The sequence below is a fragment of the Orbicella franksi genome, chromosome 15 (genome assembly GCF_964199315.1).
Source record: "Orbicella franksi chromosome 15, jaOrbFran1.1, whole genome shotgun sequence".
NCBI classification, from domain to species: Eukaryota; Metazoa; Cnidaria; class Anthozoa; order Scleractinia; family Merulinidae; genus Orbicella; species Orbicella franksi.
The window spans coordinates 14,303,942-14,448,120 of record NC_138159.1 but is presented as its reverse complement, the minus strand read 5'-3'; the positions used below and the strand labels follow the sequence as shown (position 1 = coordinate 14,448,120).

At 39.2% G+C, this 144,179-nt stretch overlaps 5 protein-coding genes and 1 long non-coding RNA gene across 6 annotated transcripts; 1 reads left to right on the top strand and 5 right to left on the bottom strand.

The window, feature by feature from the left end:
• Positions 1-1,386: 1,386 nt before the first annotated feature.
• On the bottom strand, positions 1,387-7,529 carry LOC145470855 (tRNA wybutosine-synthesizing protein 5-like). Its single transcript, XM_081454733.1, has 5 exons — positions 7,293-7,529; positions 6,348-6,417; positions 5,959-6,003; positions 4,971-5,108; positions 1,387-3,160 (listed from the first exon to the last, which is right to left on the bottom strand). Exons 1-5 carry the CDS (start codon positions 7,526-7,528, stop codon positions 2,669-2,671), a joined length of 981 nt encoding a protein of 326 aa, XP_081310859.1. The 5' UTR covers position 7,529; the 3' UTR covers positions 1,387-2,668.
• A 145-nt stretch (positions 7,530-7,674) lies between these two features.
• On the top strand, positions 7,675-16,905 carry LOC145470856 (uncharacterized). Its single transcript, XR_014042541.1, has 3 exons — positions 7,675-7,740; positions 7,935-8,388; positions 16,827-16,905. It is a non-coding gene; the product is annotated as an uncharacterized LOC145470856 (long non-coding RNA).
• Positions 10,194-40,386, bottom strand: LOC145470854 (uncharacterized). Its single transcript, XM_081454732.1, has 11 exons — positions 39,520-40,386; positions 39,081-39,314; positions 28,093-28,224; positions 22,967-23,115; positions 22,242-22,631; positions 18,369-18,410; positions 16,773-17,166; positions 15,185-15,384; positions 14,185-14,434; positions 13,335-13,534; positions 10,194-12,691 (listed from the first exon to the last, which is right to left on the bottom strand). Exons 1-11 carry the CDS (start codon positions 39,593-39,595, stop codon positions 10,196-10,198), a joined length of 4,563 nt encoding a protein of 1,520 aa, XP_081310858.1. The 5' UTR covers positions 39,596-40,386; the 3' UTR covers positions 10,194-10,195.
• A 12,277-nt stretch (positions 40,387-52,663) lies between these two features.
• On the bottom strand, positions 52,664-89,911 carry LOC145470141 (protein sidekick-1-like). The gene is made up of 24 exons (XM_081453981.1): positions 89,419-89,911; positions 87,603-88,283; positions 86,686-86,804; positions 72,221-72,276; positions 71,478-71,623; positions 70,558-70,848; positions 69,692-69,988; positions 68,154-68,432; positions 67,200-67,552; positions 66,639-66,780; positions 65,116-65,412; positions 63,212-63,547; positions 62,447-62,749; positions 60,987-61,283; positions 60,477-60,782; positions 59,583-59,870; positions 58,811-59,113; positions 57,332-57,798; positions 56,547-56,641; positions 55,986-56,142; positions 55,240-55,306; positions 54,466-54,740; positions 53,871-54,045; positions 52,664-53,168 (listed from the first exon to the last, which is right to left on the bottom strand). The coding sequence occupies exons 1-24, from the start codon at positions 89,612-89,614 to the stop codon at positions 52,918-52,920; spliced, it is 6,177 nt and encodes a 2,058-aa protein (XP_081310107.1). The 5' UTR covers positions 89,615-89,911; the 3' UTR covers positions 52,664-52,917.
• Positions 89,912-90,421: 510 nt separating this feature from the next.
• On the bottom strand, positions 90,422-133,623 carry LOC145469244 (uncharacterized). The gene is made up of 30 exons (XM_081452933.1): positions 133,248-133,623; positions 132,029-132,351; positions 131,271-131,412; positions 123,605-123,758; positions 123,157-123,323; positions 121,142-121,298; positions 119,939-120,111; positions 118,690-119,322; positions 117,812-118,040; positions 117,000-117,355; positions 116,481-116,711; positions 114,985-115,215; positions 113,531-113,851; positions 112,703-113,010; positions 111,921-112,083; positions 111,064-111,432; positions 109,703-109,983; positions 108,860-109,001; positions 106,525-106,890; positions 102,282-102,686; positions 101,758-101,874; positions 100,074-100,361; positions 99,278-99,691; positions 98,842-99,098; positions 98,634-98,754; positions 97,529-97,759; positions 96,700-97,011; positions 95,873-95,983; positions 92,200-92,433; positions 90,422-91,317 (listed from the first exon to the last, which is right to left on the bottom strand). Exons 1-30 carry the CDS (start codon positions 133,273-133,275, stop codon positions 90,995-90,997), a joined length of 7,587 nt encoding a protein of 2,528 aa, XP_081309059.1. The 5' UTR covers positions 133,276-133,623; the 3' UTR covers positions 90,422-90,994.
• Positions 133,624-135,159: 1,536 nt separating this feature from the next.
• On the bottom strand, positions 135,160-142,394 carry LOC145469243 (EGF-like repeat and discoidin I-like domain-containing protein 3). Its single transcript, XM_081452932.1, has 5 exons — positions 142,258-142,394; positions 137,652-137,986; positions 136,626-136,764; positions 135,405-135,730; positions 135,160-135,171 (listed from the first exon to the last, which is right to left on the bottom strand). The coding sequence occupies exons 1-5, from the start codon at positions 142,289-142,291 to the stop codon at positions 135,160-135,162; spliced, it is 846 nt and encodes a 281-aa protein (XP_081309058.1). The 5' UTR covers positions 142,292-142,394.
• Positions 142,395-144,179: the final 1,785 nt, after the last annotated feature.

Below are 144,179 nucleotides of genomic sequence, written 5' to 3'. Positions count from 1 at the left end.
TTTTTTATTGGAATAATGTAATCGACACTTCAAAAGTGTCACCTCTGTTTAACAGATCACTGTCTCAAAATCGGAAGCATAGTTATTTTTTACTATATAGTTTTACAATTGCCGACGAAATGAGAAACCGAAAGTTTGCGCAAATATAAACTCAGAAGATGACAAATTAGCATTGTTGCATCTGCAAATTGGAAAGAATTACGACTGTTTAGAACTGATTTCACCTTGAAAACAGTGAACTTTCATGACTTCACAAAGACAAAAAACGTTCGTACACTTAACTAGAAAACCTGCCTCCTCAAATTACTGTAACAATACTGGGTTACCACGTTGATCAATTATCTTATGGCTCCGGGTTTCCGAAACATGAAGCAAGGAGCAAACAGACAAAATGAAAAAGTTCCCTTAAGTGCTCTGAAAAACAAATATACCGAAAGAAATTATTAAAATACTCTCAACGTCTTTGACAAGTTGGTCGATTTATCTAAACACCTGTGTCTTCACCTTGTTGAGTGCCCTGGAGATGTCATCACCTCTCCAAGGAAGAAGGGGAGAGGGGAATGTATTTGAAATTCTTTAAGGTTATTTTTTTTTCCGAGGGATGTGCAGACACGCTCTTTAAATCCTGACGCTACAACCCTGGCCAAATCGTATGGGACTCTCTCTCTCATTTTTCTATAAAACGCATTACGCCCATCCCCCCATGACAATGTGGATGCCAGTTGTCGAAGATTTGTTGGGCTACAAACAAAGGACTTCAACATTGTTCAGGGGGTTTGGAAGGAAAGATTACTACTATTACTATAACTGTACATTGCGGGTTTCTCGCAGCTTCCACTTAAAAAAAGCGAGAATAAAGGGAAGTTTTCCAAACCCTTTTGGCCAGGATTGTAGTTTCGAGCAAAACTGATCGGTGTTTTTCGACAGCAGGTTTCAGACCTTGTCGAGTTCAAATCGCACTTTTCCGGTTTGAAATAGACCAATTTCGATATATTAAATTTCAGCCTAAAACAATAGACCTCAGTACGAGACTCTAGGGAATAATTACCGAGTTTGTGGGGCTTATTCCCCAGGGCTTCGCATTGAGGTCTATTGTTTTATGGTGAAACTTGGTCTATTAAAGAGGACTGATTAAGATATAAATGAAATCATGTATAAATGCTTTCTCACGGTTTCCTGGGAAAAAAGAAAATTCCAATTTCTGATCAGAAGGCCATGTCACACACTGACACTTTCGACATAAAAATGGCACGACTCAGCGTAGCGTATACCTTTAACTTGCACAGGGAAGTGCCAACACTCCCCACCCCCCCTCCCCGCCATCCCCCGCAAACCTATTTTCGTGGTGAATGAAAACCAACTTATTCCTATTTGCCGATGATAATTTCAAACCAAACTCGGACATTTGATAAGTAAATCGACCAAAGAGCTTTGCAGTTGGGCCAAAACTATCAAACAAAATCCAAGGATAATCGTTGAGTTTTGTAGATCTGGAACAATCAGGAAGTGACGACTAACTATGAAATTATTTTCATTGTCAATTTTGAGCAAATAACCATTTTCAATCATTATCCATTAACTTGTCGAGTTTCATTTCTCTCACATCATGCCACTTAGCAACAACGCCGACCAGAAAAACCACTGTCGCGGGCTCAGTCAATCCTCTGAAGGGAGAAAAAAGATGGCGGCTGCACATTTTATCACAATACCATGCGAACCTTACACAGCCATAACGTACAAGGAAAGCTATGTTTTTGCAATATTTGTTCCTCGTGCCAACGATATAGCGTATGCTAGGTTTGAAGAAGTTAGAGCTTTCTGTACGTTTTTATAAGCGCTGTTAAAGTTTTCGTGTGAATTTAAGTGTGGTAGTCGCCATCTTTTTTCTGATAGAGGATTATGTAGCTCGTTAAGGAGCAAGACGTATAACAAGCTGAACATTGGCTGTGCACGTGCGTTATAAATCTCTGTACATCTCTTTGCCGTCTTCTGCAAAACAACGGTCAGGGACCTTACGCAAAACACGACGGCTTCGACAACTAGAACGACCCCAAACAGAAGGTTTAATGAGCAGAACAACGGCTGTGCACGTACATTCTAATTCTTGGTAGATTTTTTTGCCGTCCTCTGCAAGTTAACAACGTGAAATGACCAATTTCCAAGTTTGCTGACAATAACACGACCCACTACGGCTAATTTTTCGTATTTCTATTTGGAACTGAACGCATTTGTAGCATATTCAGCAGGGGCAAGTTTTAATACCGACAAACACAGTGAATAGATCTAAATAAATGCGAAATTCCAAAGTAAAATATAAACACACTTTTTAATACCCGTCGTTCTCGCCGTCGCCATCGTATCTGCGTAAGGTCCCTGACAACGTGAAATGACAAAGTTCTGCGTTGTCTGAGGAACGCGAGCGACAACGGCTAATTTTTTTCGCATTTCCATTTGGAATTGAACGCTGTCATTGCATATTTAACCTGAGCACGTTTTTAGACCAATAGGCGTACTGAACAGATCTAGACAATTGCGAATTTCGTTGGTAAAATAGAAATTCCTTTTTGAGTAGGCGTCGCCCTCGGCGTCACCGTTCTCGCTGCTTAGCTCCTTAATATCCAAACAACAAAATGTGCACTTTTCAAACATGAATATTTGTCGCTTTAATTTATTGAGATTTCTTAGCCTCGTTAAAACTGTTGATGTGTTTTCGACTATAACATTTTTCTTTAACTTTACAAACTACTCTTCTCGCATAAAAATCTCTGCACTCCTCAGGGAGTTCCTCCAAGGCCTTGATAGCTCGGTCCATTATTTGCATGGCCCTGGTGGCAGGCACCAAATCCTTGTTGCCGTATGTGTCCTTGTTGTCATAGTAACATGGGTCCAAATGGCGCCAAAATACATTGACTGCTACCCCGAACTGTAAAGATATCACATTGTGGAACCACATGGCAGGGATAAACAGAACATCACCAGGTTCCATGAAACATTCAAACGGTGTTGCCTCAGCAAATTTTGGATATCTTGACAAGTCTGGATTATCGATGTCCAACACTTCCGATTTGTCACCGTTTAAATAAAGTTTTGTGGCATCTTGTGGGCTGTATAGGACAACACGCTTCTGGCCAGTTACCTGAATCAAAAGGTTATCCATAATCTACAAAAAAAGAAAAAAAAAAATGTTTTGAGAAATACGGAAAGTTCTTGGACTATAGTTTTTTTTTATCAACAGCAGTGTCACAATTATTCCACGAACGCGTGTTGGATATGAGTTCGCTCTAATCATCTCATATCTAACAAGTGCAAACTGTGGAAGAATTGTTTTTATTAAAAATGCCCCCGTAATATACTACACTAAAAGGAACAATATCGGCCAAGAGGATCACGCGCACGCTTACCATATTAGTACAGCAGTGGTATAATGCCTTAAAACCCATGATGGCCAAGCCAATGAAAATTCTCGAATTGCATTATCCAAGGATCCAGTTTTTAATAATAATAATTATTATGCTTACAAGCTCTTTTTGGTAAAAGACCTAAATGTTGGTATATATCAATTCAATGGAAGTGAAACATAAAATGGTATGATTCAAGGAGATAACTAAGCAAAGGGAGGGGTGCACTGAAAAATAATTTGTGCACTGGACTTTGCACAGACAGTGGAGGTTATGGTGCTTTGGTCCTCCTCCCAGGAACAAGGATGATCCATTCTAACAAATGTTTTATACAGGACTGTCATTAAGTTTTGAATCACCTGGCTGCATATTTAGCCTTGTTCTCCACACCCATAGCAAACTTGTCACTTTGTGGGTAAATTCTATCAACAACAGGCAATTTCACCCAGAGCATCAAGGGAAAATCAAGAATACTCAGGAGTAACAAGGGTTATTGGGTTACGGTCTTAAATGACAGCCCTGCTTTATATACAACCTGAGAAAATAATTATTTCAGGGAGAGTAAGTCGGAATACTCCAAGAAATCTTTGTGTTACTTAACAAATCGACAAAATCTTTGTACAGGGTTTATTTAAATTACACAGTATTACAAACTTCTGTGTGACTGTTTTAAACATATTCTCGAAAGAAATGATTTCTAACAAAACCAAATGTCAAAAACAAAATAATTTTGAAATGCAAATAGAGCACTTGAAAGTAATGGTAAAATGAAACTGATTATAAAATATCACCCATGTTTGCAGCATTTCTCTGAGCTTTGAAATTTTATTAGTTTTCAAGTTCTCATGGGAAATTGTTTTAGATGCTATTTCAGGAAACTCTTTATATCTTAAGCTTTTAGAAAATGCAAAAAGGACAGTAACATATATACTTAAAATTATTCTGGTACATGGTTTTTGTCCACTAAAAATTGAAATTGCTCGATTTCCTATCAGATTTTGTCTTAATTTCTGTTAGGTATTGACCAATCAGGATGCCTGTAGGATGTTCAGTTATTAAGGCCCCATCCACACGTATCCAGATATTTTTGAATCCGCAACTTTTTCTTTCCGGATACAGCCTCCATCCACATGCACCTGGTGAATTTGGCAGTGAATCCGGATATTTTTTAATCCGCTCTCCAGAGTGGAAAAAAATAAATCTGCAATGAATTCGATAACATGTGGACGGTGAATGTGGATATTTTCGAATCTGATGACATAGCAAAATCGTGTCCAGTCTCTTACCAAACAATAAACCAATATGGCAGTACAACGTGTAGGCCTAGTTTCTCTAGAGTGAATCCTGATACCATCGGATGCGTGTGGACAGGCGAATTCGATTTGAATACCCTACATGTGGACGGGAAAATTTTTGAATCAGGAAAAAAAGTTGTGGATTCAAAAATATCCAGATACATGTGAATGGGGCCTAAATTACAAACTGATGAGGGGAATGATGTTGGGAGATTTTCTCAATGAATCAATGAGACCAGTAACACTGACTATGAAGTGGATGCAGGCCAGTACTTACATCATAATGTGTCCATAACTGTCCTTGAGGTGAACTGATTCTAAACACACTGGAAAAGAATCTGTCTTCAGGGTAAAGCTTTGGGATGTTAATGTCTTGAGCCAAGTTAGGGAACTGCACATTGATATCTGAGATGTCCTGCCAAAAAGAAAAAAAAATCATAAATATATTAAATAAATGGCACTCTCTCTTTAAAATTGCATTAGAGTTGGTACGACTTCAGCTTAAAAATCAAAGTTGTTGCGCTACAAAAACTAGTACCCTTATACAAGACTACTGTGAAAAGCTGAAAAAAAAAAAAAAAAAGGCAAGTTATCCTCTTTTTGAATCCTCGGTATTATGAAGAGTCTTCTTTTACTCATAACTGCTTACAAACCAACATGACTCCTAAAGGGGAAAAGAGCAACCATGTCCTCAGGGCTTCTCCCCCGGGGAGGGGGGGGGGGGGGACTCCCATATAAAAAGGACGGGGACGCTTGTCTGAAATTTTGAAAAGAACCCCTAATAGGTAGCAAGATCCTGTTTTGTGGGTGTTGCTTGAAATGTTTTTCATCCCTAAGAGGTACCAATTCTAAAACAACACATTATCTCCTGTCATATTTTTTTCGGCTCAATACCCTAAAAGGTGCCGCAAAAGCTCCCGCTGTGGACCTTTTGAGGCTGAACACCCTAAGAGCTACCAAAACTGCAATTTTAACCCCTAAAAGGTATGACAAGCACCCTCATCCTTTTTATTTGGAGTGGTTTTAAGAGCTTCCCATGGAAAGAGCCCCCCTCCACCCTTAATGGGGCGGCACTGTTCCCCTGGGAATGAGGTTGGGAAAAAAGGAGCTTAACACTGCTTTCTCTTCCTGTCAAAACCATTTCACACAAAACATCACAGAGTAAGCTCAAAGATCTACCAGTACTTTGACAAAAGAAATGGGTGTTAATAATATAATACAGAGACAATACCTGGTAAGTGTACTTTTTGCACATTTTATATTACCTTTCTGGGATCATCTCCAAGTGATCTCAAGTAATACTTTTCCTCCTAGAAGGCAGGAGAAAAAAAACATCAAAAATCAATCCTGTCACTTCTTTCTTCTAGATAACTTAGCAGTGGCAGATCTAGGGGACAGGCCCAGGGGGCCTGGCCCTCCCCCCTTATTTTGAGAAAAAAAAAATGCAGAACCAAGAAAAGCCTCCCCCCCCCCCCCCACCCCCGTTCTCTAAGCTCAAGGTCTGGATCCACCGCTGCTTAGGGTTAGGGTTCTCAATCCTTTATATTTAATCAATATCTAACATCTACTAAATAACAAAACAAAATTTATCCTTACATTAATTATAAATTCACTACACAGAAACAGAACTGGAACTAAGCAATGCTCTACTTACTGGGCAAATGAAATATTCTTCATGAACATCCTCACTAGCACGCTTAACAAATTGGTTAAATGGAAGGGTTCTGAAAAGAAAAGCAAAATGTAGATTTAATTGAAAAGGAACATAGACAGATTCAGCTCACATGTTTTCATCCTTGCTGCCACCTAATTAAGATCATGTGATGATTCATTCGGCAGGTAACAAGGACGTAATGACGTGAATGATGTGTTCCATTCGAAACTAACCTTAGCACTGAGGAAGGGCTAGGACTGAAATGTCTGCTATAAAAAAATTGGTTTTAATTTGGCACTGAGTTATTATTTTTTACCACTTTTGAACTGTTTACTGTGCCATGCAGCAACTGATCCTTTTGGATTATAAATATTTATTTCAAAAATGATGCAAATATGTTAGCAATATTAGCCAGTTCTCTCTCGAGCTGCAGCGCTCATTGCACAGTGCTTCTCGAGAACCAAAACTCAAAAGCTTCTTACAGTTCAGCTTTTGAAGAACTGATTTTCAACAGATTTAGCTTCTCCAAAGATAATCAAGTTTTTGCCATAGGCTCTTTGTTATGCTTCCCTGAAAAGTGATTACACCTTATTTATTCAATCGGTCTACTATTTGTCATTGAGTACAAACTGGCGAATCAGGTACTCCGTTACTGGGCTGACATAGGGTTTGAAAATTTCAAGAGTCAAAGCTCTTTTTTTTTCTTGTCTTGCCCCAAACCCTTTTAGTCTATACTGCCCCTATGTGGTCGCTCATCTGACCCTAAGAGAAAAGACCAGCTGCCAGCAGTCTGATCTTGCTCGAATAAAGGTATTTTGTCTGTCTGTCTGTCTGTCTGCGTGTCTTTCTGTCTGTCTGTCTATCTGTCTGTCACTGTCTGTACGTGTCTGTCTGTCTGTCTAGGTAGAACCAGGGACATTTTGTAATTCAACTTGCAAGCCTTACTTGTAAGCAAAGTTTTTGTGGATAAAATCCATCTTTCCAGTTGGACAAACGTGGATTTTTACTGTTCTTTCGCCACCATTCTCTGCCAAATACTCTGGAGTCCATTTTTCCCGAGCCCTTCCAATTTCTAGTCCTCGCAGAAGTGCAGGCTCGCGTTTAGGAATTACTTCGGATTCGAAGAAATCTTTGCTCACATCGATGTATATAGAAACACGTTTCTTTTCTTTCTTTGCCATTATTTTTTAGCGTAACTTACACCCGATCGCGAATTGAACCACACGAACTTTTCCACCATCTTGTTCAATGCTAACCAGCATATAAGAGAGAAGTCTGGGCTCTACAAAATCGTTCCCAGGGTGTTCTCGGTATTCAAATCCAATATGGCGGACGGCATTGAGTATCTCGCGCTACAAACATGCTGACATTTCGGTCTTATTCCCGGCAAGAAGTAAGTGTTTAAGTTAATTAAGTGAAGCTTTGCTTCCTTGGAGAAGCTAAAAATTTCTGTCTTAATGAATGTATAGGTTCTACCGTCGACAGGGTGATAATGGGTGATTGCGTTATCTTTTAGGACTTTGAATTCATGAATTAGTGTGTTTAAATCTAAAACTGACAACTACCAGAATTATCCCTAATTTGTAGGTCAAAACTAGGATAAAAGACGAAACATCACCCTGGAAACGCTTGTCATTCAGTTTAAGAAGGAGTTACGATTATGGTAGGTTTTGGCGATTCGTATCAAGATCATGGACTATAAGCAGTTATGAGAATTGATATGGGGATAGTCACCCCTAGGGTTACATTGTTTGAGAAGTGCTTTCTATGGAAGGTGTCTACTCTCGTGATGATTTATTTTTATCAAGAGAAGAAGAAGGCTAAGAGAGTTTATCTACCGTGTTGGTTTTATTTCTTTTAAAGGTTATCCCACTCAGACTAATTTTAGACATGGTACCCACTTCTCCCGTGGGTGATGTCACAACGGGCTTTGCGCGAATGGTTCGCGGCGGAAGATAAAAGTGTGTAAGTCCCCATTGGCTATCCACATCGCATCACGAGATTGGTTATATCTTAGCCTGTGAACAGGCTCTCCGCGAGGGTGAGAAAAGGCTAGTTATTTCTAAAATGTTCGTTCTTGTTTCTGTTCAAGAAAATAGGAAATCTCACTTAACCTCTAAGTAAAATTTGTAAAAACTATGTTCTGAAGCCATGGATCGTATAACTTTACTTATTTATTTACATTCTCACTATTCACAGAAAATATAATCTCTTTATGTTCTATACTGATACAGTATTTTCTATCATAATTTATGGAAAAATACACATATTTATAAAATAACGACTATTTCTGTGCCCCCTGATTCAGATAAAAAGTGAGGATTTGCATCAAAATTGTCCTGACATCATGAAAATGGCGTCATGGTAATCACGAACCTTTTTTGTACATCATTTTTACAATAATTATTTTCAGCTTTTTTATAAATAGCAAACAACTGCTTTATATTTGCTAGCCTGGTGCAAACAGGAGCTCTCAAGTTTGGATAACTTAGTCTATGTTCACACTTAATTCAACGTGATGTCTAAGCATTGTGCCAGAGTACAATTCTCCCTGTGTACTAATGTGAACACAACTTTTCTCCAAGTACTCACACCAAGTATGAACACAGTCTTTGAAAGTTTTTGTGTAGACTGAAGCCACACACAAGACCAATCAGTCTATAAAAATTGAATTGATCCCTTAAGGCCTTTTTCCCAAGGTTAAGACCCCATTGAGTAATCTTTAGATCACTCACTGTTACAGAATTCACAGGTGGTTATAGAATTAGCCAATCCTGTCGCGTGTCTAGCTCGCGCAAATAGGGAGTTTAAGCAACCACGTCGGCGACTCCGACAAACAACTTATTCATGACGGGAACGACAAACGGACTTCTAACAGACCGAGTTAATTTGACTAATAGTAGACGGACCAAAAACCGACCAATTTGACTAAGAATAGACGGATCGAAACCGACCAATGACTGATGGCAGACTTTACACGAGTCTTTCAGCCAATACCATCATGGCTAAACTGACCAATCACGTTCAAAGGACCAGACTTATAACATCATCGACTGACAAACACTATTCACTTCACTCTGAAGATGACTTCCGCTCAGGTTGTCGAAACGTCAGTCACCATCAACAGTTCTTTTCAGAACTAACCTCACCCGGACGATCACACCATACGAACTACTGACACTCCAGGGTTCAAACCATTTACTAAAATTATTTTTTATTTTTCCTGGGAATCTCGCAGTACTCGAGCTTTAAACTCATTTATTTATCACTGTCAAAACTATCACGAAACTGAATTTGGGACATAGCGATCAAGTTGAAATAAAGGTTTTAAAATATAAGTCGTGGGGGTTCACGTTCTCCAGAAAACAGAATTTGGTCTTTTCATGTTGTTGTTTTGCAGAGGACGACAAAGAAATGTACTAAGAATTATAACGCACGTGCAAAGCCATTGTTCTGCTCATTAAACCTTTTGTTTAGCGACGTTCCCGTTGCCGTTGCCGTCGCGGTTTTCCTAAACTCCCTAATGTTATCTGATTAAGAACTGGGTACCATGCCTTAAAATAGCTTCAGAGGCATTACCTTGAGACTGAGGCCTGTATACGAGATTTAGCTCTTGTACTCTTTATCCTCTCTTGCCAAAACTTATTCCCTTGTTTTGCATCATGCTCTACCATAGGATTACGTTTTTAATATCTATAACTAGATCTTCATAACTATAACTACTACATGTACGTACACTTTGTAGCGACAGCGTTTATGCATTATAATGTAGACTTTTTTTGGCCTTCGTTACCAAAGTTTTTCCATGTGAAATCTGCTGGTACTTTTTCAATTCCAGTTTGATTTGATTATACAACCACTTGACCATTTTTCAGACTTTTCAACAACTCCAAAACAGTCTTAACGTCAGTGCTTAGTGACGCAACGTCTTTATTCAGGTTTAAAACCTGTTGATCTAGTTTTTGAACTGTCTCTTTCGTGTCCGCGAGATCTGTATAGATATCTGGCTCTGGTGAACTCAAAATCAGTCCTAATTTTTCTATGGCTTGTTTGGTGCTGGAGACATCTTTGAAGATATCCTCGAGATCTCGAGTCGTTGTGTCCTGGCTGACTAAACTGGCTTGTTCCACTTCTTCTTCGGACAATCTGTGCTCTGCGATTCCATCGAGCGCGGGAATTCTTACACTCAGGTGAGGCTCTGAGAAACTAGATCGCATTGGACGAAACAGCTCGTCGCTCTCTGGGATTTCTTCCTGTTCAATGCATTGCGTCGAATAAGCCCCAGAAAGGCTGGGTCGCTGGTGAAGATTTGAGTATGATGACCGCGGACGCTCGAAGCAGTCGGTGAGCTCTTTAACGGAGTTACACTCAAATGATGAATCGTCAATTTTCTGAGAAGGATCGCTGCGCGGTTCCCACTTGTCAAACGAAGTCTCAGATGTTAAAGTCGTTCGTGAAGAGAATACATCATTTTTGGCGAACTGTTCTGCACTGCTTCTACCACTCAAACAACGGAGTTGTTTGTCAGTGATAAAATCTTGCGCGTTTTTGTAGAAGTCCTCTTTTTTATCCTCCGAATTTTCTGATTTAAAACTTTGGCTTCCCCTTTCGTAACAAATGTCACATTCATTCCCATCGTTTGAAATCAGTCCCAGACCCTCGCGCGGTATCTCGTCCTCTGGCTCACAGTCACACGTGATCGGGGACTCGCGCACAGGAGGAACGAAATCCTTATAAGGATTGTTCACGTTCGCGACAAGTGGTGCAAATATCGTGGGAGGTTGTATAGCCCCGGAAACCTTCCTCCTCCGGGAGGATGCTACTGGTTTGTCGTTTAAAGAGCCGCAAGAGTTAGTAGGCGAATTGAACTCAGTTAAAGTACGTCTTAAACCCCCTTTTCGTGCGCGCCCTTCCCGAGAGAGTCCCTCTTTGAGACTCCCAGGAGAGGGACTTTGGGCCCTCATCTCGGAAAAGATGCCCCCGAATTTATTTCGTGGACTATCAGGCTTTTCAAGGCTAAGCAACCGACCGGACTTTTTGGAACTTCCTGCGGAATTTTGTCGGTAGTCCCTGGGGTTTCCGAAATTAGAAGATGGAGGAATTCCTTGGGGACTTCCATATGGAGTGGTAGGTCCGCTAAGTTTGAAACTATCCGTAAAGCTCCCTCTGAATGGAAGCTCTGAAAAACCACTTCTACAGCTTCCGTGTGTGCTTTCTATGGGTGACGTAGGAATGCTCTGGATGGGACTTTTGTTTAAGCTACTGTGAGTTGGAGACGAGACGAAACGAGGAGTTCTGGTCCCTTTAACCATGGTATCAAAATCGGTGTATCCAATACTCTCAACATCGTCGTCATATAAACCTCTCAGAGTGTCTCCAATGTCGTCGCCATATAAACTCCCGAGAGTGCCACCGTTATACAAACCCTTTAAAGTGTCGTCAACATCATCATGTAAATCTCTTGATGTGTCTCGAACGTTGTCATATAAACTTCGTGAAGCGTCCTCCGTTTCTGTCCCAGCCGCCGAATAGTCTATGTTTTCTGTCTCAGGGATAGCACCGAGATCTCCATTCGCGTAGGAAACCGGGCTATCTACATCATTTTCGTCGCACCCTAAGTAAAGATGCTTGGAAAAATCACTGCTGCATCTCTTTGCCAGCTCTGGCGAGTCCCTAGTTTGCAAATTGTTATCCGTAGATTCATCCTCAGAGGACTCGTGATTTGTGAGGAGCTTGTCTCCCTCGTCGTGTTCTCTTTCCTCCGCAATGTCATCCATCACAGATACTCCAATGCCGACATTCATGTTTTTCATTTCAAAACTTTCACCGTCTGGTTCATCATGGAACGAATTGGAGTCGTTTTTCAACGCGAAGTTTTCCTGATCCCACTCCAGGCTTGGATCAGAAAAAGATTCAGCTGGAGAAGATTTTTCCTTCGGTGACGACTCCAGGGCATCATCGTTAGAACCCGCGTTTACCTCGACTGCAAGTTGACGAATAAATGATCGTGGAGATTGCTGTACCGAAGTGTTTTCTTCCGGAGGTAGAACACACAGCGGTTGTTTTTCAACGTCATTAGTTCGGTTCCTCCATTCCGTTGCATTATTTCTCTTGAGTCCACTCCACGATTCCGCGGCCTTAAAATGATTAGGTTTTCTATACAGGTTCAGCTTGTGCCCAGGCCTTCTGTTAAACCGGGTCGAGTTGCCATAGATATGGTTTGATTTATTAGCGTGGTTCACGTGATTGAAGACGCCATCAAGAGCGTTCGTTTCCGTTCCCTCGTTGTCTTCTTCTTCGTCTTCTGATATCGAGTCCAACCCTCCTCTCCGCCAGATATCGCGCTGGAAGAATGGAAAAGAGAAAAGTGCATCAGAAAAACTACGATTGGAAATGGAAAGAGGAACATACTATTGTGAAGTCTCGCACGAGAAAACCTCCAGGAGGTCGATGTTAGATTACATCAACCGTGTCTTTATCTCTAAGTTAAATGGGTATTTTTTTTTTTTTTTGGTATTTTTTACCTCTCTGCCATATAACGTAGTTGAAGATATTATCGAGGGAAGTTACTTTTGGATCACCGAGCAAGGTAGGTACCTTTTAGGTAAAAAACATTAGACAAGTTAATTTGTAGACTGAATGATATGCCATTGTTGTTGAAAGAAATGTGAAATGTTTTTTTGGCAGTCAATGCTCTTAGCTACACCTCGCTAGATCTCAGGCTTGCCATTTAAACGGGAGGAAGCAATTATTTTAGATAAACATAGTGGGCTTAAAAGTCCCAACTGGCGGGAGTTAGACCAGTTGGCTATTTACAAGCATGACCGAGGAGTTGAACTAGGATCTACCGAGAAACAACTCCAGCTTAGTAGTCGGAGCGGGACTTGAACCCGCGACCTCCGGATTTCAAGTACAGCGCCCAAACCACTCGACCACGCTGGTTTGGAAAGAATATGAAATAAGGAATCGAGGCTTAGTAAGCATTACCTCACTCGCTCCCAGATCGTATGTAAGTTCAAGATTCTCGGAGAACTTGAACGTGAAGTCCTGGTAAAAGTGGAGAACATTCTGCAAGCGTTCACGTGTTATGTAATAAACGTCACAATACGTCAGAGCTCTGACGTCACCATTTGCACGCTTTGCAGGAGTCTTGCGTGAGATGTCCTCCCCAAAAAGATCTCCTTTACCTGAAATGAGGAAGAAGCCGTTTTTTATCACACGCTATAACGGAAAGAGAAGAATTGCAGAGATCTCGAGGAGGCATCCTATGAAATTCTAGTCCGATTTTAAAGCTAATAACACTTTTTTCGAGCCCCTCGCCAAAGCTGCATTACCTTAACTCTACAGAAAGACAGAACTAGCACGACGCCTTTGTACTCACTATATCAGAATATGATATTCTGTTGCAGACAGTAAGTAGCCTAGCAGTGTGCGGTTGTAATTGTTAACAAACTTGTTGTCGCTTCTTTGTGTTTTCAAAGTGTCTGTGAAGAGGATTAAGATAAAGTTTTGAACGACTAGTGGATTTATACTAAAACAATTAGATTATTTGCTCTCGATTTGTATGGGTGATAGTTGACGCGCAGCCCTCGTCAACTATCGCGCCATAGAAATTTCGAGCTCATAAGTTTAGGAGAACTCGAAAAATCTTTGGAAACACTTGCCTTCGGCCCTACGGAATTTCTCATTCTCTTAAACTTTTCTAAACTTCGATAGAAACGCGGGAAATATTTTCTTATTTTAAATATTGTCTTGGAAATGCTTTCGAGTAAGCTATACTGGGGAAGAAGGCTCTGAAATAACTTGGAAAGACTCACGGTGAAATAGATACACTTACCAAGAATTGCAGCAACAGATTCTCCTTGGAGCACTTCCATGGATCCGCTAGCAATGTAATAAATAGCGTTGATGACGTCATTTTGTGCCAGTAATACCTCACCAGGTCCAATGTAAACCGTGCGGATCTGAAGCGAGAGCATTTTGATACAACCGCGCGGGGCCTGGTTGAAAGGGTTGAGCTCCAGCAGTCCTTTGTAAAGATGCATGCATACGTCAGACTGAAGTTCCTCCGGAAATGTAGTGAGAATCTAGGTAGAATCAGTGAGAGAAGAGGCGACTGTTGGAACTTGTTGAGGATACAGATTAAGAGTACGTATACAAGATTGGATTCTTAAATCCGAAAACGGATTATTTCGTTTCTTTTCTGAACAGATTAATCCAAGATCTCTAAATCATGGCGCATCAAAGGAATCCACTCTGGGCAAGGCTTCTTTGGTTCCTATGATGCACCATGATCCGTGTGATCTTGGATTGATCTGTTTAGTAAAAAAACGCAAAATCCGTTTTTGGATTTAAGAATCCAATCTTGAATTTTCTTAAAGAAACGCACCCTAATTGAAAGAAAACGTTTAGAAAAGGCGGGAAATAGACAGAATTTTTTAAATGTGATAGAAGTAAATCCACTTTAAGCTTTGAAACTCGTCATTCTGTTGGCTTCAAATGAAACATAAGTATCATTCAATGTTTTCTACAGTAGAGTGGTTTTCAATTGAGAGTAATAAAACCAAAATAATAATAATAATCACTCTGGCCAATCACAAAAGACACTGACAATCCAGTGAACCAATCAAAGCTCGAAGTACATAGATCTAGCTGACGCAATTCGAGGAAAAAAGTGCTGCGAGTTTTTTTCAGCTAATCGCGCAGCACACTAATACAAAATCAAAGCAAACGCGAATTACTTGCGACAGTCAAAGGAAAACTACTCAGTCCCTCAATATTTCTTCTTGTAATATTTTCGCTTATAAAAATGATGAAATATAGAGTGCAATGCATACCTCGCTAGTATCGACCCCGCCGGAAAGCGACCACGTGGTGTGAAAATAATCTTCAAGCCTATTGGCTAAATCCTGATCAATTCTGTGTACCCGGATGAATTGTTTGATTTCGTTGGCGCGGGAATGGTACCGAACACGATTGGCATATAGCTTCTGGATAATGGCGGCCACATTACCAAATATGGCAGCATGCATCAGAGCTGCAAATAAACAAAAATAATTCGGAGGAGAGTTATCGATAAGTGATGATCTCATTCATTGTTTTGTAAATCAAATGAAACCTGGACTTTCTTGACGAGTCCGCTGTTTTGTTTCTCCGCCATGTTTAAAGTATTCTAGTTTAGTTTATTACAATTCATGGCGATAAAATAATTACATGTAAACACGAAATAATAAATCCCTAAAAAATAAAGGCCAACTGGATATGGGGTCCATCCAGGACTCCATGTAAACACATCACCGAGTTGGTTAGAAGTACATTTTGAATCGAAGTAATACTAAAGGTTCGGTAATACGGGCAACATTTTTCTTCAACTTGTCTCGCAACCTTGTTGCATTGCAAGTTGAAACCCTCTGTTGCGCGTATTATCACGTTTGTGACCAACTTGTCTCGCAGCAAAATACAGTGTTGCAAGTCTGCGGAATATCTTCACTTATAATTGGTCAATCGTGTGTGAATAAAAGATGGCGCCTTCTTTCGTATAATTTAGCGTTTCCACGAACTTCCACTTCGACTTCTAGCCGTCATTTTCTTCTTAATTTTGCGTGCCAGCGAAGTTCTCTCAGTATGAAGATCAGTGTCGTTTCAGATTGCTAGACGAAAAGTTGTATTTTGCGACAGTTCTTCCAAGCCTTTTGCCTTTTTTTGCTACTTGTTTTGAAGGGACAAACGAGATGTCCCAAAGACTATGATAGCCCTCGAAGTACTTGTACAGGGCAAATTAATGACTTTTCGAGAGTCACTGGTCTACTTTGAATTCACGCTCGTCTTCACCGTCCGCCATATTTGTTTTGTTTTGTTTGCCGCGTTGCCGCGCGCTTCGCGACAGCCAATCACAAGCATTGAATTCAAATTTGTTGCGATACAAGTTGTAGCTACAGTGGTAATACGAGCAGCAAAACTACAATTTGTTCCAGAAAGTAGAACTCGAGTCTACTTTGCGCAACATGTTGCCTCAACTTGCAACACTGTATTTTGCTACGAGAAAAGTTGGTCACAAACTTGGTAATACGCGTAACAGTGTGTTCAACTTGCAATGCATCAATGTTGCGAGACAAGTCGAAGAAAAACGCTGCCCGTAATACCGGACCTTAAAAGTGTAAAAAGTAAAACTTTCGAAAACTGGAATTAGAGTACTGATAACTCAAAAAACTCTTAGCTCTAGCTTCGAACATATTTACATTCGTAGCAGTACGAATTTCTATTGGAAGAAGATTCCAAGTATACGATATTCAGTGATAAAAGCTGTATTTCAATACATTTGTCCTAAAATATATATATTTTTTTTCTGTGGTTGCTGCTTATAGTTTCCGCTTTTAAATCTTTGATTACGAACAATATATGTGACTAAAACACATAATAATTTACCTCCTATTAACATAGTAACTACAGCGAACACTTTTTCTCCATTTGTATTTGCAGCAACATTACCAAATCCGACCGTGGTCATACTGGTCAGCGTGAAATACAGGGCAGTGACGTAAGCAGACCCTTCATCGGGTCCAGTCTCCATTGTGAAGTTAACGTACGGTTTGTTGATGGCTTCTCCAAGCGCGTAAAGCCAGCTTACCGTCGAATTGTCAGATACTTCGGATAAGCCAATCACGTACCAGATACAGGCGAGCCAATGAGCCATCATCGCAAACGCAATCATTAGAAGAGTAAGGAGTATGGCGCTGTATTCTGTATAACGATGCAGCTTACGCACCACACGGAACAGACGAAGGAGTCGTCCACATTTGAGAAGTTGAATAAGAAAGCCCTAAGGAGATAACAATGCAAATGCTAAGCAAAAGGTGATGTTTGGATTAGCCTTTGGATTAGCCCTTTCCTTGTGTCACTGTGTCAAAACGAGTCCTCTGAAAATGAGTTTGATTTGCATGAAAATGAACCATATTTTCTTATGAATGGTTTCGATCGAAGATCCGTTTTGACGCAGAGGTAAAAGGCAACTCAGAAATGCTTGCCCTGCCGGCTTTTCGTCCTTCTGCAATTTTTTCTTACCCAAAATAAGGGGGTGGGGGTGGAGGTGGGGCGGGTTCCCCCGGCCCCTCCCTAGATCCGCCATTGGCCTGGGTGTTTTTTGAGCTGTTCCCGTATCCAAAGTCCACGTCACAGGGATTTCCGATACCTGCAGTGAGCTAAAAATGGAGAGGGGTTACCTAGGTAATAAGGCCTACAGAAGATATTACCCGGCCTTTTATCCTTTATCCTCTCTTGTACAAGACATAATACGGAAGTAAACGTATAAATCAACTATAAAAACGAGAACAAAAATCATCCTTCAGAAACAAGGGTTTTAAACTGTCAGAAATTTCTTGTTTGTGAAGGGCCCTAGTCAGCCACACCGTTGATTTTGTTTACATGCAAGGGTTTGGCTATTATCTTATTCCGAGCGTGTCGAAACGAAGGAAATCACGGTGAAATTACTAAAGATAATTAAACATACTTTCAGGAACGTAACTTACAGCAAAGCAATAAAACTACGTTTCACCATGCAATATCAATATTTTCGAGAGCATCAAAAATGGCGGAGGTTGATTGGGGTCATTTAAGTATGATTATGATTATTAGTTTAAATCTCAGTTTATCATTCAATAGTTTAGCCATTTTTTGTGCTCAGTGTTTTGTTTACTGTTTACTTACAATTTAGAGATAGGAAATGTTTAAACAAAGCTTTTAAAATTAGAAATAAGTTTTTTCTTCTTGAGTCTTCAAAATCAATATAAGTTGGTAGTCACCTATTTTTATGTCATGCAATGTTTAAATTTAGTGATTTAGAGTTCAGCTTCGACACTGTTCAGTTACAGAGTTAATATCACAAAATTACCCCTCAAAGATTGAGGATTTATAAGCGTTAACAGAACGTCAAATCAAATTAATAAAGTTACGCCACGCAAGAATTTTTAAGTATATTCACAGAGCAAACAAATGTGTACAATTGATAAAAGTTACATGAAGTACCTCGTTAAATGTTGAACCTTTCCTATCAAAGGCCGTGCTTGCCTGGATAATAAATAAGACAGACAGAATATAAGATAATAGAATTTGAGACGGTAACATGCTAAAGTGGAACCCGAGGAGGGGTGGCGTCAGGGGAAGGCATAGGGAAAATCCACCAGTTTGACGTATCTGTAGCCTCCATATTATAATTGTTGGAGTTTCTCTGCTCTCTCAAGATAGGTTACTAGTCCATGAAGGATCTTCCCCAGCGTTTTGTTACTCCCGTAAAGGTATTTTGACTGTGTACAAAATAACCTTCAAATTGAAGAAAACCTGAAAATAGTAGTTTACTAAGATAGAATAACACCAAAGAGATAATATTAAACCATAAAGGAATAAGGATGGTTAAGGATGGAGAAGATTAACACAGATTACAAACGAAAAATTTTAAAAATTTACGCTTAACTTTTCAGGATGCCAAAACCGTGACGTAGCTCGCTCCTACAACAGTTTATCAGTATCCATTTAAATTTCATTATCCAGAGTGATACACATGTGAACAAATGTTCTACTTGTAGCAAACATTACTATAATTTGCATTGTCGGTGGAAAGCCAAATGAACAAATATTGGACAAGAGCTTTAGCAGAATGTCTTTCCAACCCTAACTGAAAGATTCTGTTTCTTTTCGCCGGTTCTGTGCCATCAAAGTTGTCATTTGTGACGGTTGCTTTATTTAGCTCTTATTAACCGAGTTGGAGGTCTGTATGGGAGATTATTATATGGCTGTGTCTCACAAGGACTGGGAACTACCAAATTCACGAATTTGATTGGCTGAAATCGATATTGACCTCGGTCTAGATTTTCCCATCTAGACCAGCATCTAGACCGGTTTGATTTTGCGTTGAAAAAGTAGCAAACTAAAATATAAAAATATTCACAATTTTCTTTTATTTTCTTCTCAATCATTTATGGAAGTGCCAAAAAGCCTGATGACAAAAAAAAAAAAAAAAAAAAGTAAAGAGGACGAGCAAATTTCGGCAGGTTTAATCTCATTTATTAACCGAGCTAAGTCGGTCTGTATGGGAGAATCTTGACCTCGGCCGTGTGTACAGACCTCGCTGCGTTCGGTCTGTACTTACGACCTCGGTCAAGATTCTCCCATACAGACATCCAGCTCGGTTAATAAGAGCTAAAGCTGTGAGGTCTGTACACACAACCGAGGTCAAGATTCTGCCATACAGACCGACTTAGCTTAATTCGTTTAATGTAACTGGTTTGCTGACATTTTGCTTGCGAACGGCGATGAACTTAACTTAAACCTGCCGAAATTTGCTCGTCCTCTGTACTTTTTTTTCTTTGTCATCAGGCTTTTTGGCACTTTCATAAATAATTGAGAAGAAAAAAGAAAAAAGAAAATGGTGAACATTTTTGTATTTTAGTTTGCTACTTTTTCAACGCAAAATGAAACCGGTCTAGATGGGAAAATCTAGACCGCGGTCAATATCGTTCAGCCAATCAAATTCGTGAATTCGGTAGTTCCCAGTCCTTGTGAGACATAGCTATGTAATGAATCGCCTAGCTTGCTACGTCGAGTCTCTCAGTGGTTTAAAAGCCATGGTAAGTGGTCGTTTTTAGCCAGGGATTTCTTGCGACAATTTACCGAATATAATTCAGCAGTATATATTGACACCCCGCTTTTAATTTCTCTGCTAGACGCACTGCGTTCAGATCGTTGAACAACTCAACTGAACATTTTGTAAATGTGGTACGACGTTAAGTAAATCAACATCTCGACTGACTCTCTTGGGACCCGGCTAGGGTGCTATTCATTGTGTCTTATAATGTTAATCTCACAAGATGACACTGGGGACGAGTTAAACTCAACTCGACACTCTCGTGCTAGAGCCCGCGTGTTTTCGGTCAGCGGTGACAAAACACCTAGTCAAACACCAGGACCAGAAAATCCTGGTTTCGGTTTGATTGTGCGCATGTGTAAAGAGAGTAACCGCTGCAGTGGCTAATGCTAGTTCACTTTCAGATCGCGCCCAGTGGGCTAACTCAAAGGATCGCGGCCGGCTATGAGAGCGAGATGGCGTGATATCGATTGAAACGTTGCATTACAGTCGAGCTAAACCGACATAGCTTGACATAACGATAGTTCGATGTTGGAAGCGGGTGTTAGCTTGCATGTTATAACATGTTATATTTTATAAATAGGTGCTTACTTTAAAGTACACGTCAGTTTGTTTTGGTGCATCATAGTCAGCTGTTTAAGTTTTCTGTTAGTTTAAGGTGCTAATTAAATATTTCTTTCAAATAGTTAGTTTTAAGCCTTTACTTTATTCTTGATTTTAGGTTGTTAAGGTGGTTAACATTCTTAACTCAGTGGTGATTAATTAGCAATGCTGTGCAGTCACAATCCTTGTTAGCTGGTCAGTTCTTGAATCGATTAAAAAACCCCGCCTGATTGATGCCAAATTCTCGCGTGAAATTATTCAAAAGGTGTTATGACATAGCTACAGTGGAGGTCAAAAGTCCTCGGGACACTGATGTATTGCAACGCATTATCTGTGCTTTATCACTGAAGTTTGTAAAAAGCACTGCTACCCTTATAAAAACGCGCTGCTGTTACCGCCTCGCCACTATATTACATTTATTTGAAATATTTGTTTCCTTCGTTTCAGCGGCATGCCTGTAAACTAGCTAAGCTTAGTGCTTGTATGGCTAAGTGCATGACCACTATAAATAAGATTTACATTGTGAAGGTGAATTAATCAACATGACACGAGCGTGGGACAAAGAAAAATTCTGAGTCCCCGACAGGAATCGAACCCATGACCTCCCGAACACCGGGCGGGCGCTCTATCCACTGAGCTACGAGAACTCATAGAGAGGAAAGTCATTTAATCGATTTCATATATGACAGGTGTCCTGCATACTGCTAGGATCAACGCTATCGAATTCATCGTGAGTAGTGATAAGTTAATAAAGATGGTGAATTTTAAGCTCGGTAATGAATATTTACATTTTTTTTCTTAACCAATACAATGTTGAAACGCAGGAGAAATTGCAGGTACTGTACTAGTTTTCAACATTGTATGAGGGGTGTGAGGAGAGGCTAGGTAGGTGAAGTTGTATTCGCGTCTGGCGTGTGCGCAAAAGAGCCAATAGTTCAAATTAATTTGTCCCAAATTTTGTTCATGATTGTAGCAAAGCCCCGCTATCAAACCTAGTAGGTATACGCAAGCGTGCGTCATAATTCAATGATCCACGCTCATGACGTCGTGCGTGAGAAAGCTGAGGTAACTTCGCTTCGCTTTTTTCTTTAGCGATGTTATTAAACAATTGATTCATGCTTTCAGCTGTGCATCATGGAGTTATGATCCGCTTTGCAGGTTTGAAGAGCGCTCAAAAGCTAGGGTGGGTATCACTATTCTATGATTTACACTGAGGTCCTATGCACACTACGCCGGAGGAATCTGAAAACGCATCAGCATCAGTTTTCTGTCCACACTACGCCGGAGAATTTTTTTTTTTTAAAACGCAACAATTACCAGTCATTTTGGATTTATGTTTGAGGAAAATTCGGGCATGGAAATCACATTACTATCATGATGCATCGTTTTTGAAATGCTACGTTTTCAAAATGTTTTCCGTTCACACTACTACGCAAAGCCCGCGTTTTCAAATTCTTCTGGTTTGAAGAGCGTGTTCGAAAAGCTCTGCAGTTTTCGTGACGGATTGGTGTGGACAGTAGGCCCTGAACCGTAGAAATAAAGCTGCGTTTTCAATTTCAGATTCCTCCGGCGTAGTGTGGACGTGGCTTGAAGTATGAATCGGTGATTAATTCAAACCCGTGAGAGAATTTAATGGCAGTGACATATATACTCACCCAAGTATGATTAACAAAATACAAAGCTTCGAATGGTAGCGCGGCCAGAAAGTCTAAAATAAACCATCCCTTCAAGTAATGAATGGCAATCTTTTTCTGGTCATAAATAATCCTTCCACTTAAATCCACGAACGAAGTTCTAAAATGCACCACAATGTCCATTATGAAGAACAATTCGATCACCATGTCGAATATGATCAGGTCCCTTTTCCGGTCATTTCTCCTGAAGGCCACATTATAAGGGATCATGATGGCAATGTACGTCGTCAAGATAAGAATCCACCAATCCCAAAATCCTTTGGTGGCGCTATAGTGCAAGAAAAGGAACTTGGATTTCTTGTCTGATTCTCGCTTGTACTGTGGTAGTCGCTCGGAATTAAAAGAAAAGGACTGAAAGAGAAACAAAAGGATATATCAGAAAAAAAAATGTCAAACTATACGAACGGGTTTTCTCTATTTGTAAAACAATCGATTCATGCGTTTAGCTTTGTATCATCGAGTTTTAATATGCTAGAGTTGCTTTCGGCTGCACCTCAAATGCCTAGCCCAGACGAACACTTCCGAACATTTTCCGAAAATGTCCGAAGATTACTGAAGATAGCCGAAGATTGTTGAGAACTCTTCAAACTTCCTGCGTGCATCTATAACTCGATGATGCACGCTAAAGCAAGAATCAAAGGCTCAGTAATAAAATTGAAAAGATCTTCAGGGGATTGTCTACTCACCCGCGCTCTCTTGATGGGTCTTCGTGGATTGGTTTTGTTTGCTGGACTTGTACTCTGTTGGTATTGTCTTGACAGGTGGAGAAGAACATCTCTGCTGAATTTCCTTGAACGAGATCTCGACAGCTTTGGAGATGAATTACCCAAAGGGGCTGAATAGTGACAAACATATAGTGTTTAAGGTCATTAGTCAATATTTGTAAAGAAGGAAGGAAGTATTCCTGTGTTTCACTCCGACCAGTTTGAAAAGTAAAGGAAACTCATGGCAACACCTGCTGAAACGAGGAAAATTCTGGGCGAATCTGGCTTACCTCGCAGTCGCTTGTGGGACTGTTGCTAGGGACTGAACAAACTGAAGAGAAGTCCTATTGTCCCCAGCACCATACCCAGAAGTGACTGCGAGAAGAGACTCGCCCCTGATTTCTTCTCGTTTCTAAAGTGGCTGATATCATCTAAATGGAATGACTTTTGTTTCCCTAGAAACGTACGAAGCTATTTTGCGGGTTCTAATTTTACCATTTTGGAATGAGGCGGGGTTGGGGTTGGAGGGGGGGGGGGGGGGAGGGTGGGCGTGGGATTTGATTCTCACTCACGCCAAAAATACTCTCGCAAAAAAAAAAAAAATTAAGGAGAACCAGTCATCGTTCGAATTTTTAAAAAAGTCCTTGTGGTTGCTTTACATTCAGTCCACCAATGAAGTCTGGGATCCGGAGCCAGAGTAACCAATCATGTCGATTTTACCTTTTTTATTACAACTAAGGTGGGTCATTTACAACAATTGTTCTAGAAATAATAATTAAAAAAAAGACAAAAAAACAAAAAAACAAAGAGAAAAGAAAAAAAGAAAAACAAATAACACGATAAATGTCAGGGGGCGTGGGAATGAGCGGGCTTGGTTTGAAGTCAGCGGTCCCACTAGTGAGCCAATATGGCGGAAGAACCGGCATGGCGGCAAATACGGAAAATGCCAGCTGATAACATTCTTATGATGCACGGATTCTTCACAAGTTTGAAGTGAAAAGTCGACGGAAAGGTATGTAACTTGTAATTTCTAAAGTACTGTTGCTGTCATTGTCATTTGATACAATGCTCGAAAGGGTTCTTAAATGCCGTTTTTACATGTATTTGTCGCACGTACATTTATGCCCGCTGAATGCAAGTATGATCTATCAGGTCTCGCATGCATATTCTCTGTTGGCAATTGTATTAGTTAATAGCACTGTATGGTTGGTATATGGGCGTGGAAAGTGTTAGCTTCGAAACAGAAGATCTCTAAATGCAGTGTAAATGGAACCTGGACTCAACCCACTTCTAGGATCTACGATCTGAAAGAAGAGTTTCATAATAACTTAAATATGGGCTTAGTTTCATTAATACAGCTTAACGTTTTTATCTGGTGGAAACCGCAACTGTGTCCAATAATGCCATACATTTCTTTGGTCACATGTTGCTGCGTGTACATATGCTACCTATGCCTCAGGATAAATTTAATCTGAAGTCCTCTTATGAGTAAGAGCCTGGTAAATTGAATGACTAATATGATCAATCCAGGGGCCTTTAACAGTGTGGCAGAGATGTTGCTAAGGTGCAGCTGCTGGTTAATTTCACTGTAGTCCTGTATGGGGCAAGGGACTTTGGCACTAACTTCAAAAGCTGCTAAACAGGGCTGCTAGAATTGTCATCCTTTCCAATTGTGGTTTTCATTCAAGTGATCTGCAGGATGAACTTAATTGGGAAAGGTTTAAGAAAACAAATGACTAAATGTATGTAAAAAATCCATAGTAATCTATTTCCATTGTTTATCTTTACCATTATTTTAATATTTCAAGACCAGAATCTTAGAAACACAAGTCAAAAAACTTATTGCATATTTCCAAGACCGTCAACTAGAGTCTGAAAAAGGTAGCTACACTACAAGGGCCTGTTCTGTGGAATAGAGATCAGAAAGCAGCACGATTTACACAATTTTAAAACTCGTTGCATCCTAAAATAGTTTTAAACACGTTATAAATTATAGAAACTTTGACCATATAAGTTTTTTTGTCACATTTTAAATTTTAGTAGTTTGGTAGTTAATGTATTAATCTGTTCTGAAATAACATGACTCTTGAACAGCTGCAAGAAGACTTAAATCTGGCTGAAATTGTAGGTAGTAAACACAGGCTTGGGTAAACTTTGGAGCTGCCAAGGCCAGAAAAGCCAGCTGGGTTCTGAGATAACACGACTCTTGAGAAGACCATGTAAATGTAGTATGATTTTGTGTTTAAGTAAAGATTGCCTTGACTTGATTTGACCAGCTGCAAGAAGACTTAACTCTGGCTGAAATTGTAGGTAGTAAACACAGGCTTGGGTAAACTTTGGAGCTGCCAAGGCCAGAAAAGCCAGCTGGGCTTTTTAATGAGCCAGCTTGAGGTTTTCTTTACTCAACTGCAAATCTGAGACATTTACATTGTCTTTGCATTTACATTGTCTCGCACACTGAACATAGTCTTCATTTTAATGATCATATTACATGATTGTCATGTTATGGTCCTGTTTAATCTATATCTTACAAACAACCTTGGCAGTCCTTTTCTTGCTGACTGCAGTAAGATGTATAAAAATTCTGGTAATAAATGCTATTGTCAATCTCTCCCATTCTGCACATACGCGGGTGGTACTACTATTATTAATAATAACAACCTAATCCATGAGTGGGAATTCATTAGGCTGACTAAAAACAAATTATACAAAAGCATTCTTCATGGCTTGACATTGATAGTAAATAAACTTTGTCACAGTTTGGAAGATGCCTATGGTTAATTCAACTGCATTTTATTTTTACCAGACACTTTGGCTGGTTAAAATACAGCATCAGTCATCTTATCAATTTTCTGCCTAGAAACTTGCTCTTAAGCATACCTTATCTAAGGATATTGTTAGCATTCATATCCCTGAACCATACATTTTGGAAAGAGTAAGAACTTAGGGGAAGGTGGGGAAGGGGGGGGGGGTGGTGGTGTGCAGGGGTGTGGTGGTTACTCTCTCATATGGGCTATATACCTAGGTGAGGCCCCAAAGGGTATCGATTTTGCCCATTTGGTCTCAAATAGATTATGGTTTTTGCACTCTAGTCTTGAATTGGGTATGCTTTTTAGAAACAGCTACTTTTTCATCATTATCAATAAGGCCATCGACAAAAGCCTTTCACTATGCCTATAACATTGACCTGAACAAGGTAACCAATTTTAAGACTGGTCTTAAACAACATCGTTCCTAGGGTCTCTCATCTTACCGCCCTGGTTGGGTCTGGTCACGTGCCTCTTTGACAATTGAGAACATCAGGGACGGGTCCTCTGTAATCAGCAGTTTGTCGCGTTGAGCTTTGTCGCGGGCTGCGACCGCCACATTACCCGCGGGGTTTATCAATACTTAGCTTTCAGGCTGAAATTTCGAATAATATCTGTTCCAACGTTTACCTAAAGGTTAAGCAAGTTTGTCTCAAGGCAATTTAGGGTCGTGATTTTCAGTGTTGCCGTCTTACCCACTGGATTAATGGAAAGTCAGTCATATTTCAACTGTGGACGTCGAGCAGCGCAATTTCATCCCGTAGTAATTGTTGTTTCTCCTTTGAATGCACTCGATCAAATGATGCAAAAAACATAAGAACGTCTCTAGGAAAACGTATAGCTTTCTCAAAGTAAAGCTACGGCAGTCTCTGAAGAAAAGCTGACGAAGATAAATATGATATTCGTGCAACGCACTGTGCTTGCAAACAGTTCTAATCAAATAGCGGGACCCGGCGTCACCTGCGGCGTCACAATATAGAATGCAAGTAAGCAATCTGTTCACGGAGTATTTTAATTTTTGTCCCTGAAGAGCCAATACTTAGAACCTTAAAACATATCTTGCAATAGAAACGAACCTAAACAAAGTATAAGCACGGCATGGCAAATTACACAGGTGTCAAACTCTGAGAAGCGACGTGCAGTTAACAGCGGAAACCATGCAGACCTACGACCTCTAAAAATATGCTGTACTTATAATTTCCTTTTCTTCTAATAACACGGTACAAAAAATGCCCCTCAGAAACACGCTTGAAGCAAAGAAAGGTCGAGAGAACGAAAATTAAATGAATGCGTGCACAATTCTCTCGAACCGTTGGCGTCACGTACACTAATTTATTAATGACAAAATAAAAATTATATTTTTCTTTTTCTAGCCTCCTTTCGGTCGAAGATAAATCCATTTTATCAGCAACGACGGCGAAATGCATACCGCGACGAGTTCGTTGTATTCCCGGGGCTTGTATTATCCTTCGTGCTCTGCAATGTTCGGGGCGCATTCGGCATTCTGAGGTAAAGATGAGTCAAACATCTTCCATACACAGCCTCGGCTGCGGTGTGTAATTCTCCATTCGCCTTCGTGAGGAGATGTTTACAGTATGTAACGTCCTTCACTGAACCATGCAACCATCAGCGACTCGGATTTCCGCTATCAGGTGATGGATAAGTTTTCCTTGCCGTTTGCAGAATATTACCGCCGGACATTGACGCGGAACATCATATCGTTCTTGGTTTACTTTGGTGACAACACTTTCCGCACTCCCGTAGGCTAAGTATAGACAAAATTCCTACTAGGCCGCCCATCCCTACAATAATTTAATTGTCATCTCCCAGATTCTGGGAGACACGTGACCAGACCACACCAGGGTCTCTCTTCGCTCGCTCCAGAGGACGGTAAGATGAGAGACCCTGGGAACGGGGTTGGGTCTTAAATAGGCCCCCAAATATTTGGTCAGGTCATAAACCGGGTAGGAAAAATTGCAGATTTTGGTGGGGTGTTTCCCACTTCCCATTCCTTTCCCCCAGCTCTCACCCCTTTCTATTTGCAAAAATTGACATGATGTTGTGCAATTTTCTTCTACTTCTCCTAGTTCTGACAACCTAGCTTGTCAGAACAGTTCCTCCCTTACCTCCCTAAGACATGTACATGTACATGTACCTCCCACACCCCTTGCTCCCCCCCCACTCACTTATCTAGATTGTCCGAATAGTCAGCAATGCACATACATTGTACATGTACAAAGATGCCAATGTTATTTTATCGTCCAGTTAGAATAATGATAAAAAATGAGAATATTTGCATACCCACATCCTGTTCGGAGAACTCTCCACTTATTTTTCGCTTGGTAATGTCTTTGTGTGAAGCAAGAAAGAGTACCACGTTGCCTTTTTCGTTCTTAATTGGAACAATGTCTAATAAGCACCAAAATGGGGATCCTGCAAGAAAATTGAAAGCACAACAGATTAACCACTTTGCCAAAGTACTCATGATTTTTTTTTCTGCTTTCACGTGAAAACAATTGTAGCACATGAAAGAAATGTTTAACGGCTCTCAAATGATTGGTCACAGTAGCGTTCAATAACAAGGTTAAATTTGTGACCTTGTACAGCATGATAAATATGAGTATTACTCATTAGCTTTCATCCGAATGGCCATACGCAAACTTGGTTTTATATATTCCTTAAAAGCTAGAAGGAACTAGTACAGAATAATAAAGGGTAGTAAGTGAAAGTACTAATCGAAAGTCTTAGTTTGAATAATCATTCACTAGGGTTTTATCCACAGTCTTTAAGATAAGGACCGCCTTGTACCGCATATATAATGCACCGCATGAAAGTACTGCGAAATAGCTCTCGTTTGAATGGTCACACACTAGGGTTTTATCCACAGACTTTAAAGTTAGAACCGCCTTGTACCGCATATATAATAAACAGTACCGCATGAAAGTACTAATCAAACGTCTTGGTTTGAATGGTCACACCCTGAGGTTTCATCCACAGACTTAAAAGTTAGAACCGCCTTGTACAGCATAATAAACAGTACCACGTGAAAGTACTGCTCAATAGCTTTCATTTGAATGGTCACACACGAGGGTTTCACCCACAGACTTAAAAGTTAGAACCACCTTGTACAGCATAATAAACAGTACCGCATCAAAGTATTGCTCAAAAGCTTTCGTTTGATCATTTTGAGATGGGCTACCGCTAGACGCGTCGATATTTGCACGTAAGCAGTTCTATCCTCGGCTTTCTTCGTGAAGAAGAATCTCACGGTTTTCCAACCTCGTTCCCAGGGTCTCTCATCTTACCGCCCCCTGGAGCGAGCTCCAGGGGGCGGTAAGATGAGAGACCCTGGAAACGAGGTTGACGGTTTTCATTTAGACACGAGCGTGATCGGCTTAGGCTCCGTCCACACTACACCGGAGAAATTTGAAAACGCAGCTTTATTTCTACGATTAGGCCTACCGTCCACACTAATCTGTCATAAAAATGGCGCTTTTTCTAAACACTCTTCAAACCGGTGGAATTTGAAAACGCCGGCTTTGCGCTTTAGAGTAGAGAAAAACATTTTGAAAATAGAGCTTTTCGAAAATTATGACGCCGTAATAATTAGTTGATTTTCCTGCCTGTGTTTTCCTCAAACACAAATCGAAAATGACCAGTGATGGCTGCGTTTTACAATTTCTCCGACGTAATGTGGACGGAAAACATTTGATGTGTTTTCAGAGTAAAACTTCCGTTTTCAAACAATCCGTGGGCTTCATTGGTTTAAAATAGTTCTTTTTCCTAGTCAATTTGAATGGTGGCGGAGAAGCGCGCAATCCGCGGGATACGCTGTTTTGTGTGTTTCATTTTGGATTTGTTCCTCGTGGCGCAATGTAAATTATTTTATCACATGTGAACGCACGTTTTAAACTATAGTGACCTTCCGCACTACGGAAGAAACAATCAAGACACTAGTGCTGTTTTTTTTACACGCCGTATGTTTTACAGTAGCAGTGGCGCCATTGATCATCAAGTGGACGAGTTCACATTAGGACAAATAATGAAAAAAAAAACAAAACAAAACAAAACAAAAAAAAACAAAACAAAACAAAACAAAAAAACAAAACAAAACAGAAAAAAAACGACGTTTGCCTTTGTCACTTGTGCAACAAAGTGAAATGCAAAAACATTTATCAGAAATTGGACGCAAAGCCAAAGTAAACCTTTGAACGCTTTCAAGAAAGATTGTTTGATTAGTGTGCAACTTAAGTAGTTTCCTGAAGTAACTACAGAATTAAGAAGGAAAAGGCAGTTAGGACACCGCGGAGACTAAATAATCCGAAAAATAATCAGAAACAGCAAAATAATCAACTGACATGACTTAAGTTTATATTTTGGATTCACTAACTAGTACGGTTTTGTAAAAACAAGGTAGCTATAAAACGAGAACCTTATCTGTACACTTGTGCAACAATTTTCTTATTTACCGGCGATATCTTGGACTCTGCAAGACATAATTCTCAAAATACGAAGTGTTTCTAATTTTAAGACGACTTGTTCAAATTGTTTCCTATTTACTTAGTAATATTTTATCCAAGCGGAACATTAAAACATGAAACCCTAAATAGAAGTGATCTATTAGAGTTGAGTGAATTTAAAACCTTTTAATTACATGTGAAATAGAGACGAAACATTTCCAAACAATTATTTTCTCAATAATCATCGTTTAATAATAGTTAGTGACCTTGCACTTTCTTGAATTATTCCTTGGCGCTATTTCTATGCTTAGGTCGTTTTTAAGTCGTGTAATCGTTTTTTGCAAGTTAATAACGCCGAGAAATAATGATTTTTTTTAACTGCCCCAAGCTGCGAGTAAAACGAAAAACGAATGCGATAAACGTTTTTGTCGCGTCTACCTTTCTCTTATAATTGTGTTTTTGGGATTTATAAGGTGCCAGCCTTTTCCAATATTAATGCTAATAAGCTTGGCCCTGCCCTCCTAGACCTAGTGGCGACGCTTTTGATGAATGCTGTTAAAGAGTTGTATTAAATAAACTGAACGTAAACAAGACACCCTATTGAGTCATCATTCCCATATACTTTTTCGAAGACAATTGCTTTTAAGATAATAGTTTCGGCCCCCTAAGCGCTCCATTGACAGAACCGTCTTTGGCAGTCTGTTTCTTTCGTGACGATTGCGAAGTCTCTGAAGTCGCCCCAAGGGCTATTGAAATTATACAAACTGGTTCTATGGTTAAGGACTGTCTGAACTTTGTGTCGTACAGTTATTCAATTGATCCGCCTTGCAATATATTTTTTTATGGATCCCTGCTCTTGGACAGAAAGTCTTTTTTTCTTGAGAGAGGTTAGCAGAATTAAATAAAATACAGGTGGGTTATGGGCTGTTAACATCGCATGTAAAACTTGCAGTGGAAAAACCGCGCTTAGCGTATGAAAATTTTTAAAGTTAAATTGCCCTCAGATAATTCTGCTATTGACGTCGCCCGGAAGGGCTATACTCTAGTTTATTCACTTTCATTACTCTTATCACCTGAATGCTTCAGAATGCATGCATTTTGTAAAGAGAAATTTCCTGCTGATTTAGATTACTCTTGGGATTTCAGGGTAAACAGCAAGAACATCGATGAAAATGTGGGCTGTGAAAAAATGCGATTCGATTTTCTTATTACAAAAATCTTAAAACAAAAGATGCAACTAACGTAAATGAAAATAACTCATCCCTTCATTTTATCCAGATAGTCGACAAAAAAGCTTGTTTCACTGCATGAGGAAGCGAATGCAAATAGAACGGACCTTTGTTTTGACTGCTTTCTGCTTGCCTTTCGCGAGAAATGATTATTTACTGTAACTAGCAGAAAAAACACTTTCATATAAGTGAACTATCCTCTCTGAGTCTGAACCACATAAATCGTTAATTTTGAGGATATTTTATCCATGAAAAATCAGGTTTTTGAAGTTTGAGCAAAGTCTTACTTTACATTCCTGCTCATATCTGCACGAACTTTCTTAAAACAACGCACATTTCAATACTATTTGATTTGCCTTGGAAAAGTGGTACAAATTTCGCAAATAGAAGAGACGAGTCGTTATACATGTAACACATAGGCGTGAAAAAATAAGCAAGAAAACCGTTTCGGAGTCGTCGTAGGGCCAATTAGAGGGAGTTTAAGTAACCACGACGGCGACGCCGAGGACAACGTCAATTAAAAAAATGAATTTATATTTTACCTACGAATCTCGCGGTACTCTAAAGTCATTTACTTTTTTATCACCGTCTTAACTATCACAAACTAAGCCTGGAACACATGCAGCGATAAATTTGAAATAAAAACTTCAAAAATTAGCAAAAATTGCTGTTTTGCAGAGGACGGCAAAGAAATGTACCAAAATTTATAACGCACGCGCACAGCCATTGTGCTGCTGATGAAATCTTTTGTTTAACAACGTTCCCTTTGCCGTCGTGGTTTTCTTAAACTCCCCTAGGAAGCGTAAGCAACGACTACGGCCACGTCAAGTACGACGCCTGTTAAAAAGTGAATTTACATTTAATAGCGGATTTCGCAATTGTCTAGATTTGTTCAGTACGCCTATGGCTCTAAAAACGTGCTCAGGCTAAATGTGCACGACAGAGTTCAATTCCAATTGGAAATACGGAAAATTAGCCGTCTTTATTGGCGTTCCCAGACTACGTAGAACCTGGTCATTTCACGTTGTTGTTTTGCAGAGGATGGCTAAGAAATGTACAAAGATTTATAACGCACGTGCACAGCCAATGTTCTACTCATTAAACCTTTTGTTGGGTGGCGTTCTCGTCGCCGTCGTCGTCATGGTTTGCTGAAGCTCTCTATCAAGTTCGAAATGATTAAAATAAACTGCCACAAATAGTTCGCTGAGTGATGTAAATGTAAATGAATACAGTAAAACTTCCAGCGCTAGTGCGAAGAAAAACAAAATCGATTTTCTACCAGCTGAACAGTTTGCGGCCGCGGCTTGTGTGCTCAGCGGACCAAATGATCGCGGCTTCTGACGACGAGAATCGTTGCGTGTACGTGTGTGTTTTCTTGGGGTGGTTCCTTCCTGCCTTTCCCTGCCTCCCCTTCCTCCCCTATTTTATGCCCAGAGAAAACTAATTCTCCAGCCAAAGGACAGAAATAGCTTATTAAGGATAATTACTCCTCATACGAAAACGGTGTGGACGAGATTAATGCGACCAGCTAATAACCTCGGGGTACGGCTGTCTTGAACTGAGTAAAGGGACCACTTTTTAAATGTAAATTTAAAAGACTTTTAATTTTCGTTGTCTTGAAAGCACCCCGCTAATGGCTTATTTTTTTTTTTCAGCTTAACATGAATAGCATAGTTGGCTTTTAGAACAAAACGAAATAACGTTCCTTGTTCCTTGTGGTCAAGATTCTAAAAGTTGAATGGACGACAAATACAGAAATACCTTTTTTCAAGACAAAGCCTTGTGCTGAATCGAGACATCAATTAAGAAGGATTGTCCGTGTTTTATTGAAATATTGTCAGTTGAATCCGTTAATGTGAATATGGGATTAAAAGCGAGTCAAGAAGTTTCAGATAATTATAATAGCTCTCAAAAGATGGCTATCGATGGAAAAGTACAGCCTAAAATAATTGATCATTTTTCGTTACGTAAGTTAAAGCTTAAACCTTAATTCAGGAAAAGAAATCATTATCCGCTGACTTTTTTTGCTCATTATTAAACACAAAGTATAACAAAAATATATTTTTGCGAAATATCTCTTCTCATAACTAAATGTCGCACATGTTTACAAAGGTTTCCTGTGAGAGTCTGGTTTTTCATCAAGGCAATATCTCCTTGTTGTGTATCACCTGCCGTCTGGACAATGTTTTGAAATTACGAGAAGAAATTGAAGATGTCACTTTCAGGAATAAAATGTTAATTCTACAAAACGCCGGACAGGTCAATATGGCAGCAGATATGAGAAAACTATCCTTCCTAGACTATTCGTTAAAGTGAAATCGATTGATTTCAGATACGTCAGTATTTGTTTTTACTATCAGGGATCCCCGCCAACTGCACATTACTTTTTATTTTGAAGAGCCATTTTTTAACCGCTCGTAATTACGATATCTTTTAGTAATCAAAATATACTTATGGACCTCTGAACTGGTTGATAATCATCGTATTGTTATATCCGGTGAAATATTGCTTGCAAAGTAAAAATGGATGTATAACGGAAGGCGTTTTGTAGTAACGATAGAATCTGCTTCGGTTTACAGTTGAGCTCAAAATAGTGACGTTACCTATGAGGCTATGTTGTTTAATTGCAATAGCGATGAAAAAGGCCATTCCGATAAAACATAAGAACAGAATGTTTACTGGAGTACCGTAAAATACCCCAGGAGTGATATGCAAAGGATGTGAAAACGGCTGCACATAGAGGTCACTCATTGAAGCGTGGGTTTTTATTTTCACAATTGGAAAGGCCATTTACGTCACAGCTAGAGGTGAAGGCACCAAATGACATTTTATAAGAGCCAATTTTCGGTCTTGGTTTTACAAAGAAAAGTTATCTTGAAAGTCATTTACCGATAAACAGAGTGAGGAAGTTGGAAAAAAAAAAAAAAAAAAAAAAAAAAAAAAAAAAAAAAACAGCTGAAAAGCACTCAAGCTGTAACTCTGAAGCGTCCTCCATATGCAAGCTATTTTAAAATTGCTTTGTCATAGTTCCTTTCCTGAGGGTATTGTGATTCTTTTCTGGATGTCTTAATGTACAATTCCAGTTTGTTTACAAAAACGTCGTTGTGACGTTCGTCGAAATTACACTTAAAATCTGGAAATAGCTAAATGGTGGGGAAATCCTTAAAATTGCTGACTCTTCAATCTTGGGCAATCGCGAGCGAACTTTCGATTCCAAATACAGTTGTTTTATAGCTATTATTTTCAATCACTTTTTGTTACCCCCTGTGGATTCATGAATTTTTAGCGCACACTATCTTTTCCTAGAATAAAAGAAATGGCAACCCGTGATGTAAAGTAATAATACATTATTTAAGCCAATACCGTGGTTTATACGCAATGCGATTGAAAGGAAGATTAGCTTTAACTAATTTCCGTATTACACAATATCTCCCAGCCATGCTGCTAAAAGGATTGACACCTACCCTTTGTTTTTCACTCGGAGAGGCTATCAGTGGGATAAACGAGGAAAAAGTGGTTATTTTTGCTTAGAAGCCAGGTGCCTTGTTATTCTCTGGTGCGTCTACATTGCTTTTATTTTGGCTTCGTCGATACTCGCTGGTTCTGGTTATTATGCATAACTCTGCCCTTATAGTATGTGCTGTTTCTTAATTATTGTTCAGTGAATCGACATAGCACTTTTCACATTTGGCACCAAGTTTCTTTCTTTTTTGTACGGATTCGCGAAAAGTAAAAAAAATTCAAAATGGCGGAGCGAGATATGGGATAAATTCAAATATTTTCCTATGAATAAAAATAACGAGGCATATCAGTAAAATATGCGACGGTAATCACTTATTTTTAATTGCATCCCCATAGGGTTGTGCCATTCTCATTTTCATTATCACCAGAGAAATCTCTTTTGTCCTTTCCGTAGTGCTCCAAATTACTCGAGTCTGAACAAACAAAAGTATTAACACAGCCCTGAAAACTTCACCGGCTACGCGCACTTTCGCAATTAGAGTTTTAAATTTTCTCGCCGCGTTGCGCGTGAACTTCGCTTGTGTTTAAATTATCGAGCATGCTTGCTTTTAACTTATGTGTTTGCGATATGAGAACGATTTACTTCCGCGCTTTAATGAAAAAAGACGTAATGAAAATACTCGAATATTTTTTTTTCTTCCACAAAAAAAAAAAAAAAGCGTTGTGCTGTTTGGGGTTGTGGACGCCACAAATTGTTGTGAGAACCGTGTGTAATGATGGAGCTCTATTTCATTATTAACGTCTTTTGATAGTGAGTTTTAAGTGGCTGCAATAACATGAAAGCGGCTTATAAAGAAGGGATTTGAAAGGGGATCATGGCCGTAATTATATCGGCGTTGAAATACAAAAGGGTCAGATCCATTTCAAGTCCACACTTGTTTGAACAAGACATATAGCCAAAGCGTCAAATATGGAAAAGGGCGCCGCAATTCTAAAAAAACGCGGTATAGATCTTTTTAGTTTAACTCCTTAAAAGAGCTATTAAATAGAAAGACTAGAAAATTGCCTTTTTTCATGACAGATTTTGTAACGTCTTATAACCTTGTTGAATATGTTTCTCGAACCGCGCATTGTTCGACTATTTGTACGACTTGTCAAGACCAAATGAGTTGCTGAAATTAGTCGCTCGTAAGATTCAGGCGCAGTTTTAAAAGTTTTATCTTCTCTTTTAATTCTTCGCGGACGTGAATGTATATTTTAAGTTAAGTGGCTATCCCTTTTGCAATTCACGCTTAAACGTTAGCTCTATAGTGTTTTCGAAATAAGCATAAAGAGCTTGAAGGAAAAAACAATTCAAATTAATTAAATTTTTTTTTCCAAGGAGAATTTGAGAGAGACCGAACTGAAGTGACGTAGAAGTTTACTTTGTTTTAGATGACAGACCTCGTTTAGACTCTAGTGTCATTTTTGATGTTTCTGTCGGCTTTTTTGTAAAAGCTAAGCTTACAAAAGGCGTTTCTTTGCTGTTTCTGTTGACCGAATGCACTAAAATCATTCCGTTGTTTGTCAAAGGGTTGCGTTTGTAACTAACGAATGTTCCGATGCAATTTATTATATCCGAGACTTCTCGTGCGCCGTGTCGATGTAATTAAACCATCGCCGCGAAATATATCTTGCCCGTATGATTAGCAAACCAGAATATAACCTATAACAAACAAACTTAACAATGCAACATAAAAAAACGCGATCGATATCCGTATTTCTTTGTCGAAATTGTACAAATTTGTCGGTTGGTGTACAAAAGTTTTGTAATTTTCTTGCGTTGGTTTCAGGTCTGTGTTATATCTAGGCGCTATATTTTATTTCAGGCCTTCTGGAGCCGTGTTATTTCATGGGCCGTCATGGTATTATATTCATAGTGCAATAAATGTATTGTCGGCCCTTTATTGTAACTAACTAGCAAAAGCTAAAGACCAACCCACTATAAACAATTAGGGAATAAATTTTCGTAAAATATAGAAGTGATCAAAGGGAATTATGGCTGATTGCAGCGAATAAAACTAATCTAATTCGATACGTGCTTGCACGGCTCGCTTTGGGAACCAAAAGTGACGTAAGAAAGCAAAACACGAACAAATTGATTGTCGCCACAAGATGAAAAACAAGATTTTCCTCAAGACGTCAACGCTCTAAATGTTTAACAAACATTTTGGCTCTAGATGAACCATCTTATTCTTTTCAGTTTAGACTTGTTATTTTGTGGAAAATATTTCATCTCTAATGAAAAGAACGCATACGAAATTTAGGTTGATTAAGTTGTTTGCAAGAACCATACTTCGCTCGCGTCTTGGCTTGCTTGTCGGTCAAGTTCGTTATCGCCTGGCCGGGAAATAAATGTGGTATCGCCCTTCGCTGTTGAAGGCTTATTTCGAGTTATTTGGCTGTGTTCGTGAGTAATATTATTCATCGATTTGTAACATAAAGTACTCTGTTGAAGAGCTAATATCCATCATTTCTCTTTGTTCGCTTGATATTGACACAGGACTTCAAAAACCAAACAGCCCGTCAAATATAGGACATGTTATGATATGATACTTGTGTAGTCTGCTGTTTCCAAAATATACCAGAAGTAAAATAAAATGGCTTTCATTTTTTATTCTTTTTGCGTTGCAAGAAGAGCGATACAATGTGAAAGGATTTCTGTTCTTTTTCCATAATTCAAACTTATCTTTTTATCAGCATTTCTTTTCGTGACTTTTTTCGATCACCCGTTGATACGCCGGACGAACTGTGCTTGCCATTACAGTGTGTTAAGGATTCCATGTTCAGACTTGATAAATCATCGCTCTAGGCGCTAATTTGTAGCGCTTTCGTTGATATTCAGCGTTTGCTGTGCCATTGTTTTTTAAAACAGCGTCTTCCTTCATTCAGATTTCAGCACAATGAAGTCTGAGCGTCAAGGATGTGATTGTACGAATTAGACGAAATAATGTACAAAGTTTTTCCTTCACGCATCCATGTAGCAAAGTTAAATAAGCCGTCTCTGGGTATTTTCTCAAGCGTGGGATTTGGGAATCATTAAATTAAGACAGAAACGATGTCATTTCCGACTCGATGGCAGCGCGTGTATGTTTTTATTCCGGTAATGTCGTAAGAAATGTGAGCAATTTTGCCCTGACGTACGAAGGAACATTACAATGCAGTCGTTGTTAAAGCATATTGAATATGTTCTTCAAAGAATATCGATAGGCTATTGTTTAGCGAGGGAAATAGCATAAAATTTTTGCCTTTCCTGCCCGCTTTTTGTTAATGGATTTTTTGAAGTTTTTAAGAAAAGAAACAAGGGGAACCCAAGAACATATATATACATGTAAATTGCAAAGCGATATGTTACATCATTTTGTGTTACCCAAAAGGTTAATCATTCGAACGTAGCTTACCAGAGAAATAATCCCATCAGAAAAACATCTATTTAACGATAATTCTAACACAGACTATTTGCTGTAGATATTTTTGGTGATCTCTTTTCTGGTCAGTGAAATTCAAAATAGAAGGTTAAGTTTATTTTTTATGTTAATGATGATGTGTGCGGTACTCAGTTGAAAGGCGAATTCAAATAGTCGCCCTAGCCTTTTCGACCTAAGGGTATTGTGTTTCGTGGAATGGTATGTGTGCCTTAGACACAGAAAGTAAAAAAATATTCCTAAGATATTTTGATACCAGTTTGCGATTTTATTCGTCCGGTCAAATTTGTGGCGATGAAATCGACAGTTTGAATAATGTGGTTATAACTTCTTATGTAAATTTTTTTCCGAGTTGTTTTTTATTGTTTTGTGGTATTATAGCTGTTGAATGCCCAGACTTAATTGAAACTTCCGATAAAAAAAGGTTTTCAATGAAAATACTATGCAACGTGAATTTCTCCACGAACGGAAAGTAAGCCAGGTTATCGAAGGTTAACTTATCAGCGAGTAAAAATATGTAACTTTGTCTGCCCTTTAAATATTGCCGGCGATTCTGTTCCTTCAAGCAAGGTGATTAGCACGACACAGGCCTAAAAAACACTGGGAATCGACCAGAATCTCTCACACAAGCTTAATTTCAACCGGTGCTCAAAACAAGGAAATAAACTGCTTACCGTTCTTTTTGTAGAACATTATTTCTTTCTTGAGTTCCACTTGCGCTTTCAGAGCCTTTTGAATGTTCGTTTTATCATCTTGATTTGTCTCCAGCCCGTACAAAAAGTTACAGCCACAGCTTCGCCTCATGAGCTCGCTCCGAGAAAAACCAGTGAGCTCGCAGAAACCATCACTGCAGTACACTATGGGGTAATTGTTCTTTTCCTGAGCGCTGCCAAGAACGAAGTTACTGTCTGGATGGAAATAAGCAGGAAATACCGAGTATTGCTAATAATCAGGTGGGCAATAAGCACTAGTTATAAACTTACGACGCCATGCTAGGCTTTAATATATTTCCTAGCCGCCGGTACGTTGTACCAACCACTCCGGTCTTTTGATGAATTACATTATTTCATACTACTAAACAAGAACGGAATTGTACGTTAGGTAGCCACTCACTTCCTCGGTCGAATTTTTGAGCGATGGTTTCAAGAAATGTGTTCTGCGGCGCGAATCGTCCTCGACGAATTGGCATTCTGTCGCGGGTTCGTTGGCTGGTTATTTACGGGACGTTCTTAAGCGCAAAACGTTGACGAGAAACTCAGTAATTCCTGTGGAGCTGGCATATTTTGAGTAGATTTAAGATACATTATATTTATGCGTCGTGTAAATACTCTTTGGTAGGCGGGAGGAGCAGAGCTCATAAACAAACATCAGGCGATTCGCTGTCTTGTTTCAAATGGTCGTTCCAAATTAGCGCCACGCGAAGCTTTTCACCACAGAGAATCTCTGGCATGCTGTTGCCTCAATATTACAAGCAAAAATACTGTTTGATGAGGCGCCTGACTGAAATAAAATCAAATTTGGTAGTAATTGCCTTGGGAAGCCAATCAAGCGCAAGTAACTTAGACTAGTTGTCAATCAAGTTTGGTGGATGGAACACCTGCTTAGCTTCATGCACATTTAGCTGCGGTGGTCCGGTGTTACGCTTTGTGAGGGAGTCTGAGCAAGAAACAAAAGACTGTCATAAAGTCTCTAAAAGACAAAACGTGGTTTATAACAATCTAATGGGTTCCCCGCCATTGTTGATAGAGCAGGTCTCGTGGTAATAGTTGTAAACTAAATGGCCGGCTACCTTCGTTTTCACTTATTAAGTCTTATTTTTTATAACTTTTGTCATGAATTAATGTTTAGAGCCCGATGTATTTGTGTTATAGTCGCGTAGAAAGAATGCTCAATTTGGCTCGCGCAAACCAGTTTTTCAACGAATTTCATATTATGGACAGTGTGAATATCCAGCCAATATTTTGAAACTTGTTAATTGAAAACTATTACACGCGTTGATGAATTTCGAATGTATCCTAGACTCTTAAGGGACACAGTAAATTCATGTCAAATTTTCACGTCTCTGTAATCGCAGATTATGTTTTGATCTTTGCGACGGAGAGAAAAATCTTCAGCATATAACAAATGGTAGTAATTTTATTTACATGGGAAGTTTTTGATAACAACGAAAGTTACTCGGCAACGAGAATGAAGTCGATGAGTCAACTGTCATGTCTGCTCGTCATCACCCATGATGAAATATGCTGAAGGCCTTTTGTGTTTGAAGGGTCCAATTATTCCTAAGGATGACAATACTGACGGCAGCGTGACACTCACCATAAATGCGGCGAGAACTTTATATAGTTAGCCCCATTTGGAAAATATACATTTATTTGAATCTGAAATACAAAGTCGTTACCTTTAGTCACAATATTATTATTATTATTTTCACTTTTTGAAAATGCAACTCAGTTGGTATGAATACAGAGTTGCCTGGTACGGTTGTATTCGTAATTATTCCCGTTCCAAAGATGTAATAAAGACTTATTTTTCACACTTTGAAGATATAAAGAAAACATCGCCACAAGCATGGTTTGGCTGCCAAAATAAAACAACGGTTTCCAAGCGACTGGTTTAAAAAATTGAATCAATTTGTTTTTGTTTGTTAACTTAAAAAGTTGTTTTCACTTTGCGTTGTTGAGTCAAAAAGAAACAGCTGATGAACCTTTTACACCTTTCACGAGTTAACACATTTTGAAGCCCCTTTACCCCTCATTTTCATGGTTTTTAAGCGCTCTTGTTAATGTGCCGAGTAGAGTGGCGGCGAAGTCTGGCTGAAGTTAACACATTGTCAGATCTGCCTGCTAACAAGGCGCACAGGAAATAATGTTCAACTTTTACTGTTTGACACATTTTCCATGTTAAAATGAAAGTGAAAGTGCAAGCCTTAATTCGCAATTGTCAATGAATTTAATGTGCGGAGTCCCGTCTCAGTTTTTCTTAATTAAGTTAAGTCAATAGATCTTTTCTTTTTGTTCTTTTACCTTTTCGTACAGACACGTACAATTCTCATTGACCACAGACGACGCACCATTCTTTATTCTGCTTCTAGATCGAAGTATTAATTCTCCTCAATGACTGCATTCATTTCTTTGAATGTTAGTTTCGGGAGTTTGATATTGCATCATGACCATATCTCATTGTCGATGCTTTCCTTTCTTCTCTTTCCCCGTCAGGCTGGCAGTGCATCATTACCTTAGAAAAAAAAAAAAAAAAAAAAAAAAAAAAAAAAAAAAAAAAAATGCAGCGAACACTGCCGAGTTGGTGCCATCGACTAATTCAATTGTCTACATTGTATTTTCGTTTGTAAATTTCCCGGCAGTACTGTCTCGTGCCGACTACATGTTGTCATGTTTAAATTTGCATGCTGTTCAGAAAACAAAGCGTTTCCCAAATTTATGATAAACGTAAGCGTAAGCGACTGTATTGCGACAGGTTTCTGCTGTCATCGTAGAGTATCACAAACTGCCTTGAACCTTTTCGCTAATCAACAGTTTAGGAAAAATTCCATTGTTCTCTCTTTTCGTCGCGACTTAGAATCATGCAGCTTAAATTCAGGTTCTAACTTCAATGGAGAATATTTGTGAAACATATATAAACTCGAACCACGAAAAATGAACAGAAAGCAGGGTATTGGACATTCAGACAGTAAACGAAATATTTTCAACCACCCGTAGAACTCCCTAGCTAATTTTAGTTGGAAACTGAATTTGTGGCCCTTGCCACAAAAAAAACGAAAAAAAGCCTTTTAGTAGCAATGAGTCACGCACGGTTTATTTTAACCAGCTTTTATTGAAATACAAAAAGAGGAAATTAATATAAATCCTCGTGTTTGTCAGTTGTATTGATGTAAGTGCGGAGGCTGAATCACCAATTTTTTTAGACCTTTTAAAGACCTAAGATGTTCAATTTTTGTGCACGCAGGTTATATACTGTGCCTTTTTTTGGTAAAACGCAGAAGTGGATGAAACCACAAGTCGTTAAGATCTCTCATCAAGATCAGACAGGTTAGCATGTTTGTCCACCGCAAAACGTGATCGTGGGCATTGAAATAATGGGCCTATAATGGCCATGCTTAAGAATAGCTCTAAGCTTGTGTTTTGTTTGGGCATATGTATAAATGGGATTTGGTGAGGGAAATAATAGGAGGGTACCTGAAGAAGAAGAAGAAGAAGAAGAAGACGAAGAAGGAAAAAAAAAGAAAAAGAAAAAACGGTGCTACTACAGGTCGTCAAATGCCTCGCCAACGTGAAGGAGACAAAATGGTATTCGAATGACACATGAAACAAAATATGTTCAATGCAGTGTAGTCTAATCGGAGAAATTATCTCGTTGTTACAGCTAAAGCTAGCTGAAAACCTACGTTTCTCTAATTATAAGGTGATTATTCTTTTTGAAAACTAGAATGGAAACTAAACTAGGCACGTTTTAGTGAAACGTGTCAATCGATCAGCCTTGCCCTTTACAATCGTAAACATCTATTTCTCTATAATTCATTGTTGTTCATTATCGTGGAAGTTAAACAAATGGCATTTCTATCCATTCGAACGATCATTTCCGCCCGTAAATTTGCTTTTCTTTAATCATGTTTTTATTCGAATTGATCTTTTCACCGTTGTCGTAACAACAGTTACGTGGGAAGACTTTTAGAACGGGGAGCAGCGATCATCTGTATGTAATAAGTTTGAGCCTCTCTCGAATAGCTGAAAAATTAATTAAAAATGCGCACACAATTGAACATATGGGCTGTTGTTCTCTTTCAAAAGCTGTCAAATGCGTATCATTATTGCAGTCATTATTTCATTAAAACAGTGCTTTTTGGCCGCCTATTTCGTGTTTCTGTTGTGTTATTGATGGATGTCACAATGGTTTTTTATTGTTATCAGCAGCTGTATATAGCATATTAAAAGCTCACGAACCTTTTTCTGACTGCGCTGTCTTTTCTTTTCGTTGTTATAGCCACCAGTATGATCGATATATTATTTTATGGTAGTATTACAAATCTGGACTTTATCTTGGTGAAGTTTTACTTTTTCGTGACTCCTTGTTGCGAGTCGTTTCATTGCCTGACTAAACGACGAGTATATAGGCCTTTTCAGTTGTTGAGCACGTTGCGTCAGTGTCAATCACCCTGGTTGTAAGTCTAGCGCTTTAATGGTTTCCCTCTGCACTGAAAAGGTCAGTTGAAAATTAGCAAGCAGCGGATATTTTGCCATTGTCCTAAAAACGCAACAAAGTGAAGTAATTAATCCAGCCATATTGCCACCTGCAAGGTAACCAATACTAGTGCTATTGCAAAATGTCAGTATAGTTTGACAACTCTTGGACTACGTACGTTTTGGCGACCTTTGAAGCCTTTGAAGTTCTTTTCGTCACCTGCGAGATATCCTGCACAAGTGTGATATTGGAAAATGTCAAATAAATGTGGTTTGACAGCTCTTGGCCTGCATAAGTCTTGGAGGCTTTTGTAGCCTGCTAGCAGGCTGAGAGCCTTCCCGGACGTTATTGTTGTCTGAATACAGCTCCTCATTTTCGTGGTAAGCCCCTCACCGGTTCACTTTGCTGGCAGACTCGTCTTTCTCGGATTCGCCTTTGCTCGTGCAGCAACGCACGAGAGCCTGCTTACAGGCTACGGCTTTTGAAGCATCACCTTTATATAGCGATCTGGCAGCTATCGTGGATGGGGTCCAAGAATTGAACAGCTTTACTGGTTCTAATTTTTCTCACTTTTGCTAGGAATTGAAATAAATGAAGTAAAACATTGTCATGGATTTAAAAAAAAACAAAAAACAAAAAAGAAAACAAAAAAGAGAAAAGAAAAATGTCATCATCATTTTCACCACGAAAAAAAAAATCTATTCAACCAGCCAGTACATTTGAAGCTAACACAATCATTTCGCTTGGATGAAAGTATAGAAGCTCCAAAAGCCCGTCCTTTCATTCATTCATCCGTCCGTCCTCCCTTCTCTCACTCCGAGCCCCTTCCATCCATCTCTACCTCCTTTCTTTCCTGCCTCCTCTATTCCTCCCTCCCTTTCCCTTTCCCTGCCTCCCTTCTTCCCTCTTTCTCTCTCTCTTTCCCGTCCTCCATCCCACCTCCTTCCCTTTGTCCCTCCCTCGATCCTTCTTCCCTTTTTCTCCTCCTTCCATGCCTTGTTCATCCCTTCGTCCTTCCCTTTTCCCGACCGTCCGACTGCCTGGCCGTCCATCCATCTATGGTTTATTAAACGTAACACCCGTTGATGCGTGTTAAAGGAGAAGGTCACTCCAAAAAGTATACTTCTTTTGTTTTGGCCTATAGCAAGTAAACATTCAGCCTTTCCGCTCACCAAAGTTTCAGCCTCTGAAGTGCATGCGATTATCCAGTTCACTATCTTCAATGCTATCACTTTGGAGTTTGGATCCTGTTTGGCTCAAAACAATATGGCTCAAGAACAACCATAACTCAGAGTGGTAGTTAAAAGGCTCTTCAGAAGCCATTTGGACAAAATCTCTCAGACGGCAGCCTGTTCAAAATGGTGGCAAAGATGTTCGAATTATGGGATTTTTTGGAGACGAATTTCATAGGGAAAACCTGCACGTTAAAGGGTGAAACTTCGGTCAGTGGCTTAACTTAGTACGATGTTTTTATTAACGTTGACAAAAAAATATACGGTTTTTTGGAGTGACTTCTCCTTTAAAAAGTAAGATAAATTCCGTACAAGTAGAATTTCAATTTATTTCCTTGGTAAAAATTATACAGACCGGAACTTGATTTTGCTATCTTTTTTCGAACAGTTAACCGTGATTAGGTAACTGTAATCCCAGAACTCCAGTGGCTGACAGATTTCTCTTAAAATTTGTTTTCCTTATGGCCCCTAACTTTGAAATAGTTACCTGATTTACGTTATTATGAAACAGAATCAGACATGGTGCTATAAATATTTTAACGAACAATCTGATCAAACGTAGTTTTCTTTGTGAAAGTAAGCAGCTTTTTCAGCCACGGCACAGGATGTTGGAGGAACAAGAGGAAAGCTTATTAGTAATAATACATAAATACAACTTCTGCTTTTAACAGAATATTTCTTTTTTCTTCGTTACATATGGATCCCGCTAGGGTTATTGTCGCCGACAAGCAATAGAAAAGGCTTGGTTTGTAGCTTTTGTGTAATATAGACACTTTTGCAACAACAACAGCCATTTTGTAGAGATTCCAACCAATCTGGCGTTTGTAGTTGAATTGACAATTGTGATACTCGTCGTTGTTATGTAAATGTTGGAAATTGAAATTGGGACACGAAAGTTTCCGTGTGTTAAGGATTTACACGGGCTTAAATGGGATTAACTGCTTAGCATTAGGAGGTTTTTTCAGCTTAACAAACTTTTGTAATTCAATTGCTTTGAAGATGTAAAAGCAGTAAAGCTGAATATTAGGCTTATGGTTTGGCCAGGATTATGTCTTGCTTACATTGACTGCAATTATAATTTATGGGAATTATTTCTGCCTATGAATCTCGTATAATTAAGGCGATAAAGACGAAAAGATGAGACGCTCCTTTACATTGAGAAGCGAGGCTTCCATGTCCTGAGATAGATTAACCAAATAGAAGATGGTGTTGTATATTCTCTCAGAAAATAATTCATGCTTGAGGTCTAGAGAAACGACTCATGGACGCTCCGGCGGAAACGAGTGCGTTCAACAGTTTTTTTCTAGACCTCAAAGTGCATCATTTTCATAGACAACATAGGAACACTACCTTCTGTAAGATTAGAAAGCGAAAATATTTACATCTGAGAAGAGGCAGTGATTGCACTGGCGTCACAGCATCTGGGCCATGTAGCTGCTCTATAATTTCCAGCCGTGCGTCTATATAAAAAATGCACGCTGAGCTCCAATAGCGGCTATATAGCAGCTATTTTCTAAAAGACTAAACTTTACGTCTTTCTTGAATGTAAATCATCTTCCATATTGAAGTCGACTTTGCCCAAAATCTAATTTCTCGTTACAATTTCAATGCATTTCCAAGAAGGCCGAATGAAGAAAACGTCAACTGGGCAATATTTTCAATAAACTCAGTGTTGTGGAATTGGAACGAGAATATATGTAAGTGGTGCGCTTATCAGCCAAAAATTATAAACAGAAAAATAGAAACGTTATACTAAAATAATTGAAATGTGATAAAGTGATGTTTGGTAGCTTGAGCGTTTTAAGAAACCTAGAGGACAGCATATTTCCCGTGATACTGAGTGTTTTTGCTGGTAAACAATAATGCAGCTAGTTTGTTTTGATAAAACAAAAATGCTCTTTGGCATTTTCCTTTTTTTTCTTTTCTTTTCTTTTTTTTGGCGAGATGAAGAAACGTGGACTCACTCATCCTTTTCCTTAAAAAAAAAAAAAAAAAAAAAAAAATGACAGCTGAAGCAAGTAACGTGATGCTTCTGTCAACAAAACCAGTATGAGGACAACAGTAATGGCGAACCCCCTGTGGCCATCCACATCGGAGTACAAACATCTTTAAACTTGGAAATGGCCTAGTCTTAAGTAATAAGCACAGGGTTACAAGGATGAAAGTGGATATCAGTTCACCAAATTTGATTTTGTGTCAGGAAGTTAATAAATCAAAATTGCCATGCTAGTGTAGTTTTGAATTTTGCATGGTTTTTAGAAGATATTTCTTTGATTTGACCACTTGACCGTTTTTTCCGTCTTTTGCAAGATAACACAGAACGATTGGAAGAAGTTCTCCACCATACCTTCTAGAATACAGTTAATCAGCTTGGACACTGTCCCTGTAATTCGATCTAGAAACTGCTCCGTCGACGATTGTGGCGCTTTCTAATCACCCAAAACGGCCGAAAATTTCTTGGGAAAGTTTCCTGAAAATCCTAAAAGAAAACATTCAACAGAATATTCCTGAAATTCTCGGAAGAAAATCAAATGGAACGGAGATTTCCGGTAGGGGATTTCTGAAAATTTGGCTATACCCCCGGAAATTCCGGAAAATGCTGTTCCATTCGTCGCTGGAAATCTCCAAAATTCAAACGAAAATTTTCATCGAATGGAAAGTTCCCCTGGTGTCACTAGCAACTTCACCATACCGGTAAGCATAGGACTAGTAAGAACACTGACGACACGACCATCACAGCAAGCAGGCACAAGTATAAGAAGGTGGACACACTCATGTTGTCCTCACTAGCAATTGCCGAGGCACAATGTCTAGCGATCAACTCTTGTCGGTTTGTTTCGGTGCCGTAAATGTTGGGCACATACTGCGGCCACAGTGTTTATTTTCGTGTAAAGCATGCCAGCAAATATTTTTTGTTGTTGTTTGAGAATCAAACTTTTGTATTGGAATACAAAAAAGGCTTCTTGCAAAAACATGGAGAAACAGAATTATAACATATATTTGATTCAAATTAGCAGTTTTTGAACGACAGCAACAACAACAACAAAAATCTTTTATTTAAACACGATTTGGTTTAAAGCAACAAATTTCCTTGTGAGTTCATGTATCTAGCTAAAACGTTAAGAAAAACAGAAACATACACAGTGATAATGATAATCATATACGTATTCATTTACATTAATAAAACTTAAAATCTGTGACGTTCTCGCTTTGCATTTGAATCGAGGTCGCATTAAAAAAAACACAATATAGCTTTGTAGAGAGTGTTTCTTGCCAACGACTGCTGACTATATGTCTCCATAGAAATCCCGGATCTTCTGAAAACCTCTGTTAAAAAAATGCACATGATTAATAAACGTGGTTTTCTCGCCGAAATTTCATATTGCCTGTTAAGTAAGCTACCTGTAATTCCATGTAAACATTAAAACTGGATCAATGGCAATGTTGTATTTGTCTACGTGCAGTGGGGCCAACAGTAGTAGTGGTAGCCGCTGAACTGTAGAACGAGATGGAACCTGAACGGCAAGCAGAAGCAGCCGACTCTCGCCGTCTCTCGCCGTCTCTTTCCGACAGTAAACTTTCCCACAGTAAACGTAGCGAACGGACTGCACTCACAAGCTATTTTTCAACCTTAAGAGCGAGGAACTATTCAGGAATTGCTTTTGTTTGCTTTGTTTAACTTGCCCTCGTGGACTGTCTCCATTTGAGATATTTACTCAAAGACAAATGTCAGTATGCCATGTTACGAATGATAATTAAATCTGGATTGGGTTTGGAGTCCTTAAGACGTGGTCAGAACCACTCCACGTGAATACGTCTTTCCAAAATTCATTTTATCTAGCAAAAAGAGCCAGAAATGACCAGTAGCATCTTCAACTGCACTATTTTTTTTAGGTTGATCGTATGCATTTAGAGGTGTCTCGCGTCCAAGCTATGCAGCGCGTCCAGTTTAAATGACTTGTCGAATTTTTCACGACCTCTAAATGCGAGCGTCCGAGTCACCTTTTCATAGCTACTAGTCAAAGGGAATTTGTTCGTTTGCCCTCAGATTTTGAATGTACGTAGTTAAACTTATGAGCAACAAAACATTGTCTGCAATTTCTTTTTTACTTTTGAAATATGTTTTCTTCGAAAGCAATTTTTAAACGATCTCTCCACATTTTTTAATCCGAAATATTTTCACCGCAACTGAATTTGGCAAAACGCAGACACCTTTTTTAACGCTTTGGCTGGGTCCGGAAACTGAGAAGCAAATTGAATCAACGAAAAGCCTTTAATTTGATATAGAAATTTAGGTATCTACAGTTTAAACCGGACGCGCTACATCGCTTGGACGCGAAACACCTCGTAAGGGGTTATGGTAACCTTAAATAACAGTGCTCCCGAGAAAGATATTATGTAAGAGCTTTGCCTTAAAACTGCTTGTTAGCGTGATCGATTGCCCGATTTAATGGGAATGACCGAACGAGAGGTGTGTTCACGTCTTCAATCTCGGTTTATTAAAGAGCGAACACCGTTTGCTTCATTACAAGTTAAAATGTGTCTACATTCAAAGTGTATGAACTGACTTTCACTGGAATGCATGCAGCAAATTTTTCAGAAATACCCTGAAATACATAGGTATTATAACGGCATGAAATTTACCTTATCAACCGTAGAAAAGAGCGACTCTTTAGTGGTCTGCGTCGCCGACAGCGACGAACACAGTGCTTTCGTCTTCTCGGTGCGCGATTTGCCGGAGGTCTTGGAGCCCGAGGAACCAATATTCCTGTAACCTCTTGGCTTTCCTCAACGAGGATTAAGATCGCAATCAAGAGCAGGAAAAAGGAGACATATCGTTTTCCTGTCATCATTTCCTCTTGGAAACAAAAAAAAGATTGCCTTCCGTACTAGATTTGATGAGGAATGGCTGCTTGCCACTATCTTGACTGGGAAATAGAGCACCTTAGGAGGCTGTACCCTACCGACCTGTTTCAACATGGCTTTTTAGATGTTACCTCTTCCAATCACGTGATTCAACTTACGTCATTTATAAAGACGAGGAGTGCCTTTTAATTAGCTAGCTATGTCCACATTTTTATTTTAAAGCCGCTTCGTCGCTATCATTTAACCTGCGCCTTTTAACAACTCTCATTTACTCTCTTTCAATTGCCAATTGAAAATTGCAATAAAGAGTTTCCCAACTATGTCATTTCTTTTGAGCTCTCTCTCTTCCTTAACCCAACATGGTATATAATTTGTTTATACAGAGAGTCGCTATTTTCATCTCTCTCTATTTCATTGACATCAAACCGTCTTTCCTTTCGAAGATGCCGCGAGCTTGGTTTTCATCTGTTTTCGTCAATGCATGCATGTTTCGCTCAATTGTCTATTTTCATTCGGTCAGTATGAATTTTCTGTGTTAATAACCCTTTTTCGCCGGTAACATCACAATATGATCAAACATGAATGTTGGGCAATTTTGTATAATTTTACTCGAAATTTCCTCGCTTCTATGTTGGATAACCGTGAAAGGGCTATTCGTTTAACATTGGATATTTTTGGATTATTTCGCTCGTGACTGGGTGTGTCCCGTGTTTTGTTTCGTTCGTCATAAGGTGTTTCCTGTTTACGGATGTTTGTTGTTTTGATTAATTCGTCATTGGATATTCTTGTTGTCTTGATTGGTCGTCACTGGACGTTCCCTGTTTGGATTTGTTCGTCATTGAATTCTTTGTGTTTCAGTTGTTTGTCATTTGATGTTCGTTTTGGTCGTAGGATGTTTTTTGTTTTCTTTTCAGATTCGTTGGATATTCTCTGTTTGATTCTTGCACCTTTCCAGTTTTTATACGTTGGTCATTAGATTTTATCAGTTTTTATTTGTTTGGTAGTGCTCTACGTCCTGGATTTTGTTGCTTTTGATAGGTAACGGATCGATTTTCTCTGTTTTGGTTGATTGTCATTGTATTATATCTGTTTTGATTAGTTTACCATTGGATATTCTTAGTTTTGATTCGTTGATCACTGGATTTTTATCAGTTTTGACTTGTTCTTCTCCAACCAATTATTCGCCATATTAAGGCAAAAGCATAACCAGTGTGATGTTGTTTAGAGATAATTTTGTTCTTAATTTAACATAGATATATATGAGTATATTTCTTCTTTTTCATCCTCAGGTTTAGATACAATTATAAAAATATCCGAGACACAGAACACGTGCAGTTCTTTACCACATTTACAAAGAATTTATGTACACTCCTGTTCAGAGTTTGGTTTGGTTCCCATCGCAGCTTCAGACAAAACTGTCATGTAACTCCTCATCCATTTGTCCACCCTCTGTAAATACTACACAATAATCAATTATCTGCCAGCCATTAATGTACTTCATCGACACGTCAACCACAATGGCACCTTTCAGGACGATTTTGCAGTTAAGCCAATCGTTCTCTTACCCATTACTCTGGAGATCCTTTCGTGCATTCGTTCTGAGCACATGACTGATGAGGACTCGGAATTCTGGGCCGCGATGCGAATTGGGTCTCACTCCTTGTCGTAAATCTGTCAAAGATTTCGACCATTCAATAACGTTGTCCCGCGAGGATATCATCGTTGAGTTGTACATGTTATTCCTATGCGTTTCTTTAATTATGTAGGATTATGTAAGGTATTGGATTCTATCCTATGGCATTATAATACGGAGCTCCAAATGGTCAATCAATAACTGTGCTTAAGACACTAATGCGCCATATCAGTTTTCAGTCCACCCTTTGCCTGTATTGAAGTCGCTCTTTTTACCCACCCTTTCCCACCCACGGGCTGCATCAGAGGTTTTGGGAAGGGGGAAAGGTTTTGTCTCGGCTCCTCTCCCCTTTGATGTGGCAAACAATAAAGTTGAGTTGTATATGTTATTCCCATGTGTTTCTTTAATTTCTTTAATCCACCCTCACCTGTATTGAAATCGCTCTTTTTACCCATCCCTTTCCACCTACGGGCTGCATCAGAGGATTGGGGAGGGGCGAAAGGCTTTGTCCCGGCTCCTTTCCCCTTTGATGTGGCAAACAATCAAGTTGAGTTGTATATGTAATTCCCATGTATTTCTATAATTAACCTGCATAGGATTATTCATGAAATTAGATAAACGCGACTGAGTTATTATAAAACTGATTTCGAAGTAACACTAAACATAATGTCGTTTGAGAGCTTTCACATTTTGCTTTATTACATCATTATGCGTTAGAAAAGTTATTACATTTAAATGTGTGTTGAAAAGTTATTACATTTCGCGTTGAACACTTATTACATTTTGCGTCGATGTTATTATATTCATTTGCAACTATTTCTCTTACATTTCGCGTCAGAAGAAAATAAATATTTTAAGGCGAGTTTTCACTGGCGCTTAAAGAAGCTACGTCACGGTTTGCACTTCTTAAAACGTTTAGCCTAAATTTTTCAAGTTCGTTGTTTGTAATCCGTGTCAATCTTGTCCATCCTTAACCATCCTTGCTCCTTTACGGTTTATTATTATCTCTTTGGTGTTTTTCTATTTATTTCTAATTAAACTTTTATTTCAGGTTTCCTTCAATTTAAAGGTAATTTTGTACGTGGCCAAAATAACTCAAAATACCGTGACTTGGCTCCTTTGAGCCATTAGAATCGACAGTAGTGTAAAGCCCCGACCAAACGATCGCAACATTTCAACGCAACATATCGCAACATTGTTGGGAGCAACATACTACATGTTGCGCGCGTTTGGCCACCCTGTTGCGACGTGGTGTGACAATGGGGTGTTACTGGTTTGAATGTGACCATTTTCAAACTTGAGCCAACAACACAGCATGTAGCAACACTTCGCAACAGGGTGGCCAAACGCGCGCAACGTGTTGCGCCCAACAAAGTCGCGATATGTTGTGTTAAGTTAGGGCTTTATTATTAACTTGAGGTACTACATTGGGATTCTTAAAGGATTTTATTTGCTGTTTTGTTTAAACATCTTTCATTGATTGTCTTGGAAGAATTGTCTTTAACCCTTTTTTTACCGCCAGTCCGGTAGAATCTGCCGTAATCTAATTATAAAATTGAGCAGTCTAAAGGGTTAAATTTATCATCAACAGTTGGCCTCAGATTCACCGCGAGCAGAGCTCAGTTCATCAGGTTGTGGATCAAAATAAGGGTTGTCTAGTTGCTGTGTTAGTATCATTGACGAATCATATTTCGCGTGTAGCTGCTTGTAGTTCATCAGCAATTTCTTTCTTTCGTTTTCATGTCGTGATGCCATGTTCTTCTTAACTGTATGAATGTTGTCGTTGAAATTGTCGACCAGCACTTTCAACTCGACCACGAGCTCCAGTCTTGAATCTAAGAATACAACGGGTTATGACGTGATTTCTTTTATTGCTGTTAGAGTTCGGTTAAACGCTTCAAAGATAAATCTGTTTCGACACTATGTTCAGAACTACTTTTTCTTTCAACAGTGATATTGAAATGTAAAGGCAACAGTTTAACTTTCACCTCTCATACAACGTGAGTCAATAGTTCTATTAAAAAGGTTTCAAATGCACGTTATTAATTAGTGCCGGCCTCTTACAACTTATGAACTAATCAATGCTGGATTGATTCGAAGCCCATAATCAATGACATGAATGGAATCGACAAATATTGAATTATACAAGCTGACACGTTTTGAAACTTTTCTCTACAACCCTGGCCTGAACTCTTGGGACATAAAGGCAATAACCCGTAACAATGACGCATTTTTCCCCTCTCCCTCCCCCGTGATGCAATGTTGATGTCAGACATATAAGTGATTTTCGTCAGACTCAACTTTGTTTGGGGGAGGGGGGACAAAAGAAACGGTTTAATAAAACAACATTGCCAACCTTTTTATAAGAGGTGCATTCAGAGTTTATTTAACGAAGTGTATTTTGTCTCTTGATTGTCATAACTGTCCCATGATGTTTTGACCAGCATTGTAGGTATGTTAAAGGCGTGTGTTTGGACTAGTGCCTTTGTATCAACGCAACATATTATAGTTAACCGAGATGATAAAACGAAACCTACCGTGTGGTTTAATCTTGGTCCTTTCTCGTATGTGTCTTATCATATCCCAGATAATGCCACACAGTATGCAGGATATTAACAGCGCCCCGCTGATCAGCAAGGTGTTCTGAAATGCAGTACTGTGACTGTCAAAGAATCCCGTTGACCTTTCTACTGGCAGTGGTTCAGGGGGCTCCTGCAATGGAATATCAAAGTAAGTGATTATTTTTCTGTTGTTTGATTAGGCAAATGGTCAGCCGACCGACCGACGAACCAATATTTGGACCTGTCTTTTTCATCAACACGTTGTCGGTGATGTGCTGTCCTCATGGATACGATACGGCTCTTTTTTCAAATTTTTCCATTATAGACAGCTTTTTAATTGTACCAGTCTTCAAACTTATCATTGTGGGCGATAAATGAAAAAGCAATGGTGGGGACAAAGCCAATGGGTCAATGAGCAAATCAGGCAATGGGCTAATGAGCCAATGAATCATTGAATCATTGAATCACTGAATTAATTAATCAGTCAATGAATAATCAGTCAGTCAGTCAGTCAGTTAAAAAAATCCGACCTATGTGACTTTAAGAAACCACATGATTGAACTGTTTTTACCTTTAGCTGTTTCGTGTTGCGCTGAATGTGATGCGCAATCTCAATAGCGAAGCCTTTTTCAGTATATTCTTTGAAGCACCGCCGGAGTTTTCTAGCCTCTTTGCCCATGACTACTCCATAAGTAGAAGAGAAATCGAGGATTTTATTCACTCGCAGATTCTCGTTTTCAAACTCTTCTTTGCTGCTCCCAGCACTGTATGTATCTATCAAGGCCCCGATGACGTGTCGTTCGCTGAGAGCCGTGTAAATATCGTGGAACGTGTGATACTCGCGACCTTAGAAAGTAAACGATCGAAGAATTACGACAATTACATTCAAGTTATTTATTTACCCATCTTGCACTTAAACATGAGTCGCCCGCGAACGTCAGTTTCCTGCGAGCGATATGTAACATCTGAGATCTTAGGCGAGAAAAAGAAAGAAAGATCCATACAGCGTCCTTTCATTGGTTGTTTTCAGGCTGTAAAATGTTACTTCTGGGTGTCTCAATCGAAGTATATATATTTACTGAGTATATACCATTGCTGCACTACTGCATAGTTTGCTGACTACGTTAATAACAAAATGAAGATTTGCTAGGGCTACCTCTTTCGAGGCCGACGGTTCTTCAAGACATTCAAGGTGTGTGTCTTGGGAATTAAAGAGTTGAATTCTGAATGTGCAGTTTACATAAATTGGAATTTAGGAACTTGAGGTTGTTTTGTTAAAAAACCTGACAATCGAGGAACTCGGATTGATAATAACAACAGCCAGGCAACACGATATGCGATCTACCTTGGTCCATTCGAGCATTTTTCCTCAATCCCATTCGATATTCAGGTGTCCCCTCAATTGCAGCAACCTACAGAAAGGTCAGAGAAAACAGAATGATAAAACGTGTCCAGCTTTTTACCAGCTATAAAAATCAAAATTTCCACTGCATTCCCAATTAGGTTGAATAAAGCAACTGATCAAGAGTTGTTTCCTTTCACGTTTTTCTGCTTGTACTGTAACATAGGTGAGGCTGTCATGCATTCCATGTTGTGCAAAAATTTCATTGTAAAAGAAATTATGAATCAAGAGGCTGCGCCTAACCCAAAGAATCCAATGCTGAATTACGATATTCAATCTTGACAAAATTGAGCTCATATTACTGTAGATAATACATTTCTCAGCCATTGACTAGCGAATTCTTTGATTCAACAGGCAGAGAATATCTATTGTACACATTAACAAAATCAGGTGATGAAGACAGAATGTCGTTGTAGTATTCTATTCAAATGACTCTCGTATGCGCCTTTTGTGATATGAAGCTATATGAGGCAAAACGTTCTGTACTTTACCCAATTTCGCTTAGGACAAATCTTTGTAGAGGAACACGGTTAGTTTTTTAATCAAATAAAGTACAAGCACAGAGAGTACTCCGAACCTGGAGTTAATACCACAATTCATGCTTCTTAGCAATAGTTCTGATCAAATAGCGGACACAGTCAATTCTTCTAAACAGAATTCGGACCTCTCCCGTTACTGTATTGACCTACCTTGGCTCCATAGATTTTGTAGTCTGTTTCCAGGGAGACGCTAGTAATGGATGTGGCCATGTAACCGTTGACAATTCCAAAGATCACCAGCCCAGACAAAATCACGGCAATAGCGAGAAATCTTCCTAATATGGTTATCGGTGCACGATCGCCGTATCTAATGAGAAGATAACTTGAAAACTGTTTCGGACGTCTATCGACTTATGTGATTAGGAGATAATACAAGAGGTTTTATATGTTTAATTTCCAAAAGTGATCAGTCCCCAGCTTGTATTTTATATGCATTTTCATCACCAATAAAATGGAAAGGTTTATATTTGTGTTTATTTGTTTGTTTCTTTTTGTTTTGTTTTGTTTTGTTTTGTTTTGTTTTTTTATCAGGGCATTAGTTGAACTTTAAACTAAAGTATATTTCCACGAATGAAGTTTTCATCCCTTTGGTTCTTTCTGTATTCAAAGGTTTAGCACATCCTTTTTGTAGCACCTCCTTCCTTCCTTTATTTTCAGAACATTGGTTAAAATATAACCTAAAACTCATACCAATGATTGGTTTGCACTTACCCGACTGTTGTCATGGAAACAAAGGACCAATAAAAAGCCTCGTATGCTCCCTCGATGAAAGATGGAGGAAAGTCTTGTGGGTTGCAATCCGACTCCTGTATGGATAAAAATGAGAAAATCGAGTGTAAAATTGTACTTTTTACGTATCGTCACAGGAGTAAATATTTCCTTGTTTTTTAGACTGCGACTGTGCTTCCATATGAGTGTGAATAATAGATAATCACGATAAACATGGGCAATTGATCAATTCCCTGGCAAGACCTTGCTAAAGGATCTTGTGAAGCATCAAGCGTGTGAATCGAATTTCGAGTGAAACCATCCACAATCCGATATCAATTTCCCAATTGCCAGAGTTCAAGTTTTTGGTCATGTACCTGTTAAGGAATATGCTCCATTAAGGTTTCACCTCAAGGTAAGAAAAACTAGGACGACAGCACAAACCGGATTCTCAGTCTTTTCTAACATTCCATGGAGATATAAAAAAGGATTCTGCTTCCAATCTAAATTGCTGTGCTTACCCGAGTTCAAAGCAGCTGGAGGAAGCTTTTGGTCGCCTGCTCCGCAGCCGTCCAGCGATCTTTCGATGTGGAATTTCTCTTTTGGACATGGAAAGATTAATCTTCTGTATGTAACAAAAAGTCCGCTGGGATAATGTGAGGATAATTCCTAATCTAAAGTACCCAACCCAAGTACAATGTTCGGGTTCGAATTGAACATCCTAACTCACACGCCTAGCATGTGAAGTCTGTGTTCCTTATTTATTGATTACATTCTGCCTAACTTACCACTAACCACACCACAAGTCCAGCTAGATACGTGATGACCAAAGCGAGGGCGATCGCTGGCCAACAGGCAGCAATATTCGTCAAGATAGCGTTGGGCATGTCATCATGGGAGTTTGTATTGATAATGTACGCCATACCAGGTGATTCCACTATTCCTTGGTAGCCAAACTGCTTAGCAAAATGAGTTTGCTCCTTAAAGCCATAGACGGGGAAGAAGAAGTCTGTTGGGTTAACGATACTCTTCTGCAGTGAACGCAGATTGGAAAGCTTTGCCGACTGATTGAAGCCATTTGAATTCAAGTCCACATAAGAAGTACCATGCGACTGGCAGGTTTCACAACACCTGAAGGTTAGCTTCTTGAGGATTGGTGGAATAAGCCCGTCAGGGAAGCCATTTTCAGACAATCGGACGTATGGTCGAAACTCATACCAACTCGTTGTTAGACGTTCGTAGCAGCGACAGGTCTCTGTAAATAACAGAACAGGGGTTTTTTGGCAGGTAGAGAGAAGTATCATAAACAGCTGAAGTGTTGAAATGAAGTTGACTTTAAAAAAACAACAGCAACAACAATTGGCACAGTTTTAATCCTTTGTTTAATTTTTGAAAGTAAGATCGTAGTACATTAAAGTCAATTAATAGCAGCAACTGTTTGCGGATGGCTCTTTTCTCCTTGAAAAGAGCCACGTTGCGAATGGCGCATCTTAAAAAACAAATCATTTCGATGTGCGCAATCCATTTTAATCTTCCCCAATCTTAAGCTACCCTTTTTACTATACTAAACAGCTGTGATAGTTGTACTCCCTGAGTAACTATGGTTTTAAACTTTCCTTCATCTGAAGTTAATTTCTACGTCTCTCCTTATTACATACGCCTTGAATCAGCGGTAAAATAGAGGGACGGAGTAAGATAAAGAATAGACGGATTCGGCTACGTGTTTACATCCTTGTTGCCATCCAGTTCAGACCATGTGATGATTCATTTGGGAGGTTACAGTTGTGACATTTGCCAAACGAAACTGATTGTATGGGAGTATATACAAACAGAACAATTGTAACCTCCCAAGTGAGTCATGTCATGAGCTGAATTGGGAGGAAAAATGATGTAAACACTTTTGCCCAATCCGTCTATTAAACAATTAGATTATGAGCTCTCGATTTCTAACGCGTGATAGCTGACGAGGGCGGAGCCCGAGTCAGCTATCACGCATAGGAATCGAGAGCGAATAATCTAATTGTTTCAGTATAAATCCACTAGTCGCTCAAAACTTTATCTAAATCCTCTTCACAGACACTTCGAAAACGGCAAGAAGCGGTCGTCATTTTGTTAGCAAAGGCACACTGTCAAGTTACTCACTATCTATCACAGAATAGATAGTGAGTAGCGTAGCCAATCAGAGATAGAACACTAGTAGATTTATACTAAAAACATATATTCTATGCGCCGAGACATTGTATGATTGGCTTGAAAATTAGACAAACCTGCATAATCCGTAGCCGGTGGACCATTGCCCATGATCGTATATCCCATCACATCAATGCGATACAAAGAAAATATTTCGAGATTTTTCAACACAAGAAAGAAGGTCGAGGGGCTGACTATCTCCTCTCTGATTGGCTGATCTTCAACTGGCTCCTCTCCAATCGCAACGGCCTGGTACCTGATCTTGTAGCCAAGTAAAATGCCATGGATATAGCTGGAATCGATTGGTTGCCACGTAACAGGAATGGTTGTCAGGGTTACGTGGCTTTCAGCGATGATGCTCTCTGGTGGCCTGCTGGGAACTTGAGAAAAGAAAACAGTTTTGTCTTGTTCTAGCAATACAATAAAGGTCAAACTTTCTTCAAAAATATCCATTTCTCGATAACGAAAAGAATATTAGTTCTTTTGAAGTACGCGAAAAAAACTTGCAGAACTAGCCATTTCATCAGTGAGGCATTGGTAAACCTTTCCTTTATATTCGATCACGAAGGAGCAAATTTTTGAAACTTGTCCTGTTTCGAGAATGACGTAGGTTAGTTTGGTGTGAACGTGTTCATGGGATGCCGTTCGAAATGGGGTTAAAAGGGGCTGAAACTCGGCTTAAACTTAGAGAAGTTCAACTAAATCATCTTTCATTATATCGGAATGCAATCGAGACTTCTTCAAGGACTTATATTATCAAGGATTTAAATAATTATTGTTCCTACTCTTTTGCCGCCATCAGGAATTTTGTTTTCTCTAGAAAACAAATATTGTAGGTAAGTTCCATACCATCTTGGGCCGTGACCGCCGTTATGTTGTTTTCTGGTCCATATCCCTCATTTGTGAAGGCAAAAACTCGAATATGATAGACTGTAAACTTCTTTAAATCATCAAGAATGACCCAGTAGAGGAGTGGTCCTCGCACTCTAACTTCCTTCGTGCCATTGTGTTGGAAGTGAACTTGAAATCCTCTTATGATTCCATTTTTGAACTGCGGGGGGATTGTACCCCATTCAACTAAAAGACTAGTGGAACTTGGCGAAGAGTATGTGATGTACAATGGTGGGCGTCCTGGAGCTATTATAAATAAGATCAAGTTAATTACCTACATTCACAAGGAATTTCAGCATTGGTACAGTCAACTCCGAGTTATCGGGAGTTGAGAGCAAATGACGGGAATAAGGAAAATAAATGGTGTTTACTGTATATATCAGAACGTATAAACGTTATGGGAAACAAAAGGAAGCAAGGCAAAGCAGGTTTTTGCAGAATTCAAGGAGAAAAACGATAGGGCTACTGCTTCAGAGTTCATGCGATTTACTTTTTTGAGAAATAGTTTCAATGTGTTGTTTTGTTTTGTGTTGTCACGTATTGACAAACACAGTGGAGTTATCGAGGGTAAAATTATATGGAATGTAATCTGAAGGGAAACGAAAATTGCGTCGAGTTATCGAGAGGTTCGAGTTATTGAGGGTTCGAGTTACCGAGGGTAAAATTACAGTACATGTGTGATGGAAATCCAGGTGAAATATTGATTTGGTTTGAGTTAGCAAGAGTTCGAGTTAGCAAGGGTTTGAGTTACTAGGAGTCGAGTACATTTATAGAAAAGGTAGATAGTAACAATTCTCTGTTATATTTTATTTGTAAAAAGGGCGACAAAGAAGCCGGAAAGACCGCACTTACTGTCCTCTCGTGTCCGCACGAATATGGAATTGCTCAACTCTCCCTCTCTGGTAGTGAACGTTGTTACCCAAATATGGTACTCGGTAAATTTGCGCAAGTTGATGAGCTCAGCTTCAGTCACAGATATATCGACAGACACGTTTCTTAACACGCTTGCATGGACGGAGCCCGGAGCCTCTTCATAGTAAACCCTGTAACCTCGAAGAATCCCGCGAATATTGGGTAAAATAACTGCATTCCACTGAACGAAGATTGAGGTCGAGTTTGTGCTTTGTCCGGTCAGATTTGCTGGACTTTCATAAGGAGCTGTGAATAAAACACCAGAATCAATGAAACGCACCGCACACCAATAGGCCATTTCCGAGTTACCTTGTACCTCTCTTTTAAAACGAGGTAGTTTTGGATAAAGACTTCTGGCCATGGATGATCTGATAATTTTAGGTGACATCCAAGATTTCATGGGCATTTGCTGTAGAGTCAAATTTTAAAGATGGGATGCCCGTGGCTTACCTTCTTCGTCTGTATCTTCAAGTACTGACTCACTCCATGGACCGTCTCCAACAACAGTGAAAGCGGACATCTTGATGCTGTAGTTTGTCCAGATATCCAAATCGGTAATTTCCAGTGAAAGAACAGAAGCCTCCAAGGTGTAATTTCTAATGTTATACGCACTGGTATTGAATAGAGCGAGCTTGTAGCCTATTCCAATGCCGTTTATAGTTTCGTAAGGCACTGGAAGCCAGTCAACTTTTAAAACTGTGGGTTCAATTCCGTGAACTCTGATGTTACCTGGTGGTTCATCGGGTACTAAGGTCGAGGAAAGAACAAAATTATTTCGAAAACGAAACCCCCTTTTCAAATCTCTATTTTAAAGGAGATGCATTACAATACTACATCACGACGCTATATCTAAGGAAACAATTAATACTGTTCACTAGCGCTCGAACAACTTACGTTGTAAATTTAAGTGCGTATGACAGATATTTATTATATGGCAAGCTCCGCGAGCGGGCAAGATGAATCAAATCCTGCGCTGTGATTGGCTACCCGAGCGGGCAAGATGGGGCTATCTTGCCCGCTCGGGACTACCAGCCGTGTCCCGCAAGAAAAATGTCCCCGAAAGCCATATAATAAATCCTTTATTGACCAAGCTTGTTCGGTCAAGATGGCTGGATATTGGCCTCGTTCTTTTTTTGCGAGTTTATGGACCTCGACTCCGTCTCGGTCCATAAACTCGCAAAAAAAAGAACTTGGCCAATATCCAGCCATCTTGACCTCACACTTGGTCAATAACCCATATATATTTTTTAGTTCTCCTTATGGAATTCACACGAGCTCTTGATATGGAAATAGGAAAAAAAATGGATTTCGTTGTTTTTTTCACCGCAATTTAGCCATTCGAAAACGCCAAAATTTACTTCCTGACCCCCCCCCCCCCCCCCCAGCCGGAAGAGAAATTTCACGTCTTCAGATGGCTAAAACGCGGCGAAGAAAAAAAAAACGATATGCAATTTTTATTTCGGCTTCCAAATCATGATCTCGCGTAGATTCTATCAAGCAAATGAAAACATACCTGTTATATACGCTTTAAACGTGTCGAGAATTTGCCACGAAAACACTTGCTCTACTCTCCTTGTTTCCAAAAGGCTACGATAGGATGCAGCGTGGCCGAGTTGCAAAGGCACCGGACTTGAAATGCAGAGGCCACGAGTTCAGGTCCCGCTCTGACCACTAAGTTGAGTGGTCTCTCGGTAGACCCTAGTTCAACTCCTCGGTCATGCTAACAAATAGCGAACTAGTCTGCCTCACGCCAGTTAGCATGTTTAAGCCTATTATGTTAATTTGAAATGTTTCTTTCTTTCAGTTTAGTTAGCATGCCTGAGAACTAGCTAGTTGTAGCTAAGTACATCGACGACTTTTCATTCAACCACAGGTGAGACTACAATATAATACACATTATAATTACTCACCATCTTGCTCAGTACGAACAAACACAGGTTCAGAAAAATTCCCCAAACCAGCTACTGTCGATCCGGCTACTTGGATGATGTATTCCTTATACTTCCCTAATCCCTCCACTTCTGCATGGAGGCTGGTGCTGTTTACCGTTACCACGGAGATAGTATCGTTTGCTTTATCGTGTCTCCAATATCTTACGTGATATCCTAGGAGAATTCCATTCCTGTGGTCTAAAGGGATAGGCTGCCACGTGACATTAACACTTGTGGAGCTAGTGTTGCACGCGGTTACGTTTGACGGAGGATGATCTGGTACTGAAGATGTCGAGGGAAAAAAATAATGGCCGTAGATAAGAGAGAGACGAATATGCAAATCATGTATGAATTGAAGTAATATATCAAACACGAAAGACCGTAGTTGAACACATTTTCAAACACCGAGAAGAGAGTTCAAAATGAGACGCGTAGCGGAGTATTTTTGAGGTACACCGAGGTGTTTGGAAATGTGGTCAAACATTGTCTTGAGTATTTAATGTATCTTCTCAATCGAAACTTAAATTAAGGAGAAAATGGAGAATCAAAATCATCAAAATCTAAGTTAGTTAAGATCAGATATCCAAACCCGTCATGGTCATGATTTCTTGTTTTTAACTTGATGAGTTATTGACGAGTTTGAGAAGTAATCTACAAAACACTAAAGATTTCTTTAGTACAGTGAACATAGTTTCATTCTAAGTTGCATGTATATCTGCTAGTCTATGAAATGGTGTGTCATACCGTCCGCTGCGGTGGTGAAGTTTGCCGCCAATGTGGGAACGCCATCTTTCACAGTAAATGCCAACACAGTGACTGTATACGAGGTGTACGCCTTTAAACCCTCCAGGTTAAAGGTAACTTGTTCGTCCTCAATGCTTCTTTTCCTGCGCTTGGTTTGAGTTACATTGATAACGAAGGTCTTCCAAGGCTCATTTGGAGATAGGCTTTCTCGATAATTTCCTTTATACCCTCGGAGTCGCCCGTTGATATGATATTTATCTACTGGCTCCAGTCGGAATGTTAATTCTGAGCTGCCGGTGTGTTGGACACTGAGGTTTTTAGGAGACTCGCTGGGAGCTGTGGTATTAAACAAAAATAATAAACTACATTAACAGAAAGCAAAATGAAAGGGATTCCGGTCTTTCACTAAATGGGACAAGCTCCTTGGGAGCCGTGAACATTTTAATGTATTGGACTCAGTTGCGCAACGCAGCGTAAATAGAAGAGTTTGTATAGGACTGTAACGATCGCTTATTCAGAATATGGTGAAGACATTCAATTAGAACTATTTACGTCGACACTTTTGTGTACTTCCGGTGTTTTCGTGACGTTTTGAGGCCGTTTCAAAGTGATTTCAGCGATTTTTTTTTTGTATATCTATTTTTCTCTCTATATAATTATCGTTCCTCGACGTACCTGTAGGCAACACGAGTGGTGAAGCCCAGCATGTTTACCTAAGGAAAACAGCCGTAAATTCTTCCCAAAAGGATATTACTTTGTTGGCAAAATACAGACCAAAACTGTCTAAAATATTGTAAAAGATATCAACAAATTAAACTGTAAAAGTTTTATCACAGCACACCAACGTATTATCTAAATACTAGACTATTTAGGCGAAATGTATAAATATCATTATTATTTTTGTATTTACGTGAAATAGATGAACGTCTAAAAGGATTACATTTTCGCCCAGCCCATTTTGGAAGTTAATGAAAATAAGAAAAGCTGGGAACACGAATCAACTCAGATCCTCGAAAATTGTTTAAAAAAAAAGGAAAAGTAAAAAGCTTTATTAATGTGTCAATGTATTTAGTTTTCACGACTAATTGGGGACAAAAAAAGAAATTAAAATTATTGTTACAGTCGTTTTGTCCAGTTGCCGTCAAAAGGAGGACTATCATGGGATTTCCTCCATTTTGGAGTCAAATGGCGCAAAATTGTGACTAAGTACCTCTATTCGGACATAATATACCCTTTCCCCCAGACCACCAAGGTGAAAACACTAAATAACTACAATGGAACCCCGTTTATATGGACACCAAAGGGACATGATAAAGTGTCCGCATTATCTGGGTGTCCGTATTAAGCGGGTTAATTTAAGCGAATATACATGAGCTTTTTAGTCGTCGGGACAAAGAAAACTGTCCGTTATAAGCGTGGAGAGGGGTTTCACTGTAGGCCATTTCAAAACGAGTCCCCGTGCAAAACCTTTCATATGAAAAAAAGCTTGCGTGAATCTGTAGTGTGAACACATTTTCGTATGAATGGTTTCGCGCGAAGACTCGTTTTGACACAGAGGCAAAAGGCAACTCGGAATTGGCCTATTGTTATAGGTAGGAGAAATTCTAGTTGTTTTTCAAAGACGTAAGGAAATGGTCTAAACAGCCCTGTTCGACTATTTTTCAATTTGAAATCAAAACTTCCACTGATACGTCACTCATGATGACATCTCGATAGTTAACAGCTTACGTGTACTGGTACAATAATTTTCGACAGAACTGGACCACTTTAGTTTTTATTTTGCATTGATGTGTAGAAGCCATACTCATAACAGTGTACTTTTTAATATATGCATCGAAATACATTACTTCAGCTGTCAGTTAAGGCGATATGTCAGAGTTAGTTTTAGCTTTAACTCAACCTACCGTCTTCTTGTGTTTGTAGTCCTATTGTGTCGGTGATATTTCCCTCCCATGAGCTCGTAATTCCAAACACTTTGATTTTATAAGGCGTAAACGGTTTCAAAATGTTCAGGTTTACATCTGTCATTGATGAATTAACCGTATAATTAAAACTTTCTCCTCTCAACAAATCAAAGATTTCTACTCTGTATTCTAAGACGGGCTCGCCTAATTTAAAGGGGTCCAGTGGTTTCCATTGGAGACCGACTCCAGTGGAGCTTGGTTCAGAGGACGTGATATTAACTGGTTCAAGCTTGAAATCTAGAAAAAAAAATATAACTGTATTAGTCTAAAGATGCAAAACATGCAAACTGGGAAGATGATCTCAGAAGTATTCCTTGGCGGGCACCCACGTGGTTGTACCAAGTCGTCGGCGTAAAGCCCTAGGGAACCATACGAGTACGGGCCGGGGGACTAGGGGGGGGGGGGGATGCTGCAGCACCCTCAAAATTTGGGCAAGTCAGTTTTTGGGGCAACAAGACAAATTTTGGGCAAATAGTTTTTAAAACGCTTCAATTTGTTTGGAGAAATTACAATGTAATCGGTATACAATAAGGTGAGACTCGACACTCAAACGTAGTGCTAGTCGGCATTTTCTTTTAAGAAAATGTTAAAACACCCATTATTTTTTCGTGTCTTACATTGTCACCGAGACAAAAGCTTTATTTTTGAAAGCTTAAGGTAAGATAGGAACTTTATTAAGGACGTTCGTGCTAATTGTTTCTGCGCATCTTGACTGTGCACGCAAATTCACTCGCCACGTCATGCATCGAGCGCGCTAAGTCATAAAATGAACATGAAAGGGCAGATGGCCATTGCTATAGCTTTTCCTGGATTTAACGACCTTGGACGTTCGGTGACTCCGAAATTTTCTTTTGATGGATCGCTTTCTCTACCGATTTTCTACGTTTAGCGAAAAAATGCAAAAACTCTAAGTTTTGTGAAAATTTCTACTCTCTTTCGATGAGATGTCAGTTTCTTGGGGGCCTTGACTCGCCACTCTCCCCTCTCCCGCGACCCAGCTAACATTAAAATGGCTAAAACCATTTATTTTCTTGCGCTGAGAGGCATTGTGAGAGTGAGGCGCCTTGTTCGAGATCTCATCACAACGACCCGGCTAGGGCTCGAACCCTGACCACTCAGCTAGAAGTGCAGGGCACTTATCCTTATTCCAAACCAAAGTCACTTTATATCAGTGCCTAGGTGGTATGCATAAAGGGCATCACCCATTCAATGCCACTTGCCACTGGCGGGCCTCCAAACACTTCCATTCTAGCTCCTTATTCCTTTTCTTTTTAGACTTTTTAGCCATTCTATGCAAAGCGGTTACTCTTGGTCTTCAAACAAGGCTCGTCTCCATTAGAAGCCAGGACAATGTTTTTCTAGGATCCTTTCCGAATATCTTTCGCCATTTGAATTGCCATCAGATTACATAATTGGCCAAACGTATGCTATGAATTGGTAATAATATCGTATTTTATGATTACCGTATTCACAGGTGTAAAACTCCGCTCTCATAGACACGTAACCTTCCCAAGATCTTGGTAGTATCCGAATGTAGCGCGCCTTGATAGGCGGAGTAATTGCATTGTAAACAACAGTGTTACTATCCCAGTTGCCTTGAAAAATCTGCGAAGAAAGTAAAAGCGAAGATTTCCAGAAGTGGATCTAACTCTGGAAGTCAAACAAAGTCATGCGAGACATGGAACTACACTGGGGAGTATTCTTGCAACCAAACCCAGGCAGTTTATAAAGAACATTCCCGTTTCCGTGTTTGCGGGAGTGCAGATTCATCGTTAGTATGGTTTAAACTAAATAAGTAACTAAATAGGTTAATAACTAGGCAAGATTCTGTTCATCCTTGGGTTGACGAGTGATTAGACAACACTAACTTGGACATCCCATGGTCGAATTAGCGCCTAATGATGCATTACTGGCTTCGAGCACTTTCGAAGAACTGGCACATAAACGTTTTGAAAACACAAGCGAAGAGGATGTGATTCAAGAATTACTGCTTATACCAAACAATGACAGTTATGTAAAATTACCTTCACATTTCCAAACTGTTCATAAGCTTCAAAATCAATACCATCCTGACTATAATTCAACGAGTAAGTTTTCACCCACTGAAAGAAACGTAGTGAATCTAATAGTCTGCCTTGAGTTGCTACTTTGGTTACGGTAATTTTTTCTAGGAAATCAACCTGCAGCCAGGGCTGATCAAAGGGCTCATCAAAGTCACTGCCGTCAGCGCTCCAGGAGCCCCCGATGTAAATATTGTCTGGGTCAAAATTTAATCGACCGTTGCTAGCGGCATGAACGTCCCCAGCCCCAGCCTTGGAAGATGCACTAATTTGTGAGTTGGAAATGTTGTAGTTTTCCATACCAAGAGCCTGGCAACCTGTGAAGAATGAAAAAATCAAAGCAATAAGAAATTAGCATGCTTAAACCGTTTTATGTCAATGCAACGTTTCCGAACATTCGTGAAAATATCCCAAGATTACCGACTGAGACATACCATGGATCAGGGTCGTGTAGGGGATTTTGGGAGGTACGGTACACAAGGAGAAGAGGGGTTAAATGGAATGTACGACATTTTCATTCGGCGAATATATTCGTACATAGTGTATTCAGCTAGAACACTCAATAAGCCATTAGTTCATGCTTTAATTAGCGTGTGTCATTAAGTTATGATGCACGCAGAAAGTTTGGAGAGCACGAAAGAAACTTAAGAGTTGCATCTTGAGTCCTCTGTAAACTTTCCAAGTACATCATAAGTCAATGGTACACAGCTAAAAGAATGAATCAGTTGGAAATAATTTTATCTGGCGAACGGAAAAGTTAACTTTGCTAATGCCTTGAACGTGCGTCGTTTGATTATGATGCACGTGCGCCTTTGCTCGCTTTTAATAGTAAATATTAAGCTGACAGTTTAAATTCCATTTGTTCATACGTTTGTAGACGACAAATAAAAGCTTGGCTGCGCTCACTCAATGACCTACCATCAATGTTAGTGATTGCTATTACTTCATCGCTGAAGTTCCCAAGTCCTTTAGAGGTATAACCAGCAACTTTAATTTTGTAAGCTTTGGATTTTTCCAGCCCATCGATCTTTATTATTTGGTCACATCCATAAAAACGTTCGTCGATGTCATCGAGCATCGTTACATAACCCTGAAGAATGCCATTGGTATGGCTTTCTGGGATAGCTGCCCACGTGACCATTACACTCGAGTAGCTTGTACTATGGGCTACTACTACTGGCGGTGGTAGACTGGGAACTAGTATGAACAAATTGTGAAAGCAATAAGACGTATTTAAAAGGAATTATGTGTATTAATAGATGGCACATTAACCCTACTTCAAACAAAAAAAGGCAAAATAGCTCAATAAACGGGCAGGATGAACAAAATCCTGCGCTGTGATATCTTGCCCACTCGCAGACTACCCGCTGTGTCCCGCAAGAAAAATTTTCACGAAAGCCATGCAATAAATCCCTTATTAACAGAATTGTTCGGTCATGATAGCTCGATACTGGCCTTGTTGTTTTTTGTTTTTTGTTTTTTTGTTTTTCTTTTCTTGTTTATGGGCCTCGACTCCACCTCTGTCCATAAATACGCTTAGTCAATAACCCATATATTCAAAATGAATGACGATTTAACGCCTCAAAGGTCGTTTTAGTCCGAAATGGGTTTATAAATTCTGTTTTCTTGGCGAACCATAAAATAGACTTGACATGCTTGTTCTTTTTGTTCTGTTGTTACGCAAGGTGAAGTGACGATAGCATTAAAGAATAGTAGAGTGAACTGCTAACTGCAAGTCAATATTCCTCCCTACTTCTTTAGTGCTCATGTCATTTCCAGGAGTACATAATAGAACAAAGCGCGATTAAGCCTTTTTTTAAAATTTGTTTAATTATAAAGTTTTCGTATTCGCGAGATATTAACTTCATACTAGTTTTACTTTCAAGTTGCCTGCGTGCTATGGTGTCAGAGATCGTACGCAATAGTTTTGTTTTACAAATTGTTCTCGTCTGAACGACCTCGATAAAAACACACACCTCTTGAGGTCTCCTTATTAACTAAGTAAAAAAATCTGTGCTGCTTTAATGATGTAAGTTTTCTTTTGGTTTGCAAACAATGTTAGCCCCTTAATGATCTATCAAAACACGGTTGATGATGACGTGAGCAGTGGTAAGTTTCCTCCCGCTTTGTGCTCCTTCCTTCGTCGTTCATGTTCTCGCTCAATAACTGGCCTCTCCCAACATAAAACACTGTGGCGCTCTTTACTTTAAAGTCAATCAGACTCTTCACAATCACCGGCTTTGACTTTGCTGACAGATATTTCTTGTTCGCTACACCTCCATCTAGATATGTACGGCTAGTCTGTCTGGTGCAACGAAATATTTTGTGGCTGTACCATTCTATTGTGTTGCCTAGAGAAAGACGAATGGGATGGGGGCACAAAGCGCTGTTGACTCTGTATTAATCACGAGCAGTTGTTTTCCCTGCATGTATGTTGTTAATTAAATTTTACTTACCGCCATCTGGTGATCTGAGCACAATAAGTGGACTAGGTGGTCCTTCTCCTACGCTGTTAAACGCAGCAACTTTAACTTCATACAGTCTTCCCCTCCTTACGTTTTGTAGTTCTGCTGATAAATTGAAGGCATTCACGTTCATTTCTTGAGGGTTGCCACTATTCTGTGTCTCATACATGATGTGGTAACCTAGAATAACTCCAAGGCGATGCTCCAAGGGAAGTGGTTGCCAAGTGACGGTGAGTTTTTTGGTGTCGTTAAGAAAGCCGCTGACATTTAATGGAGGAGACGTGGGAACTAAAAATGAATCGGTACGAATTATAAAGAATGTATTTGTTAGTATAGTCTTCGAGGATTACGTCACCAAACTAACCTGTTTACCCAGGATCATTACCACGCTAAAACTATTGGCGGCGGTAGATTGGGCACAAGTAACGTGATAAAAGGCGTGTACAAAATTATGACTGTAAATCGTACTTGTAGCCAAGCATCCTGAGTGCAATACCCCTTTAAAACTAAGGCAATTTGAGTGAAAGGCGATAGGTGGGTGGAATGATAGACTTTGAAAGAATGAGGAGTGGTTCTTTTTGCATACAACACTATTCGTTTGCATTTTTTGCATGTTCTGTTCTTCATTCATGAATAGGCTAATGATAGTGCCTCTAGTTCCAGCAGAATTGTTTAGCATGTCCAAAAACCCAATATGTAGTAGTCTTGTGAAGCGTGATCATAAATTGTACAGGGCTTATATTTTCCTTTGTAGTTTTCTTCAGACTCTCACTTTCCAGCTTTACGACCTGCACTTTGTCGTAAAACAAATCGGAATATAAGATTTTTGAACAAGATAACGCGTTTCCGTTACTCACTGTCTTCTGCTGTTCTAACCAGAACTTCGTCACTTTCCTTCCCTTCTCCCTCCAGGGTGAAGGACTTCACGCTTATGGCGTACACCGCATACTTCATGAGGTCTATTAGCTCATATCCTGGTATCCTTGATGCAACCCTGACGCCGAATTTCTGTGACGAATCGTTCAAGCGATATAAAACCTCAACCCCGCAGAAAACTCCGTGAGTTAAGTCTCCGGGTTCATCCCATGAGACTGCCACCGATGTAGAGCTTGTGTTGTGTGCATAGACCTGGAGCGGCTTAATGTAGACTGTTTCAAAAGACAACCAGCAATCAGACACGCGAGTGGAAATAGAAACATTACAAAGAACAAAAACAAAAGGTGTTCTAACAGAAATTTCTGTGCTATGTCGTCACCCAAATGCGAGCAATCCATTCTTTCCAGCGACCTCTTTCCCGTACAAATTCATTTGATAAATCTCACTCTAGATCTTAAACTTGACTCTTCTGAACGTTCGTATTGTTGGTAAGATAAGTGTAACTTTTACTTTTCTTCTTGCACTAATTTTTGGTTCATTGCCTTAATGGGTGATCGTTTCGTTTTAGTGCTGATGTTGTTAAAAGTAGTTGTACAATGGAGTACCCATTTCTCGAACCCTCATGTTTTCAAACCTCCCGATAACTCGTACTAAAAGTCGTTTCCCCTCTTCAGTCGAACACTGTAATCTTACCCCCGATTTCTCGAACTATCCAATTTTCGTTTCCCTTGGAGGTTCGAAAAATCGGGATTCCACTGTATACCTGGTTCTGAAAGTTTCAATGTTATTCTGTATTTCAATTTTTGAATTCGGCTAAGCATCTTCTGATAGCTTGTCCGCAGAAGCTCTCGAATGACCAAACCAAAAAGGTTATATGACTACTTTGTAGTAAGAAACTAACCGTCATTAGCTTCCATGGCAACCAGTCTAATCGGGGTACTACCCAGCATGCTTCTTGACTCGATGCTTCTTTCAAGTGGTTCGATTTGTTTGTACCCAGTCTCTTTGAATCGCACAGTGAAGTTCACTGCTACATTCGTGAGGTTCCTGAAACAATTATGCAACAAGTTTTCTCGATACATTCTCAATTGTTAAAACACCTCTCGATGACCTGAGTCAATATTCAATATTCTTTTCAGATCCACTTCAGACTATGGCCCGTTTTCTCGTTGACCAATAATTTAAGACGAGTCGGTGTATAGGGTGCAAAATAAGCCAATTGTCGAAGATGTATCACCCGGAAAGTCATTCTCACTAGCCACCCCCCCCCTCCTCCCCCCCCCCCAAAATTTATTACTACTATGAGCTATTAAGTTAAAATGAACCTAATGCGATAATTTCATCTCTTAAAATTCTTCTGTAATTTGAATTTCCTCTGAGGGATTCCTCAAAAAGCTTCACTTATCCATCGGAAAAGTAAGGAATAGAATCCACTAGACCCAGGCTATCGGGCACAACTTTCTTTGCACGCTGTTAACAGACAGACAGGATCGTATATAGCACAAATATTTCCTATTTTTTGGCTCATACAGTAGCCATGTCTGCACTAGGGACAGACTTATCTTATTTGTTAGTAAAAAAAGAATAAACATAATTTAGGAAACAATTTGTTGGAGTGACTATTGTGGAAATACGAAGTCTTACCAGAAAAGAAAGTTTTCTACTTGTAATGACGTATTTTCTTGGTAAAGGCTTCTGACCTAAAGAATAATAATACTTGTCAGTACTCATTAGCAAAGAATTTTCTATCCATATATAATCATTCAACAATCATTCATTGTGATTTTTTCTTACTTATGATCTATTGCTGACGTCATTAACATTGTTTTTTGTTCCTTTATTATATAAAACAAGTAGATTCCATGTTGCCGTGCGTCTGTTCAGTAATAACTTCTTGAAGTAAATAATTTTGTCTCACACCTTAGGAGCGAATGCACAGGGGTCGAGAACCTTCCTGAATCGAAAGGATGCTCAGCCAGTCCGGGCCATTACCAGAAATGGATATGCGGTGACGTCATGAGAAATGGCAATATGGCCGCCAAAGCTAGGCACACCATACAAAGTCCCTTCCGAGCTCTTTTCGGGGCTTAAAAGCAGCCTTTTCCCACAAGGCTTTGCACACAATACAATATAACAATGAAGTTTTAGCTGAGCGTGAAAAAAATGGCGGCTAGCGAAACGTCTTCGAGTTTCGAGGCAAAAACCTAACTTTTTTTGCTATTTTTGCTCTGGTTTTTACACGACAAAACTCCAAATAGATGGAAAAATCAGGTACGTTGCAATTTTTTTCCTCTTTGAAAAAAATATGTCATTAATGTCTATAAAATTTGCTTTCATTTGGTGGTATTTTTGTATTGGTCCACGACTGCGTCGCTTGGTCCAAGGTTTTTAAAGATGAAATACTCTAGTTTCGCCACATGCGTCTGTTATTGACCGATCGCGCTGACCATGCAGTGGACCCGATTTCAAGCTGTGTTTACTTTATTCCCCGACAGGCAATGATATTGAACAAGATATTTGTGGAAGAAATTGAAAGCGGGACTGTTGAGAAGATTGAAGGCAGATAATTCATGGTAGGCCACATATAATTGCCATCCCCTTTACTCCTTAAATGCTAACCGCAAGCAAACAGTAGTAATTAAATGTTAACCGCAAGCAAACAGTAGTAAATAAATGCCAACTGCAAGTAAACACAATATTTAAATGCTAACCGCAAGCAAACGGCAGTAAATAGAAGCAAACTGCAGGGAGACTATATGGGTGGCCTACCATGAATTATATCCCAGATTGAAGGGTAAGTGTATTTCACTATTACATTGTACATAAGCTCATAAACAAATAACAGGCAGAAAAAGTCTGTAAATTGCTTAACCTCTGTTTCACCTGGGTTTCCAAACTCGTGCTGCACAGCTGACGTAAGGTTTCGCCTACAGAGATGTGAAAAACTTGCCTGGTGCCTTTGTGGGCACAGACACTGTGGTCGTGATTTATAATTGGGGTTTGGTTGACATCTTTTTTTGAAAAGAAAAAAACCTATATTAGTCTTGGCTAAGAAGTGAACTATTCCTTTGATTGATCCAAACTGCAAATTCAACTAAAGATCAGCAGCCTTCTCCTTCCCTTATCTTGCCTATCAACCTAAGTAACAAATGCAATTCCACAAACTTAAAAGAAAGCCAATACCCAATGCTATCCTCCTCCCTCCATAAAGCCAAAAAGAATACAAAAAAAATATCCCCCACCCCTAAAAATAATCCACAAGTTTGCTTGAAGTTAATGCTGCATGCTGAAAAAAAAGTAATGAGTTGTGATTCATGGATAAAAGAAAATTAGGGGTATTATTTATATTGTTTATATTTGTTTCATGTCTATTCTTTTTAAGTCATGAACAGGAGGAATTCAGGTATATCAATATTAATTGTTACATTTTCTTTTAAGAATAATAACCGGGGAGCCAAAGGCGTCAATGAAACCCACTGCTACACAGGAATGGGCGAAAAATAAAAGAGCAGGAGGTGGTGCAGTCATTCCTTGCAACTGGCTATTGCATGTTGCGAAAGGAGGATAAAGCTTCAAAAAAGAGACCAGATAACAAATGCTATTGGGTCAATAGGATCTGCCATTGATGGTTTTCAAGACATGGAAATAAGAGTACGTATAAAATTCACTTTTGATACATGTAGCTGTGGTAAGGTACAACAAAACTTGGCTGAAAATTTAAATGTAATTTGATACTTCCTTAGTTTGAACAAAAGCACAGCCACAAAAAATCCCCTTTAAATACAGATCTATCAATTCTAGAGAAAGGTGGATATGTTTGGGGGTCATGTGGAGGATCTTGCATGTAGTGGCCTAGTACCTGCTTTGAGAAAATTATGGTATCTTCCCCTATGATATTCCAAAAATTCAGAATAGTATGATGACATCATGTAAAACAATACTGACTGAATTTCACTTTTGATGGCTGTAAGTGTGGATTAACTATATTGGTCGCTAACTTCATAATTATTTTTATCTTGCAGGTTATGACAAGAGAGCAATAAAAGAGGAAAATGAAGTTTTAATATTATGAAAATAACATAATCAAATGACTAATAAATGCTTATAGTGAAGTAGCTTTTGAATAAACAAACTGAAAATGCTTCTAGTGAATTAGTAGCTGTTTAATAACCTTGCTTGTACACAGAACACAAATCCTGTGACAATTTTGGTGTGCAGAAGAGGGAAGTGTCTGAGGCAGCAGCAAAGAAAGATATCTAAAATGGGCTAGTTAAATTATAATAGTGTAGTGGCATATAATATTTTTAAACCTGGATAAAAGTAAACATTTACTTTTATTACCTATTTTTCCAGTGTACGAGGAATTCATACATTCTGAATAAAATATTGGAACTTTTGCTTAAGGACACTGGTAGCATCATCTTCTACAACTCACTGAAAAACTTCCATAAATTATATATGACACATGGAAAGGATGAAATAAACTTCCCGTTTTAAAACAATTCTAACCTGTTCTATATTGATTCACAAAAAGTTGAGATTGTTGAGATTCACTGCCCCAGAGCACATGTTGAAAGAGGGTCAAGATTTAAGAAAAGAAATAAATAGAAAATTCACAAAAATCCACATTACTGCAGCTGTCTTCATTACCTGATAGAGATGATATAAAATCAGTATTTCAGCTAGATTACCTTTCATATTGCAACAGCAAACAGCTTAGCTTAAATTAAGAGTGGTGATCAGCGCTGCCGAGGCCAAAATCAGCCTTTGTTGATCTTCGGCAGTCCTGGGTTGTGGAACGATACCTCGATACCAAAGTAAGTCGCATTAGTACAGTTTATCTTAACTTTATCGAAACTAAGCTTTTATACGATAGAAGAAAATTGGTTCGAATCGGGGGTTAAAATTAATGACACGAATTAAGCGAATCCAAGGAAAACGCCTACTAGTATGAATTATTCGCAGGTTCCAGAGATCGCGGGATTAATAGATGGGGAGGATTCCACCGTATTATTGTTGTAGTTAGTTATGCGACGTCCCTGCCGACATAGACTTCTTTTCACTCGCCATTCCTCTCGGTCTCAGTCCTTTCGCGGTCCAGGCAATGTTTGGGTTTTGCGTGAGCCAATCAGAGTACAGGAAATCATATATCCATTTCTGGTAATGGCCCGGACTGGCCAGCGTGTCTGGATTGAGTGCAGTGCGTAATCCAAATTCAGAAGCACACATAAGGTACATTCACTTATACATCTGTAACCGTCCTTCTTTGTTAATGAGTATTTGTTTATCTAATGGGCAAATAGCTGAAACAATCTTTTGATTAATTGTGGACCTCAGATTTAAAAGTCGTTTCCCCCACGGGCCTCATAAAAAAAAAAAAAAAGAACTACATCTTTTTTCAGTTAAAGCAGATTTCGATAATTGCAGGGATTTCCTGAGGAATATTGTCGTGATGTCTATCAAAATAAATATCCACAAATCGAAATTTGTAAAATAAACATTTCAAAAAATAAAATTATAATGGAACCAAAAGTTTCTGTGAAGTCTATGGGAATACAAGAGCGACCTCAAAAATGAGCTACCTAGAAAATTCCCAAGAATTTTTTCTAGCTCTCAAGAGATCCCAGGTGTCATTCCGGTCTAAGAATTGACTGCGTATGCTGACTTTCAGCAGAGATCTTGTAAAGTTGTTGTTGTTGTTGTTGTTGTTGTTATTGTTGTTGTTTTCACCTGACTGCGAACAGTAGCTATACAATTAGTTTTGTTTGCATTTTTGTTCGGTTGACTAAACTTATTCTTGCATTATACGTCAATACGTTTTGTCTTCATGAAATCATTTTGTAGCTTTCGTCAGTCTTTTTATCACTGGAAAAGTTGAAAATTTACAGAGTATGTAAATAACATGTAATTAACATGTAAATAACCAAAAAAAGACTGTAAAGAATAATTTACATGATTTTTCCCCTTTTACATGTTTTAGAGGTTTCATGTAAATAACATGTAAATATTTTAAGTGAAACATGTAAATGATGAAGAAAACACTGTAAATGTTTCAAAGCAAAGGGCTATGATCATGTAAATAACATGTAAACTGTTCCTGCAAATACTGTAAATAGCCTGTAAATTTCTTGTGATTCAACCTGGAAACCCGTAAATAACATGTAAATTTAATACAGGGAGGGTGCCATAATACTGTAAAAAACATGTAAATAAAAAAGGGGAGGCTGTAAATAACATGTAAATAAAAAAAGGGAGGCTGTAAATAACATGGAAAATGAAAACAGGAGCCTGTAAATAACATGTAAATCGAAAAAGGGAGCCTGTAAATAACGTGTAAATCGAAAAAGGGAGTCTGTAAATAACACGGAAATCAAAAAAGGAGCCCATAAAGAACATGTAAATCGAAAAAGGGAGCCTGCCAATAACATGTAAATCAAAAAAGGGAGCCTGTAAATAACATGTAAATGGAAAAAAGGAGCCTGTAAATAACATGTAAATCGAAGATGGGAGCCTGTAAATAACATGTAAATCGAAAAAGGGAGCCTGTAAATAACATGTAAATGGAAAATGGGAGCCTGTAAATAACATGGAAATCGAAAAAGGGAGCCTGTAAATAGCATGTAAATGGAAAAAGGGAGCCTGTAAATAACATGGAAATCGAAAAAGAGAACCTGTAAATAACATGTAAATTGAAAAGGGGAACCTGTAAATAACCTGTAAATTGAGAAATGGAGCCTGCAAATAACCTGTAAATTGAAAAAGGGAGCCTGTAAATAACCTGTAAATTGAAAAAAGGGAGCCTGTAAATAACATGGAAATCAAAAAAGGGAGGCAGAAACCCTGTACGATAAATGACTTGTAAATAATAACTTGAAGAAAAATGCATGGAATGTACTGTTGTACTGTTGACCTTAATTATAATAGTAGAAAATATGCAAATTTATACAGAATCAGAAATTTATTGCAATCAGAACAAACTCAGTAAAATTCAAATAGTTTTTATATGCCACGAATAAGGTTTACAATGTATACATTGCAACAAATAAAACATGTTTTCTTTTCTATCTATCCATAACAAGACGACTTAAACGTAATTTTGTGCATGGCCAAAATATTTTAAAATACCATGACTGAGCTCCTTTAACCGAATTCAAGCACTTTTCGAGAAGACTACTAAAATTCAAGACCTTTTCAAGATTGTGCAAAACCATGTCATATTGAGCCCTATTTAATTCATAAATAATAAAATGATTAAGAACTATACTGTTGTCAGCTACAACTAGTGAAAATTTTGCAATTTAGGTGTATTACTAAATTAAAATTGTTTGCGAATGGATACCTGTCTTAAATATATACTAAATCCACAAAGTCAAATGCAACATAATGATAATACCTTTGTCATAAAATGAATGAATAAACTGTTTTTTCTTACTAAGTAATTAATGTAGGATTAAATTGGCCTTAATAATGAGAAATGGGGGAGGCATGATGGCCTCATAGTTACATGTACACTGTAGTACGCTCAACTCCTGATCGAGTGATCCGGGTTCAAGCTCTAGGCAGGTATGTTCTGTTGTGTTGTTGAGCAACACACTTTACTCTCAGTGCCTCTCCACCCAGGTGTATAAGTGGGTAGCAGCGAATTTAATGGTGGGGTAACCCTGCAATGGACTGGCATCTCATCCAGGGGGAGCAGAAATAGTCCTAGTCGCTTCCTGCTACAGAAAGCAGGATAAGCTCCAGCCTGTTGGGCCACGTGGCTTGTATGCAGACTTTACCTTTACCTTATTATGAAAATTACTGCAATGTAAGTGTGAAGTATTGATCAACTTTTTTCATAGAGTGAATTGTTCCTTTGAAATAACAGAAAATAGGGAGAAAAAACATTTACCACAAGATAGAGGTTGACATTTTAAATTCATCATAAAAACATTCATGCCAAAGGAATACTACATTGCATAACATAAAACAAGGCTTCTGACATCTTTTAGGCTATGTTTACAAAGTCACAGTTTCCTTCTTTTTCCAAAACTGTACGGAATCCAAACAGTACAAACATTTTGGACCCCTGACAAAACATTCACTGTAAACAATATTCAAAATTTTACTTTTTCTTTTTGTGATAAAAAAACTGTACTGTAAAAAAAAAATTCATAGGGGCCTGTTGAAATTGAAAGGCCTATCTAGTACCATAGTTCCCATAACACATCATAAGTTAATAAATTATTGTTCTGGTACTACATGTATGTAAACATAGCCTTTTCTTTTTATGATGAAATCTTATAGCTGCTGTATTGAACAATAAGTATCAACCTAGCAATCTGAGATATTTAAATTTGATGCTAATTCACTAACACAGGTACAGTGTAGGTGATACTTCAAAGCATTAAAAAATAATGTTTAAAGTGGTTGAATTTAAACCAGAAAGCTGCCAGAGCATATCAAAGTGTTGAAGGTCACCATGTTAGACTGTAATGCACCAGGGGCCCATTTCTCAAAGGTTCCAAGAAGTTTTCACACCCAGAAAGCCATACGAAAATCTGAAATCTTATGCTTACAGAGCTGTTTTAATCGCTTATTCTCAATATGAACAGAGGTTTCCTTCACACAAGAAGTTTCAGGCATATAGAGCTCTCAGTTTTTAGACACAGCTCAATTAAAGATGGCTTTGTGGGCCCGAAAAGTTTCAAGGGCCTTCAAGAAATGGGCCTTGGACCCTTATAGAGTCATAAGTACTGTAGACTTCTCAGTGGCTGATTTTTTCCTGATCAAGCATCAATGCCAAGGAGAATGCATGTATTGACCACTCTAAATTTTACTTCATCCTACAAGTAACATAAAACATTTCGTTAAATAAGATAAGTTATGTCTTAGTATGAATCAGCAAATTCTGTGTATGATATCAATCAGTGAATTTTACATTGGAGTTATTATTTTGTTTGTTATCATTCCAGTTTATACTGTGACCTTTGAAATCGGACTGTAGCCGGTCATGTTGACTGGCCAAAGTAATTTTAGCTCTGTCACGTCTCATTTCTGACCAGTCAGGATATTTATGCAAAAATCAAGTACATGTAATGTGAGCCAAATTAAACCCACAAATAGAGTTTGTTTGTTCCAGTCACTGCTAGACCATTTAAAAATTGGCTTAATATTTTTCTGAACAGATTCAACCCCAGTCACTCAAATGGCATTCCTATTGATCTTGAACGCATGACAAACAGCAAGCGAATGGTCTTTAGCCGTTCGAACAGATACATGTATGCATTGGTGTATGTTTTCATTAGAGGTCATAATAAAAAAGAGATTTAAAACTCTCAGATTTACAGTTGGGGATTTGATTGTTTATTCAAGAATGAACAACGTGACTGTCTCAACATGACATGACTGGTCAACATGACCGGCGAGTGAAGTTTTTGGCCAGTCAAGTCACCATTCCGGCCAGACATTGCCCGTTGACCGGCCATTATTTTGAGCCCTGAATATTCATCAATCAAACAGATCTTACATCTACATCTGTGGCTACTGTGTGACAAAAACTTTGCATCTCTGATTGGAAGGCACTGAATGTCAGAGGATGTAGAAGAACTAAACTCAAAATGTGTGGCAGTAAATATTCAATGTTCACTATCTTCTACATCGTAATATTCATGCACAATAAATCAAACTCCTATCAAACAATGTTTAAATAATAAGTCAAGTTATTTGCAGGCACAATTTGATTGTTTCTTACACGCACTTATGCTCTATTGGTGGACAAAGGTACAGCTGATGTCATAAATGTTTGTTTTTGTTTCTTTGTTATGTATTACGAAGCAGATAGATTCTACGTTGTCGCGCATCTGTTCAGTAAATAGATCACAGAAGACATCAAAACGTGGTAAGAACATCAGTAACACACGCCTGAAAAATTCACAGATTCTGTGACACACTCTGGTAATGGGTTATGTGAATATTTTTTGTTTTTACCACATTTTGGTGTTATCTGTGATCTACTCAGGGCAGGAAAAAACCAGGTCTGATTTCCTCAGCCAAGTAAATTTTGCTCTTGGGCAAGTGAAAATAGAAGTTCAGTGGCCCGGTGGGCAAGTGAAATTACCATGTAGCCTCAGTAGTCTTGTGAGTCTGACTAAAAATGCCAGCTTGATAAATGATAATTTCCAGTCATTCCATTTCAAAACTTAAGACCTAAAGATTAGTTAATTATTAGGTTGAAAGCAAGAATTAGTTAGGAATCCGAGCGTACTTCATTCGTACTTCATACTGGCCATCACACTGGCAACCAATATTTAAATGGGGGCAAGTGAAAACTGAAATTGACTGGCCCAGTGGGCAAGTGACTTACAATTTTTTTTCCTGCCCTGCTACAGATGAATGAACAGATGCATGACACATGAAACCTGCATGTATTTGGTAAGAGCCCAATTTCGTACAAGTAAAATGTACAGCTGTAACAGGTCTCTAAAATGCTGTCTGGTCATCCCAGGGTAAGGCAATTGATTGAAATTGATCCATAAATTGATATAAATCAATAAATCGAAATTAATGTAAATGTTATCAGTGCTATCAATCAATTGAAAGAAATTCATACTCACATGCTAGAGAAGTTTCAAGTTATCAATTTGATTTTACCAAATTTATCAGTCATTAGAGAATCAATTGAAAGTTGGCCTCTCTTTGTTAGTTCACATAAACTGTAGAAAAATTGTGTCCCTCAACACAATGTTTGATTGTAACTTTTTTATGTAGATTTCAATGGCACTACCAAAGACCCCCAAAATATAGTCCCTGATACATGTATGCCAGCAAAATATTCTGTTTACAAGATACAATGTTATGTTTTTATGCAATTGTATTCATGATTTCGTATTTCACTTTATATCTTTTGTTCATTTCTTCCTTATTAAATGTTGCTTAAAAGATAAGCTAGTATCAGCAAAATTGATAATGTTTATTGAAAATTTCATCACAATCGATTACTCATGACGAATTCTTTTATTGATTTCTGATATCATTGACTAATTCCTATTGATTGTTATGAAATAATCGATTGACTATACTGTGTCGTCCAAGACAAGTAGATTTTCCTGCCTGGGCAAGTTACTCTTCCTTTTTTTTTTTCAAGTCCTGTGTAGTTTTCATGACAGTTTGAGGTACATGTATACCTCTTTATAAAGTATCGTGGTGTTTTTTTTGTGAAAGAAAATTTCAACTCATTTAGCTTACTATCAGCACCAGTGGGTGCAATGTCCATGTACAGTTGTGTAGCATATTGTAACTTGCATGTAGGTACAACTGTAGATACTTGAGTAACTTCAGAATACTTACACTAGCATAAGAGAAATTTCTCTGCTGAAGATGGCACATTACATTTTAGCTTACTAGCATTCACATCAGAGGGCAACATAACCTTACAAGAGAATGCATCAGCCAATAAGCCAATAACAAATGTCGCATGCTCATACTCGGTTATCGAGAACAGATAATAACAGATAATAAAGCCCTTTATGCACAGCAGGTAAACATCAACAAAGTCGATTCCACAAGCAATGTAACTTCTCCTTGATAATGACACATTCACAACCAAAGGCAAAACGAAATGTATACGTATCTTGACGTTACTTTACTAAACTCGTTCAATTTATGCAAAACTTGCTTACCTGTTGTTGTTGCCTGTGATCGCTATCTTCAGCTTCTGGGTAAGGGAAAACCTTGCCTTGAAACCGTGCACGATGACGAAGCGAAGGTAGAGTGGATTTTGGCCCCTAAAACAGAGCTCGAGTTCGATGCAGGTTCCAACGAACTGCCAAACATGGCGGGAGAACCGAGAGGACCTGGTACCTAACATGAAGACCGCTGATTCCTGTTTGTTGGAGATCGGGCACTCACAAGGCTGGTATGCTCTTACAAAGGGACTGGGATAACAGTGACGGCAATGAAAGCACAGAACGGTAGAAATCACCAAAAAAAAACAAACAAAACACAAAACAAAACAAAAAAACAAAATGCCATCAGTCCGGGATCGTTATCAGATTTGATAACCATGTGACGTCACAACATGGCGGCCATTTCAAAAACCGGGAATTTTCGTATTCACTTCGCTTTGCTCGTTATTTGTTCGATTATACTCGGGTAATTTACCCATAATTCTATTCGATAATTACCAGAAAAGAGGGAGCCTCGCGTGTTTTGAAGATGGCGGTTGAAGACCAGCGTAAACGATGTAAAATGCTACTCGTAAAGTGAAACAGCGCTTGCAATTTTGCATCCAAACCAGGTATGTTTTTCATTTTGTCATTAGATTTAAGTTACTTGGAGATTTTTGCGAAAATCACAAAAAATATGTCGTTAATCTTCACGCCATATTCTTGGGATTTAACGTGTTTGTAGTGTTGTGCACGATCTGTGAAAAAAGTGCGCGGGGGTATTTTGATTTGCGATGTGTTGTTCGTAACGGCGGCCATATTTACAGCTGTAACTGATGTGTTCCTAGGTATTGAGATGGCGGATGCTGGTACCCATATAATCAAAATAGCAACTAAGTAATGTAAGTAACTTACGTAAATCATCTAAGCCCCTTCAGAAAAAATTATAGCTCTTAGTGAGTCGCTCGATTCATGGTACGGCAGTCCAGGTGGTCGGGAAACCACTTGCGAATCTAACATTAGTCGTTTATTTTCTTTTGAAGGGTTACCAAGAGTTCAAAATCAAGGGGCCAGAAGGAACTCCTTTTCATGTCCTTCCTGAAAATTGGAAACAAAGACCCGTTCGCACTTCGTTGTGTTTTGCTGGAAATTAGAGAAATACCCGAGACACTTCTAGACGTGCCACAGTCTGGTATCCAAGAGCGCTAAGCAAAATTACACTTTGAGAGAAGTTGCTGGAAGACAGATAGGCCCGGTGCAATACTTCTTAAACAGGGAACTAAAACACCTTTCGGACTGCCGGAAAATCGGCAATCACATTAAAGGGTAAGTTGCCTATATTTTAGAGTCAATTTTAACAACTCGCGGTCCTGAAATATTTTCCGGAAATGCCGGCCAAAATAGGTCAGTTTTCTGGCACACCAATCGTTATATAATGAAGCTTATTGTTGGATTTAGCGAGTGAACTATGGTACGAAAACATATTACGTGAATTATAGTTTCTTTTATATGAATCGGTCATTAAAAGCTTTTTTCCATATCACCGAATGCACAACAATAGACTACTGATCTACAACTAAAACAATTTTTTTCCGGAAATGCCAAGACTTCCAAGTTTACTGTCACATCTCACGACATAAAGTGCTGCATGTACCCATTCCACTGAACGGAGGTGTATCACAAATTAAAGTAAATATACCTGCTATATTTTTGTTGTTGTGCCAGAACCATATCAGGCGAGCCCACAACGAAGATGGAAACGAAATGTACAGCACGGCAGAGGGGATTGAATTAGCAATCGCGGAAATGGAATTAGGCGAGGGATGGGATATGGCCATCGAGGTAAGCTATTTTATCTTCAGTATATCTGGACAGAGAGTCGACAGAGGGAGGGTCGCGAACTGTTTCGATACTTTTATTTCTATTTCATAGTAATGAATCATAGTAGGAGATGTTTCGGTCCTAACCACGCTTCGCTCATGCAAATTGAACGAAACTCAGTTACAGCTCTCCGCTTGGAATATAGAAGCAACTTGTTTAGTGTCAATTTGTGAACTCAAGATGTATTTACTGTTAGTGTTTTGTTTATATTTTATACAGACTGTTGAACAGCCAGCTTCACCAACTACCAAGAAAATGAAGACTGAGTGAGAAGCTATCATATTAGTATCAATAAACAACGCTTTTGTGAACAGAATAACTGTTGTCTACCTTCGTGTGTTTTTACTCGGAACAAATATTATGCGGTGTCGATCTGAAAATGAAACTTTTCTTAGTAGCTTTTGGACAAAGACAGTTTTCTTCCATACATCTCTGTTTCTATTCCATAATTCAGTAACCTATTGTGAAGCAAACATACAATTAATTAAATGAAATTGCATTGTGATGTTGTCAAAAAAGTAACTCCTTTCATCGCAGCGCCCCGTCGACCGCCATATTGAATTATACACTGTTGCTACCAAATAATGTCACGTGAACGAAAACTTGTGTAGCGATTGGTTAATGGTTTGTTTTGGTCGAGGTTATCAAATCTGATAACGATCCCGGACTGGTCATTTTGGGTACCGAAAAAAAGTCAGCTATCATTTTCGGAAAGGCGATAAGTCCTAACGTTTTCGGGAATGGACAAAAAAGCCCTAATAAGTACGAGATACTCAAGCTCCTCTAGAATAACCGAACAGATAATTTTTTTTTTGCGCAACCTAAAATTAACCTACAGAGCTCTGAAAGTACACCAGATAGCCTAAAACAGCGTTTCAAAGCATTCGAGAGAAAACGGTCGTTGGGCCGGCTGTGTCCCTTATGGTTCCCTGCCTAACCTAACTCGCGTCAGTTCAAACTCGGTCACCGGGGCTCTTTCCGTCTTGAGCTCACACAACACGTGACGCTTTCATGGTCCTTCATGAATAAATACGTACGTGTCCGAGAATTAATTTTTCTCTTTTCTAGAGACGTGAGCTTGGGACGCCTGCATGTGCAGTAACAATTCTAGTTTTATTTTGTCGTTGTGGATGCGCGGAAAGTTCACAAGAAGACAGCTTAGTGCGGTGTCGATCAATGCAGCGATTTAGTTTGGTGCATACCTTCTAACCCAACTTCAATTTAAAGCAAACTATAGCACACACTTGGATTTTAGAGAAGTTCAAATGCTTCAACGTAAAAGGCACCTTAATGGAGGCTTCACGGTAGGTTTACGGAGCTTTAGGGCGGTGTTATATTTTAACTTTACGCGCCTTTAAAAGGTCCCATTTACATGTTCTCGGTTACCCGAGACAACTCTTCCTCTCTCTCTCCCCCCCCCCCCCCCCCGTCCCCCCAAGTTTAACCTGGCCGGGCTAACTTTTCATTTATTTCTTTGCAAAATCCAACCAACCGTTTACAAGAGGATAGCGAACCTGTCGGTAACTTGGAATTTACATCATTTCAACAGTCTCCGTTGGTTGAACCGTTACACCAGAGTTATATTAAATAAGCCCACTTTTCCGTTACGTGGTTTTTCCAGGGTTTAGGCAGGCCTTCTCTTAAATTTAGATCTTTTTGTTCTAAGAGTCTCCATTTTACATTAACGTGGTCTTAACAGTTTTTCGAAAAGCCCCCATTATCTCATTTAGATTGTTTTTATAGCCTTTGTAAGGTCCCCCTTTTTAATTTACATGTTTTTAACAGGCTATTTACAGCCCCCCACTGCACCCGTGCGACTTCTAGGTTTTCCATTTACATGGTTTTTACATGTTTCTTACAGGCCCCCTTTTTTTCATTGACATGGTTTTTATATGTTTCTTACAGGCCCCCTTTTTTCATTGACATGGTTTTTACATGTTTCTTACAGGCCCCCTTTTTTCATTGACATGGTTTTTACATGTTTCTTACAGGCCCCCTTTTTTTCATTGACATGGTTTTTATATGTTTCTTACAGGCCCCCTTTTTTCATTGACATGGTTTTTACATGTTTCTTACAGGCCCCCTTTTTTCATTGACATGGTTTTTACATGTTTCTTACAGGCCCCCTTTTTTCATTGACATGGTTTTTACATGTTTCTTACAGGCCCCCTTTTTTCATTCACATGGTTTTTACAGGGTTACAAACATAACATTTCCAGACTTTTTACAGCATTCGCTTGAATTATTTACACGTTTCTTACATGGTTTAGCAAAGCAATTTACATGTTTTTTACAAAGGCAGATACTGTAAAAGTGCGTAAAACATTTTACAGGTTTTTACATGTTCTTCAAATGATCATTGTCGACAAAAACAATGTAAATCACTATTTACAGAACATTTACATGCTGTACTAAAAGCTGTAAATTTCCTCTAAATTTATTTTACAAAACCCTAACATGTAAATTGTAATTTACAAAGAATGTAAATCAATATTTACATGCTGTAAATTAAAATTGACATGCCCATGTAAATTTTCAACTTTTCCAGTGTATTGGAAGCAGGTGACTAACACATGTACACACCTGAGCCTCAATCCAATGCGACTTGTTCGTAAACAATTCCGAACCTATTACCGTCAACTCTGTGTGAAATGTTTCACCAGTCAATTCTACACTGACGCTGACTTGAAGGTTAGCATCGCCTGAAAGACGAAAGAAAGAAAAACAATCTCTTTATCTCCCTCGCGGGATAACCATTAAAAAAATAGTGTCTGCTACTTTCTGGCTAATGAGGCCCTAGGTCGAACCTAAAAAAGAAGATTTCCACAAGTTTGTGCAGGACAACTGTTTTATCGTTCAACAAACAATTTCATTAGTACAGCTTAATAGCAGAAAATGTTAATCTCACTATACTTTACGTTTCGCAAGAGGCCGGTCACATCAATCTTCTTTAACACCTTTCCAAGTATTGCAAGCTACCTTAATTTTACGATATATATCTGTCATGCACGTTTAAAAAGGACTTCCTGGCCATTGGGCTTATTTTCTGAAGAGTAATATTTTATATTCCTCATTCGCGGGGTTGTGCGTAAGTGTTGACGGAGTTTTATGACTATTTTAATAGTATGTGGGAAATCTCTAAGAGCAAACAACTTGGATCTATGTGTAAGAAAGATTTATGTTAGAGGCAAGTTATAGCAACTCTGCGACACCACAGCCAAGATGGGTGCTCTTCTGGAAGCAAGGATCCGCGTGCCAGAGGAGACACGAGGCGCAGTTTTAGCTAAAAAGAGAGTTTACAATATTTGCAGCGGAATAGAGTAAGCTGACAAAACGGAGATTGGTGTCTTTAAGTTAGTCAGAGCGTTCATAGCTCAAAGGGAGGGACTCTTGTCCTGTTTGGGTCTATACCATGGAGTGTCCCAGCCCAATTTTCCAACATGGTGCGGATAAGTTGAAGCCTATAAACAACCTTCAAATACAGGAAAGGCCATGCTTACCTTTGTAGTATCTAAACAATTTGTCCACCTGAGACGTAGAAAGAGATACTCCGAAAACCGTGACGTCATCGATGGAAGCTGTCGGTAAAGTTGAAGAGCCTAACGTGATGGCGCTACTCGGTAAGTTAGGATAGGAACCGTCGGTGCAAAAACGTGTCATATCTGTTATGATGTTTCCGTCACGATAGGCAGTGATCGAAGTCAGAACATGATTAATAGCTGACCATGTAAATATTAAGTGTGTCCAAATCCGTTGAGGAACTCCAAACTTAACTAAACACATCGTTGTATCAACCCTTGTACTGAAAGTCAGCTCTTCCCTACTTCCGTCCTCCTGGTGAAGATGAATGCCTCTGTCTAAGTTCTCTTGATCCCCAGCAGCCAGGAACGTCTGACTAACACCAGTGCTCTGATAGAGGAGCCACAGACTGACAGTGACAGCAGCGTGATGTGAGGGTCTTGATAAATAATAGCTTGTGTCGTGAGCTAGTAGAATGGGACCAGATCCTCCTTCAGTCTTCACCGCTTGGCCTCGCATGCCTCCAGTTGTCTGCAAGAAACTACTTTGTTGAGCCCAAGTCGTTCCTTGTTGATCTTTGATATCGTCTTTGTCGTCAAACGTCCATAGATACTTGGCATCTTTTATCAGCTCCTCCGCTTCGAATACGTCATAGCTATAACCTATAGATCAGTGTAACAGAGCGAAAGCTACTAAGTAGTGGGCTAGGATGGTCCACTAAGAGTCCTACAAATGTTTAGTTTGGCTTATTTATATTGGCAAGAGACAGAAAAGTTGTGAAAAAATAGGACCAGTTAAACCATCAATAATTTCATAGTGGACATTGTTGCTCCGTTCGGACCAGGTGACTTGGGATTTGTCGCGTAAATAACTGGTTTAAATTATGATTCATCTTTGTTTGAATAAATTTTAATATTATGTGAAATCGTATGAAATATCAGACTCCTCCCCGCCCGATCGCTTTGCTCTTCGCCACTCGCGCGAGTGACTCAAAGGTGAAGCAGCTCGCAAGCTACAGAAAGATCTGTCATTGAGTTTTGCTATTGAAAAACGTCAAGGTCTTAAAAGGTCTTATATGGGATGAAACTAAAACCTTTGCGGGAAGGATAGACAATTTTTCATTATAGAACATGGTAGCGTCACATTGCAATACATTTTTCGAATTACCAATCAGTTTTAACTCAAAACCATTTCCAGTAGTCGACACTGGATTGACCATTAAAGGCACTTACTATCGAAGTTAAACAATTTCCAAGTCCCGCTATTTCGAACTGTTTTTATTTTCCCCTGAAGGTTCTAAATATCGGGGTTCAACTGTAATAGATATCTGGATCGATTACTACTAAAATTGTTTAATAGTTAGAGTGTTAGGCCTACAGGGTTTTTTGTCGTGACTTAAGATGTTCGAACTAGTTGCGAGACATTTTATTCGTAGAACTTCTCTCCCCACCTAACTTGGGAGACTTCTACATGTACGCACGCCACTGCTACCAGTGGACCATGGGTCAATACCAGTCAGGAATTTCCTGGTCTGCAGAGATTTGATATAGTTACAATTTGGGATCTAGATATTGAGAGATTCCAGAGTAGTTTTCAATTGAGTGTCGTAAGACCAAAATCAAACCAGTTACAAACCAATTAGACCACTCAGCCGATCTCAAACCGTACTAAAACCAAATCCAATATAATTGCCTAGTTACTTTCGACAGTTAATTAAAACCGCTCTATATAGCAGATCTAAACCTATTTTAATAGTTACAAGTAGGTTAAAACTTGGTAGAATTTAAGAATTGTCACCGTCGCATTCGTAGAACTCCACTCTCATGGATATGTGGTCGGACCAGGTCTGTGGTAGTACCCGGATGTAGCGCGCAAAAATTACAGGATTTATTGTGTTGTAAACAATTGTGTCTTCATCCCAGTTCGCACTGAAAATCTGAGGAGGTAAAATAATATGATATTCTGCAAGTATTATTTCAGAGATATGGGCCATGCAAGCCCCGGGAGGTACTCCCACATATTGGCTCTATAGGTATGTTCCGCGGGATAGTGTAGGGCTTTGAGGTTCTCGGTCTTTGAATAGGTATCATTTTATTCCCTGTTCGCATTGTGTTCCAGGTGTGATTCTTAGATAGGGTATCAACTAAAATTGCAGTGCGTAAATTCTCAGTCAAATGGAAGACATATGATTTGTTAAAACTAAACTACAGTCGAACCTCCCGTAAGCGACCACCCAAAATGTCAAGTCGAGGTGGTCGCTTACGAGAGCTTACACCATATTGGATCAAAATTTTGCCTCGTTAGCATGTGGTAACTGCGGGGACTTACCCTATATTTTAAATGTTTTATTAGTCATGTGAAAAGTCAATTTCGAGAAAAATTCGTGGAGGTCGCTTGCGAGAGGTGTTCGCTAACAAGAGGTTCAAAATATAATGATTCGACTTGGAAACTTTTCGTATTTTGGAAAACTGGTCGCTGAGGAGAGGTGGTCGCTGAGGAGAGGTGGTCGCTGAGGAGAGGTGGTCGCTGAGGAGAGGTGGTCGCAACCGGAGGTTTGACTGTATTCATAAATTCCCAATGTTACAGAAACGAAATAAAGTTGAACCGTTCACGCTATTCTCAATTTTTGTTTTCCCTGGAATAGGGTGTCATTGCTCGGGTTTGGGGCTTAATTAGGGTATCAATTTTTATTTGATTCATCCTTAAATAGGGTCAAAGTCTAAGATCCTTCGCGATACACACGTACTCGAAATTTACGGAAGTATTGGAGGGAGGGGGGAGGGGGGGGGAAGGAGCCCATCCTGGGCTGACAAAATTTGTTCGCTCTACCAAAACTTAGGACAAATGCAACTCCACAAAGTTTTCACTTCCGTAAACGTGTCTGCACCTATTTTACATATTTCCTAGCCACAAAATGTCAATAACATTAGATTGTCTCATTAAGCAAATGCGTTTTGTACCACCGTTTAAAACTTGGTCTGGCTATGAAATCTTGCGTGAAGTTCCTTCGCTTGACCTTACCGTTGCTTAATCTCGCTTTGAAACATAATTATGGAGTAAACGCGGAGGTGAACAATGGATGCTGTGGTGATATTAGGATTGGTCATCCTTAGTCGTAAAAGATAACGGACCAGTTAGAGAACATGTGGTTGGGACGAATGCAGGCAATTTTCTATTTTACATTAAATTGTCGCTGCGAGCCAAACGTTCAACATTCCTTACGAAGGATTTTCATTCTTATTTTCGCAAACATAAGACAAAAACAAAATCACACACCAACTCACGACGTTCTTCCGGTCCCCCAAATAGTCTTCCAAGCGTTTGCACGACTAATCTCGTCCCCAGGCCATACAATTTTTCAACCATGTATGTGTTAGCTCACCTTATCTCCACCACACTGCTTGTAAGTTTCAAAAGCGCTTCCATCCATACTGTAAGACAGCAAGTAACTTAGCACCCACTGGGGATAGCCGTGTCTTCCCTGAGTCGCCACTTTAGACAACGTAACGTTTTGTAAGAAATCAACCTGCAACCACTGGTTAACATCAAGAGCAAGTGCCGACCAGGAACCCGCATAAACTTGAGAATTCAGCCGCGCTCCACGAGGTGCGAGAGGAGAAGAGTATTCAGAAGAAGCTGTAATCTGCGAGTCAAGTATGGCGCCGCTCCCCATTCCAAGAGGTCGACAATTTCTGTCTAAGGTATAAGTGGACGAAATGATGTAAACGTTTAGTTCCTTTTAGTTCTTAGTCCATGAAACCCGTTTTAATTTGAAACTGGTATTATTACAAGAAGGAACAAACAATAAATTGTGTTTTCATATGACGTCATGGCAGCCATATTGGTGTCCCAAAACAATGAAACGGCGGCCATGTTGGTTTCCCAACCGATCCAGTGGAAGTTGACTCTTCCTTAGGTAGACAATTTCTTTTGCTGGCCACACGTGAGTGAAACTCTCAGTAGTTATTGTGCCAAGTTGGAAAGAACGCGGTTTAAATCTGTTTTAACGTACGTTTATATGGCTGCTTTGTAACATTGCGTCGCTGCCGTAGACACGTTTGTAAATGCCTTAGGCCCCGTTCACACTGCGCCGGTGTAATTTGAAAACGGAGGTTTCACTCTAAGAACGCTTCAAATGTTTTCCGTCCACACTACGCCGGAGGAATTTAAAATCGCAACAATCATCGGCCATTTTGGATTTGTGTGCGAAGAAAACTCGGTCAGGGAAATCACGTGACTATCGTGAAGCCATCGTTTTCGAAAAGCTCTCTTTTATAAATGTTTCCCGTCGACACGAAAACGAGAAGCCGGCGTTTTCATACTCCTGTGGTTTGAAGAGAGTTTTCCAAAACCTCCGTTTTCGTGACGGATAAGTGTGGACGGTAGGTCTAACCGTAGAAATAAAGCTGCGTATTCAAATTTCTCCGACGTAGCGTGGACGCTGCCCTAACAGTAAATATCAACCTGTCGATCAATATGGACACAGAAGATATCAGAGCTACTAAATTGAATTTGCTATAGATTGGATCAAAGAATTACCGAAATGAACAACACCATCTCGTTTATTTCCAAATTTACCTTCATTTGTGAGACTTTCCAACTCGCTGTGTGTTGTGTGATAACAAGATGATCGTTTTGTTGTGTCATATTGCCTGCGATCCCTGGTCAGCGCCTCTTCATAGTAACACCGCCACTGTGGAGTAGAGTAGATATGTCCTTTGTCATATCGAGCGAAGAATCGTCCCCAACAGTTACTTTTTCGTAATGGATTCCATTGAATACTACATCGTTCGTCTCTAAGCTTCTGCAACTCTGTGGTAAAACATAAGGGACAAGAATTGTTTTTCCTGATTTCTTAATTTATTGATTGAGATATCATTGAGGACGACGTCGACGCATTTCGTTCTTAATAATAGCCTTTTGTATACTAACAATACAAGGGATACACAATAATCTACGGGTGCGTTATAGACCTGACCTTTGGTGTGTCAGGTCTGGGGCTTGAATCACAAACCCAAACCCTAATAGTATCCTATATATTGTTTGTTTAAAACCTATTCTTAAACTAAGGGTAGGATTTTGTTCAGAACGTACGAACGTAAGAACGCACTAAACTCATGTTGCAATGTCACGCCAAGTCAAGCATTGAGCACGCGCGCTAAGGAAGAAGTATAAACAAGGAAAGAGCTTGATTCCTGATTCGTTGACTTCACGTTTAGTCCACTCTCTTAAAGCGCATATGACATGAAAAATAATTTTTGCTTATTTGAAAGGCCTTTCAAAATACAGAAGAATGGCGTTTTTCCATCAGTGATGACGTCATATTGTTTGCAACTAAAAATGGGAAAATACTGAATAAACAATATCTCTAGAAATATTGAAGCAGTGTTCTTCAAACTTGGCACCACAAATGTACGTCACAAAAGAAACAAAATGACACCCTTAGTGCTGTTGTCATGACAACAGTTTTGCCGCTGGTGCTGTCTTAATAAAAACTGAAATTCCCAGTTTTTGTCTTAAACTAAGAACCATCTACCCTACCCAATCTAATGATGGGAGTTAAGACAATATGGGAACTATCAACAACAACAACAACTATGTCTGTTCCAAGTAGAACCCTTTGTCTCACTTTAGAGGTTGCAAATGGGGATATTTGCTTTTTTGACAGACAGAGACTGGAGCTGAAAGAGTTGTTATGGCAACACCACTAAGGGTGTCATTTTGTTTCTTTTGTGATGTGCATTTGTGGTGCTAAGTTTCAAGAGCACTGCTTCAATATTCCTAGAGATATTGTTTATTCAGTATTTTACCATTTTTAGTTGCAAACAATATGACGTCATCACTGATCTAATTTGCATAATGGAAAAACGTCAATATCTCTAAAACGAAAAAAAGATATTTAAAAAAGAAAAGCACCATTCTTCTGTATTTTGAAAGGCCTTTCAAATAAGCGAAAAATATTTTTCATGTCAAATGCACTTTAAATGATCGCTGATCCCCCATTTTGTTTTCATAGGTCACTTCCATCATTAATGATCCAAATTTCAACAAGAAGCGGAAAAAAAAAATGAACATGAGAAATTTAAAATATTTCGCTTTTTCTTCTCAGATGTAATCGAATTTTTCTATTAATTCGAGTTTGTGTGATTCGCCACAATTCGCCTGGAGAGCTAAATCTATGTGAAAAATAGTATAAGTTAGAAAAATATTGCTAAATAGTCCCATTTTGTTGAACTGAAAGCATTCAACCTTATGAATTGATCTTCATGCTAGTTATTTCATCGCAGACAACAATGGAGCGAATGTTAAAGCTAGCTAAAGTGGTCCCTGTCTTCAAAAGTGGTGAGGATACCGACCCCAATCATTATCGTCCTATATCGCTGCTCTCTACATTTAACAGAATCCTTGAAAGACTAATGTACAAGCGTTTAAAATCGTTCTTTGAGATAAATGGTCTGCTTTATGAGTCACAGTAAGGTTTTAGAGAGAAACACTCCACACAGCATGCATTAATTGATATAGTAAATAGGATCCAAAACAACATGGACAAAGGGATGTTCTCTACTGGAGTGTTTATGGATCTGAAAAAGGCGTTTGACACGGTTGATCATGAAATCCTATTAGATAACTTGTACCGCTATGGAATCAGAGGAATTATACTAGAATGGTTCTCATCCTATCTTAAGGGAAGATCAAGTAACCCAAATCGATAGGCATGTCTCACCTAAAGAACTAAATCCTTGTGGTGTATCCCAGGGATCTGCGCTGGGTCCTTTCTTATTTCTTATTTATGTTAATGATATTCATAAATCTTCTGATAATTTTTTTTTTCTTTTTGCCGACGACATCACTATCCTATTTGCTCACAAAAATTTAAAAGTACTTGAACAAGTAGTTAACTCAGAGTTGAGTAAAGTTTCAGAGTGGTTAATGGTAAATAAGCTTACTCTAAATCTCAAAAAATCCAAATTTTGTTATCTTTTGTCCGAGCTAGAAGAAGATTGATAAGGAAATTAGTATCAAAATGTATGATAACAGTGCCAATAAGTTCTGTTCTCTAGATCGTAAAGATTTTGTGAAATTTCTGGGAATTCTTAATGATTGTAACCTTAAGTGGAAGCACCATATCGACTTTATCTCATTGAAAATAAGTAGGACTGTTGGAATTCTAGCCAGACTATGACAATTTGTTCCAACTGAAACTCTTTAAATGATTTATTGCTCGCTTATTCTGCCATATTTATCTACGGGATTTGTGTATGGGGTCGCGCAGCCAAGTCGTACATTGCCAAACTACAAAAACGAGCTCTTCGACTGATTTATTTTGCGCCCAGTGATGCTCATGCTATTCCTCTTTTCATTCAATCAAAGATGTTACCTGTAAGTAAGTAAGTAAACATGATCTATTTTGACGCGATTGTGAATCTCATGCATGATATTTGGAAAACACCAGCCCCTTCGCCTATCGGAGCTCTTTTCACTAGCATGCCGGAAAACAGAATTATCTTCAGAAAGAAGTTAAGTCAGAAATTTTCAAACGCTCTTTTTCGAGAACTGGAGCGATATTATGGAATCAAATTTCTTCAGACTGGAGAGATTTATCTAAACCAATCTTTAATAAAAAAAAAAATTCGTAGATTTTTATTTGAGACTCTTTCACATGGGGATGATTATGTTGAAGTCCACACGCTGACTCAAGTTCTTAAATTAAGTTCCTGATTAGTTCCAACCCAGAGTTTAGTTTATCTCTAGTAAATCATAGCTCCTAGTGTCAATCAAAATATGTAAATATACTTGTATTAAACGGTTTCGTAAATCCTTCTATAAGTAGTTGCATAACAATCTTATTTATGTATTAATGGTCTAATATAAATATAAATGTGGCCCGTCTAGATTAGCCCAGACTACCTGCGGGTTCGCGCTGTTGCTATTGTCAAGCTTTTTTAACTTTATGTGTATATATTTCTGTAAAATTGTAAATATGCGAGTCATAATAAAGTTGTAGTCCTAAGTTGCAGTTGGATATCGAGTTACATCATCATCCTTTCCAACCGGAGTAGGAATAACTCAAGTCGCTTGCTACAAAGCAAACGGGAATTGAGTGCCAGGGCCGATCAATCAGATCCTTCAGATTTGAACTTAGATGCCCATAGGTCTAGTGAAGTGATTGAAAGTTGGAAATTTTCAAAATGTACTCGAGCAAGTTCAAGTAAGCGATACGCTTTGTTTTGCTTGGTACTTTAAGGATTACCTTGCCGTCGCCTGCACATTTCCTCGTCTCTCCTGGTTGGATCGCAAACACATTTTCCCGCGATTTCATCGCAGCTTTCCCCTTCCAAGCAAGGTGGATCGCACAAAGAATCTGCCAGAAACGGATAGCGGACTTATTTGACTGATGAAACAGCATAAAATATAACAAGCTTGTCAAGTGGCTAAAACGAAAAAAAAATTTTTTTTTTCTTTTCTTAAATGACCACTTTGTTCAAAGGTTCAATAACAAAAATCAACCAATCAGATTGCTCTGTTGGAGAGAGCACAATCCCGAATGATCCTGCGGGACCACCGTGGAACGTTGTCTTATTGTTTCACAGCTTACTTTTCTAAAGAATAATAAACTTGAAATTAACATGAAAGATTCGTTTTTCTTTTCTCCCAACTTTCTTAGCTTTACCGTCTTTCTACACGTCAGACGTAATTAAAAGCTCAATAAACATGCATATAAGGAATACCACATAAATTTACTGCAGAATAGCTTTCATTAGAATGGACAAACACGAGGGTTTCATAAGCCTGCGTCGTAGACAGTCTACACCGCTGTATTTTGAGGATTTTGTCCGACTGCACCGCAGGCTAGGGTTTCATCCACGGAGCGGACTAGAAAACAGAACCACCTTGTACAGCATAATAAACAGTACAACATGACAGTGCTACTCAATAGCTATCATATGGATGGTCACACACTAGGGTTTCTTTAACAAATTTACTTGTAAGAGCTTATATAGAACCCGGTTGTAAATCACAGTACATTTGTACATCACAGTACTGTTACTGCTAGGTTGAATCAATTTAAATTCTTACCTCCAATTGTAAAGACCTGAACATCATCAGCCTGGAAGGAAGATTCGCCGGTAAAATATGTAGTGGGATTGGAAATTCCGCTGACATCGTACACGCCACTAGCATTGATTTCTGTAGTAACCTGCTGGTTGTTGAAACATAGCTCGTCTTTATCTTTTCCCCAGCAAGGGCCGCCTTGCTTGTACCCCCTAATAGCCTGGTGTCTCTTCTCAGGTAACACTGCTAGCTTTTTAGGCCCATCATTCGGGTTGAAGGGACTTAGACTGAAAAGGAACGCGTTGCTTGAAGGGACGTTTTGAGCTTGATTAATCGCTGGAACAGGAGCAAGAAGTATCATCAACAGAGTAGCAAAGTACAAATGCAGGAGTAGACTCAGTACGAAATGTCATTATCAATAACGAGTCAAGAAATAGAAGGAATAGAAGAACTGTAGTTTCAGAATCGAACTCTGTATGTGAGAATTGATTGAGTCCGTAATTTGTACCAGCGGTGTTGCTTAGTAGTACAGTGCTTCTGTACCTCGATAAGCCGCAAGCTAATTTTTCGCGACTTGAATAAGAAATGACAAAGTCAAGAACTCGTCGGCACTTTGACAGCGAGTTGCTATGCACCACAGTTTACTTTCCGACTGCGCACTAAACGGAAGTAAGAGAAGCGGAGGGTAACATTCGAGTATTTTCTTTTAACAATTCTAAAGTGTTCTTCGTGACAACTTAACCCATGACTTCAGGTTTTTTTCAGGTTTTGCACTCTGAGGGCAATGAGGGCACCACAAAATTCAAACTTGAGTTTAATTAAGGTAAAGATAAGTTAGTGGTCTGTTTCTAACCATTCCAGCTATGATCAGAGAACCCTCCAAATATGAAGGAATCCTTTCTTCCCAAAGTTATTGTAGGGCCTCTGTTATCGCAGTTACTGTGGAAGTTAGCATTTGACCAGCCATCTTTTGTTCCTCTGTAGCATGGATTCCAGTACTTATCGCCAAATCCTGATTCAGATAGCCACTCCATTAGCTGGTCCTGGTAACTAGGTATGTGGCCGATTATAGCCGAGTGAAATCCTGCAATCATTATTGATTCGGTTCAACTTTGTATAAGCAATCTTATATAAAGATCACAATGACTGACTAAAGCTTAGCTGCTTTTTGTTTAATCGTTTCAAACAAGCAGTATATACTGAAGTTCCTTGTTATCTTCACCATATGTCAGGTGTTATAATCCATCAAATATTTTCGCTGGCGCGCGATTGGTCTAAACGCGTCACGTGACCGAATATTCCCCAGCTAAAACTGGGGAATATCCGAGAATATTCCCCACTTTTCAAAACTGCGCGCGTTTCGAAAAAGATTCGAAGAATAATAAACACAATAGCCTCCATTTGGGGCGAAAATATGCTCGGATATTTGTCCTTGGACATTATCTGTTCCTCGAAGCTCACAGTTTCCCTCGAGCTACGCTCTCGGCAAACTGTTCGCTTCTCGCAACAGATAATGTCCGCGGACAAATGTCCTAGCATATTTTCGCGCCAAATGGAGGCTATTGTTTATATAGACTGGACATTTAGCTGGCATGGTAAAATTGCAAGTAATTTGTCTTAAAACGAAGTTCAAAAACGTTTTTAGAAACACGTGTTTGCTTTCTATCTCACCAATTAAGAAACGGGACAAAATGTTGGGCGAGTCCTATCTTGCAGTGGCTTGTGGGACCGTTTCAAGGACATACGGTCATACTGAAGCAACTGCAAGATGACACCGCTTGTCCTTCGGAGTGCAGAATTCGAGGAAGATGAACCAAAGGCGTCAAATTTCGGGAGAACACTGAAAAGTTTCACCTAACTTGAGTTAACTTTTAATCCTATTAGTGTCGATCACCTTAATTATATATTCCAACTCCACCTTTTTAGGAAGGCTAATGGCAAAGGGCTAGTAACCTCACCTGTCAGTCTTGCACATGCCCGAAGCGGAGTGCATGTGCAACTAGAATTCACCCCTGTCCTGATATCCCGGATGCCAGTTTCTCCAGAACTTCCATCATCACTTACACTTTCAAACTTAATCTATAAAAAAAGCAGTACAGAAAGCAGGTAATTTTAAACACTAAATTAAACAAGAAATATGAAGCTTTTCTCCCCTGTCCAACCAACCTTGAAACCTTCGGTAGCATTAACAGGTAGTTGAGCAGGGTGCCACTCGTTTCCTTGGTTACCAGCCAATCGCCACAGCAACGATGTCGCTTCATCTTGTCCAACAATGTAGACATTTAATTTGCCAACATCCTCTCCAGATATGTAGTAAAGAAAGCTTAAACAGTTTACTGTTCCCACAACATAATGACTTTCGAGAACAGAGAGATCACCTCTTTGACGAGGGTAAGACATTCTTGTTTGGACGTGATCTGTTGCTGAAAAACAAAAGACAAAATGCTGGTCAGCATAACGTAAAGCTTTAATCAGCCGGTTAAGAAATTTGACATTAAAATATTGACAAAAAGCCTCCATTCCAAATTACACAACTCCTGCAGAGTCTCCTTGTGATGTCACAATTTCGATCCTAAAAGATTTCCCTTAATTATAAGCTTACCTTCTGATCGAACTTCAACCTCACACAGCATTAAGTTTCCGTTATCCACGAGCCTGGTTATGGTGACAAATCTTCCTAGCAGTGGGATAGGGCAACGAGCTCTTCGCCAAGCTTCCCTCCTAAAACGAAACGACTTTCCACATAAAGAATTATCCTTTAAATCTGGCTCATCATGATTTCCGATTCTTATCTCGAGCACGTAATTCACTTGCGATGAAGAAAATATATAGATGTGTACATCGCGAACTAAAATTTCCTTTTCCAAGTCAACTCGCCACCACGGGTCTTTCTGTGAACTGGTTAGGCTACAGGTTTCTGTGGGTGAATTGAAGCGACTGCCATCTGTTGCAAAGGAAGGATCTTTAACTACGCCTGACTGGGAAGCTGGTTTCTTGTAGGCGGCGTTGTCGTTTTCTGTAAAGAGAAATTTATTTACGTCTGCAATCACTAGTAACTTGTTAATTACACGAAATCAGTTGGCTTCAAGTGGAAGGTTTCCATTTATCTTCAACTGTTTGGGTTGAAAACTCGAACCAGCTCCAGCATCATATTCTCCAGCTTTATTTCATTACTGTGCTACACGATACTGGCATCCAAGTACCCAGCTAATTAGAGAATATTCGGTTCCTTAAGTTGTTTCGTATACTCTTCACCCCTCTTCTGTGGGATTTCAAAATATTTATAAACGTTCAATGTCTTGGATGCATTAAAACGTCTGTAACCTCTGGACTAATCTAACTCGCTAGAACTACTTGAATAGTTACTTACCTTTCAGTATATATAGATTGTAACTTACCTTTTATTATATATACTTTCATTGCATTAACTCCTCCCTTGTCATTCACGCACTCATCAGACTCTTCATATGTTGTTTTAACGTCAAGATGGCCGCCCGTAGAAGACAGGCACTCTCCTCCGTTTTTCAAAGCGAACATCTTGTTTCCTTTCCTGCGGGCAGCGTTAAGACATTTCTCAACGCTCTTTTCACGAGTGGTGTATTCACCATCCAAGACTGGATCGTTGTTTTCTAGACTTTTTATCAGTGGTCCTGAATCTGTTCTAAAGCAACCTATTTGATTGTATTCTGTTGAAAACGAAAGGAGGCAACATGAGAAGTCGGCTTAATATGCTGGGTCGTTGATTTCTAGACTTTTCATTGGTGGTCCTGATTCTGTTCTTAAACAACGATAGGGTTATTTTGCAGAACGCCGAAAGCCGAACGCCGAACGCCAAATGCACTGTTTCCTTGCGTTTTAGTAGTTTCACTCATGTTTGCTTGCGGTTAGCTTTTGCTTGTTAAGGACAGCATTATATTGCATATGGCCCTGCCTAACAAATAAAAGCAGACCGCAAGCAAACAGTGCATTCGGCATTCGGCGTTCTGTAAATTACCCCTGCCGCTTAAACAACTTATTTGATTGTATTATGCTAAGAACGAAAGGAGGTACATGAGATGTGGGTTTCATATGCTATCTGAACTCATATAAATTAATTCTGTGTTTATTAATGGAGCACAATCACCGCATTTTGAGTTATTTTGGTAAGGTACAAAATTCAGTACCTTTAAATTGAATGAAACCTGAAAACAGTAGTTAAGTAAAATGGAAAAAAAATAAAAAAATAAAAAACCAAAGAGATAATAATAAGCCATAAAGGAACAAGAATGGTTAAGGATGGAGAAGATTGACACGGTTTACAAACGACGAACTTGATAAATTTAGGTTAAACTTTTCAAGATGCGCAAACCGTGACGTGGCTCCTTTAAATGTCTACGATCAAAATGTTTCTGATGCTTTGTTACCTTTTTCATCAATTTTAACAACATTATCGGGTTGGAACATATAAGTAGCATGCCGTTCTTTCAAACTTAAGGTGAGACTTGCTAATTTTAAACCCAAGCCCCGCTTCGAAGGGTAAGCTTGTAGATTTCATCCCGAACAAATTGCGAAAGCACCTATGGATATATATGGAAAGGATGCGCACGTGACGGCTCGAAGGTGCCAAAGGTTTTTTTTTTTTAAGATTTGCCGAACGGGACTCTGGGCGAATTTTGAGAATCTGAGTACATCGTGCAAGAGGCTTGTAAAGCTTTGGCCCGCAAGAAGGATTTCTGCTCGAGGGTTAGATCGGGCTTCCCGCTGAGCTGGGCGATTAGATTAGGGTCTCTGCTCAGGGATCAGATTGGGCTTTATCTACCCTGGGGGAATGAGTCCTCCTAACAGCGTGCTCGCAGATCACATTAAGCTTTATCTACTCTGGGGGAATGAGTCCAGCTCTCAGCGTGAGACTTACACAGGCTCGTTACCGTTTCCCCTCAGGGATTAGCTAAAACAGGCTTCGCTCTGCGCTTTTGTCGCGCTTTCCGTCTCCCAACCTCCTTCGCTATCCCACTCAATCCCCTACAGTAGCGAGCCCGCCATGTCTGGGTCATAACGGCTGGGCTGCAACTAGGAGTATCTTAAGACTCCTCGTATTCTCACCTAAATCTCGAGATAAAACGTCGTAACTTTGGCTCAGATGATCGGCTGCAGATACACGTTTGAGCCTCCAGGGAAAGCTTGGATTGCCGCTGTTCTTCCACATGTACCAAGGAAGAGCTATAAAATATAGAACACCTTGTAGTTTTGCGCTTAAATGAATAAAAACAAATGATACGATAACAAACCCAATAGACTTGAATCTTCATTGGCTCTCAGAAAATTTATTTGAACTTACTAACTATTTTACAGCCAATGGCAGATTTAATGATACGCGGTACACGCTAACATGAAATCCCTGAATACTGTTCACTATATCGTTTCGTTAATTCTAGGAACTATTTACTTCAGTAATATCATAGTGCTACGGCTGAAGGAAATGCTGCATTTGTAGTATTTGTTTCATCTGTTTCAGTGACATGCCTCGAAACTGCTCGCCTCGAAGCTAAGAATATTTTTATTTTTGATTTTAAATGCAGAATTTAGAAAATATTCTTGAAGGTCAACTTTAGTTTCTGTTTACTTACTTGTGTTACCATAAAGCTCTTGCATTTTCTGTTGGGGAATGACCGACTCCCAGATTCTTAGATCGGCAATCTGCAGATGCTTTTCCCGTTTTAAAGCTGATTGAGATCTATCCCGCCCTATCGTAAACGTTGTTAATATATCGCCATAGTGGTATAGAAGACTTGCTGGGCTCGTTAACTCGGCAGCTAGGACACCATTGCGATAGAAGCGCAATCCCCATTGCTTACTCCACGTGATGCCCACGTGCACCCAACCCAGAGGGTAGTCTGGGAGTCGCAATTCCCAATTTTGATTTGACGTCGAGACTGACAGATGGTATGTGCGCGTAAATTCCTGGTAACCAAAGAGAATGCCAGAATTGTGTTCACCAATTACTCGTGTTGTCAGAATGACGTCGATATTTTCTGCGGAAATGAAAAACTCCCTCCATCAAAAATTGCAGAAATTCAGGGAAAGGAACTTATATTAGGTAATTTCCAGGAAATACCCAAAAGCTTTTCAATTAAATGTGAAGTATCTCAACGTAATTCAATCATGAAAATGCAAATTTTACTTAGAAATATTTTAAAGGCCCAGCTATACCTCGCGAGGTTGTCCTCCTTTTCGGAAATTTCTGGCAATCTGCCATTTTCTATCTGCTTCCCGGTGCAGTCAACCGAAAAATTAATGCTAATCTTTTCGCCGCTGGATCTTTCCGGCAATTTAACTCAAAGACTTGATCGAATGGAAATTGTTCCAGGAACATTTCTTTTTTTTTTTTAATAAGGTTTATTAGCAAATATGTGTTCCTTGTTAATCTGGTTCTTACACTGAGGATCATTTCCCATTTCCCGGGGGGGGGGGGGGGGAGAGGGGCTCCTATATAAAAAGGACGTGGGTTCTCATCGGAAATTTTGGAAAGAGGCTTTTTATTTTATTTCATTTTATTTTATTTCATTTTATTTTATTTCATTTTATTTTATTTCATTTTATTTTATTTCATTTTATTTTATTTCATTTTATTTCATTTTATTTTATTTTATTTTATTTTAATTTATTGCAATAACATTACATGAGATACGAAAAAAAAAAAATGCCTACTCTACTTACAATGTTAACGTAACTTACAATTTAACAATACCAACAAAACTTACAAGACTAACATTACAATTTGTTAATATCTTACATTACTCTCATATAGGGAGTTAGCTACAATAGGAGGCTTTCTCACATATTGATTTGTGATTTAGATTTATGTTTCTCAATCTTAATTTTGTTTGTCAAAATCGCTAAGAACGCAACGAAATAACACTCTTCTTCTTTTCTCGAGGCAGTATATAAATAATATTTGGTTATAATCAAGCAGAGGTTTAAGCCAAGATGACGAGCGAAGTTGTCTGTCACGCCATATATTTATTTCATTTTTACCAAGAGTGATCCTACCTCCGTTTTTGGAACTTCATCAATTAGTAAAGAGAGACGAAAAACGCCGACCTTCGGAACAGGTAACAAAATGATGGGTAAAGGTTTGTCTTTCTCCACAGAGGTGACATTTATCATGTTCCTTGATTGAATCTCTAAAAAGTGTCGAATTTGAGGGTAGAATGCGATGAATTATTTTGTATTGGAAAATGGCGAGTCTAGTGTCTTTGGTAATATTAAACGGAAGGCTATAAATGAGTTGTATCGTATGTTCTTTTACACTGGCTTCTTTCATCCTTCTTTCGGCTGTAAGCGTAACGAATTTACTCTTAACAAAGAATTTAGTTACTGATCTGCAAGAGAGTTTATCTAAAAGATATCTTATCCTTCTCAGAACGTTTTTCTAAAGGTTCAGTAACATTTCCTTTGAGAATATTGATCCATTTTGAGGGACTGCGTGACATGGACCGAAATAGTTTCAGAAGTGTGTTTTAATTTTGAACTTGCTGCAGAATTCCTCAAAAGTTAGGAATCTGTTACTTTGAAAAAAGTCTTCAATTTTAGTTACTCCAGCATCGTGCCATTTTTTGTAATAAATGGAATAACCTTCTATCTTAATGTGATGGTTGTTCCAAACAATTTCATTTAATACCTGCTTTTTGGTAATTTTTTGCCAAGCGCACAGAGCTTCTTTGTAAAACTCAATCGGTATAGCAACTTTAAGTAGCTTTAAGTCAAAATTACACTGCAGAAGAAACCGACTACCAACTGGTTGTAGGTAGGAAAGAGGGGTATGAGTCCAAGTTGCAGTTCCATTGCTGTCACTTAATCTTCTTACGCAAACAACTTTAAGCGCTTAATTGATTATTTGAATATCCGGCATGTCTGGAAAGAGGTACTAAGATCCTGTTCTGGGGGTGTGGTTTGAATTATTTTTTCTCCCCTTAGAGGTTTACCAAGTCTTACATAACACATTATCTCCTGTCATGTTTTTTCAGCTCAATACCCTAAAAGTTACTGCAAAAGCTCCCGCTGTGGACCTTTTGAGGCTGAACACCCGAAGAGGTACCAAAACTGTGTTTATAATCCCTAAAAGGTACCACGAGCACCCCTGTCATTTCTATATGGGAGTCACCCCTCCCCCCGTCCTCCGAGATCATTTCCGAATCTTTTAAAAGGTACTTTTAGGGTACTGATCTGGTTGTCTGTAGTTCCGTTGTGTGTAGATTGTGTGTTATGTTTTATCTGCTTTGTCTTTGCTCTGTTTGACAGCCGGATTGTTTCCAAAACTAATTGGCACCCTCGTAGCTAATTACTGTAAGATTTGTTTGAAATGAAATACTAATGCAAATCACTTTTAGGGAAGTTTTCTCAGCTGTCAGTGAAAATTTCAGCTCATTTATCAGCTACTAGTAAATTTTCAACTCGGCTATCAGTCGAAAGCGCGTCAGTTGTCAGCTGACAGTTTAAACGGTAAACTTTGATTAATTCTGAGCTATATCTATCAGTTAACCCTGGGCGCTTTCAATTCGACCCAACTTGCCAGACCTTTTGATACTGGAGCAAATGGAGCGGAGATTTCCCTGGAATTTCCTTCCTTTTCTTCGAAAATTCCGGAAATTGTTGGATTGATAATTAGATGGAAAGGAAATTATCGGTGGGAGATTTTGGAAAATCTGCGTGGGTATACCTCACGAGGTTTTCGCTCTTTCAGGAAGTTGCAGAATGCAGAATTCAGTTCCATTAGCAGCTGGAATTTTCCCGAAGTTCAAACCGGAATATTTGGTCCAATGAAAACCACCCGCTATCCAGCATCTCTTCAAAGTGACATATTCAACTGTAATCACTACATACAAAGCGCAAGTAATTCAGTAGATAAGGGCACCAATCCGTTCATATCCTAACAGAAGAAGCTCAAGGATCATCGGTGCGTGTCGTAAGTTAAAATTTAATGACCCTGGCTGGCTAGGGAAGTTGCTTCTCTCAACGGATTAGCATTTTATCAGGGTTTTTGTCTTAACAGTTCGCTGTAACCTGCACTGTTTGAATCACGATCCAACACGTCTCCATGGGGGTTGCTCCCTTATATGGGCTATATAGGTATGTGCGGCCTCCAAAGGGTATGGTTTTCAGCCGTTTTGGTCATAAATGACGTGTCGATTTTGGCCATTTTGGTTTTAAATAGTGTATGGTTCTTGTACTCTAGTCTTGAATTGGGTATGTTGTTCAGAAGAAGCTACTTTTTCATCATTATCGATAAGACCGTAAACAAAAGCCCTTCAAACTTACTATGTTTTGGGCAACTGTGTCAACTGTAGCGGTCACAAATAGAATAGCACATTTTTGGTCTGGTCATAAATAGGGCAAGGGTTTTGGGAAGCGGGTCGCACACCCCCACCAAATTTTTCTGTGAGTAACTTCCCCCCCCCCCCCCACACACATGTCCCTCTGTTACGAAAAATTGCCTAAGTCAAGTTCTAGAATAATCTAGAACCGCAAGTCATTCAGCCGTGACCAATTTGTATAAAAATATTCCAGAACATTCTAATCCGTATGTCATTACTCAGATTAGAAACTGTGTCAAACTACTTAATTTAGCTCCAAACAGAAGTTTCTAGAACTTTAAGCCTCATGTATATTAGAGCGAGAGGTTCTTCTGTAAGAGAAGATTGATTCAAATTAGAATAAGCTTAGTGCTGTAAATTCGTTACCTTACGGAAAGAAATTAGTTTGTTGCTGTTACCAGCGATCCTGAGTTTTGTCTGGAAACAACCCTGCTCTACAACGATACTCGTAACACCCTCAAGAATTACAAACGCTAATTCATCAAATTGTGTGTACCTTTTTCGCAAGCCGTGTGCCTATTAGTATCGCATGGTCTGTCGTTCCATAATCCGCTGTCACGTGATTCTCCACATTCTTCTTGGTTCATGTAGTTATTAGGTTCATTCTGGGCCCAAAATGTGACAGTTGGCAAGGAGCCATCATTCCATTTGAATATGTCCTTGTGAATGGCATCACGTCGCAGAGCAAGCCACCATGACTTCTCACTCCTTCTGACAAAGTTTTTCTCCTCCTCTGACGTCACTTTAAGAAGATCCCCACCTTGGTCACGGCAATATCGCATCGCGTCTGGCCATGTTTTCTGGTAATTCGTAAACAAGTAGCAGGAACCTTGAAAATATTCCCAGCTCGGGTGACAGCGGCCTGAGGAAAAAATCTTGCGACATGAACAGGCCCGCAAATGATCCCGGCCCGCAGATGATCCCAGGACCGGAAATGATCCCCAGATTGTACCGTAAATGATCCCGGACCGGAAATGGTCGCCCTGGCCATAAAATTTGGAAATGTGAGGACTCAGGAATTTGGACAGTGGATTTAAAATTTATGCGGTCGCTTTTTTTATTACTGTGAAACTCAGAAAACCGTGAATATTTGGATTTGATTCCAAAAGGTTAATTTGGTACTGAACCAATCACAATTACGTTTAGGACACGCGAGAAAAAAACCACAACCAATAGGCCACGTTCGATATATTAATATTCTAACATCGAACCTAGGCTTTCGGGTCAAAATTGCAAAACTTTAAGTTTCCTTGTCATTCAATTCCAAAAGAAGACTTGGATACATAGGAAACACCACCAAACATAGAAGTTTGTTCTGAAAACCTCGGAGCCATGTTAGAATATTGATATATCGAACACTACACAATAATAATCCTTAAATATTTCTGGTATTCCCGGTTTTCTGAGTTTCGCAGTAATAATACAATATTTCGATACAGCAGTTACTATATGAAACGCAAGAAAATGTGCAGTACTGAACGATTTGAGTGCAAATTTCACAACTTTAAAAATTATAATCAACGTCACGAAATCCTGTGTTTGAAATTTGTAGATTAGCTAGATCCTTCCCTGAATGACTTTATTGGGTCCAGGCCTGAGATGTATGATAACTCAGGATGTTCACTATGTCCTCAAATTTGGAGACAACTGAAAATTTCCTAGTGGATTAACTACATATTTACTACGGTAACTAGCAGGAAGGAATCTTAGGCACTTTCGTGGGAGCCCGTGGCTATCTAGGACGCAAGTATAAAACGTGTTCAGGTAAAAGTTCTGAGCGGTTAATTAGATGGCAGAGGCATCTTCCAAGATTCATGTTTTCTTTTTGCGGTGCGCATCCTAAACGAAAAATTTATGCGCAGTATGTCAAACGTTTTTTATTGCCGCCTTTATGCCTGAGGTACTTGTCTTTTCTTCACCTAGGATAATTAAGAAAATATGTATCCATCCATAGACTTTTCATGGAGTCCACGCCATTCTTAACTTTTTGCGGTGGAATCAGTTCCGGTCCCGGGATCATTTGCGGTCCAATTTGAGGGATCATTTTCGGTTCGGAGATCATTTGCGGGCCGGGATTATTTAGGAGCCTGCACAGACACGGCTACATCGATTAGAGCTGTATTCGAGTTAAATTATATATTAAAACAACAGCCAGTAAGGTTATAGCCTCATCAGGTACAGTACATTATACTGTGTATTTTACTGCGCAAGCTGATTGAACGTGTGTAACCATTCTAACTTTTAATGTTGAAGAGAAATCGCAGCCGAACAGTCCTAAGAGCTGCCTTTATTATCTGGCCAACCGTTCAGTCCACATTCCGTTACGAACGAACATTCGCCAGAATCATCATATCAACTTTATTCAACACGTTAAGTCTTCTATTGTCTACTTTGGGAACAAAAAATAGGTCAAATTTTGACAAAGCATCATAGCATTGCCACGGCAAAGAAATGATTGCGGTGCCTCTTCGCACTGTCGCCCACTCCCTTCACTGTAGAAAAATCGCAAGGGGCGTGTTTTTACTTGCAAACGTGATTTTTTCGGGACGATAGGGAAATGTCCTAATTGGTTGATCGATCGTTTGCAGTTTAATGTGAGTGCTTATCTTTTAGCTAAGTCATCAACGGTCTCATGCAAAGATAACGTGCATGCAGCGAATTTCTCCCTTGTCTGTGTCACGATAGACGTTGTGACACTGAAATGAAGTGGTTCTAATGCACGGATAAGTTATGCGAGAAACACGATTGTCAGTGGCATCACGATTAAGCCGTTTCAATAAACCCTCCTCTTTACAAAATCAAGGGGGCGGATGAACTTTCATTGTTCTCACCTGATACGTAGATTTCCACCCTCATGCAACAAAGGTTGGTAGCTTTACATTCTTTAGGAGTAAATCTCACGAAGTTTGCTGTGAACGTCGGCAAAAGGACGTGTTTGACCACAGTACTACCATCAAAGTTTCCTAAAAACTCCTGAAAATGAACCGAGTGAAGAAGACTGTTGAAGTGAAATTACACACGTAGGACAAATTGAACTGCTTAGTCATTACTTCATTTGTTTCAAACTGGAATTTGCACTCAGAGTGCGATTAAACATAATCTCAAAGGGATCCTTTACTTCAAATCCTCTTCGCGTTGCCTCCTGGCTCCAAGTTACAGTTTGTACGATCATGGAGTTGCTTTAATGAAGAGAAAACCTTCGGCCCATAACCTAACTCCAGAGTCTCAAAGAATCACTTTTGCTTTGTGACGCTGATTACAAGAAACGCTGGCTCTTTCGAACTAATGATTAACATAAAGGAATGTTTTATGACTTGGTACTTTGTCTAGTTATGTAAAGGACTGAGTGCTAATTAATGCAAGATCTCTATGCGGGGTATTACGTTTGGTCCCGATTTGCAAATCCTCACCAAAACACAAATAGTTCTGCTATGGAAAATTTAAGTTCCCAATTCTTAACCTGTCATACCAATTTTATCCCAGAATTCCAGGTTAAGTCCAAATGTTTGGCAGTAAAACTTGGTGGTTTTTTTACTCAAACCTGGGATAAGTTTAAGCGGTTCAAGACTTTTGGGCACTCCGCCGCTCCCCCCCCCCCCTCCCACCTCCACAAATAGGGTTAAACAATACTTGCGTTCAATCTAGGACATAGATGGTTAATTGTCAAATGATACCTTGATGATTCCGTTCTCGTAGTAATCTTCCCACGAGTTACCACCCGATATTTGATAACTCAACGTGTACATCTTCACATATCCATATTGATCTTTAGCACCCTGGGTATGTATGGTGCTCACGTTATATTCTCCGCCCAGGTCTATCTGAAGCCAGTCTTCGACTCGGCCGCACCATGAGGCGTGGCAGTCACCATTATTGTGCAGCCGAGCTTGTTCTGGTTCAGTCATGCATTTCCAGCTGGAAGACGACCATTGGCTGACGTCAAGAGTAGCAAGTACTGTTGAACAGTAAAGGTACAGAGTTAGTTCTGAAACATACTACAGATTATCCTCCTCTAATCCCCTCCCCCTCCTCCCACAGTGAGGGTTTCCTGGTTTTCTGCAAATCACCAGTTTGGTACATTCTTATGTAATAATATGACCGGTGAATCCGCAGTTTTGCACTTCTTGGATGTCAAGAGAGGGTAATTTGACACATGTCGATAGTTGGATATCTACAGGTATAAACAGAGACCTCTTTCGTTCTCAAATAGATTGAAGTTTAACAGATGATGCTATGTTACAAATTGTTTAACATGGCAGCAAACTGCAGCAGAGGCGATTACCAGGGTAAGTAGGATTCAACTATCATGACGCTAAATCCTTCTGAAGACATGATTGATCACTTGAAAATCCTTTCCTTGCTTCCAAATGCAAAACCAATGATTTCTTGTTTACACCTTTTAAGGTGTAAAAACACCATTGATATTCTCTGCCTTTTCTAAAAGCGTATACTCATGATCTCGAGATTGAATCTTTATGATTAACCGGGAGAAATGTTGTTGTTTTTTTCTACTGACGGCCAGTTTGCAGGAAAGTACTAAAAGCTGGTTTTCATTCGTGACGGGGTCGTAGTCGGAGTCGTAGTCAAAAGCGTGGAGCGATACGATCCGAGTGAAAATCAGGCCGACGAAGTCGGAAGCAACACCGATTCCGCTTATGACGAGTCGCTTATGATCTAGTGAAAACTGAAAAAACCTGTCGGAGTCAGAAGTAGAAGTGGAAAATAAACCAATCACTCTAGTTGATTCAGGGCCTTGTGATTGGTTGGTTCTTCTGCTCCTGCGTCCGACTCCGACAATCTAGTTTTCACTAGATCATAAGCGACGGAGTCACGGAATCGAAAGAAATGGAAACGTTCTGATTTTTCCGGCTCCGATTCCGTCGAGTGTATGACTAGCTTTTCACTACTTCATAAGCGCTCCGACTATGACTCCTACTCCGTCGCTAGTGAAAACCAGCCTCAAGAAGGCGGATTCTCCACCATAGTTACTTTGGCGGATCAAGCATTGATATTCCTTTAGAGAACAAGGTCTTACCTTTTTCGCAGACAAAATGCAAAACTTCGTCACAATTTTTTGTGTGCCAGGTTCCAGAACTCACTGAGAAAAAGGCACAATTGCTTTGGTTATCTTGATGAGCAGGTTCTCCTGCCGGCCAGTTTACATAAACAGGTTCGGTGCTATCGTCAGTCCAGTTCATCTTGTCTCCTGGAACTTCTCTAAGACCTATCCACCCATCGGTGTTTGTTTGAGCACTTATGAAATCATTTTCTTGCATAGATCCTATGTTGACCAGGTTTGCAGATGACTGTTGGCAGTGTGTTTGGGAGTCGTCCCACGAGTTCGAAGTCGACGAGAAAAAGTAACAAGAACCTTGAAAGTATTCCCAGCCAGAAGGGCAGTACTCTGTTGACCAAATAAGGAGAAATATTTTCCTTAATCGTCAAAACAGCTTTATGTGTGCATTTTTAGGGCAAGCAGTTTTTTGCTTTTGCTTTCATTCAAGTTATCAAAATTCTATTTTTTATAGATAACCAGTTTGATATAGCTTGACTTGGCTATCTTATGTGCAGTTAAATTCACAGATAATTAATAATAATTATAATAATTAATAAATAATTATAAGAAATCATCCTAGAGGTCTCTTGCAATAAACAGCTAGGCGTGTATTCTCTTGCGTGTTTTCTCTTGCGTTAAGGGCGTGTAATCTCTTGCGTTAAGGAAAACTGACAGCTTACACATAAATCACTCTTAAGTTTGCAGAGTTTTAGTTCGGGCGTTTCTTTACAACAAGCATGATGTTAAACATTCTGATTACAGAGTGTAAATCGAAGTTATTTCGACGTTTCAAGGACACGTTTTCCATAATAAGTATATTTTTTCCCAAAATATACTTATTGGCAGAGTAATATTGTTACTTGCATAATGGGCATGCAACTTGCCATTTAATATTCCAACTCTCATACAAGCTCTTCGGTACCAGGTCCTCACTGTGAATCGCACATATCGTGCTTTGTATTCCGTTGGGTAAAAATAATCCAGTGATCCGTCTGAAATCTGGGGGAAAATATGATAACACCCAATGACGCTAAACGCCGCGGAACACACTTAAGGCGTTGGCATATATAACTGATGCAACAGGCTGGGGACTTTCCATGTCGTTTAACAGTTCCATGTATCATGGAATGGATATACTGGTCGTTTAGAAAGGTAACAATATACAAAAATTAAATAAATAATGAAGGGGTTTTAGACTTTGGCCGTCAAGCTAAATCTTCTATTACCCTTAATCTGACCTCGAAGGGAAAACGAGGGAACTTATTTTCTTGAACCTAATCACTTAAAACGCAAGACAATCCTTTGTTGTTAAAGGCTTATAGCTACAGTGGACATGCTTCAACTAACTGCAACAGGCCACGTTCGATATATCAATATTCTAACATGGCATCCATGGCCAGCTGGCTTTCTGGAAACTTCTATATCTGGTGGTTATTTCTTTGTATCCAAGCCTCTTATGGGAATTGAGAGACAAAAGAAACTTAAAAAATGTACACTTTTGACTCGAAAGCCTCGGATGCATTATGAATTTGTGAAGTAACTTGAAATCTTGCACGTCGCTCAGTATGAGAATCCCACAGTAATAGTACAATCATCATTGCAGTTAAACCACACAAACCTTTTGAAGTAGCCATGTATCGACCGGCTTACCATCCGCTCGAAGTCCAATGTTATAGTTAGAAACCTTGCTGTCTGAGTCATGCGCTCCTTGTACGGCAACTCCATATATGGTGTGATTTGATCCCAAGTCCAATTCGAGCCATTCATCTTGTCGAATGTAAAAAGAACACCATGAACCTTGTTTGTTGTTTAAAATGGCGTGTTCTGGTCGTCCGTCTGCAGTGGTATCGTCCAGACTGTAACTTGCAGTTAAATGGGAGTCAGGAATGTACCTTGCATATCTTACATAACGTGAATTGGCCGAAGCTGAAAGAAATTTTACAGAATACAACAAAAGTGCGAGATAAAAGTCTTAGGTCGATCAACCGTTTCAACCGCAACTGGTCTGGGTTGATACTATTGAGGTTTCTCGATAGAACACTTTTCCAACCGTTTTCGTTTGGAACGCGGTAACGCCTGGGAATAGTCCCTACGCGAGCTACAATCACGCGACAGAATCACGCAAATGTTTTTTGACCGTTTTAACCTGGATTAAGGTTGGTTAAACCAACCAACCGAAAACGATTTTTCTCAATATAAGCACACACACAAAAAAAACAACTAACTCAACCAACCAGAAACGGTTGATCCCAACAGAACACGACCTTAATTACAATAGGTTAAGAAAGTACCTGTTATAACGATCTTAAGTTCTTTCATTCGCAGTTCACATATATTGGTACCCGATTAAACAAAGTAATTTAATTGGAAAGAAAAAAATAGGACTATATGGAATCAGCCTCGATTTCATCTCTAGAAAGAACGGAGCTAGAGCATCTTTGCTTACCTTCATAATAAAAGGCGTCCATGTCATCAACCAGAAAGTATTTACTACCAGCTAGAAGGTTATCACGCTCGTCAGAAGTGAGGGATAACTCAGCTGGAAACTCATAAGAGTTGTCAAGATTTGACGAGGACTCAGTAATCGAGGTAGGTTTCGAGTTTATAACGATATCATTGTCACCAAAAATGGGACCAAAGTGGCTTTCTTGCTTGGCTGCCTTGTCTAATTTGTCGCTTTTAAGATTCATTTTAAAAGGAGGCAATCCACGTAAATTCTTCAAGCTGAAAATGAAAGCGTTTTCACTCCAAATAAATCTATCTGTACCTGAAAAACAAATTTAACAAAAAATTTATAAAAGCAAGTATATAGGAGACAGAATGGGGGAAACTAATGCAACATTTGGTTGTCTGGGGCACTCATAATAACATTTAGACACCATGTTTTGATTTTGCCAATCCCTCTACATGTACCCGACTGGAAAGTTTCCTTACAAGATCAGAGCTAAAAGTGGTCACTCATGAAATTACTTGAAACTTTTTATAGTCTAAAGCTTATCTGAACTGATGTATGACGTTAGCACTGCTTCAGCACCAATTAACATACGTAAAATGTTTACGAAAGCATCCAACGTCCATTCTTACAACACACGTTCTTTTACCCCCAATAATTTTTACATAAAACCCTCAAAACTTGAAATATAAAAAGAATCGGTTCTAAACTATGGAATGAGATACCATGCTCTCTGAGAGAACTACCAAAAATAACTCATTCAAAATCAGAATTAACACTGTACCATTAAGTGTTCTCGAAGAAGATTTCATTATTGAGGTACACAAGATTATTTCTCAAGTAAAATGTCGGTAGTAAATGAAAAAAAGTAATACAAAATAACAATAGATGTACATACAGTATATTATATAATTAATTTGATAACCCCTTACATGTTTCGTCATTCTCTTGCCACCTTTCCATTTATTTACTGTTTACTTATTTTCCATTGTAATCTATTTATTAGTAAAAACGTTTGTGATTAGATCTTGATAGACTGGGCCACCTAAGCTAGCACTAGCTATCGACAGGCACTGTAAAAAATGTAAATTGAGGAATGAAAATAAATTAAAGAGTGATTGATAGGAGATTGGTGGATTGAGTGAAACGACGAATGTTTCTACCGCAAACAGCGCATCTTATGTTATAGAAGGGCAGTGATTAGACAACCAAAGAACGATGGAAATAGAGGCGTCCGGCGTCTCATAATACCAGTAACACCAAATAAAGCTCTACCAGAAAAAGTTGCTAGGCGGTGGAGGCAATTCCAGCCTGCTATCATCATCATCATCATCATCATCATCATTATCATCATTAGTCCTTGCTCTCCTCTCGGAGAATAGGGCCACCCAGCCTGCTGTACCTTTTACATTTTTACCTTTACGAGTTATCAGGGTAGACTCTCTTACCTCCCCAGTTTTTGTCCAGAAATCCCCCAAATATATTCTGTTGAACTCGAATGAGTATTACAGTTGGTCCTTTGCCATCGCACCAGTAGTGAAAGCTGCTGCCTTTCCAACCTGGATAACTTCTGAAGCAGCGATACCATTTTCCTTCTTTCGGAAGGATGGAGTCCAGCCATGTTCCAAGAATATCATCGTGTTCATCTTTGTAGCCAGAAATATCTGTCATGAAGCGTGCTGTAATTGCAGTGTAAGAAGCCGTAAGCTTACTGACGATTTTGAATTGCAAACGTAGGTTGCACTAATTCAGTTACGATTGGTAGAAAATCTCTTTAAAAAATTTAGTACCCACATAGCTCCGGCCTTCATAGCACCTAACAAATGAATGAATTACTGCACCTAAAGAAATTATTTTCTCTGTCTCTCACAGGCGTTTTTTACGATAACTGCAGAAATTTTCGCGCGCTCATTGGCTAATTTTCATTGTCAATAAGCGGACAGACACATGAATTTATAATTTAGGCGATGCGGCAACGAGCGAGAGCAGACAATTTGACGATTTGTTATCGTAAAAAAACAAACTGACGTCAGTTTTTCTGTCCTGTTATTGACAACGAATTTCTTCATAACATTGTCAAAGTAGTCTGCGGATCCACTCGACTATCGCCTCGTGGATCCACAGCTACTTGGACAATGGTATAACGAAATTCATGATCAATAACAGGTCGACAGAAGCATGAAAAACTGACGTTAATTTGTTAAATTTCAGTTTTTTACGATAACTGCAGAAATTCTCGCGCGCTCATTGGCTAATTTTCATTGTCAATAAGCGGACAGACACATTAATTTATAATTTACACGATGCGTCAACGAGCGAGAGCGGACAATTTGGCAATTGGTTATCGTAAAAAAGCTGATGTCAGTTTTTAATGCGTCTGGCCTGTTATTGACAATATCCTGTTCTTGTCAAAGTTTACTGCGGAACCACTCGCCTGCGGCTCGTGGTTCCAAAGCCACTTTGACAATGTTGGGACGCAATTTATTTTCAATAAGAGAACAGACCCATAAAAAAACTGACGTCAAAACAAGAGGCAGAATAACATCTGGTTCTCTAGCGAGCTGCTGAGTAAAGCAAGAAAATTGCGTCGATTAATATTGGGAATATTGCACCTTTAAACCCACAATTTCCTGTAGATGGTGTAGGTTCCTGAACAAATAGGTAGTTTGCAACCACTCCCGAGTGATTTAAATGATAAAGACATTGGCGGCCATGTTAAAGGAGGACAGGAACAATAAAGTTAATGAGAATTATTTAGTTAATGGTCATTCAACATGGCGGCGATTATGTTGGTTGCAAACGATCTACATAATAAAATACTACTACAGATGCCATAAGCTGATGAAGATTCTGATAAAGAACAGGACTCAGCTTTTAATCTCATTAGCGATTAGTGGTTTTTTTCAAGCTATCTTCTGCGAATGCTGAATACACCATTACTTACGCTTGTAACGTAACCAGAAACTTAGCGACAGCCCTTGATCACAAAGATTGGGATCACTAAGGCATTCTGAATTGTAATCGCCAAAATCGAGAAAGTCCGAACTTTGTATGCTTGCCACACCGTTCACAATGGACCATTTCCAGTCTCTAAAAGTTCCACTTCTGCCAGAAACGCTGTCACTCGTCCTCTTGGTGTCCGAACTTGATTTCGCAAAGTTCCAATGAAATAACTCTGTCGGCCAAAGAAAGAAAAAGAAAAAAAAAAGAGAGAAAGGCGACTTAATCTTTTCGTAAAGCTGAGTATTTTAATTCCTTTCTGCCTCCTTTAAAGTGACAGTAGTCATTCACAACTGTAAAATAATATCGGGACTTAAGGTTTGCTTGCCATTAATTAATAAGCTGTTAATAACATAGAGGTTAAAGCTTATGTCTTAGAATGTTAGACTTAATATGATAAACACTGTTATTTTTACAAAAGTGTGAAAGGAAATCAGTTGATTTGTTTTGTTTTATATCTCACCTGAGAATTTACAAAGAGTATAGTTCCTTTTTATAACGTTTCCTTTGCTCCATAATTGTACTTCTGGCCATGGTACGACATTTCCGGTTAAAGAAGAACAAGCATACGATATTTTTTCAATCCGAGAGAGATCGTCGATGTACTCGTCCCACATGTTAAAGCGAGTTAAGACTCCTTTGAACATTCCTACGATCATAAAACCAACGTCTGTGCTATAATTAGACCCCAAGCCTACTCCTTCCGCCATCTTCACACCATCTGCGTAAAATCCCCAATTGCCACCAGCAGAGGACCTCGTGATGCACACGTGGTGCCAGCGCTCACCTGTGATGGCGTCATTTTGGGCGTTGAAAATCCTGGTGAGTTTGAAAAGGTTTGTTTTTAATATTTTAACTTAAATGAACAATTAGCTCAGAAAGAATAATAAAAAAATGCGTCCATATTTAGATCGGAAACTTTATAGTACAGACACCCAATGGATAGAGTTTATTGTCTGTGTTATGAAGGTGTCCATCAGGAGAGATTTGACTGAATATATGTAGGCCGGATAGAAAGTAAGTAAGTGAGTTGAATAAGGCATCTTGCTTGTTATTAAAGGGAAATGATTTTAGCCCCTGGGTGGATGATACCCAAGTTTATCACTTATAAGTCAGGGTGTGTGAATGAGGTCAAATAGTTAGAGCCCCCAGTAGTCTAAATACCTTAATACCTTAATACTCCTTTTCTCAATGTATTGTGCCCCAACCAGCGCAGAGGTGCTTAATACTATGATACTTAAACGAAGTGATTTATAATCGCATTTAATCACTTACCTTTGATCATTGTGTATGTGAAATGAGTAGGTCCCGTTTTCGTGGAAGGAAAAGCTTACCAGACTTTCATTCTCATTATTCTGAAATGAGAAAATTGTTGACCACCCTGTTGGTAATTCCGTCTTAAGCCACCAGCAAGCTGTAAAGTCCTTGAGGTCAGTTATTCGAGGAAGGAGTATGACGTCAAATGACTCACCACTGAAAATCAGCTCATAAGACCAGTCACGTTCTTCGGACAAAAATAGATTTCAATATTAGGAAAGGTAACTACCAAAATGAGGGAGAGCTGAGCAATTATCAAGGCTCTCAGTATCGCTAAGGTAATTTATATATATTGAACTACTTTTTCAAACTTAATGTCTTTACATCACTTAAGAATTATAGAAATCAATAATGAAAATCACATTTTTATGAGTTTTTGGAAATAAATAGTGAGAGGAGGGTGGCTCATTTTGCATCCCCGAACTTAATCTTCAAACATTAAATTTCAAAAATGTTCACTATTGTAAATTATAAACTTCGTATTCATTGTAAGCCCAGTTGTCTGGTAGCTTTCATTACTTTACCCCGATTTCAGTAGCATCAAGCGGCTAGGAGTTTTGTTAGTTTATTCCCCCGCGGAATGAGACGCTTAGTCCATCGCAGGTTAGTACCAGCATTCTAGCCTATCAGGTTGGCCCAACTAACAATGCACTGGTTCCCATTCATTCTCCTTGGCGAAGAGAGGCGCTGTGAGAGAAAAGCGTCTTTTCCAAGAACACAACACAATGTCCCTGGCCAGTGCTTGAACCCGGACCGCTCAATCCGTCGTCCAGCAGCGCACTGACCATAAGGCCACTGCGCCTCCCATGTACCATGCAGCACCCTCTACTCTTTACCTCGAAGTGGCTTTACTTTCATCACGGATTCCTTGAGAGAATATTCATGTCCCCTCCACGTTTTCCAGTTGATACCCTTGCCATGAGCACTATCACCATATTGGCCATTTAAATGTGAATAGTGACACTTGTTGTACCACCACGCTGCTGTAAATCGCTGTGCACAGAATTCACTTCTGTGGAAGTCGTTATCTTGTTCCTTTGTGCTAAACATCATCCCGTTGTGATAAGACATGGAATCTCCTGCTGTTCCAGAGAAACCTGCAAGTTGCACTACATACTTTTCGGTTTCTGTTGCCACATGAAAAAAGTCGTAGGACGCATGCGCTGTTAGATTATCAAAGTCCGTAAGTTCTATCAAGAGTTGCGAATCTTTTGCGGTAATTTTATGGATGTTGTCATTTCCCAGCCAAAACTCTGACGCTAAGTCTCCAAAGCCTCTTTTGTAACTATTCCAGTCGCGGTAGAAGTCCACAGAGCCGTCTAATCTCCGTTGCAGGACGATCCAGCCGCCTCCATTGGTTTGCTGGTCACAAAACACGGAAATGACGTCATTTCCATCTGGGTTGATGCCATACACACCATCTTCAGTGTTCCCTTTATGAAGCACATCTAAACAGTCACGTCCATACTCTGAAATAGCACAAAAGTCACTTACGTAAAACAAAATTTTATTTCATAGGGAAGGTCAAACTCCAGGTGAAGATGCGTCGTTATGAGTCTAGTGGTGGTGGTGGTGGTGGTGGTGGTGGTAGGGAGCGGGGAGAGGAAGCTGAGGTGCGGGGTGGTTGCCCTATCAGGAAAGGTAGAAGTTCACAACTTTCCTGACAACGCAACATTTAGGTTCACCCCTTAACAATCCCAAGGATTAGTAAAGTATCGTTCTATACATGCATATGATGGCAATATCGATTCAAAATAAATTCATTTGCATAAAGGGATAAGACTATACTCAGGTAAAAAATGGCTTAGACTTTGAAAACACAAGTCAAGAGCGTTTTTCTTTTTTTTTTTATCAAATATGCTGTTTACCATTAGATAAAACATTCGAAGCATTTTGAAGCTTGTCAATGTACAAAGCACACTGCGGACTGCATTATGCAGGCCGGGTTAAAATTAAATGCATACAACAGACCCGAGGAAAGGTGCAGGTAGATAGACATAACTCAAATCAATATATATTAGTGTAACAATTTGTCCCCAGGCCCCTGCTTGTTTTAACGCTCGGAAAAATTCTGAGTTTACTTACCAAATGGAACGGGATTAAAAACTAACAGAAATCCTGTGGCTGTCACAGTAGGGTCTGTGTGGAATGTGAGGACTGCGTAGAGACCAGTTACTAGAAGTGTTTTCCCGCTCTGCTCGCCACAGTACTTGCCAAACACATGATTTGTGTCGTTGGCAATCGTCAAGCTGTCAATGCTGTAAAGATATAGAAATTCTTTGTTGTTGTATTTTCATGTACAACACACTTAGAATTTTTTAAAGAGAATAACAATGCTTACAGTGTATGAGAAAAAAAGAAAAACAACAACAACAACAACAAACAAGTTAGTAGGTGCCATGTGAACGACTTTACGTTCGGAGAGTAGCAGATGGCAGAGGGTGGGCCCCTGTGATCAAGGAATAATATGTTTTTTTCCTTTCTTTTTGTTTTTTGTTTGTAATCAGTTACAATAATCCTAAGTGAGCCTAAATTCAAAATGTTCGAATATTAAGGGGTCATGGTAAATAATGAACAGTTCATTGCTCGATTAGCTACTTATAATTATTTGCCTGCTTACTTCCTTGCTCGACTGACTGACTGACAGACTGACGGACTGACTAATTGAAACACTTCCTAACTTCCTGGTCAGCTGCCTGCCTGCTTGATTGATTAATTGATTCATTGATTCATTGATTCATTGATGGATGGATACATGGATGGATGCACCGATGAATGCATGCATGCATGGATGGATGCATGGAAGGATGGATGCATGGAAGGATGGATGCATGGAAGGATGAATGCATGGAAGGATGGATGCATGGAAGGATGGATGCATGGATGCATGGATACATGGATGGATGCATGGATGCATGGAAGGATGGATGCATGGATGCATGGATGCATGGATGCATGGATGCATGGATGCATGGATGCATGGATGCATGGATGCATGGATGCATGGATGGATGCATGCATGGATGGATGCATAGATGGATGGATGGATGGATGCATGGATGCGTGGATGGATGAATGCATGGATGTATTGATCAATTGACTGACAAACTGACTGACTAACTGACCGGCCGACTGACCGACCAATTGACTGACTGAATCACTGACTGACTGACTCACTGACTCATTTACTCACTGGCTGGTTGGCTGAGTGACTGATACTGACTAAAATTGCGTGTGGTGTTCATCTAGGAGCAAGATCGTTGTCCATTTTTAAAACAATACAATTACCTGCACGAAATCTCAAACTCTAGGTTGAAATCAATAAATGAAATGTTCATCGCCGAGCGGTGTGGAATTGGAACGTGGTAAACACAAGTTGTTTTTCCTGGGTAGGTGGTAGGATATCCGGGACTCTTCAGTGTGTTATTTACCACATATCCGCAACCTTTAAGAGACCAAAATACTTTCCGGTAACATACATTCAAGTACTCCTTTGCGATATATTAAGGTCATTAAAAAAATCGACAAAGCCTTTGTATAGTTAACTATCTGATATTCCACAAGAATGGCGCCTGCTACAAACTAGTCTGTTTAGGCCCAAGCAATTTAAAACACTTAATGACTGGTCCCGAGTGGAACAGTGAATTTTTTTTTCCGAGAATCTCAATATTTCCCGAGACGAAGTCGAGGGAAACAAACTTCACTGTTCCCCAAGGGACCAGTCATTAAGTGATTTGTTATATAACAAAACAAAACAAAAGCAAATTTCGAAAATCACCCTGATCAGATTCCAGCGACAACATCAGGCTACTTTCAACTGCACGCTCTGATCACGTGCAACAGCGGTCAACATTTCGCGGATAACAGTGAACTGTTTCCCGTTCGGCGTCATAGTTTTCGCAATGTTGCCCGCTCATGGCATTTGGCGGTGAACAGTTTCATTGTTAGATGTCATGTGATCATGAACTAGCCAATAAATGGGTGCGTTGTAGCGGGAAAAACGCCTGCTATATAACATCACTGGTGGTAGACGCGGGTGGTTTCCATTGAAAAATATCTAATGGAATCATTTTCAATTCTTCAGGATTGAATGTGAACCATGGAAAATGTTTGTTTTTTTGTTTTTTTTTTGCAAAGACATCGAAGATTTACCAGCGAGACAGACGGAAAATAGGTGCAAAATCGTTAGCGTGTATGTCAGTTCGGTAGATCATTTTTTTCTCCGTCTGATAAGGCTGACAAATTAGTCTGAAATATCGCCCCAATAGCACCAATTGAAGCTAATAAACATTTCACAAGTCTCTGGTTTCCAAACTGAACTGTCTCGCGGTGCGATAGATTTTACTTTGTAGCAGTACAAGTCTTTCTTGCACATTGCACATTGGTAGCATGTTTAGCTCATTTAGAACTTAAGGAGATACATACATATATTACTTTATTTACCTTCGAATTTCAGAGTAGCCTACGCAGCTAATATCTCAGAGCATTTAACCATTAGATGAGGACCAGGAACTACGTCCCCTACTCTTTTCGATCAGTGTGTGGGTTCTTTTACGTCCCACAGAATTAATTATGAAGAGTTGTGATACGGGGCCTACGGTTTATCGTGTTTATCTGACCCGAGAAGACTAGAAAGTCTAACCATTTGCAGATGTCATTACAAAGGCAGCACTTTCTCCTCAATTATGTCAAGTAAAGACCCTGAGTGTTGGTCCGGCCAGGGTTTGAACCCGCGACCTCTCGCACACTAGTCTGGTGCTACACAAACTGAGCTAACCAATCGGCGGTTATAGAGATTTCCCTACCCAAAAATAAAAGTGAATTTAAACGCGCAAAATTTCTAAGTTAAAAAAGCGCTTATGTGACCATACATTCTCTGTTCAATTTTAATTCCTATATTTATTCATGACTTGTTTACAGGGCTGGGTGTGCAGCTCATAGTGTTATTCCCCAACCAGGGGCACAGGCCTCTGAGTGCTAGAGTAATTACTAGATTAATTTCCCAGACCGTCAAACTAAATAAATCGTAAAATAAAATTTGAAAGCTTGAGAGTTGAGATGAATATACTTCAACTGTGAAACCTAATGTATGCTTATATCAGAATTAAGACTTAATTAACGCCGCAGCGGCACACGTGAATTTCATAGCAACAGAATGAAATATTTACATTCGTTGTCACTGTCGCAGTTTAAATCGACCGAATGTAAATACGTATCTTTAAACGCAAGTCACACAAAAAGTATAACGCTAGCGCTTAGGTTAATAAGGCAGGGATTGTTAACAAAGATTTGCTTGCACTTACTATTTGTAAAAGATATCTGAAATCCTATCTCTTCCAAAGCGAAGTCCGAGTGAAATGTTAACAAGGCGTACTCGCCATTAACAATAACGTTATGTCCTGTCTTCTGGCCACAGTACGTACCAAATGTTTGATTATTCTCGTTGGAAATCCTTAAATAATCAGCTGAGCTAAAAAGAAAAATACTTAATGTTACAATCCTGGCAAATAGTTTCCCACTACCCAAGATAGCGGCAAGCTAAGTGAGGCGGGAAATGAGAGGGTCCGAAATGGCGAGAATTGCGATAAATAGGAACGAAATTTAAAACACAAAGGCACAATATTTTGAAAAAGAAAGGGAAATGAAAATAGGAACCTCCACAGAGGGTTCTATAACGGAGAGTATGGGGTAGAGGGTATCGGGTGGCTTCGGATTCCTGTCCCCTCACCCCACAGTTATGCCTCCACTTACCATGAGCCGCTCTCCTCCAGATGAAAGTAGCTAAAGGTAATGTTTAATTCGTAGTAGGGAAGAATTGGAACTTGATAGACACAGTGCGTATTGCTTGGATAGTAGTCAGGATATCCAGGACTGCTTACAGAGTTATTTGCCACTAATCCACAGCCTTGACAGAAAAAAAAAACAACAACAACAACAGCAGTGAAAAAAGTGTATCGGTAAAAATGTTTTCCCATCAACAACAACCCGTTATTACTGACAATAAGATTTTGAACGGCTCGGGTCTCTATGGTGTGATAGTGGACTGATGAGGCTGAAGCAATAATCAGGGCACACGTTGTTTCTAGTGTTTCTAGCTTACGTACTAGCTTTTTAATTGTAGAAGCTTTAGATTAATAGGGCTTACTAATTAAACAACAGAGTGTTTCTGTCGAGGAAATAACGGCAGATAGCTGCGCCGCGAAAATTGGATGTTCCCAAAACAAATATTTGTTAGATTTAAGAACATCAAATTTCCAAGGGGCAACTATCAGACCGATAGTTCCGAGAAATGAAACACTCTATTGTCTTATTCCGCGCGCAAGTTCAAAAATCATATCGTGGTATTGTCAACTTTTTAGATGAAACGCGTGAAAGCCATATGTAAAATTGGAAAAAAAAAAAAAAAAACCTCACTGAATGCAGATCAATCAAATATTTATTGACTGCATGTTACAGTCTCCAGACACGATTGGAATTGTTTATGAGTCAGTGGAGTTCGAGCTTTTTTGGTGATTTTGGCTAATTTAGTTGAATTAATTTTGCAAAGACGCTACTCAATCTGAGTTTAGATTGTCTTCAAACCTCAGTTTACTTTCTCTGCCATTTCAAACGCCTTTTTTAGGTGAACTGGGACAGTTATTATCAGTAATGGATTGTAACTCAGAGTAGGCCATTTCCAAGTTCACGCCTCGTGCAAAACCTTTCATATAAAAATGAATTTGATTTGCATTAACATGAACCTCTACGCAGAACACATTTTCATATGAATGGTTTCGCACGAGGCAAAAGCGAACACGGAAATTGCCTATTGTACTCTATAAGTATATTCTCTTTTTCAATTCTTGTCTTTTTATAGGGCGTCGATAAAATCTGGAACATGGAACATCCCGGAACATACCGGAACATCCCGGAACATCCCGGAGCATCGAATAATTATAATAATTATGGGAAAAATATATAAAATTAAATTTTCAAAATTTAAATTATGCAAAAGTAAACTGGTTTCAGCTCGGGAAATAAACAAACAAGCAAACAAACAAAAACATAAAAAAAAATAAAGGAAAAAAAAAGTAATAATGACTGCGATGAGTGAAGGCTTGCAACTTAGAAGAATAATCCATTCCTTCAGATCGTTCGCCATCAGTTTAACCACGTGACTGCCCCTTATTCCCAGATTTCGTTCTTCATAGAAATCCAAGGGAGTGGCGTTCGAACTCTTATGAGTACGCGAGTATGATTTCTTTATTCAATTCGTTACACAATTCAAAGATATGCGTATACACGATTTCTCATGAAGAAATAGTTGCTCCACGAGATAGAAATAGAAACTCTTCCGCATTGAGTTTCTTGTCTAAGTTCGGACTACTAAAACTCTAATGACAGTGTAAACAAATACAAACACAAAATTTAAAAATATTTGGCGACACGCTGTCTTGCAGGGTCGCTGGTCAAAACTTTAGTGTCTCAAGAAATATTCGTTACACATGTTGGCGATCAGAAATTGAATTCTCAATGTCGGCAACAGTTCAAATGTCTTTCCTGGAAAATGTTTTGTCCAGTACAAGTTGATACGTAATTGATTAAAAACACTTTTACCACGGGCTATAATCTATTCATCGCTAGTTGAATTGTTATCTGACATTCGATCACACTAATCTTTTATAGAGCCATTCGAGCGCCAAAGTAGACCAAACATTCGAAGCACGCACGTGAACGCACTGCTCTAATCTTTGATTACTACTAGCTTATTAATAATAACTTGCTTGTTACTCGGGCTTCCGCAACTCCGCTATTCATCGTCCGAATCGTTCATGTTTGTGTTGAAAAACAGAGTGCTGTAAAGCTACGTGACACAATTTGCGGGAAAGAAGAGGAACCTGCACTCATTGTGGTCAGTTGAATGACCTACCCCTTCCCTACCGACTCCCCTACCCTCCAAAATATCTTTTCATATTTGGAACTGATACCACTTTATTTTTGTTTATTTTATTTTAGAGTATTCAGTTTTACATATTTTTCTCATAATTATTCTAATTATTCGATGTTCCGGGATGTTCCGGAATGTTCCATGTTCCTGGTTTTATCGACGGCCCCTTTCTATATGTTGTGAGTCAATAACATTACCAAAATAACAAATAATAACACTAGTAATAAAAGTACTTAAATAACTGGAAGATGCAAAACCTTGACCTCCATCGAATTCCACTCTCATTGCTATGTAATTATTCGATGCTATTGGTTGTAAACGGATGTAACGTGCAGTGATTGGCGGATTAAGGTCAATGTAGAAGGCGAGCTACATGTAGACAACGAGTAGTCCCTCTTTCGCCTAGTCCGTCGTCATCGCGCAGAATTCTATTGTCTTTCGCGACATATACTTGCAGTGCTCATTTTTTCAATGCGCGGAATAATAATTACAAATATTAGCTGTCGGAATTCCGACTGCTCTCGTCAATGAATCGGCGGCTGTCAATCAAACGGTCTGATGTGTGAAGTAAATCCCAAGGTGTAATAAGCTAACAAAAGCGCTCTAATTTAAAGGCGGCCTGCGCTCTTCACAAAGACTTTTGTCAACAAAGTCGTGTGCAGCGACATTCTCACTTTTTTTGTTGACATGTCACACTCGAAATGGTTTGAGCGCGGGAGCCAAAAGTTCTCCCACAAAAAAATTCTTCTTCCATAGCGTTGCCAAATTGAAAGAACGGTGCGCATAAAACTTTCTTCTACTTTATCGTTGTCCTCTTTTACTCGACCGGTCAAAGCAGTTCATCAGACGTAGTCTTTGACGCGACGTGACGCGAAAGAAAACCGCGAGAAAAAAATGGCCGCGCAAAATCCTGGGGGCGAGGAGCACTCAAAAGGAGGGATTACCGCCTGCAGAAAAAGTTTTTGGGACCACTTTTCGACCGAGCTTTGTAACCGTCCACAAATGTGACGGTCGAGACCTGGGTTCCACTTCACTAAAAATGGCGGCGGGTCATTTTGCAATTTATGTGCGTTGGCTGTTGGGCTGGCGTTACATATCTTCGCTACACAGTGCTGACGAACCCCCGAAGAAGGGCGAAACAGCTGTCCACTGTTGCGATCCTACTTTATCGGTTCTTGTCATATTGGTGTCTCGAAACGTTTTTCACGTAGTATCAGCCTTGCAGTTTATTGCTTGTCTTCAACTCTGAATGGCGCGGCCTAAAATATGTTTATCCAGATCGACATTTTTTAGGGGAAAAGCGAACGAATAAGCTTCTCAATGGCAAGAAAGCATGTGTGCCGAAGGAACAGATGCTACAGTTGTTCTAGAAACTTGAAGAAGGTACTGATGTGCTCACGAAAAAGGGTCCCAAAACATGTTGACAAAAGAGCGAGCGATATTTTGGGACCAGTTTGGACTGAAATTTGATAAATGTTTTATCTCAATTTAATGGCAAATAGCTAGCTAAATAGTTAGGCTCGTAACGTAATGTAAGATTAATTTCTGGCGGGAATTTCGCGCGCTCAGAGTTCTTCATTTTATACAGAACGTCTCCCTGTTTTATCACTCGTTCAAGCGGCTCTCTGTGTTTCACCTTCTTCCGTTGGAATAACTGGCTGCATTGAAGATGTATCTGAATCCACGAGGCATTCAGAATTTAAACAATAATTGCTTTGCAAATAGTGTATTGCAAGCTTTGCTTTCATCAGAAAGGTTTTCAAAGGGTCTTGAAAGCATTCAACATAACAGAGATAAATGTTCTGCTAAAAGAACAGGTGAGAGGTTGTATATTATTACCACCACCCTCCCCCCTAGTTTCTTTCGTTCTTTCTTTCTTTCTTTCTTTCTTTCTTTCTTTCTTTCTTTTTTTTTTTTTTGTCCTATGTTTAGGAGTCTTATCCTGGATATTTTAGAATTCAGAAGATTTTCTGCTAAGTATAACAAATACACCCAAGTTAAATAAGACAGAAGAGTCAATAGGTCACTTTCGATATCTTAAAATTCAGCTTGATAGTGAGGCTTAGAGGACACAAACAAAAGAAATGAATAAACATGGTCATTCAATTTCCTTTGTTTGTGTCCTCTAGGCCTCGCTTCAAGCTAAATTTTAATATATCGAAAGTGGCCTATTAAGTCAGTTTTGTTCTGTTTTCTCTCTCGCACCAATAAGCGTGTCATCAATGACATCTCTCACGACATCACATCTCTCAAGAACAATGAGCTACCAGCTTCAATCAATGGGTTTAAAAAGGTGCTATGCCCTTGGTTCATTTCAGTTCAGGTAGTAAGCCCCCCTCATCCCTCGACATGTTTGTTGTTTGTAGAACAAAATGCAAAGTTATTCTCTAGGTGATAATTCTGTTTGTACTTGCCACTAAAAACGTGTTCCAGAAAATATCCATACTGGTCCCTTAGAGGGGTATTTGGTCTGAACCCCTCCCCCTAATCTCTGTGGAAATTCCAGATTTGGTTCATACTTCCCTTTTTGCTTTTGAGACCCCTCCCCCCCCCCCTCCTTCTGTATGGAATTTCCAGTAGCCCTCCTTGGGATGGGTATGGATATTTTCTGGTACCATCTTGATCACCTTGAGATGCAACATTAAACAGTAGTTTTTGAAGCACAAACAAAAGATGAGGAAATAAAAGTAAATAATTATATATTAAAGGAAAGCTTTATTGAAAGTTTGATTGATTAACAGTGTCGTGTTCCCCCCCTCCCCCCCCCCACCCTTACAATCATGCTGACATTGACATGGACACCAATGACTATTGTGTTCCCATGGATGTAGATTCTGACCTCCCTTCAACCCAAGATGACACTTCCAGCAGTCAGTCATCTGACAAAGAATCTAGATTTGAAGCAGACATTCAATTACAGGACATATTAAGAATTCACAGGCAAGTACAAGATGACATCGAACTAAAGCTCAAAACGACTGCTAACAATTTTAGGGCATGCTATATGAAATACTTAGAAGTTTATAGAAAGATAATATCAAAAGCAAGAGGTCAGGCACCTGTTGCTGTACTTGCGACAGCATTTGTACACTTTGGTACAGATCAAAACGGACTTACACTGCCTATTCTTCACAACAGCAAGGCCAAAATCAGCGTACAACCCACATCAATATCGAGAAGAAAATCGAAGTTAAAAACATCAACAGCACAAACAAGTGGTCCAAAGCCATCTTTGAATGGAGTAAAGGGGAAAGAAACTAATGGAAAACACCGGCTGAAATTACGGAAGACTGCATCAAACACAAAACGCCAGCGTAATCTGGCCAGAAATGTGAAACTGAACCTTCCCAATGCTCGGCACACTCGTTAGGTACTGTCAAAGTAACAAAACTGTAAATGCCTGAAAAGATGCACAAATCTCATATTCTTTCTCATGCTTATGCAGGTACATTGAACTAAACCACCAATAATATGTCTCTGACAGTTAAGATGTTTCAGCACCTATTTTCACTAGTATCAGCTGGTACAAGGTCTTTGGGGGTGGGGTGGAGATCGGTTACATGTAAGTAAGTTTTTCAAAATTTGTTTGAAGTAATCAAGATATAAAGCAGGTGGGAGACAGGGGGGAGCATACTAGGAGAAACAGGAAATGTTAGCCAAGAACAATCTCTCAAAGGTTACCGTGCATCTTCATAATTTTACAAATGCATGTTAACCACTTTCTATGCCTCAAAAAATAAAAACCAGGTGGCATAACAAATACTAACAAGACCAGGATTGAGATCACTGCCTATACCTGCTCTACCAGCCCTAGAACATTACTTCTATTTACTCCACTGTGGTACAAGTACAAAAGCATTCAACACAATGTAAGGTTTGCTGTGCGGACGCATTACGGGCCTAGATGCGTCCGCATTTAAAAAGAGCTTAATATTTCTATTAATTAAATCTGTTAGTATTAAACGCCAGTAACATGTACAGCTGGCAGGTTTCATTGCATTGGACAGTTTACTGAAATAAATGCTCGGTTCTGACACAATAGTTCTTACCTTAACTCCATAATTGAATCGCTGATCATGACTCCAAAGTGGTCTCAAAATATCGCTCGCTCTTTTGTCAACATGTTTTGGGACCACTTTTTCGTGACCACATCAGTATCTTCTTCAAGTTTCTAGAACAATTGTAACATCTGTTTCTTCGGCACACATGCTTTCTTGCCATTGAGAAGCTTATTCGTTCGCTTTTCCCCTAAAAAAATGTCGATCTGGATAAACATATTTCACGCCGCGCCATTCAGAGTTGAACCCGCCTCCATTTTTAGTGAAGTGGAACCCAGGTCTCGACCGTCACATTTGTGGACGGTTACAAAGCTCGGTCGAAAAATGGTCCCAAAAAATTTTTCTGCCTACCGCCTAAGTCAAGGAGTTTGAATTATGCGTTGCTCTCACAACGCAAAAATATGATTGGTTTATGTTAGGAGCGTTGACAACACGTTGTCAACATTCGAGAAACGTGTGACGTCTTGCAGGAATGTTTTGGAACCGGAGCAAATCGAAACTTTGGAATCGGGCTTCGCAAGCCGTGTTGTTCTTGCGATTCTGCCAACAGGCTTTGGAAAGATTTAAATCTATTAAGTGTTTTGTTTGGCAAAGCTTTCCGCCTCTAACCCGACTGCGAGCGTGATAGTGATTTCGCCGCTCAACAGCATCGTCCAAGAACAATTCAGTAAATATGAATTCACGGCTGAGCTCGGCCTTTCTGCCGTCCATTTGAAAGATTGAACCGGACTTTCACTTGAAACCGAACATTCACACGAAACTTTCCGCTGCTATCGGCAAATATTTCAGCGCAGTTGGATGATCTCCTATGTCAAATACGCAATGTAAATTCTCGGTTGAAATTTTTGCATTTGAAATTTTCGCAATAACTTTTAGATTTACACCTACAGACGCAGCAAAAATCGTTACAAGATCCCTCCGTCGCCGTCTTCTTTTTAAAACTTCTTTGGCAGTTTCGCTGAAAGAACATTGCACGAAGATATACTTCTCATGGCATGTTTTTGCCTCGCTACTTGAAGAGTATAGTTGAGCATTTATTCAGGATATCTCCCAAGGTTTAATAATAATAGGACGTCAAGATGAGAAATCCTACACCGAAAAATCACTCGCCCGTGGAAGGTCAAACTCTGTGGCTTAGGTGGTAGTCCCTCCTTTCGCGCGCTACTCGTCCCCAGGATTTCGCCAGACTATTTTGTTCTTGCAGTTTTCTTTCGCGTAACGCACGACGGACTAAGCGAAAGAGGGACTACTCGTAGTCTAAAGGCGGGCCCGCTGTAACGTAGGTCGTTATGATTCGTTAATTGACGTATATCTGATATCCATTACTGGCATTACTTTTGTAACTGAAATTTTGGACAATATACAAGGTGTCATTTGAGTCTGTATTGTGTGTAACTGGCTTACTAGAGAGAAGACCTTCAAAACTAAGTACCTTGTTGACAACCATAGAGTTCCACTCTCATTGAAATCCACGTCTTTGATTCTACTGGTTGAAAACGGATGTAACGTGCAGTGATTGGTGGATTAAGGTCATGTGACACAACGGTGTCCTGGTCTGTGTTCCCAGTAAAGACCTAGATCGGTCAAATGGCAGAAAGAAAAAAAATAAGAAAAGAAAAAACATATACTTTTTGAACTGCTGGTTATTCTGTCCCCCACTGATTCTCTCTCATAATAATATAATTCGTCACTTCCAGCAGTGCCACTAGCATGGCCACCGCAATTCTCCTGTTGGGTGCCATTAAAAAGCCACCTTTCCGTTTACATGTCCTGTTACGTCTCCTTTTAATCTCCTCGCTATTTAAATAGAACAATTCTTAACCCAAATTAAGCTCAGGGTGATGATATCAGGCAGGATGACAAGGAAATTGAATGACTAAGACATCCATCAACTTGAAGTTCAAAAGAGCAAAGAGCACTCGTCAGAACACTTTGCTCTAACGAAAGACTCTCGAAAACTCAACTTCACAAAATCACTAGCTCAGTAAACTTGATTTACTTTTATCCAGCTTAAGTTGCTAAATAGGTAACTATTTCAATTTCCTACCAACGCAGTCGAGCATTTTATTTATAAACTAAATAGCTTTGTTCTAGTGATTTGAGTGAACTGTTCGCTTCAGTGGTATTTACTCTTTACTATTGATATTATCTCGAAAGCCTTGAGGCTTCGATCAATTTCTTATTTATCACCTTGTCTGTGGTCGGTCCCTGTTCCCTGTAGTACTGAAAGTTAACTCCATCCTGACTGTGCTGTAGTTTGTAGTCAATGACCCATTGGATAAATTCTCCATACCTTCCTTGCGTTGCTACGCGTGTCACTCTGGTAACGTAACTTCCAAAATTAACTTGGAGCCATGGATTGGCATCATTTGTGGCGGCTGTCCAAGCTCCACTTCCTTCTTGATTGTGTAGTCTGCCCATTCTGGCGGAACCAAAGTCATTATACCTGGACGAGGCGCTTATCTGACTGTCAGTTATTTTACCACTTTCCATACCTAGTGCTTCTTGACATTCTAAAGGTAAGGTTGAGAAAATGAATGAAATACTTTATTTCGGTGTCTATGGTATTTAGCTCAAAACAACTAATTGGGAACACTATTTACTTATTGAAATATACTAAGCTACATAAAGTTAAAACTAGTTCCAATTTAATTCGAAAAAAAACGCCCTTAATAGATGAATAAAACACACCTGAGCTTTATAAAGTTAAATTGATTTCAATTTAATTCGAAACAAAAACCCTCAAAATCAACACAACTACAACGTCAGTAATGAGTTTCCTCTTTTCTTTTTTTCCTTCATTTTCATTTTAGATCAATAACCGATCTAAAGTTGCACAAGTTTACAAGGATTCCCTAGGTCTTATCGCAAACTTTGGAGCAGCCGGGGCATTGTTGGCTGGTATACTCTTTTAAATTGCAGGTAAGTTTTCAATTTAGAACTGATAAAAACTGGCCCGCAGGAGGTGTTGTATTATATTGCAAACATGCTCCTAATACAGACAGATACTGTTAAAAAAAAAGGTAAACAGACAAACACTATTTGCCTTGTATACATTTCACGTATAACCGGCTTAATGTCTCACTTGTTCCCCTGTTATTTCTTCATTTGAAATAATCCTCAAAATTTAATCTGCTTTCACTATATGATCGTTTGCCTTCACCTTTTTTTATTACGTTCAGAGAAAGGAAGGCCCCATTTAATTTGGAAGCGAGGGAGAGGAGTTTTTGCACTTCAATATATATGTTCTACATGGGATAAAGCGACTTTCACATGCCTTCCCATTAAGACGTGCTGTGACCTCAAGATTTCCCATGTTTCCTCTATCATCTAAGAGATCTCTAAATGCATGCAATCTGGGTTCAAAGAGTTATAATGGAATGATTATTTTGGGAAAAATGCACAGAACCTGGACAGCCGTAGAGCTCCACCCTCATTGAAACGTGTGCTTCCCAAGTCACTATCTTAAAACGGATGAATCGCGCTCTGATTGGCGGGTTCAGGTCATGTGACACAACGGTGACCCTGTCTGTATTGCCCGCAAAAACCTAAAATAGTCAATAAAATAATTATCCATTATTCTGTCTAATAAAAGTCAAATTATTCTCCCTCTTACTTTTTTTGTTCTTCCTAATGATCTATTGGAGGACATTTATTTGTTTCTTTATTATAAAACAGGTAGGTTCCATGTTACCTTGTGTCTGTTTAGTAATGGTTCTCAGAAGACGTCAAGATATGCTGTAAGAACATCAGTGACATACTCCGCTAACGGCTCCTGTGCCATATTTTTGTTCTTACCGCATTTTGACGTCATCTGTGATCTATTACTGAACAGATGCGCGGCAACATGGAATCTATTTGTTATCGAGATACAGAAATACAAGTGGAAGTTTGGAACAACAACAAATGTTGAGGGAACACGAGCCGAGATGAGTCGTTCCACAACTTATTTTTAGAGTTCCTCACTCTTGCTGCAATAAGCCGCATGCGTATTCTCGATATTGGGCTGAAACTAGCTTGCAATTAAGGCCCCGTCCACACGTATCCGCATTTTTGAATCCGCAACTTTTTCTTTCCGAATTCAAAATTTTCCCCGTCCACACGTAGCGTATTCAAATCGAATTTGCCTGTCCACACGCATCCGATGGTATCCGAATTCACTGTAGAGAAACTAGGCATACACGCTGTGCCGCCATATTGGTTTATTGTTCCTTAATAGACTGGACACGATTTGCTAGGTCATCGGATTCGAAAATATCCGGATTCACCGTCCACACGTTACCTGATTCGTTGCGGATTTATTTTTTTCCATACTGGAGAGCGGATTCAAAACTATCCGGATTCGCTGCCAAATTTGCCGGATGCGTGTGGACGGAAGCCGTATCTGGAAAGAAAAAGTTGCGGATTAAAAAAATATCCGGATGCGTGTAGACGGGGTCTCAGACAAATGAGGAGAGTCTCTTCAAATGCAAATGACATTTGTCTCCCGCATGAACCTCCACGGCAAACTATTTCCAGTCCAAGATATACCGAGAATAAGAGCACAGCCTATTATCTTGCTCTGTTCTTTAACAATAATTTACGTAGAAGGCATTCAAGGAACCGTAGACTTGAGCTTATATTAGAGAGCTTAAGCTATGCCACGGCGACACCAGGTACGACGCCTAGTAAAAGAGGAATTTATGTTTTACTTTCGATATTCGTAACTATCTGAACCTGTTCATAACGCCAATTGGTCTGAAAACTTGCTCAAACTAAATATGTAATGCCTCCGATCAATTCCAAAATAGAAATGCCAAAAATTTGCCCTCATTGTATGTGTTCTCTAGAGTCGCTGATACGTAGAACTTGGTCATTTCACGGTGTTGTTTTGCAGAGGACGACCACAAAATTTACAACGATTTATAGCGCACGTGCATAGCCATTGCTCTGCTTATTAAATCTTTTGTTTCGTGACGTTTTTGATGCCGTTGACGTCGTGCCGTCGAGCCATATTACGTATAAAAAAGCGCTTTAAAGACAAGGCGGGGAGTCGGGTGCATGTCGGATTATTTCATTAGCAGTTGTAGAAAACAGTTTGAAAATTTTTAGCTCTCCATGTACGTATGTAAAATTAGTTGACGAACTCCTAGGATGTGACAATTAAGTTCAATACAGCTGGAACTGTTTGAATGGGGATTTTAAATATGCCACCGATCTTGTTCAAAATTGTGCTCAATTGGTGTATTTTTTTATATTTCATAAACAACAGCTGAACTTCATCGACGCCTTGAAATGCAATGAAATGTAAGCTAGGGAGGCGTGAATCGCTTTATTCCTATTTATCCTTTTTCCTTAAAGAAATGTTCGCAAATACATAATCAGAAAACACTTTGAGAGATTTATGGAACTGAATGTATACATAGTAAGTAGCTCACACGAATGAACGATACAGGGAAAAAATATATGATAAACAATTGAGTCGAAACAAGGGGAGACCTTTCCAACCTTCAAAGTTTATTTTAGAACAATGATAGTTAATAGGAAAGTTTAGTCGTTCGTCGGTCGCGAATGAAATGTATCTCACCTTGTCTGAATTTTGCCCTTGTTCCCTGTAGTGTTTAAAGGTCACTTCGTCATTACTGTACTGAAGATTGTACTTAGTTACCCACTGGTCGTATACATCACTACCTCTTCCTTGAGTTGCTATGCGTGTTACTGTGATGTAGTAGCTGATTAGATCAATCTGAAGCCATTGATTGGCGTCATTTGTCCGAGCTGACCAAGCTGCATATTGTCCTCGATAGTCCAGTCTGCCGTGGCTGGCGGCATGATTGGGATCATATTCTGAAGACGCACTGATTTGCCCGTCAGAGATTGCACCACTTTCCATGCCGAGAGCATCATGACATTCTAAAAATTTTATGGAAGCAGTACGAACACGAATACGAATTCGAATATGGCACAAATATTGATCATGACTAACGGGACAAATTCTACCAAAAATCGTATTCCCTATGAGATGTCGTTAAATACTTAATGTATAGAAGAGTACATCGATCTATGGCTGATAGAGCAATTTGCTGGTGAGCATCACATTTATCTCTAAAGAAATGGGGTTAGCAAAACAACAAAGAAGGAAGTATTGTACAAAGTTTTTTTTTAAAATAACAAAATCCATTTCCACGGTAAAATCACATTTCCCGTATTCGAATCTTTCTGAAATGGTATAGATTTGTTATCTGTTCCTTGAAGCCTAACAATTGAAAAATTTGCCCACAGCGCTCGAGAGCTTAATCCTTGTGCGTAATTCGATAATTAAAAGTTCTCGAACGACATACGCCAATGGAAAATTTGGTGATCTTTCTGTACGAATTCGACAGCTTTAGTATACATATATTTGGAATAAAGAGGTTTTTCTAGCATCCCACCAGAAGTTTGGGCCGGGGAGAAGTGAGATCAAATAGGCTATTTCCGAGTTGCTCATCTCTCCCTGTTTTAAAACGAGTTCTGACGCACAACCTTTAGTGTGGAAATGAGTTTGATTCGCGTGACAATGAAAGTGCAATAGAATCTCATTTCCATATGCACCAAAACTCGTTTGAAACAGAGGCTAAAGCAACTCATAAATGGCTTATTAACGAGATGGGGGCGTCAACCATTTCTTTATTTGGTAACAAGGGAATGGCAAAGACCTCTTCATATGCTTCAAAACACTTAATATTTTCTCTTTCATTTTCCTTTCTTTAGATTAGACTGTACAAAGCATTATTTATATGAGTGCGAAATGAAAGCCTTTTTGCACTACCTTGACATCCATAGAGCTCTACCCTCATTGAGATGTGGCCGTACCAGGTTTCTGGTCGAAAACGGACGTAGCGTGCTCTGATTGGTGGGTTTAGTTCATGTGAAACAACAGTACTCTGGTCCGTGTTTCCAGAAAAGTCCTGTTTGGGGCATATCATAAACATAAACAACTCTTTCTCACATTATTGATCATCACATTACTGTTTGGAAAGTTATTTCATGGTTAAAGATGTGTTGAAAAGCTAAGGTAAAAAAAAAAAAATACTGTTTTTATGAAATATGAGTTTTCAGATACCTAACTGTGGAGTCGGATTCATGCTCGAAGAAAAATTGAAAAAAAAAATTGAAATTGCTTTTCAATTCCGTAAAACCTATCCAAAATTTAAAATCAAAAATTACACATCATATATCCAACTTTTGGATTTTAATTTTGTAAGTATTTTCGGGAAAGGTTTCGTCTTACGAATTTTATCTTGGATGATATTGTAAACTGGACCGCCAAATTTAATTTGTAAACAAAATTGAAACTTCAAAATTGAGACTGATTTTAATTTACTATTTTTATCACGAGATGACAATCAAAAGGATGAAATCCACAGGAGCCCATATAATTATTTGTTGGTGTGCAACGGGTATACCAACATGGCGGCTCCATATTGGGCTCTGTAAATTTGTGCAAAACATTTCGTCGAATATCTGAAGTCTGGGAAAACGCACAGACCTAAAACTTGGAAAAGTGTCTTCTTTTTTTATCTCCTACAACATAAAGAGTTCTTGATTTTATCCACTGAATGGTTTTCGAATTCATATTTTTATTGCGTGACAGTGCAAGCGAAGAATATATTGACAAACGATATTGAGATTTTCACTTTTGTGGATACAATTTTTTTGACGGTTATTACTTTTTTATGACTGAAGGGTACACTTTTCCAATTTGTACGCCTAACGGCTAAATTTTTGGCCTGTATTACGGCTAACGGTTAACCCCATTGAGAACCCTCGATAAGACAGGCCGTTTTTGATTTACCTTGTTTGTGGTTTGTCCTTGCTCCCTGTAATACCGGAAGTGCACGCCGTTACTCCCGTATTGCAGTTTGTACCTGGTCACCCACTGGTTAGTACCGGTCGCATCCCTTCCTTGTGTTGCTACACGTGTTACTTTAGTATAAGGACTGCCAGTATCAACTTGGAGCCATTGGTGAAGATCGTCATTATCAGCTGTCCAAGCTCCAAATGTACCTTGAACTTTTTTAAAGTGTAATCTTCCTTGGTGAGCGGCATGATTGCTACCTTTTTCTGAAGAAGCAGTGATTTGTTCGTCCAGGATATCACCATTCTCCATCCCTAGAGCTTGTTGACATGCTAAAAATGGAATAGGTTTGATAACACCACAGTAAAGCTTAGACAAGCTTAAAACACTGCAATCTTTGAACAATTATTATTTGAAAATTTATTTTCACCATTGTGATTTGAAGTTTCCAAGCAATTTGGTACAAATGGACGTCGTTTCTCCCAGTTCAACAGAAATTCGAAAAGAAGCTCTTTGATCGGAAGAGTATATTTGAAAATTCACGTTATTCGTTTGTTTGTTTGTTTCTCTCTCTCTCTCTCTCTCTCTCTCTCTCTCTCTCTCTCTCTCTCTCTCTCTCTCTCTCTCTCTCTCTCTCTCTTCTTTAACCGCGTCACCAGCGGACCAATTTGTTGAGGAGATGCTAAAATTATCCGGATGAGTATAAATTAATAATTTATCTTTATTTAAGTGTTTTAGCACTAATGTGCTGATTGGGGACACTGTAAATAAATAAAAAAATATATTTCAAAGATAACATAAGCTATCAAGAATCCCAACTGGTGAGAGGCTGACCAGTTGGCTATGTACACAACGCGGTCGAGGAGTTGAACTCGGGGCTTCCGAGGAATTCAACGAGGGACCTCCAGATTTGAAATTCAGCATCCTAAACCACTCGGCCACGCGGCCTCCTCAAATCAGATGCTTCTTAAATGAAAGAACTGAAAGCAACAACAGCTTTTGAGAATTGTGTTTTTGGCGTCTAAGTAAAGTTTATGCTTTGAACAGTGACATATTTTACATCTTATTTGGTCATCTGAGTCCTCGTGATTCTATAAAAGTCAAAGTATGGTTTTAAGTCTGGGGCAGATTTATGTGACCTTCGTCAACTCGATTTGTCAACCCACTTTTCGCGCTAGCGTTTTGTGCACGCATATGTTATTTTTTCGCCTATTACTTAAATTAATTGTTGTCAATGAAAGAGCTACCTCACAGTCTCGCATCTTGAAAAGTTTAGCCTATATTTTTCAAGATCGTCGTTTGTAATCCGCGTTAATCTTTTGCATCCTTAACCATCCTTGCGTGTTGTTTTGTGTATTGTTATATCTTTTGTGTTTTCTATCGTAGTGTAGCGCCCGCCTTTCGGTATGAAATGGGGCGCGAGAACGCAGTGGTACGAGTCCTACGTCTAACAATCCAATCCGTTCATTCAGCAACAATGTTGCGACGAAGGCTTACAAATCATCCGGGTTCAGGACTGTCAAAGACTGTAATGAACCATACTCATATGTGGCTTCGGGTCAAGCTACAACTAAACTAGGTAGCGAAGCTACAAAAACACTAGGTAGCGTTTCAAAACGTTTTCCTTTGCACGAGGAGAAGTCAACTAAAGGTCCCGTATCTAAACTAAAGCATGACGGGATGCGTCACGCAATCAAAACGACTGAGAAGGCGTTGCACGTAGTGATCTACTGTTTTCAGGTTACCTTCAGTTTAAAGGTATTTTTTTGCGTGGCCAGAAACCTGTGACATAGTTTCTCTAAGTTTCTGAATATATGTCGACAAGTCCTTCTTATGTCCAGGATTGAACGCAAGGATTGTTCAATTAGTACTTCATATTTGGCAGGGTTATTTGACATTTTCATATTACTTCATATTTAAAAGAATTGCATATGTTTTGGTGACTTTTTACCAATGAGGACACTTTGTGATGATCATCGTAAGGAATTTGAATCTCGTTTGCCTTCAGTCCTGGATATATCTGACACGTCTGCTTCTCAGTGCTGTCATAAGTATATTTTACCGCATTCCAGTTAAAGGTCTGGGCGTGGGAAAGAACTTGAAGTAGGAAGCTCAGCTGCGTCTTAACTCAGTTGTGGGGAAAATTAACTCCAAACCAACGCGCTTCGTTGACGATATTTATTTAATAATATATAGATTAGGCCAAGTCTAAAAGCGAAGCTCCTGATTGCAATAATTAACCATAAAGGAAAAAGAGGATTTGTTTTCTCGGATCAGAAATTCAAAACAATGTCAATTGTGAGCATGTAATTGTTCATTGTGTGGTTTCGCTTTTTTTTTTTTTTTTTCAGTCAAATTTTTGCAAATTATACCCAATGAGCGTACCCGTGATTGTAGACATTTCGTACGAAATATATAAGGGACTTTCCAAGAGACGATTGTGCAATGAATACGTCGGGAAAGAAGTCAACAACACGCCAGGGGTTGAATTGCGCTAAAATTTTGCCTTTGCACGTATTCGATCCTTCTTCCCCAGAGTAATAACCTCACTTGAGCCTGTGATCCAATCGAGGTACCTTATCTACAGTAAGCAATCTTGGTTCCGCTCCCATCATTCAAATGACCATGCAGTATTAAGTATTATTGATAATGAACAAAAGGCAACTGAAGACCGTGAATATTCTTGTGGAGTATTCTTGGATTTCAGTAAAGCCTTTGATACTGTGAACCATGAGATACTACTTACTAAACTTGAGTTCTATGGCATACGCGGTATTGTTAAATATTGGTTTACTTCGAATCTGAATAATAGAAAACAATTTGTATCTCTTGGTAATACTTACTCTGTTAAGGAAACTGTTTGCTTTGGTGTTCCCCTGGGCTCAGTACTGGGACCCCTGCTTTTCTTAATTTATATAAACGATTTTCATAACTGCTCAAAGGTATTAGATTTCCCACTTTTTGCTGATGATGCAAACCTATTCTATGAACATAATAATATTGATATACTTGAAAGCAATCTTAACAATGAACTTAGTAGGGTTCATTTCTGGCTATGTGCAAACAAACTCTCCCTTAATATTGACAAGTCAAATTTTGTTGTATTTTCACCCAGTCCAAAGAAAATTACCTAAGTCAATTATGTTATCTATTGACAATCATTTATTAACTCAGGAATTCTCTATTAGATATCTACGAATTTATATTGACTCTCATCTTAGCTGGAGAAGCCATATTTATTACATTGCTAAAAAGGTTAAAAGAAGTGTGGGCATTTTATCTAAACTCTGCTATTATCTTAATAACAAAACCTTGCTAGACCTTGGTTATGCTCTAATTGATCCATTTTTATCATACTGTATAATAGATTGAGGTAATACTTATAAATCTACTTAGCAACCTCTTTTTGTCATACATGAGAAAGCCATCAGACTCGTTGCCTTTTCTAGCTTCCTTAAACATTCCAGTCCACTTTTAAAAAATTAAATGTTATCAAGTTATTGGATGCAGTTACTTTTCTCAATGCTGTTTTCATGTACAAATTTCAAAATCATCCTCTTTCTACAAATTTGAGTTTTTCTTTTTCACTTCGGTAAAAAGATACCCATAACCGCAATACAAGGCTTTCATCTAGAACGACTTATGCTCTCCCAAAGACAAGAACAAACTATGGAATCTTTAACATTAGACAATTTAACTTATTTTTGTTCATCTAACCCTAATTTCTATGTCGAGTACAAATAAAGTTGTTGTTGTTGCCCGCGATATTGTCACGTGATACTGGTCAGAGGAAACCTTGATTTGACAGCTGTCAATTAAAAAATGACACGGATGTCCAATGTCAAAGATGTACCTAAGGTAGGGTACAAGGTATTGGGCTCGGCCAGCAACCAATTTGGCTTGGCGTAAGGAGTACGGACAGTCACGTCAAAAAATTTTTAGATCGATGGGTAACCAAATTTTCTACGGTATGGGGCTCCGCTCACACACCTTCGGCGCGCAGGAGCTCCGCTATATATAATGATCAAACATGTCGTACAAAAATATTAGACAGTAACGAGTACTTGTGGCGAAGCTCGGTTGTTGCTTAGTGAGTGTGCAGGAAGTACGTTTAAAAGTAAACAATTGGAATAAATTCCTTACGATGTGCAATTAAATAGAACGCGTCACATTGAGGTAAAACTGTTATCGTGTTCTTATTATCTATATGGCTAGGGAGGCGCGGTGGCCTCATGGTTAGTGCACTCGACTCCGGATCGAGCGGTCCGGGTTCCAGCCCTGGCCGGGGACATTGTGTTGTGTTCTTGCGCAAGACACATTACTCTCACAGTGCCTCTCTCCACCCAGGTGTATAAATGGGTACCGGCGAACTTAATGCTGGGGCTAACCCTGCGATGGACTAGCATCCCATCCAGGGGGGAGTAGAAATACTCCTAGTCGCTTCATGCTACAGAAACCGGGATAAGCTCCGGCCTAACGGGCCACTTGGCTCGTATGCAGACTTTACCTTTACCTATTATCTATATGGCTAGTTACTAACCTACACATCACACTAAAGGAAGTATTCATCGCTTTCTTTGAATCTCCATGACTAGGTACTTACCTACACATGTTTTGTTGTCAGACAATAAGCTCATTTCCGGGGCAGGACATTCACATCTGTAGCCTGGTGCAGTGTTAACACACTGGTGACTACAGCCTCCATTTGCCACAGCACACTCGTTTACATCTGAAGAAAACATTATCCGTGTGATCGCCGGAATATTCGTATTGAATGGGAATTAAAGCTAAACACGATAAAGAGACTCCGTCAGGTTGAAGTGAAGGTTAATCGAAGTGATTTGTTAACATACATGTACTTATACAGCTAGTATGAGTTGGTCTTAAGATCCCTTGTGTCTTACTTTTAATCATGTGAAAGTAAGAAATTTCAAGGACCTTACTTATTTATTTTATTAACTATTTTTACACTCGACCAAATTAATTGCATAGATAAATGCAGTACAATTTAGCTTGTAGGACACTTTTATCATGAGCCTCCAGCTCGGGGACTGAGTAACCACCCCTATGTATATGACGTTAAATAAATTATCTTATCTTATCTTAATCATCATGCATGTAAATATTTGTTTGTTGATATTGGCTGTGGTGAGGCTTGTGGGTTTATCCCAAAAAGCCTGGACCTGAGGGCTTTACAGGTGTGTTTTGCAGAATTCCATGCTAAGAGGCCTGGAAGAGAACGTGAAGCATTAACCTTGTGTATTAGGGCAGTTGCCTGGACATACTCAAATCTATAGCGTTCTTCGATCGATGCTGGTATTAAATCAAAGATGTCGTAGTTGAACACAAGTAAGGCTCGTGCAATTTTTTTAAAAGGAACTTGTTTTAATGTTATTCCTCAGAATTGCATTGCGCATCCCTACTGCGCACGATTTTCGCGTCATTAGCGCACGCTCGTGAGCGCGTGCACATACACAACAAAACGGTTTGGCTTGCAAGAGGCAAATCATCATTTCTTCCTCGGAAACGAGCACCGGGACCTAAATTTTTTTATTTAGTTTGTATGCAGCGATCACCTTCTTTCTTTACGGTGAATATAGACCAATTTCTATTGCGGAGAAATAAATTATCACTGAAAATGAGGGCATAGCTAGCACTCTTAAAGAAAATATATGCCCTCAAGAACACTGTGTGCTTGGAACATATTGAATCCTTGTGGACTAAATGTGGGTGCCTTTATCATGAAACGTACATCAAATTGCTCCTTAACATTGATGCAATACATCCATTGTTGTATTTCTCGCTTAAATTTCTCTCTATTTTTCTGCTCTCACAAAGCGTAAAGTGAGTGGTTCAAATATAAACGTTTCCAAAAGCAGATAATTTAAGGAATTATGAGGTTTATTGAAGGTCTTCTTGTTCCTACTCGAATACCAGGACCCCCCCTTTTCATTTCACAATTCAAGTTCTCTTGATATAAGCAGCCAACAGGCTAAATTTGAATGAAAATCTATTGTGCGTTCTTTTTCGAGGGAATGACCTTAAAAGGTCAACAATTGCAAGGAGGAAGTTCCCCGTACAGAAAGTTAACGCGGTACTGTTTTCGCGTTCTTGTAGTCAGCATGGCTGGTTACTTACCTACACAAGTCTTATTATCTATCCCCCATTGTATTTGAAGTGGATTTTGTTTGATCAATATTTCCAGTGTAAACGCAAAATATTGGAATATCTGAATAAATTTGTGAAATGACCTACACGACCTACACGACAGACGATCTGGTCTGTGGAACAAGATCCATTTAGAGATCAGACAACGACTAAACTACACAAGCATTTTAAAACTCCACTGCATTACTGTTAACGCATAAATTAAAGAAATGTGATCATATAAGGTTTTATCTTATTTCTATCGATATCGTATTCTAGTGTGAATTCAGGCGACTTGTGAAAAAGCCATATAACCACGATACGATTTCGTATATGACTACAGATATTGACGGACTTGACTTTAGTTGACTTGACTCG

Excerpts from the sequence above, each read along its gene's own strand:
- LOC145470855 (XM_081454733.1), bottom strand. The coding sequence starts at position 7,528 with ATGGCAAAGAAAGAAAAGAAACGTGTTTCTATATACATCGATGTGAGC. Across the intron at positions 6,004-6,347 it reads AAGAATATTTCATTTGCCCA|GAGGAAAAGTATTACTTGAG; the intron begins GTAAGTAGAGCA and ends CCTGCCTTCTAG. Across the intron at positions 3,161-4,970 it reads AGTTATGGACACATTATGAT|ATTATGGATAACCTTTTGAT; the intron begins GTAAGTACTGGC and ends CTTTTTTTGTAG.
- LOC145470854 (XM_081454732.1), bottom strand. The coding sequence starts at position 39,595 with ATGCCAATTCGTCGAGGACGATTCGCGCCGCAGAACACATTTCTTGAA. Across the intron at positions 39,315-39,519 it reads TCAAAAATTCGACCGAGGAA|ACAGTAACTTCGTTCTTGGC; the intron begins GTGAGTGGCTAC and ends ATTTCCATCCAG. Across the intron at positions 23,116-28,092 it reads GTTCTCCGAACAGGATGTGG|CCCCTTTGGGTAATTCATCT; the intron begins GTATGCAAATAT and ends GTCACTATTCAG.
- LOC145470141 (XM_081453981.1), bottom strand. The coding sequence starts at position 89,614 with ATGGCCCATATCTCTGAAATAATACTTGCAGAATATCATATTATTTTA. Across the intron at positions 66,781-67,199 it reads AACAGTTTGGAAATGTGAAG|ATTTTTCAAGGCAACTGGGA; the intron begins GTAATTTTACAT and ends CTTTCTTCGCAG. Across the intron at positions 61,284-62,446 it reads TGTTCGTACTGAGCAAGATG|TACCCGATGAACCACCAGGT; the intron begins GTGAGTAATTAT and ends CCTCGACCTTAG.
- LOC145469244 (XM_081452933.1), bottom strand. The coding sequence starts at position 133,275 with ATGAGGGTGGAGCTCTACGGCTGTCCAG. Across the intron at positions 112,084-112,702 it reads ATACATGGCTACTTCAAAAG|ATTTCAGACGGATCACTGGA; the intron begins GTTTGTGTGGTT and ends ATTTTCCCCCAG. Across the intron at positions 92,434-95,872 it reads AATGTGCAGGCGACGGCAAG|AGTTGCAGAAGCTTAGAGAC; the intron begins GTAATCCTTAAA and ends GTTTTACCACAG.
- LOC145469243 (XM_081452932.1), bottom strand. The coding sequence starts at position 142,291 with ATGAGCTTATTGTCTGACAACAAAACATGTGTAG. Across the intron at positions 137,987-142,257 it reads TGACAACAAAACATGTGTAG|CATGTCAACAAGCTCTAGGG; the intron begins GTAAGTACCTAG and ends TTCCATTTTTAG. Across the intron at positions 136,765-137,651 it reads AAGGACAAACCACAAACAAG|GACTTTTCTGGAAACACGGA; the intron begins GTAAATCAAAAA and ends TGCCCCAAACAG.